Source organism: Melanostigma gelatinosum (assembly GCF_949748355.1).
Source record: "Melanostigma gelatinosum genome assembly, chromosome: 6".
NCBI classification, from domain to species: domain Eukaryota; kingdom Metazoa; phylum Chordata; class Actinopteri; order Perciformes; family Zoarcidae; genus Melanostigma; species Melanostigma gelatinosum.
The window spans coordinates 17,897,052-18,028,048 of NC_136639.1; the positions used below are offsets into that span (position 1 = coordinate 17,897,052).

The window sequence follows — 130,997 nt, forward strand, 5'->3', positions numbered from 1 at the left end:
CATCATCAGATTTTTGAAGCCTCTTGTTTATAGATTTAACTGCTGCATCTGCCTCTGCCTGGAAACAAAAACATTATCACTTTATTACCCGCAAAATTACCATCTACATAATGAGGAATAATTTCCCCTTCTGTCTCTGCAGACAACAGATCGATAGATAAATATCTATATATATGTATTCATACCTAAGGAGACTAAAGGGGAAATGATTCCTCTTGCAGTACATATATAGATATATCTCTATCTATACCAACAGTGCCTGAAATGTACATGTGAGTTACAAAGTCCATGATTTGTAAAACTACAACACGAATCCCCTTAAACATTTATATCTCTAAAACAATAAATTCAATACTTCAGCCATCACAATACTTAATACTGTATCTAAACATAACCATACTCCCCGTACACCTAAACTAAACGCATTAGTAAATCCTCATTTATCCCAGATATGTGAACATGTTTCTCACCAGGTAACGGCAGAGAAACGGCTACAACGCTCCACAGCCTTACAAGGGAGCGGACGAGGTATTGAACACATGAGAGACCGTTTAATAAAGTCCAGTGTCACCAAATGATCCAAACCAACGTCAGAGGGTGAAACTAAAAATGCATTTCCTGCTGAAAATGCGTTGGAATGCTGAAAGCTGAAATGAATCTCAAAAACATTGCTGAAAATAGATATCCAATTTTTAAAAAATTGCAAAAAGCTTAACAATTCAAAAAGTTGAAAGATTACAAATATGAAGTCATATCACCCCTCCCCTGAAAGAGCTGAACATTTTGATAGTTGAACGGTTTCTGTAGCTTAAAAAATGAAGAGTTTCAAAAAAAGGGGGACGGAAGAAATAGTGGAATAAAGAAACAGGATAACAATAGTTGGAATGCTTAACAGCATTCCAACAATAAGACCCAGATTGTAAGAACTTCTTTTTCCCTGTTAAAGTTTCCCAATTACTGCTCTTTCTTCCCATAATGTGGTCAGAATCCATTTACAGTTATTTTCACCAAGTTTGGGAGAACGATGGTCATGGGCACAAATGTGTGACATTGAAGAATAATAAAATACAGCAGACAGTTTACGACATTCACATTTTATTTTCATTTTCTGTGTTACGATCGACTTTAAATGAATCGCTATCACTGCTCGTTTCCCTCAAAACAAACATAAAACAAAAGAAGCCCGACATGAACTGCAACGGACAAACATAAATATAACAGCATACACAATCCTCATAGGGACCCGCAAGCCAGGAACAGTTACCTCCATGGGTTTGTTAGTTGTTGAGTGAAATCTGAAAGTAAGTAGAGCCAAGCGAAGGATAGAAAACGAGGGAACGAGGGAGGTCAGAGGGGAGGAAAGAGAACATGTTTGAAGGAGAGTAGGAGGGGAAAGTCAAAGTGAAAGAAGAAACACACTGTAAGAGCATTAGCTGGGCTGAATAATGGAATAACTTTAACTCCTTCACACACACACACTTGTACTCATACACTTAAAAAGCCTCATATACATACATACAGGTTTGCATCTCAGAAAACAATACCGTACTTTATAAATTACAGAACAAAAGTAACAGAAAAATAGCCATGCGCTCGCTGTACAAATGCAACAGAAAAGTACCTCATCTCCGTGGACAAATACAGAAATAATCAAACAAACTACGTTGTACTCTCAATACAAAGCACCGTCTGTGTTAATGCATGGGTCGCTCCTCAGCAAATCCACAAAATGCACACATAGATCTCAGGAACGGATAAAAAGGAAACTAAATTCCAGTATCACATCACAGCAATGTCACCACTAGCTTTGGACTGGACTCTGAGCACTTCAAAGTAAAGAGGTGACTGAGGCTGAGGTTTGCAAACTGTGACGTGTTGTAAAGTGATTCACTTTGTTTCTCTTTGTGTTGCGCGCGCGTGTGTCGTGTCTATCCAAAGTGCAAAGGTTTTTTTTTGCTCTCTGAAGCTCATGCGCCTTTGTTCATTCCGGTTCTTTTCAGTTTAATACTGTCTAATATTAAAAACAATGAAAACACTGTGCATGTGGATGTTTTACATTCCATCTTCATGTTTTTAATGCTGTACGCGAGCCTAGAATCTCAAACCAGGCCTGTTAGTTTGTGGTTTCTATCTGCATTTCTTTCATAGCATGAGGTTTGTCTTGATAAAGACGTGAACATTCTACATTTGAGTAATATAAATAGTTTCAGTCAGTTCTGGATAAAGCAAGGCAAACAGCACAGAGATAATCCCACCACAAGCATTGCGGCCGAAGAGGGAGGGGTGAAGGGAGGACATGTGGTCACAGCTCAAGTGTAGTTACATCGAAGTAGGTTTTCCTTCACGAGACACTCGGGATGACGGACGTCGACCTGCAGCTATGATAGAGCTGTTTGGTCACCCCTGCATCCCGTTTAGACACCACTACCTTGTCAAAAAACAAAATGGAAGGAAGGAGGCAAGCAAGGAAGGACACAAGGAAGTCCCGGGTGAGACTAAAGAAAGGAACTAAGTATGGCAGGGTGATTGGATCTTTCAGCTGGTCAGTGAGGGAGATCCAGGTTCCTCCCATCACCAGGAGTTTTTAACCAAACACAGAGTGACGTGTGAGAGGAGACTCAAAAACAGTACCTGTAAGAAGCCACTGGCTCTATTAGCAAGTGGACAAGGGTTCCAGTTAAGGATCGGCGGTGCCCGCTGTTTGCTGCTCTGGCTAGCTATAAGTGAATCTCAGAGGCTATATGGTGTCTGAGGTCAGGGGTTACAGTCCATGAAGGTTATAGTATGACGGTGAAAGGTGAGAACATTCATTGAGCAACACAGTTGGGTCCAGTGGGCCAACAAAATCAATCCATCTGGGCAAGGAGCACCTCAATGTAGCCTACGTAGCAGCGTAAAGTGTCTATATGGAGGTGTGAATCTAAGCTATTTATTCACAAAGTGAGAAGTGTGTTGTGAATATTTCACCTTAGAAGCTCAAATTGCCAGGGATCTAAGAGATGATCACCTCAGCATCAGTCCCTGCGATAAGTCTCGCAGTCGGACAGTTGATCGAGGTGGATGGGGTTCTCTTGGACTTGGATGGCGTGCTCGTTTTCAGGCTCGGCGTCCTCATCGTTGCTCTCTGCGCTGTAGTCTATCGCCTCCAGAAAGGACGGCTCATCCTCCTCCATCACGTAGGTGGTGGGGCTGCTGCTGCAGGACAAAATAAACAGTGTCATTAACTTCCCTCTGTGAGTTAACGACGTGAATAACCCCGTCACGGTCATATTCCTCACCTTGTCAGGATCCATCTCATTGATGCCGATGGATATTTCAAAATCTTTTTCTGCATGCACTATTTATGAGAAAATATACAACAAATGATAAACATTTGCCTGGCGCGTCTTGAAAACAAATGCATATCTTCCCTCACATATATAGTCGTGTAGTATACGACTGCCATGTTACTGTTCTTCACTCTGAGCTGAGCTCAGAGGCACCGGAGACTAAGAGCTCTCTGATTTCACAGAGTAAACACTCGTCTGAAATGGGTTTCATGGCCCTTGAAAATGTACTGTTGAGAAGCCCATTTCTTAAAAGCACAAATCAAACGCATACAAAATGTGAGATGATCAATATGCCAGTTTATTTGGATAAATGTGATCTTTGCTTGGGTAGAAATAAAATTGACGCCTGTAATCTTACAGTGTGCAATTGTATTCTAAATTCTGCTGGAAGATCTCATAGCATTTCGACAATCATCTGAAAATTGATGATTTAAAATGAATCAATAAATGATTTGGTTTAGAAAATGTGACTAAAGCCGATCACATTGGGCTCCTGGGAGTTTGTGATGAAGCGGCCAATCCTTAACTTCGATAAGCTGGAACCAGAGAATGTTGTTAAATGACTTGAACGATTATTCGATGAATTTTCTGTTTGCCGCCTAATCAAGCAACTGTTTCAGCTCTAACTAATAGCTAAACGAATATATTGATAAATAAAAATATTGTTAAAAAACGTTCCAAACAACAGACACTGAATCTACACCAATATTTTACATATTAAAATGTTTTTTAAAATCTTAACAAAATAGAAGCTGGACAGTGTGCTCTGACTGGGGCGGTTGTCTTTTTTTCCCAGTGGGTCTTAATGGTTAAATTGTTGCTGGTTCTTTGAGGTTTTAGTGGCTTTAGTGGGTTTTTAATGGTGTTAATGGTCTGAAATGTGATCCCAGGGAGACAGTCGATCTGAGGGGCTCAGACAATGATCTCCCACCAAGTGTGTGAGTGCAGCAGAGAGAGAGAGACTGAGCAATTGTGCATCAGTATATGTACAGTAAATGTGTATGAATGTGTGTCTGTGTGTAAAATGATGTGGATGGACAGAATGTTGTCCAAACAGATAATGAGGGTTGTGAGTCAACCATTACAGGCCATCATAGAAATACCAAACCAAATCTCTCCTTTCTTTGGGTTACATGTTCTCTATCAGTCAATTGCAGCCATCTCTATAGCCAGTCCATCTCGATATACAGAACAGTGTATGTGCGTTAAGATCCCCAATTACCTTCATTCACGTGGATAAATCTCCACATCTCCAAACACTTAAATGAGTAAATCTCTTCCTGTCTTCCTTACACTCACACAAAAACACACCCATGCCCGTATCCACCCATTTACTCATTCTGAGACACCCACTTATTTGCAGACGCTTCCCAATGGCCACGATATCATTGTTATGATGACCTATTAAATGGTAAGTGGTACCATACCAAGCCCCACGCATAAAAACCATAAACCCGGGATGAGAGCAACCAATCCCAAAGGACACTCACGCAAACACACGAGCGCACAAAAACACTTTTGGAGTCCCTTAATGATCAGACACATAAATGATGAATGAATATATCAATATTAGAGTAGAGCAGGAGATAGGGAGGCTGGGAGACACAGAGAGATGGAGAGACGTGAGCATTAAGTGGTTTTGAGTTGAAAGCCATTCTTTCAAATCAACTGCTTTAACAAATCTGTGGAGGAGCGATGGCTGACATTAAAAAAAAAAAAGAAATAAGAAATTGAGATAACCTTGGTGGTCACAGCTTGGGTTTGGCCAAGTTTAATAATGTATTTGCGGCGCTGAACTGAAGTACAGTTTGATCCGTGTGGACCTCACATTTCAATAGAGTTGATTGACATACAGCTAAGCTATGTGGTCATTTGTTAGGATGTACACGGGTAACACTGGCTCACGATTGTTTGAAGACATTTCTTAAAATATGGATGAAGACTCAAGAAACTTTAGTGCAACTGACATTTTTTATTACTATTATTTTAGAGTTCATATGTAATTTTCCTCATTTATCTTTAACTCTTGTGTTTTGGGTCGTCCAAGGCCCTCTTTAAAAAAGCTTTAAAAGAAACATACTTAACATCGGTTTGTCAACATGATATTTTTCTTCGTTTGATCAAGCGCACTGTTTGACGTCGATATTGATGAGGTTTTAATCGTAAGAAGAAACATATTTGAAGTAGGGCTGCAGGTAACAATTCATTTCAGTATTTAATGATCTATCTACTATTTCATCAAATAAGTGATTCATTAATTAGATTAGAAAAGTATAAAATACTGAATATGAACAAATACAAAATTACAAAATATAAATAAATACAAATATTTGATATAACGTAAAAAAATTATTTTTATTTGAGAAGTCTATACTTTGTAATTGCCAACATAGAGAAGAGAGAAACAGAGGCCAGAACTCAAGACAATAATCAAGATGAATCAACTCTTCCAGAAAGCAAACGCGTTGTGACAAGAGTTATGAACAATGTACTGATATAATACACTGAACTGATACAATACACTGAACTGATACAATACACTGTACTGGACGCACTGGCACCTTACTGGATGAGGACATGCTGTGATACTGCTCACTTAAACATATATTTTTCTTTCCTACTTATATATTCCAGCTACAAGCTACTGTGTAAGAAGGCCGTGTAGGCTACTCATCTGCATGTTCCATGTGCATATACATCCACACTGTACCATCGTGTTCACCGTGACCCCAGCTAACCTCACTGTGTAGGTGTGAAGGGTTTAATTAAAATAAAAAATGGCTGTTATACTCTCCCTCTTAGAGGAGAATCGGTTAGAATAATTGTCAGCAATATCATTATTTCTCTCACTCTAGAGTTGTCATTATATTCCTCACACATGATCATTGATAGCATTTCAATGATGCTCACAGCGTTCCTGCATAAATGCATGCCTTCATCTGTTTCTTGAGTAGTGCTTCAGAGGTGATCGGGGGTGACAGTCACGCCGTTGAGTATCAGTGCCAACGGGGGAACGTGTCTGCCACTAAAGAGGGGGATTTGTGCAGATAAATGGAAAACGGTCTGTAAACACTTTACTGCTTTCCAGGTAGAATTTTTGGCAGCAGAAAATACTTCTCATCCGAGATACACTCTTAGAAATAAGGGTTCCAAAAAAGGGTTCTTCCTGAAGGGCTAGGGTTCTACCCAGAACCTTTAGCTTCTGAAGAACCCTTTTTTGAAGAAAGAGTTTTTTACAAAACCTTTTTGTAATTTCAAAAACATTCCCAGTAGAACCTGGATAGAACCTCCAAAGAGGGTCCTGTGTGGTCCATTACGCCAAAGAAGGGTTCTTTGTACAACCTCTCACATGGGGTTCTGGATGGAACCTTTCACAGTGAGCTCTAGGTACAACCCTTTATGTTGGGTTCTAGGTACAACCCTCTGAACGAGTTCCAGGTGGAACCTATATAAAAGGTTCTACCAGGAACCAAAAAGGGTTTTCCTATGGAGACAAGCCAAAGAACCCTATATGGCTCTAGGTAGCACATTTATTTCAAAATTTCTATCTTGGGAAGGTTACAATGCAGAGAAAGAAATGTTGAAAAAGCCGGTCATCTGTAGTGTGAACCTGCCTTCTTGTTTCTATTGGATCACAGACTATATTCCTTGACTGTGTGTTGTGTGTGTGTGACTTTCTAACCTTTAAAGCAACACTCTAAACCGGCTCACAGCATCTGTGTGCACCTGCATGGTCTGTGCGTGTGACTTTGCAGCGTGATACATTGCTACTAACCTGACCACTTTCGTCTGTGTCCCAATGATGTCGCTCTCTAAATCCAGCAGGTGTTGGTGATTGCGGTTCCCCGTCAGCCTCTTCAGCCTCAGCAGGGCCACACAGAACTGAGCTCCCATCTCCTCCAGCTCTCTGGTGCCGATCTGAAGACCCTGAAGAGAACATGTGCATGCACATCAGAGACCATGTATACCAACAGATAGTTACTAAAATGTGTCACACACACACACAAAGTTACCACATTCCAAAAAACTTGCACAGACAGTATGTCCACACTTACAACATATAACTACATTCAAAAATGTTTCGAAGAGTCCAACAGAAATCTATTATAAAATGGCTGCTGTCGTTTTTTTAGCTGCTCTGGAGCCGGGGGATGAAGCTGTTGTCCATCTTCAAACGTCCCAATTCTCAATGCTGGGAAGCAGTTCCTGAGGAAACTTTTCATGTAGAAACATGATAATATATTTCATTTGCAGGAAGCACACATTCAAAAGCATATGCACTCACACCGGCAACCCTAACAAAGTCTTCCCAGTGCTGTACGATCATACCAGTAAATGAATACTCACTCGGGGAGATACACACACAGAGCTAACCCCCGACTCAACCAAAAAACTTTCATGTTCCTATTTCCCAAGAGCAGAGCTACGGACATCAAAACTTGGCGCGGCCACAGCTCCAATTCAGTCGACATTAGTTCCTGCACATCTGGACAAACACTTGCAGATACACCGGTGGGGGTGCTAATCAGTGCCAAAATGGCATCCCTAGACATTGGCAGAATTCAGTAGGAAGGAAATCAGCTGGGGTGGAAAGACAGTGAGAGAGAAGAAAGGAAGGTAAAGGGGTCAAAAGAAACGGGGATAAAAGAGAGAGGCGAAGCAAAGAAAAAGTGGAAAAAAAGGATTGCAGCTCCACCTGCTGGACGTTGCATTAGATTTATCGAGGCACCTCCCTTTCACTTACAGAGGGTGGACACAACAAAACACATCTACAATGCAATAAAACCAGACACATTAGCCAGCCAATTCATTCTGTGCATAATGTTTAACTTTTTTTGTTAAAGTTTTGTCAGAAAGGAAAATAGCTCTGGCTAATTTGCCTCCTTTCCCACACTGTGGCCCATTCATTTGCATATATGCAAAGATTAACAAATGTCCAAATGTTCACTGCAGAGTTATTGTATTAAACTACATAAAACATAAACACTTTATTGAAACTAAATAAAATACACGCTTACCTTATATTTTCCCTGGTCACAGCCACACAGCGTGCTCTCCATGGTGTAGCTGCGCTGCACTCCGATCTCTCTCCATACAACAACACGGGCCGTGGACTCTTTGGAGCGCTCCACAACAAAACTACAGCTGGTCATGCTGAAGGCCGGGGCGATCTGGGACAGGATCTTAGGAAGTGCCTGAAAAACACATGAAACTGTTTGAGTGTTTTCGTGTATGTGTCCGGTATGTGTGCGTGAGTGCATCGGGGGGGGGTGCAGAGGGTGAAGTACATAGACTGGCTTATCTACCGAGCTGTTGCTTGGGAAAGCAGAAGTATTGACTGCTGCTACCCACAATGTTTGCTGTGGGTTTGTAGCCCCAAGTGACTCGTCCGCTCGAAAACTCTGTCTTGAACTGGCATCTTTATTCGCATTCTGCCGAGTTAAAATTATTTTTTGTCATTCCATAATGCAAAAGAGAAACAACAAACAGATGTTGGCCTGACCAGCTTCCCCGCTGCACAGTGAAATTCAAGGTGAATTATGAAAATGACCAAAGTAAACGCAATCGGAGTATGTTTGTCAGATAACAGCTGGTGTCGAAACACATGTTAATGACTCAATAGACAGTAGACTAATCGATTAGGGATTTCAATTGAAGAGAAAAAGGAAATCCATTGCAATGACACAGAGGGAGAGATAAACAGGAAGCAAAGTAATGTAATATGGTGCGACAATCTGTTCTTTAGTGAGGGACACAGGATTGTATTTCAGTGCATACACTATAACGAACAGACATGCGCTGATATGTAAATATAAGCTGATTCCATCTCTTTTCTGTAAAACTCAATACAGGTGATCTCTTTGTCCCGAGGTCAATGCAATTATCATGCAGCGATGTGAGAACAGTAATCTGAAAACAGAGCGGAAGAGTGAGATAGTGGTACTGTAAGGATGAGGCACAGCTCATTTGCGTGTGTGGTGTGTGTGTGTGTGTGTGCTCACTCTGTATCCAAGGTCCTCTTGTAAGTCACTGGACGTAGCACTGATATTGGATTGCCAGACTGTCTTCTTCACGCTGCAGCCGTACATGAACACATTCTTCTTCCTGGAATGACCGTGGTAGTCGCAGAACACCTGTGCATAAATGTGGATGCACACACACACACACGCACAACCACACACACAATAGAGGGAGAAAAGGATTAAGATGATCGTCTCTTGTTTAAATAGCTGTGTTAAAAAAGGATGAACACAAAACTACAAATCATCAGAGACAGATACAACAGCTAACATTAATTCACTGTATCATCGTCAAACGCACAGTGATACTGTGTTATAGTAGCTGTAAATGGTGGTACGGCAGTGTTACAGCTCATATTTCTCAAAAGACATTTTCTCAGATCTATTTCCAGAGGAGAAACAGCGGCCTCACCTTGCTCTGTGTTGTTAAGTCATCACCCTACCTACAGTAAACAAATCTCCCATAAAAGCAATATCCCATTATATCCAACCTGCTGACGCACAGTGTATTAAAGAGGGCAATTGAGGCTGCCGTGTATGGTAACTGCATTAATGTCTCAAAACCAATGTGGTGATTTATTGATGTGAAATTTAGTGGACATGCAGCTAAACAGGAGGAATAGCACCAACATTAACAAGACGTTAGAAGAGGCTCTTTATGCATCCCAAACGAAAGATGATGCGGCAAAGTGCAAAATACCCCTGAAGAGGTCATACCAGTGGTGCCCTTTGTATGTGTGCAAGGTACTGCAGCAGGCTCTTAGTGTGGTAGATGGTGGGGTGGAGCTCTGCATTGGGGTTCTGCCACTGGCGATTCAAATCCTCTCCGCTCAGAGAACAACGATGACTACAGCAGAAAGGAGATGGCAGGAGAGGGGGAGGACACAGAGTGAAGGAGGACAGAGCAACAGCTGGAGAATCCTTCAAGACAAGATCGTGTGTGTGTGTGTGTGTTAACGGTAAATAAAGCTGTGACCAACGTGCAGGCCCAGGCTCGGCAGGTGTATGCCTCTTCAGTGTGTATTTTTGAAAGCTGTGAATGCGTGTTCATTTCTAGACTCATTTTACTCACTTTCCATTTACAACTCCATCTGGGTTGAGCATGGGGACTATCTTGAAGATGTAGGCATCTCTCAGGCTGGCTGCCAGGTGGCTGGTGCCCATCAGGAACTCCAGCGTGCCCTTCATTACCCAGCTGGCGTTGGTCTCTCCAGGGTGCACTCTGGCCGACAGGAAGATCAATGGACGATTCCCTGAAGAGGGAGAAAGAGAGTACAGCACAAACACAAATAGAAGAATGAGGACAAAAGAAACAGATTCTTCAATTTAAAGTTTTCACAGCTGAGGAGACGCATCAGTGAACTACATTGGACAGAAAACCTACTTGGGAACACTGGCATGCCCTGCTACTCCAGGGCTGTTCTAATGTAATACACAGTAGTGATGCAGTAAAATGTTCTCGCAAGGATTGGTTTTTAATTAGTTAAGCATTAGAAAGGAACATTTCTGTCACTTACTAAAGTGAATTTCTTAGAGGACATTTTGGAGAGCTGGAGCCGAGCATGAGGAAGTTGGAAGCTTAAATGATTTAGTTATACAGATTTTCTGAAAGGATGAGAATGAATTTCTATCACCAAAATGACGAGATTAGATTTGTCAGAAAGGATTGTTAATCGGCAACACAACAGTCATTAAATGTTTAGATATTATGGCTCATTACCAATCTCTCCAGGACATCTGGCAAAGACACATTTTGGACACCCACGTTAGTTTACCAATGAGAACTTGATTTTGTTGCATATTGAACATTTTTCCAGATCAACTCATTGATTTCTTTGCCATTTTTTTTTTTTTATCATCTAAGATTTTATTTCACCAGGATGATGAACTCAGTCTCAGAGAATGTGAGTTCTGGGAACAAACAACAAAGGCCGCTGAGGCTACAAAGGTTTTTCCAGTTTTTTCCAGGATACATAAAAATCCTGCAGCTGAGATTGTTCTGCTCAGGAAAGAGAAATAAAAAGCAAATTAAAAAATAAAATAAATAGACCTACGGTGATTTACTTACTGAACTGACAGACGTGGTCATTAGAGTTGGATTCGGGCATGGCAGTGATGGTGAGAAGGGGGCAGCTGTTTCCCCCCAGAGTTTCACAGAGGACGTCCTGCCTCAGGTAGATCTTGGGGGTCCTCAAAGCCTCCAGTTTGGACAAGTGCATCTGAGGATACAATGACAGGATTACAATATATACAACTTCCATTTCACTCTATATAAAAGGCTGACTAAATGTAACTATACAACATAACTATTGGCATGAGTGTACGGTGCTTTGAGAGCACAGTAGCTATCTGAGCTCAGATTCAAACGGCAAATCAATGATACAAAGAAAACAAAACAGCTGACTCCATCATGAGGCTGCATCTGGGGTCCCACTGGGGGTCTGGGAGGTTCAGCACTGCATTTTAGTAGGTAGCAAAACCCTTACAACTAGACAATATGGACAAGACGGGGCGAGGGTTGTTGGTGCTCAGAGATATGTACACTACTAAATGCTAGTGCTCTCTGGATCACAGCAAACAGTGGTATTGTAATACTACCTTAAGAGTGGAGTAGGTGTACGGGTAATGATAGGCAAAGTAGCAGACATCGTCCTTATGGCTGAAGCTTGTGCTGAAGGTCATTGTATAATAGGACTTTCCTTTCTGACCACCCGCTGCAATGGAACTCCTGGCAAAGTGATTCCTAAGGAGAAGATGAGTCATGACTAAATGTTGCACCATACAGCACTCACAACACACTCAATGGCTTCTTTATTAGGTACACCTGTATAATCCCCTGCAATGCAATACAACAGCTGTGCCATACTCTCTGCCTAGTTTATAATGTTGGGCTATTATCTCTGTAAATTGCACATTATCTTTATACTTCATACTGTGAACCTTCACAGTCCCGGGAGAAATGCACAAATTGTACAACTCTTTCATTTAAAAACAGATATGTTGCTACATTATATTTTCATGTTTCTTGACTTTTGCAGTACTTGCTTTTTATCTGTATTTTCACTTGCTATGTTTATTGTTATGCACCAAAAACAATAAAGGCAATTTGCATATATGTGAAAAACGACTTGGCAATTCTGAAAAATTCAGAGATGTGTAAAATAAAATGATGTGTAAATTACTGAGGTAACAGTTTATGGTGACTACATTATATTGAGATGCGTTTCCTCCCTGATCTTCGCTAACAGGGAGGACTCTGTGACGATGACAAACTAAACCCTAAACATTGTGGGAAATCATAAAAAGACTTTATGGCAGGACAGTTGTATTGAATTGCATTAATTGATTGTAAAGTTGTATCTCAAAAATAAACGTGGTGCAATTTGTGAAAAAAGAGTGCGTCTCCTTTTTATTTCTAAAGAATGCTTTTCATAAATGTTGCAGTACTAAGTACATTAATACCAGCTCATCATAACTTCGCCAGTGTAGCAAGCAATAAATTAGTCGAGAGAGCTTTACAGCTACTGTATATGAAATACATAAATATACAAGGTGATCAATAAACTACAGCACGTTGTCTGCAGTATGGAAGAATTGGTGTGCTGCATACAAACTGTGCACTTGCTCCATGTTACTGTAACACTTATTAAAAAGATAGTTTTTGCTATTTCCCTCTCCCCCTCTCAGTGCACCTACTTGTAGTAACAGATGTCCGTTCCTGTTCTGACCCAGTGAGGCCTGCCACTGATCGCCTCCTGCACAGAGTACATCAGCACCTGCATGCCTGCACACACACACACACACACACACACACACACACGAAAGATAAACACACAAAAGTTTAGAATATGCCGTCTGACGCTCAAGCCTCATATTGACTGAACTGTATGTCAAAAAAGAAAAATGAAAATCTTCTGTATGTCAGATGAGAATGACGAACTGTTGGGTGTTTGACACGTAGTTATGCATCTCACCGTAGTTGAACTGGCTGTTTGACTTCTCACAGTTGATGATGTTGAAGCGGTAGGTGGTTCCAACGCGCATGCCACTCACCTCAAAGTAGAACCACTGGTGGTAGTGATTACTGTTGATGTCTGAATTCAGCAGAAGGTCATACTCATTTCTGGAGAAACACCACAACAGAATCTGTAAATTTGGACCTAAACATAGTCAACTATTAACAAAACTGATCTCCAATACTTCTTTTGTTTTCAATCTGACTTCTGTAAAACTGTTGTGAAAGTAGGTTGTAGGTTGAATATAGTCAAAGTTGACCACAGCTTTAAATGTTGTCATTGTATTAAAAGGTGACCCTTACTTCCTAATTTGAACTGCCTTCCTGAGGTTGCCAGACTCAAACTGAGAGTTGAACTTCAGCGACTCGCCATTGTCTTCAATCACAGGACAACTGAAACACAACAAAATGTGGACGACAGATTGAGCTCATCTGCTTTCTGGATGTCACAGCTCTCAACATGATCCAAAACAGGAGAAACTGTCGCTGTTTAAATGCGTATTGTCAGCACAATCAGTAGGAAGGACTTACCTGGGAATGTCCAAGTCGTAGACTACTTTATCCACGATATCATTGGGATGAATTAACCTCTCAATGTCCTGGAATATTTTAGACCTGCAGGATTAGACCCAAAACCAAACTCATGATTAACAAACACAATGGGTGGAGAAATATGTTTTCCATCAACACATATTGTTTATTCATGAAGATGAGTCCAATAAGCTATAGGAAATGCATTTTCCCACCACCATAACCTTACATTCACAGCAAAGTTTAAAGGGCAAACTGTAGCTCAAATTCAGACTAAAGAGTCATGCAACCCCAGAATTTAATCACATGATTGCATGTAACTTTTTGTGAATTGTGCCTGGAAATTACAACTTGCATCACAAAAACATCACTATTACTGAGGCTACAAAAGGTCTGCCTGGAGCCCCATAAGTCAGCACGAGGTCGTGCTCATATATGGAGCATAAATGAAAGACTGAAAAACGTAATAAATCTTTCTGGCATTGAAAACACTACAGTACGCTTCGTTCTTATAACCTGTATACCCTCTTCCATTTGTATGCTTAACTATTTCTGCAAACCACAGTGTGAATAAAAAGGTCTCACCTCTGTACACCACATACTCTCTCCTGAAGGGGTTCTTTAAATGTTGGGGCAATGTGGCCAAAGTAGTCAGGGTAAGCTACTTCAGCGTACTGGGGTACGGACTGCGTTCCCTTCACCATCTCCACGTAAAGGTCGGGGTCATGAAGCGGGAGGAGCAGCGCCGTGTCTGGCACCTCCAGAACTGCTCCTTCATCCTCGGCTCCCTCTGAGCCACAATCTGAACCCCAGTTACTGCCTCCTCCTCCTCCCACACGACGAGTAGCGATGCCCCCCAGGAGCAGTGGAGACTGTATGTGCCTTGTGGCATTGACTGGGGATCCCTCTTGCTTGACTCCCCTTTCTACTTCTTCTCCTGTGTTCAGAGCCCCCTCCGCTTCTAGAGAGACACACTCCAACACATGTGCCAGATCCTGCTCTATCATCTGCGCTTGAGAAGGAGGCCTGTTGAGGGAGGACAATGTTGTATGTGTGTCGGGGGAAGGAATATGGGCCTCCTCTTGTCTGTCTTGGTCCTTGGTGAGGTGGACGGTGTCCAGTTCTAGAGGTGTTGGAGGAGCAGGAGTGGGCACAGAGGGAGACGGCGGGGTGTGTTTTCTTTCGGTAGGGTTGCAATCCTTCTGACAGCTCATTATGGGGACGTGCTTTGGGGACAGGGCTTGAGCTGTTGGCACTATGATTGGCCGAGTGGATCGAGTTGAGGAGAAAGAAGATGATGTGGTAGAGGCACTCTTTGACGGTTCAAAGTTACAACCCTGCAGGAATAACATATACCGATCACAAAAAAGGCAGATATTTGTGGTAGGCCGCATAACATTAAATACAATAAAACAGAGAAAATATAGAAAAAAGATTATCATAGAATTAAAAAAGGAGAGGCAAGATACTGTGATGTCTTGACAAGATATTTCTATGTGACCATGTTGTAGAAAATGTTTATCTCATACTAATTCATTTTGACACACAAGAGTGCTGACATTGAGCCAATAAGATAAGATTTTACTAGTACATGTTAAAATACACCAACCTGACTGCGTGTAGTGTGCCATTGTTTAACTCTGTCACATACGTGTGGATTAATAAACCAATTCAGCTATTGTACATGTTGGTATAAATGTATAGAGGGTTTTTTCACCTTGAAATCTTGTCAACATGGGCAAACATTAATGACTGACCTGGAAGTCTTCAGAAAGCTCCAAGAAGACCCTCAACTCCTCGAATGGACGTCCGGGGTTCTTTTTGGGATGTAGCTTGTTTAGGTCCATCTCTATGTCATCGTTCTGATCAAAAGGACACAAAGAGAGAAAACACTCATATCTCACTGTGTGCCATCTGGCTGCATTTCGGCTGTTGCTCAAGTATGTTGCTATCTCGGGAATATGAGATGGAGAAAACAAGGGAAAAAAGAACTCCAGCTAATATTGAAATGTCGAGTTCCTCGCTGGATTTTTTAGTCACATCCTGAAAGAGCAGAACAATGTTTTGATTCGATCAGTTATTGCAAATGTATATCAGAAATGATTGGCATGTTCGACAAAGCGACACAAGAGCGTTCTGGTGAGTTGTGACTACCCTCTGCTGGAAATTTAGAAGACTTTATCAACATCAGCAAAAAACTCTGACACAGCTCTACGATACTCTGTCCTCAAATGACTCGATCTGTAGAGATTCAGTTTAATACAATGAACAAAACCCCAAATATCAACAATGGATTTTAAACAACCGTGTGAGGATTCACATCCTTTAGCCAATTATATTATAGATCACAACCCTTTGTGAAGTTCAATCGTGATATAAATCACTTAGGTCTAAACTCTGCACTGTCTCTATAACACCACTGTCATACAGAGGAAATAGACTCAACATTTTGATACAACATTTCACATGGCACATAATGTTGCCATGTGAAATATGGTGCGTGCCGCCGAGTGCTGAATGTTACCGCAGTGTGTTGATCCTGCTCGTCCTCTTCGTTCTCAGTATCGTTCTCCGTGTCTGCGTCGGTCTCCTCGTTATCGTCACTTTCATCCACCACATCATCCACTGGGTGGGGGCAGACACACACACACACACACACACACACACACACACACACACACACACACACAATGAGGTGACTGTCCTTAAGTCGAGCAAGGTGTTCATTATTTTGTGTGTATCAGCCTGGCACATAACCAGACTGGTAGAACTCAAGTGTTGCTGGAGTTTAATTACTATGACAAGAACAGAGAAAATGTAAAGCAAAAAAAAAAAACCTGATGTGAACAGCCATGATTCAGAGATGAGTGAGAGATTTAGACAGAAGAAGTCATGATTATATTTCTTAAAATACAGTGAGTTGGTGATCTCAATGTAAGCCAATGTAATAGCAGTAGCTTGTTATGTTACACCGTTCTCCATGGTTGGTTTACTGACATCACTGACATGTTTTTGGGAATATAGAGGCGTCAACACAATGTACCGCTAAGACTGAGGCAATTACTCAGGCTGCCGTTGCTAATTAGGGCTGTCAAAACGGTGGTGTTAATCATTGTTTTATGGACTTCCTGTTTGACTTTGCCCTCTCTAAGAAATGAACTAAAGTGTGAGGACATGTACATCATCAAACAGAATCAATTAAGCAAATCGCTACACGAGTAATATTTTTGACAGGACATGTTTTATTTTAGATCAGTTTAAGGGTGCTAAATTCCAAATTCTACGAATTAACATAACATAGCAGCAAACAACTATTTTCTAAGTGAAGGTATAGTAGAGTAATGTTTACTTAGCCAGTCCAGCCGTGCATGTATGTAAGTCCCTGTGTGGGTGCCCAACTGCTTAGCTAATTGTCGCTTATATGGCGGTTACAGCCGATAACGCCGTCCTGACCCACAGCGTCGTCGGGGAAGCGAAGCGCCCACCTTCTGGCTCCCACCCAGCTTAACACTGTTAGCCCTGTCAGCGCTGTCACCGCTGTTTGCCCTGTTTGTGGTGCGAGCGCGGTTACAATTTAGCACCTTTTAAGGGAAGCGCAAAGTGGGTCAAATATTCCATCAAAAAGCCTGTGGATGGAAGGAGGCAACTTAATTGAGTACAGTGTAAGTGCATAAGTCTACTGGTGAGCATGCAACCACTAAGCAATGTGCACTACGCATCTTTATTACATGTGTATTACTAACACATGTCATGTGTTAGTTTAGTGAAGTCAGAGCATGACGAGAGGTGAATAAAAAAAAAAAAAGCAGCAGTGAGTGAGTCTATGTATTCTGAGGATGGAGTTGTTTCTTACCCTTCTTTAAGGGCCTGTCGCAGAGCTGTTGAATTTTTCTTCCTGCAAGTGTGCAGTATTGTTGCCATTGCCAACAGAGACAATTTATGCGGTCAAAGATGCAAGCATTGTGTGTGTGTGTGTGTGTGTGTGTGTGTCTGTGTATTACGTACGGCTGAATCTAGGAGCCATGACTGCGATAAAAAAAGGTGTCCGTCTGTACGACATTATCAATTATCAATGAAAGGCATGCGCATACACTGTGATATGCAGGTGCACGCTCTCGTGAAGTGTGTGTGTGAGTCCTGTGTTCTCACCCCCAGGTGGCTGGCTGTAGAGCTGCGCCACAGGCCCTGCAGCAGGTACATGTGGTAGCTGGTAATGGAAGGCTGATTTGATGGTGGGCAGAGGCAGACGGTTCTTAGGAAAACACTTCCTCATGATGAGACTCGAGGTGTTGATAAGTGGATTCAGAGTCCGCACCGGGAGACACTCCTTGAAATTAAATCACACAGAAAGTAGAGAGTAGGCCAGATGGAGTGTGTGTGTGTGTGTGTGTGTAGTACGTGTTGCATGCTTTAATTGTTGGCCAAACGCATGTCACATTCTCACTCACAGTGGACGAGTTGTAGAGGATCCTCATGCCATCAGCGTCTATGAATGCTTTCCTGCCGAGCTTGATGTTGGTGATGTTCCTGAGGCAGACCAGCAGCCCTTTGCGAATGAGCATGTGGCGATGCCGCGTGTCATTGTGATGCCAGTCCTGGTACAGAGCCAGCAGGACAGGCACATGTCCACCATCCACTGCACGGCGAGCATTCGTCTCTGCAGGGGGAGGTGGTAGAGGGAGACGATAAACATGAAGAGAAGGGTGGGATGAGTAAGAGGGGTACATTTGGAGATGAGGTAACTTGAAATCTATGTTGAATGATCATTAACTGCGTTTGCGACAGCGGGAAACAGAAAAACATTCGAGTACAGGCGAAGGGTTAATGATGGTGGAGGTGAGAGAGGCAAAAGGAACCAGCACCAATTAAGGCTCACTACACTACTGAAGAGTCAAAACTCAATGCTACGAAGAAAATGACTCACTGGATTTAAGCAGCGCTCCCAGGGCATCCAGAGCTACCCTGTTGATTTAGAAACAAGGCAAATTACACGGTTACATGGTTACTGCTGGACAAACGCCAATGACACATTAGAAAATGGCCTGTGGATGTCACTCGTTTGTTATAACACAGCATTCATGCTGGCTCATTCATCACAATCGACTGCTTACTTAAGCAGGCTGGTGTTCTTCTTGCTGTACGGCGCGACAAGCTTGAACATGAGCTCCACCACTCCGTTCTTACCCAAAGAGACAGCGTTCACCGCTTCACAAGAACAAATGCATGAAGAGGACACAGCATTCAAAAGTAGATAAAGACTTCAAATACCACTGAAACGTCATCAGTTTAAGATTCTGTAGTATTTCTTGGCACTTGAATCCCAATAGAAAATAACATTTTGAGCTGTGAAGAGTTAAAGGTAACTTACAGTTGGTGGAGTAAACCTTGAGAACCTGCAGGCAGGGCAGAAGCAGTTTGGTGTTCTGCAGGTTCTGTTTCGTAAAGTTGACTGTGGCGTTCAGAGCTCCGCTCAAACGCGCTTTCACTCCAAACTTCCTGTCTGAACACACAAATCATACAAAGAAAACATCACGAAATGTTTTCTGCAAAATACTAAATTACAAGTCTTCACAGCACCCTGTAGAGTTTGACCACGAGTAGACCAGAGAGCAATGTTTTGTTTGTATTGCGTACACACAAGGACAGACATGCGTGCACTACACGGGTAGTTTGATTCACATGCTAGTCCGCTGATGCAGTGGCAGTAACGCACCAAGAAATGGAGCGATGCGCCAACAAGGGCAAGGATGTAAACTATTGAAAAAATGTACTTTGCTCATGTTTCATGAGGAAAGAAATGCACTCAACAAGTTTGTAAGACCTCAACACACAATGTGTTTTGCCGAGAAACACGGAATGTAAACATAACAGCGCTGACTAGACTTCAGATGACTTAAGTGACATGAAACAAAGACACAAAATGAACAGAGACAAATGCAAACCCAACAAAATGTCAATGAAAACAAAGATGAGTTGTTCTCTGATAAATATTGGTGGACTGTGTGTTTGTTTGTGTTAAACTGTGACATTAAACCCACCTTTTGGGCCAACCTTGGCGAGCAGTGAGTGAAGCTGCAGCATGAGTTCTTCACTGGGAGGCAACTCTTTACTTGCAGTGATCAGAATCTGGAATAAGATTCCTGTTCCTCCTTTACACACAAACACTCCGACCCTGCGACCTCTGCCTGAAGACGGAAAACAACAATAAAGCACGATTAGATGTGAAAAAACTGAATTCATGATGGGAATATGCAGTTGAAATCCTGGGAAGCACAAACCTTAAAACATTACTACTTTATCGATCCCAGAGACATTTAACTTTTACTACCACTTTACCATTTATTAGTGTGGCTCAAGGAATTGTTTATGCTTTTAGAATATGTTCACTACTCACAAGAAAAAGTAATTTAGCCCCAAATATCATTTTTCTAAATTGTAAATGACAGTTAAATTGCCCACTAAGTGATTATCCAGTAAATGTTATTAGCTCTCAAAAGCAGGGCATAAACTGCTCATAAATATTTTTTGGGGGAAAGAAAAGAGAGATCACTCTACTCACCCACAGTCAGCAGCTCACTGAGAATGTACAAGATGTTCAGAGTGGTCTGGACATCCCTGGTGTTCTGTCGAAGCCACACGGGGGGGGGGGGGGGGACACTTGTTAAACAACATGCAGGTGAATATGCTGAATTAGTCGTGCAGCCTAATCTATAAATCAAACGATGCATCGATGTGTCACCTGCAGCGAGGTTTCCCACAGCTGTTCATATGAAGCCAGTGATGCATTTCTTACGTCTCTGCATGCGACGATGTAAACAGTGAGCTTGTTCTGGCAAAGCTCACATCGTGGATGTCGATTTTAAGAAGAACGTTTCAAAGTGAGGGAAATACGCCTTAAAGAAATAGTTTGACATTTTGGGAAATAGCATATTCTCTTTATCGCGAGTTAGATGAGAGGATTGATACCACTCTGTGATACCACTCTGTAAATATGGAGCTACCACTAACAGCCAGTTAGCTTAGCTTAGCACAAAGACGAATAAGTCTTTAGCAGTCAAATTTAGGAAATCACCACTCTATCCATTTGTGCAAACAGTAAGAACTACAGGGTGAGCTTAAGGGTTGAAGTGCTGTCATGTTCTGAGCTGCTGTCTCCAGTTGTGTGGATGAGTGAGCTGACCTCCAGTGAAGCCAGAATCACCTCCATGCCACTGGAGCCTTTGGACATCACCTCTTTCCCGCTCTTCTCTGCAACACACAACAAAACAAAAAAGGATCAGAAATGTGACGATAACCAGTTCTGCACTTGTGCAAAGCAACCGAGGGGCAAAGGGGGCGCTGTTATTCCACGTACAGCGGGTTGTCCTGTAAATGTTGAATCGACCATGAAAGACAAGTCACAAGATTAACTTGGAACACGTGAAGACCACGGTTACTTTTAGTTACAAATATTCTGCCGCATTACACAATAGATATATACAACAAATCCTGATTTAACATGTGTCAAATGTTAGCTGAGACATGAGCTCAACAGGATGTGAAAAGAACTGGTTTGCTTTGCTGGAGGATGAGCATGATCTGCTGTCACTAACTAGGAATGCATCATAACAGCAGGTGAATATGGAAATGAACGGTGTCAAGCATGCGGCTTTCATGGTTGATGACACACACACACACACACTTTCTAAAACACGTTCCACAACTATGTGCATAGCGGAGCGTGTCAACAAAGTAAACAGAAGAGTAAACTGAAACGTGTGCTTCAGTGACTTGCAGCGGTGGCCTCTTAAAACATTTCTGTCATACCAGACTTCTTAACGCTCTTCAAAATAAACTGGCATCTCGACACTAATCCTACTAAAAAAAAACACACTCACACACAGGATACGCATACTACCGTCCCTGGGACAAAATAATACTCATAATCATCATACATAATGTTGATTTGATGGAATTTGTACATTTACTATATTTTTCAATTCCAATGATTTTATTCTTTGTGTAAAAATATGTTCTCATAAGAACTAACCAAGCTTTATGATGCCACTCAAATGTAAAATAGATAGCCATCTAATTGTGATCTGCACTACTAGTCAGCCATGGCTGCACATGAATGTGGAGGTTGTCGAAGACTGTTTTTTGTAATCTCACCGAACCTGAGCAAAGTGAAATATTTTACATATTTGTAACACAAATAGATAATGCTATTGTGAAAATCTGTATGCAGCATTGGAGGATTTATTAAGGAGGATTTTTAAGAGTCTGAGTCAAAATACCTGAAACAGTTTCATCATTCTGGACCCTAGCTGGTGGGTCCGGGGAGACCACAGAGGGAAAGTGTAGCGGTTTCAAAACAAAGGTCTCAAAGTTCACCAAAGCTGCGGTGGAAAAGATGTATTGCAAAATCCCAGGTTCACTGCCTCTGGAATCCTTTAAGTTGTGCAAGACTGCTGTGAACCAAACACCTAAGAGTGTGATCGTCTATATAGAGGCCCTTAGAAACTTCTGCATGTATTTCTCTATCCCTCTAAGGCTAGAGGTGAACTGCTCCTCTGGTCAAAACACTAAGCTTAGGGAAAGGACACCATGAACTTAGCATTCAGCACCCCCCCCCCCCCCCCCCCATCATCCTTGTTATGTTCCTTGGTATCTCTTGACTGCCTTCTGCTCCAAAAAGCTCTGAACATGAGACAAGAGTACAGCAAAGTCCTTCTTGAGGTGTATAGTTACACGGACCCCCTCCTTCCCCCTAACCATCGTCACGCTCGTGCACATTTCAAGTCGGGAACTGTAGGCAGGATGTGACAGACAGCCAAGCAGGAGATGATGAGAGGGGAACAGCTGAGGTATCATGATTGACGGCGTCACAGGCGGAAGCCTCCCCACTGTGCACAACAGTCATGATGGATTAACTACAAGCTTACTTTGAAGTGGGAGGAAGGAAGCAATGAATTATGGGAGGAGGAAAGACCAAATTCATGAACAGCAATAGTGAAGACGTTCATAGTACCAGCAGCTGCAACTCCTAACATTTGAAGGGTTGCTAGTTGGCACTTTTGTTGGACAAATGACATTAACAGTTACCGTTTAAATTATTGTCAGTTTGACAAATACATGAATCAACTATTTGTTAAAGCACTAGAGCAATGATGCTTGCATCAGAGATTTCTATGACTTCCGGCTCCTTGGAGTGGCAGAGAGGCCCCCCTGCTAACAGAGACACACTCGTGATTCAGTCTGTTCGCCACAGCGACACCGCACAGCGGCTTCTTCTGCTGTCAGATCTTCTTCTCTCCTCTCCTTTTAAAAGAGTAATCAGAGAACCAGAGCTGGAGACACTGCAACAATCCAGCCGCACTTTGACCACCGGTGCACTCACCCATCTCTATTTACACGACAGTGGCACTGAACACATTTTGAAGCGGAAAAGTGCAGTAGAGTGCATATATCTGCCAGGTGTGTCTCCCTCTCGCCTCTCGAACAAAGAAGAGTTGAATATCACTCAATTGTCCCCTCCAGCTCCCTTTACAGTCAAGATGGCGGCGAAGATAACAAAACAGCAATTTATTCATCTTGTATTGTGCCTAACTTTAACAGATCATAATATATTGGGTATGGGATAAATCTGAAGATGCTCCGGTTCAAAATGAGACAAACTTTTCTGTGAATGTCAGTTTTTGAGCCACGACAAAGGCCAAATGTGGCTTTTGCTACTGAAGCAGTTGTTAATCACTTGTCGCCCCCATCGACCGGTTAAGAGGAGTGAGGAGTCAGTCGTCAATAGCGGTCAATAACATGTTGTTTCCTAAAGTGTGAATCACCGTAACCACAAGAGGTGAGCAAAAAATATGTGGCTGACCGGTCCAGCAGTATGTGAGATTATCCGTGGACAGACAGACAGATACACAAACACCACTATAAACACATTGCTTGTCTCTGAAAAAACACTAAAATACATGGAAAATGCTGGATTTTGTCTTGTTTGCAGTTGGAGTACAGTGGATTGCATGGTTATTCTGTGCATGTTTGCTCTCACCCTGCGTCTGTATGAGATGTAATATCTTTGCAGTGACCTGTCTTGCCGTTTCGACATCCCTCGTCATGGCCTCTCCATTCATCCTCTCCAGCTGGCCCAGGAGCATCAGTACTCTGGAGTTACTGGGAACGCTGGAGACACACACACATTTCTACCTTTAGGAGGAACATATATAGCGGACTAGCTTTATTCAGAAATTCACTCCTGTATAGGCATTTGGAGAAAGGATGAAAAAAGAAAAAAAAATACATTATTAAAATCCATCTGGAAAGGGCAGAGGTCAGTGTAAGCATCACAGACACACACACACACACACACACACACACACACACAGCGTGATGCATCATGATGATGCATTTACACGAAAAGTGGAAACTTTAATACGTAAGCATGTGCTTAAAGACAAATCTGCCATGATTTGCTGCTTCATGTCTAGGATTAGAAGGATTAAAATGATGGATCGGTTTCAGTTTATCCACACTGGTCAGCACTGGAGAACAAGCATGAAGCAGCCCCTCGTATGTGCAAATGCCCAAATATGACCACAGTGAGTCAAATGTCTCAAAAATAACAGCCTACGAAAATAGCTCTTTCTGTAATGCAATGTAATGGTGAAAAAATAACAAATTGGCATGCCATGTTTAATGATCGACTTTTAAGATGCATGTCATTCGTTTCACTGAAGTTGATTGGCGTACTCCCATCACTTCACCATTTCTGTGATAGTGACCCATCCCCCATTTATAATCTTAGCTCAGTGCCGCTCAGCTGGAAACACAAGGTCAGCAACGGCAAACATGGGAGAGAAAATCAAAACTCTGTGATTGTACCCAGCGGACCAGAGTTTCTTATATGTCCCTATAAAGACAGAGACGGAGACTGTGTGTGTGTGTGTGTGTGTGTGTGTGTGTGTGTGTGTGTGTGTGCGCGCGCGAGACAGAAAAGAGAAAAACTGGAAAAATTTAAAGAATGATGAAAAAATTACGTAAGTCTGGACAAAGGAAAACATGCTGAAGCAGCAGTAAAGCCTAAATAAACACATTGCATAAGTTGATGAACACAGATGAACTAGAGAATGATCAGATTATACATATTTAAACTTAATCAGGACAAATACACTGAAAGGTTTATTCCAAAGAGGTTTCCTCTGCCTTAATGATGAGTGTTATTTTCAGTAATAATGACAAATACACATGGAAGGTTCAAGGAAGGTTCAAGGCCAACTAATCATCTGCTGTGTTGCACAAACAAGCTCTCTATCAGACGCAGACAGTGCAACACAAGTGAAGAGAGAGAGAATATGTGAACAGATAGCAACTTGTGAACTTGTTTCACACAGAAACACAATCGTAATATCACTGCCTGTATGTCTGTTTGTGTAAAGCGACTCACCCCTTCTCTGTGGCCATTTTGGGTTTGTTCATTTTTACCACTTCAACATGTCATGTCGTCTGCAAGAGAAATAAAATAAAGACTTCACGGACAAAAAAATACCTAGCTGTGAATGTGTTGAACTGTACATTTGAGTTATCTCTGTAACAAGCTAGTGACCTGTCCAGGATGTGCTGGGACAACCTACAGCTGCAGAGAGATGGCTCACATCGACTTTACCAGGACAGACTTACTATCAGATATACAGAAGCGCCTGACTGATTTTACACAAAACAAAGAGGCTGCCCGACATGCTGCAGATCTCAAATGTCTGGAGAAAATAGACCCGTAGATCAGGTAATTTGACCACAAAGTTTGAGAGAAGCAATACAGTGCTAGTGTTCAGCTGCATTACACCAAACCACTGCATTTATTTCAAAACAGAAAAGTCGAGCAAATGACTCCAGCATTGGTAACGTGAGTTCCCAAAGGTCTCTGAAGAGTCCCGGATCAGATCAGGTCACACAGTGAATGCAGGAGCATTTATGGGCTGAGATAAGATGAGTCATAAATAATGCTATTAAATGTAAAGCTATCAGGTAACATCACTAGGGTTAGATCAAGACAATGGTTTTATTACATGGGTCTTTACAATGTTATAAGGTGCTTAAAATACAATATAATACAGTTAAAAGAAAGAAAATGACAGAAATATGACCAGGCTTGCCGAGTCAAACTGCAAAAGTCCACCATGCGTTTTACTAGACAGGTAACATCACAGACGACCACACCTGAGGATCTCAGGTCAGTTGACCAGCGGCTGAAGAAGAGCAGCTAGATCAGATCACCTATTTGAAGCTTTCTCGAGAGCAATCGTAACACTGACATGTTTTGAAGGCCAGCTCACACTGGACAGATGGTGGCATGACCACAGTAACACCACAGGGCTGCCTCCTTCCACAAACCAACAATCCAAAATCCATTAAAAAAAACATGACACGCTACCACGGGGACATTTGGGTTATTCACTGTCATTAGGCTATTGTTTCACAAGATGCTCAGTTAGATGACCTAGCTGTGGCTCTGAGGCTGCAGTCCGCAGCACCTGCTGCACTAGTCACTCATCAACGGCCGCCTGTCTGTGGCAGCAAGCGAGCTAACGATATGCTAACAATAAAGCGCACACAGGCGATTCTAGCAAGAGCCATAGACCTGCATATTACTAACAACAACGAGGGTTTTACGAACCTGTCTGGAAAAGGAGCTGCTGTCCCATGCAGGGTGGACCAATAACGAGATAGGTGGGACCGCTGCTGGTCGCCTGCGCGTTGCCTGAAACGCCCTGATGGTGTTGTGATGAGACCCGTCCCAACTTTCAGAGCTGCTGTCGGTGAACCACGCGAGAGTACGTTTCTCTGGGTGGTTGTAGGCGCAGTTAGGAGGAGGATGGAAAGCTCCCTAATGAGCCAAATGCGTCATTACCTTCCCCAAAATGTGTTTAGTTGTATACCTGAACTGACCGGGTTTCAAACTACAAACTGTTCATTGAGGGCTTGAGCGCCATCCTGACATAAGGACTACATTTCCCATGTCGACAGTGGCCTGTGACGTTTAATTTATGCGCCGATTTTTACAGTCATTGAAGAGATTTGTATTAGCTTCATGGTTAATACAAAATACTAAGGTACGTGCACATTTACAACGACTATATTGACTTCTAATAACAGTGCTATTGTTTTGTTTTGAAGATACTCCATCTTTGTTCATAGGAAACATCCACTGTGGGCAATATTAGCTTGTTAGCTCACGGTATTACGAGCTACTTTGATGTTGGTGATCGTTAGCAAACATGTCCTATGCGTCTCACGTCTTTCGATACTTGAAAAAACCTGAAATGCATTTTTGTAACGTACGTCGGTTTTGTAAACATTACAAATGTAGGGTTAGTCATTACACATTTGTAGATGATGGAGCCAAAATAGCCCAATAAGATGACACACTGTGATGTTATTCGATTCACATGTGAGCTAGCTACGTTGATTTAGACTGAATGAAATGTATCGATATCTTCTTTGACCTAAAGTAATTATTTTTGATCAGATTAAATCGATTTCAGTGTGTTCATATGACACACATATCACGTCACTGGCTGCAATTGTAGCCTCTCTACTCAATAAGTCTCCATAGAAATCTATCTCCGAATATCTGATAAGATGTGCTTGAAATATGATCATGTAAATATACCATCATTTATCAGTCATACAGAAATGGGAACGCTTTCTTTAAACTCCCGTCACAGTACTGACATGTTCTTGGTGTAAAAGGCTGAGACTTTCCAGTGCACTCAGCCGTACAATTTACTCCTTTTTAGGCTCGAATTAAAGTTTCACAAGTCAGTCCACAGAGATGTTAATCCTCTCCTTTTGCCTGAGATCATAATATACCTTTTGTTCAGCTTTGCCGGGGTAGAGGTTAATTATTCATTCATTTTTTTGGTTATATTGTTCATGCTGGCTCACTGGCACGACTTACTGCAACACTCAAATTGATGAAAGTCATCATTATTGTTTTAGATATTAGTTAAAGTAATGCTTGTAATATTTATCCTTTGTGTTTCTCTTTAGTCACGATGGTGATGAAGTCAGCAGTTGATGATGATGATGCTGGCTGGGGGCTGGGCATCCCAGAAAAGATGAGGAACAATGCCAACTGGGTTGATATTACGCATGAATTCAAGGGCGCATGCAAAGGTACAGGCTCAGCAAGTGGTTTGCATGAGTGTGTCGTATGTGTGCAGTTATGAAAGGTACTACTGACGTGTTCTTTCTTTTCTTGTCATCCTTAATTCATGCAGAGTTGAACCTTGGAGAGTTGCTTCATGACAAATTGTGAGTAGGACAAAGTGATTTTTGCAAGCTCAGACTTAAAAGAGACAGTTTGCTCCAATTAAAAAAACAATAAACACTTTTAATAGTCAGCCTGCTTACACTGCCAAAAACATTGAGCTGAACGTTTTCATGCCCCAATTGTCTAAACACGGTTTCAGAGACTTCATAGCACTGAAAAGACTGAGAAATTACAATGAAACATTGAATTCTTGTATTTTCTTATTGCATAAACATGTTGTAATTTAACCATGCTAGTATCTGAGTCAGCTGTATCAGTAGGATTTGTTGAACCTTTGTAAACGCGCATACAAAACTTAACACTTAATCGCTCCGCTATGGTGGCAGGTTTGGCCTATTTGAGGCCATGTCCGCCATAGAGATGATGGATCCTAAGATGGACGCAGGAATGATTGGAAACCAGGTCAACAGGAAAGTACTCAACTTTGAACAAGCTATCAAGGTACAGTACCGCTGCCATACAATGACAATAGTCAATTGTTAGGAATTAAGACTACGGTAAGCCTATTTGTACAACTCTGATTGCATTGTCTTGGTTTGTTTTATATATACACAGTATATATACTGTATATATACAGTATATAGAGAGAGTAAAATTAACCACTTAGTTCTAAGTCATTTGTATTACTGTATCATTTTAGGAAGGTGCCATTAAGGTGAAAGACCTTAGTCTTCCTGAACTAATTGGGATCATCGACACAAGTTTCTGCTGTTTGGTGAGTTCTCACTTTGTTATACTGTAAACGGTTTTGTGAGTAATGTGAATGTAGAGGTTTGCATTATACTGACCCACAAATGGCACAAATGGCACAAATGGCACAATGGCACATCTCTTGTGAGTAGCTCCCCTCCGCAGTGAGATGAAGAACGAGTGGGGACAGAGTTAGTCTGTTGTTCAAGATCGCTGGTCAAGTACTTCCCACTGGTCAAAGATGTTCTGCAATCGTGTTGAATTTGGAGAGGTGTAGAGCAGACAGAAAACATTTGATTCTCAATTCTATTTATAGTCACAGAGAACTTAAGATGTTTGTCATTTTACAAGAACAGACGAAAAATGGCAAGCCAACGAGTAGTGTAAACTTCACTATTTTCTTTTTTTCTGAAATAACTACCAATAAAAAAATAAAGATAACAATAATTTAAAAAGTCATGAAGGTGTTTGAAGTTCTAGTGATTGAATACCATTGAATTTTAGATCAGCACCACTGCGGGAAACGCAGCACTCATGTGTGCGTGTTTGTGTGTATTCGTAGATCACATGGCTGGAGGGCCACTCCCTGGCGCAGACTGTGTTTACCTGTCTGTACGTCCATAACCCCGACCTGATTGAAGAGCCGGCCCTCAAAGCCTTTGCCCTGGGCATCCTGAAGGTGTGCGACATCGCCCGAGAGAAAGTGAACAAGGCCGCTGTGTTCGAGGAGGTGAGTAACTTCCTACATTTGAGCTTTTGCCAAAGCTGTTCCAGTCCGTGGTGGTCTGGGAATATTTTTAATCATTTTACTGGTGTTTCTGGTTTGCCCACTGGTATTTACATTTATTTAAGTAAATATTACAATTGGCCATTGATGGCTTAGTGTCGTATTTATACGTGGAAATGCTGATTCACCGCATATTTTTCTGTAGGAGGATTTCCAGGCCATGACCTATGGCTTCAAGATGGCCAATAATGTGTCAGACCTGCGGGTGACAGGTACAAGTACTGCGTTGTAGATTCAGTAGATCATTGCGTCTACGGCTTCACTTTAATACCGAGTCATACTGTTGTTTCAGAGAAACAGAGCTGAGGTAATCTCTTTCTCTCATTTGCTCTTCCTGTCAGGAATGCTGAAAGATGTGGAGGATGAGTTACAGAGGAAAGTTAAGGTATTTGTTCCGGGCCAGTTTAAGCCACAGTCTTTGCCATTTCAATAGAACCCCGTGTGATAAGAATATTACAGTTGGTTATGTCTTGTTTTTCTCTCCCGCTTCCTCAGAGCACGCGCAGTCGACAGGGTGAGCAGCGAGACCAAGAGATGGAGCAGGAGGTACGTCGGGTCGTTCCTCCGCGTTGATGGAGTTTAGTTAAAGGCGTGTTCTTGGAATAGCATTCAGATCATCTGAAAGCTGAACAGTCGTTGCTTCTGACTGACGTGATGCAGTTTCAACATAAAATAACATCAGCTTGTGTCACTGGTCTTTATTAATTCAGTGAGCGTCCCAACATTTCAGCCACAGAGTAAACCTCTGAACCCTCCTTCTCAATCTCTGCCTAGTGTAATTAGTTTCCCAGCTGCTGTCTATCTGAGTGTGAGGCTCATATGAACTCTGGAGACTCTTTCATTACAATAATAATAATAATAATGAAGGAAGGACAACCAGATCCAAAAATGGACTTTGTCTGGGTGGCTTGTTACTTATCGTGCCTTGTAAAGCTTGAAAGACAAATAAGGAAACATGTGTATTAATAGCTTTGCATGTACACATGATCCTGTTAAATGTTCTCATTTCTTTTTTTCCAGCATCAGCAGTATTTGGCACTTTTCAATAGAATCAAGTTCACACGCCTTCTACTGACTGCACTGATCACCTTTACCAAGAAAGAGGTAACACACACACAAACACACACGGTTACTACGACCACGTGGGTTTAAACATGTTCTTCTGCTTATAACGAGCAGTAAAGAGGGTTTTATTAAAGTGTACTTGCAGGCACCTGTATATCATCTTCGTCTTTGTTGTTGTTGTGTTCGTTAACGGTTTTCTCTTCATCAGACCAGCTCGGTGGGTGAGGCCCAGAAGCTGGTGGTTCAGGCTGCTGACCTCCTATCAGCCATGCATTCCAGTATTCAGCACGGCATCCAGTCACAGAATGACACCACTAAAGGAGGTAACGTACACGCTCGCATAAAAACTCAGCGTTAATGTTTCTCATTCACTCGCCCCACGTCCTGGAATTGACTTGCCCATACACAGAATGTTTTATTCATTAGCGGCTATCAATTAACAATAACAACAAAGTCTAATGACTAACTTAATTGTCATTGTTTCCATTGGAATGCTCATTTGCACTTCAGCTCATGAACTTTGTCTTTAGCCATTTTGATGAGAAGGAAGTGAGACGCTCACTCCGTAGCTACTTCATTCATCAGCTCGAGTATTCTTTTTTTAGCACTTGATTTTAGACTTACTAGCCCATTGTGGCATTTTACTTGTCCTGGGCAATACCTTTGCCTTTTAGAGGGAATCTATTGGCAGAAATGGAACATATTATTCATAAGTTTGTTCTTTTTAATGTGTAATCATCTGTAAATAAGAATTGTTGTGTTTTTGATACCTTGTTTATAACTACAAAGGAAGCGTTCTTCTTCACGGAGTCTGCTCTGTTGCACCGCCATGTTTCTACAGTAGCCCAGAATGGACAAACCAAACACTGGCTCTAGATAGGGCCCCTGTAGAGCCTTGGCACACGGGAGAAGTTCCAGTTGGTTGCAATCTGCAACCTCACTGCGAGATGCCACTAAATCGTACACACTGGCCCTTTAAGTAGTCGTCGTGCTGAGGCCGCTTCGTAGGGAAGATGACTTTATATGTGACCTGTGTTAAACGTTTGTGTTCTTTATTCTCTTGTGACTGCTGCAGACCACCCCATCATGATGGGCTTTGAGCCGCTGGTAAACCAGAGGCTGCTGCCTCCTACCTTTCCTCGCTACGCCAAGATCATCAAGAGGGAGGACATGGTGGCTTACTTCAGCAAACTTATAGAACGCATCAAGACTGTGTGTGATGTGATCAACACCACCAACCTGCATGGCATACTGGTAAACACATATCCACCTCTTACTCTGCTGTCTGAACCCGAAACCTTTTCTCTGTTTGTTGGATTGCTTCGTTCAAAATGACTTTTTCTGAAGTGGTCATCTCCCCATACATACACATGCTTTCTAGGTCATTATACATGAACATTATGAATAGTGTGTTTGTGGTTTTTTCAGGACTTCTTCTGTGAGTTCAGTGAGCAGTCTCCCTGTGTCCTCTCCAGATCTCTACTCCAGGTGAGTTAATAATTGATCTGAAGAGTCGCTGCTTTTTCCCTCTGATGCCTACAGAGTAGGTGGTTTGTATACATGTAACAACGAATAACACCTTCAGATGACATCATATAATCTCATGATTAAAAACGTATCCGTGTAGCACCAGGTGTGTGAGAACTAAAGGGATTTTGTTTTCCTAAATCCAGACGACGTTCCTGATCGATAATAAGAAAGTGTTTGGGACCCACCTGATGCAGGACATGATTAAAGATGCTCTGAGATACTTCGTCAGCCCACCGGTCCTCTCCTACAAGTAAGACTCATTTAATGCCATTCACATTTTTAAGGTATTTACAGGGTGTGCTTGAGCTCATTGTGTCTCGATCAGCTGTCTCAAGCTTATTGTGTGTGTGTGTGCACCTGTGTCTCTCCAGGTGTTGTCTGTTCAACAACCACCAGGCCAAGGATTACAGTGACTCCTTTGTTACGCACTGCTCCAGGGTATGTCACCTTCACTGCTCAAAGTTCTAGTCTGGTGCGTGTGGTTTGGTTGGTTTGTGGACTTTATGGGATGTTTTCAGTTTGTTTGAGTAGTACAATTATAAGTGAATAGCTGAGGTGGAGAGCTGGAACACTGAACGTATGGGCTTGTCTATCATTAGCCCCCGACATGAATGGAGTTGGGGAGCTGTGTGTTTTATTTGTTTGCGTCTTGTCGCTTCTCCCTGCAGCCGTTCTGCAGTCTGATCCAGATCCACGGACACAACCGAGCTCGACAGAGAGACAAGCTGGGTCACATTCTTGAAGAGTTCGCCACACTGCAGGACGAGGTGAAGCGCAGCTGGTTCCTCTGTCGTATTCCTCCTTTTTCTTTTCTGATACTCAAACACAGCACCACTGTTTTTTGCATCATTGCGCCACACAGGCAGAAATATGTCACAGGTGTGGTTCTACAATTCATAAACAAACTGCTAGATTCTTCTTGTGTGCTCTGCAGGCAGAGAAGGTGGATGCAGCCCTGCACAGCTTGCTGATGAAGCTTGAGCCTCAGCGACAGCATCTAGCCTGTCTTGGGACCTGGATCCTCTACCATAACCTGAGGATCATGATCCAGTACCTGCTGAGCGGCTTTGAACTAGAGCTGTACAGCATGCACGAGTACTACTACATCTACTGGTGAGAGCGCACGCACACGCACACACACACACACACACACACACACACACACACACACACACACACACACACACGCGTGTTTGTTTGTTCCTGGTAACTCTAAATCTCAGCGTGCTCCCTTCTAATCATCTGTGAATGAACACCTGTTTGTTTCCGACTGCAGGTACCTGTCCGAGTTCCTCTACGCGTGGCTGATGTCCACTCTGAGCAGAGCCGACTCCTCTCAGATGGCAGAGGAGCGGATCACGGAGGAGCAGGTGAAAGGACGCAGCAGCAAAAAGACCAAGAAGAAGAAAAAAGGTACGCTCTATCGTAGCCTCTGTGGCTGAGGTGAGAGCGTGACCACGAATGAAGAGGGAGATCCTCCTGTGCGGTGGGTGCTCGTCCTAATAATGATGTGATGTTCGGGTTTCCTCTGCAGTTCGCCCTCTCAGCAAGGAGATCACCATGAGCCAAGCGTACCAGAACATGTGTGCTGGCATGTACAAGGTAGGAACATCAGCACAGACACACTTTGGAGCCCTCTCCTCTCCTATTGGACACGCACTGCTGTAGCACCGATCCTCTGTGTCTCCCCTCAGACTATGGTAGCTTTCGATATGGACGGGAAGGTGCGTAAGCCTCAGTTTGAGTTGGACAGCGAGCAGGTTCGCTACGAGCATCGCTTCGCTCCCTTCAACAGCGTGGTCACGCCCCCACCCGTGCACTACATCCAGTTCAAGGTGCTGTTCATTATTCTTGTCCTTTCTCCCCTTTTCCTCATCACATTCCCCTCACCTTTCCTTTTCAAATTGTTTCCTTTTGTTGGATGTTCCTCTCCTCTCTGACTTTGCCCTTCTTGCCCTCTCCAGGAGATGTCCGATCTAAGGAAGTACAATCCTCCGCCAGGCTCCGCTGACCTGTACATGGCCGCCAGCAAACACTTCCAGCAGGCCAAGCTCATCCTAGAAAATGTGCCCTGTCCAGACCCTGAGGTAAGGAAAATTAACTTTTTTTAAATAAATGCCTACTGTGAAAGGAAATGTTGCACATTGTTCTATTTTCAGTTTCCCCAGCTTCAAAATCTATTCTTGAAAAGATTTTCTCACCTCGACATTTGCTACTTTTTGGTAAATCATTTGGGACGACAGCATTTCAAACCATTCAAACGCAGAGCCTCAGTATTATGGGGGCAGTATGTTTCTGCTGTATTGCTCTAAACTGAGTTAAATGGTTTGTTTGTACTTTTCTCAACTATCACTAACAGTTAATGATTGAAAACAGGTGAACCGTATACTGAAGGTGGCCAAACCCAACATCGTAGTCACGAAGCTCCTGGCTGGAGGCCACAAGAAGGAGACCACGGTAACACGATGTACACAATGCACGGATTATCATTTGGTTGTGTGGTGTTCGTGGATTGTTATGTTTATCTTGGTTAATGTTCCATGTTGTGAACACTTTGTTGACGTACTTTACTTTTCTGCATCTCTAGGTGCTCCCAGAATTTGACTTCTCAGCTCACAAGTACTTTCCTGTGGTCAAGATTATCTGATTCTGCTCGGGGGTTGATTATTGTGATTATTATGCCATCGTAACGCCCATCAGCCGCAAAGACCACACCCTCACCTGAACAAGTGTGCGATGGCCCTGACACGGTGTGTGTCTGAACAATGTGTGCGTGAGAGACGGTTAAGTTGTGTAAAGGAGTGTTTGATACACACGATTCTGTTTTTCACCCGAATGAGAGATGAAACCAGACCAGAGAACTCACACCTGGACCATATGACAATATCCACGTCTGCATCTGTGAAAATCTGTGTGTGTGTGTGTGTGTGTACACGAGAGTCGGACACAAGTCGAGGTGCTTTTGCACAAGTAACTGGCCGTTGGAAATGTTTTCTAAGCTGCCCCCAGAACTGTTTTGTGAAGGCTTTAAAAGAGGAGCTGTAATAATAATAACAATGAGTGTACCGGTATATCATTCAATCGTATGGAACGTTTCTATGTATTTATGTGCTTATTTGAATGAAAGTGTTGAGCGTGGGAGGACTACGGCATCTTGTTTTACTTCAGCACCAGTTTCATCTGCATCCGTCTATTGTGAACCGGAGACGGGACAATCTGTGAGAACAACCGCGCACAGTGTGAATTATCTTGTGCAGAGGAAAGTTAAAACATTAAAAATACACAACAAACAGCAGTGGTGGAGATACTTTACAGGCCAAGGAGCCTTCTGCACTGCTTCCTCAAACCAACCGTCACACATGTCATAAAACATGTCTGTACTTATTCTGTCATTTAAGTCCTCGCTCTCTCTGGTTCTAATTGTGTTTAGACATCTAGCAAAGGGAGCTGGCCTTTTTGAACCTCTTGAATGAGTGCATGAACCACTAGCTGACACTAAGACAAGTGTATGTCGCATAAAATCTTTTAAAAATGTCTCCCGGTCTATTATGAGCATTTGGAAACACATGGATTAACAAACACACCTGCAAGACCAAGTCATCATTTTTACTATTATTTAGTATTCTAAGTACGTACTAGTTTTCTCTTCATTGTTTTAAAATATTCTAATACTTTTCTTTGTCATAAAAGCTCTGACACTAAATAAACCTTCCTTGCATTGGCACAACCACACGTTTAAATCATTCACAAATGAAACCTTGTCTTGATAGTGGTAACAAAACGTGTTTTATTCTCTATCATCAATAAAACTAATGATCATTTCAACATTTTACACATTTGTTCCACATTGTAGAATGAAATAAAACTACAAAAAACAAATCAAACAAATTAAATCAAAAAAAGAAAAGTGAATCAAATTTATAAATATCAAAAAACATTTTCTCTACACGTACATAGACACAGAAACAGGTACTTCTTACACAAAAAAGCTTTCTGGCAAAAAGCAGTTGTTTACATTTTGCAGTGTCAGACACAACAGTCAACACGACCAATAACAGCAACTTTGCAAATAAAATGACAATAAAAATCTCAAACCTTATTTAGAATTTACCGAAGAGACAAAACAGCAGACGACAGACACTGTTAAAGTTTAACACAAATGAGTTCGAGCTTCTTTAGTTTCAACAAAAGTGCTGATTTGCGACTTCTTTGAACCCCTTTGTGTGTCATCAGAACTCCAATCCTGTATTTCTACGGTTACTTAGAAACATGATGGCCGGGCCCGGATTTAATAGAATAATCATGATGAAAAAATACAAAAATAAGTTAACAAAATTGACACTTCAGGTGTGAAATTATCTTTGAAATTTGAGACGATAATAAGAACGCTTACTGGAAAAGGTTGGTAATCATAAACCACACATTTCTTTCAATTTGTGTTCCTCAAAGAAAAAGTTACCTGATGAAGAGTTTCATGCTGTCAAACATGTTTAATATATTTCTGCAGCTCAAATATGTCATTATTGAGATAAAATGGCTGAACTTTTACATGAAAGGGGAAACTAAGTCTCGTGCATTTTATTATTGTAGATAGTTTGCTAGAATTCAGCACATGTTGGGAAAACTCATGTTTACTCGTATATTAAGTAGATTCTGTGAGATTTAGCTTCAGCCTTAGCTTGACACAGCAGTGATGAAGGTGTTGGAAAACATACATGATTCATGAACAGACTGCTGATGATAAGTCAAAGCAAATGATGGCAATTAAAACTGTGGGTGTTCTGTCAAAGTCACCAATTATGAATAAAGTACGGGGAAAGATAAAGTAAAATCATCTGTCCTGTATAAAACACAAGGCAACAAAAGATCCCGCCACAACATTTCATCACCCGTTTGTCATTTTGAATGCCTAATATCAGTCTGCGTTTGCGCTCAGCCACACAATGTTCGCCCTAAAGCACAACACAATACTGAAATCAGCAGACCAGAGGCAGTATCCTCAAAGCAAAGGTCCAAAATCAGTACGCATGTACCACCACGGCCCCACAATCCACCTCCAATGTGTCAGAAGCAGCCGACCGCAAGCGGTGGTGTACACAGAACCAATAAGGCAGAACAAATGAGATTCATGACGCACTAATATCATCAAGGAGTTCCAAACTATTCCCTTCATTATAATCTGAAACTGTACCTTCTGTTTTACTGATCCCAGATGTTGAGCACATTCATACATGCTGAGAAGAGAATGCTGCCATTAAAACGCTACTCTTCAGAAAAGAACGCTCAAAAATGTGAAGTCACAGCGATTATGATACGGTATGTTTACTTACTTTTCACAGCACTTCTGGCTACGTGGGCATCAAAAGAAGCTTCTGTTTTCATTTTCCCGGTTGACTGGGACACAATTCCTTCATTTGTTGCAGTTATGGAAGGCCTCATTTGTGTTCACTGTCAGACTGACCACTGAGCCAAAGTCAGTATCCTTTCTACGAGCGACAGGAGGAACTTAAGGCGTTGTTTGAGATGCTGTTGAGCCTGCACTGCAGAGTTCTGTCACTGCGATGGTTTACTACAGTACTTCACACCTCATGACCCTGTGAGGGTGTGCACATTATCCTCACTTATATTTAATCATTTAAGATACAGTCTTCACAGAGTGAACATAAACAACACTTCTAGTCACATCATCAAAATCAACTGATTTTCAAGGTTTGTGGTCATTTTCATTTTTGAGTCTTGAGACTTAAGTTGAGTTTAGGGAACACTAGAACCAAGTAGGTGATGGTACTTAGAAGTACTGAGTACTTCCATATCACCTAAACATGCTGAAATGAATGTGAGCACAGTCACCACCATAAAAGCAGCGTGGGGGGGGGGGGGGGTTATGTGTACAGTGAAATGCATGTGAATGGACGCCATGAGTGTTCACGCTGGGCTGACATTTGCATATTTCAGTCTTGTTTTTTTTGTGGCTCTTTCAGAATATTGAACATGGAGTGGTAAATATTCTTCCTCTAACACAGAAAACATTTCATCAAATCAAATGCACAGAAATCAATTAAGATCATAAATTTAAAAAAAATATTCCAGGAAGTAAATTCTTTTGAAATGAACCGTCACACGTCTTTCTTATAGAGATTACCATCTGTGGGTTATTTTGTGTTCACTGTGTTTGGCGGGCTGCATTAACCTGTATGCTGATGTTGTGCTGAGGTGAATGTGGGCTCCTTGTCCAACTCCAGCTCTGCAAAAAAAATCAATATTGTGTTAATTACACAAGCATACCTGTGTTTATATGTACTATATAGCTGCAGAGTGTTCACAGCAGGCCTACATTAAAACTGGTGGAAGATCTAACGAGCTGCATAAGAAATAAGAAATGCCATTGAGCGCATTGTTCGTGTCTAAAGGAACATTACCAATGTCCAGAAGTAAAAGCTGTGTTAATGACACAGTCAGCTGAACTGGAACATCTGAAACCAGATAAATTTCCTTAGTTGCTATTCCCCAAGGAAAACAAGAACAGTGAAGACACACCATTATTATGTAGAGTCCGCATCCATCACCCGTGTGTGTACCAGCTGGTTCAGCAGCAGCAGCAGCTGCAGTATCGCTTTACACAAATCAGATTTATCTTTGCACAAACAAACGTCTTGTTTCAAACCTCTGAAAGTAGCAGTTTAACTGAACCGACATAGCAGCAGCCCCACCATGATCGATACACAACTGTGATAAACAATCTACTCAGACATCAGCTTGATACTTCAGGGATTTTCTGCAATTACAATGTGTGACTTGTTGAGTTTTATTATAATGTCTAAACATGAAGAACAAGAAAGCAAGTGTGCGTGTGTTTTAGTGTCTACCTTAGATTTGAGCGAGCTCAGCTTGTTTGTCCGCTTCAAACTCGCCTTCATTCTCATCATCTCCGTTATAGTCCGCCAGCTCCTCCTCCATGTCCTTGTCTATCACAAAGTACAACGTGCCAATCAACACAAAATACATACAGAGGACAGTGCCTCTATTTCTTCATCCTTACCAGTAAATACCTATCCTTCACTCAAACCTATGCTCTGGTCTTCAGAGTCAACTGCACTTTGACAAACCCCAAAGTTGACACTGAGGATGTACTCACTCTCTCTAGACACACACACACACACACACACACATTCAGTTTTAATGTTATTAAGACACACATACCTATATTTTCAGCATGTTTACTATGCTGTTGTTTCTCCAAATCAACTTCCCCCACGACTTGCTCGTCTGCATCATATTCTTCTGGCTCCTCAAGTTTCCGACCAATAGGAGTCTCATCTGCCTTCTGCCGGCCAATCAGCATGCCGTCCATCCCAGGGTCTGCCTCTGGAGACATGACAGAATTGTTGTTTATGTCCATTAAAATGTCACCTCTTCACTGAGAATGCCTGAATAGCGATAACAGAGTAGTTCTCTGCTTTCAGTGAACCCGGTCCCTCTACCTTCGGTCTGAGCGCCCTCCTCATGAGCATCCATCACCTCCATCTCTTTATCCTCGGTCAGGTTATTCTTCAAAGGTTTCCCGGTCTCAGCCTCGCCCTCCTCTGTTTCGACAGCTTCCTCTGGTGGTAGAAAAATGTCCTTCTTGACTGCAGCAGCTGAGGGAGCAGACTGGGACTCTGCTTTGGAGAGGTCCTTCTGTGGAGCCAGGTCTACTGGGGCATCGGGATCTGGTACATAAGAAGGCAGGAAGCAAAGTGCAACGTGAGGGTGAACACTTGTTACTGCAAATGTACACAAGTTGACTTAAAGTCACACAAAATGCATTGGATGTACAGTATGTACACATAAATATCAGTGTCAGGAAGATCCATGTCTGTCACCTTTGTCCACGTTGATCTCATTGGTCAGTAGTTCAGGCGGATCATTTCCTTTGGGCTGAGAGACGCTTGGTGTGTGGCTTACAACAGTTACCGCATCATCCTCAGTCATGAGCGGTTCGCCCTCTTTTGTTGCTCCATACACATCGTTTTCCTGCCGAGGAGAAAACATCATAAACCACAAACCTTTACGTCATCGAAGCGTAAAAAGTAAGATGTGTCAAAGCCACTTAATGCTATTAGATCTTTTTTTTTTTGCATGAAAATCAACTCCATTTGCACACTTGCATGTCAACAGACAGAAAGCCAGTTTAAAACATCGCCCAAGCCTGATGAGTTGCTGTCTTGCTGTATTACAAAGAAACTCAAACATATGTGTTGAGAAGCAGTTCGAGGGTTTCCACACGGTGCTATAGTGTGTATATGACTAATGGCGACCGATATCCTTCCACGTGGTTCAAACAGGAAACCAACACACCTCTGGGGAGACGCCTGAGGGAGAGGTGAGCTTCTCAATTTTCTTCTGAACTTCAAGTTTAGCAGCGGCCACTCTCTCGTCACACAGCTCCTTCTGGGACAGGACCTGGGACTGACAATGGGTCCTATACATAGACAGACACACACACACACACACACATACACGTTAACCAGGAATGACAGACACAAATTCACTGCATTGAGGCAATTAATAAAGCTGAGCTTATAATCGTAGTTATCAATTATTCATTTCAAGTGGGCTGCGATTCACACAAATGTTGATTCATCTTGATCTCCTTTCAAACAGACCTGTATGAATCTAATTGATTTAGGGAATCTTCTTCTTACATGTCATACGTGAGTTTGTTGTTGAGGGTTTTAATGTTGCCCTGGTAACCCTGCAGCTCCTTCTGAAGCTTTCCCAGGTCATCGTTGAGCTGATTCAACTGACCTACAGCACAGACACACAAAGGTCATTAAAGAGACACATAAGAAGTGAATTGTCATTTTTTTTTTGCAATGCAATTTGTGAGAAAGAGTTGAGAGAGAGAGAGAGCTGCCTTTGAGTTCCTGTATGGTTCTGGTACTGGAGGAAATGTTCTGCTGCAGTGTGCCCTTGAATTAAAGAAACACAGAAACTATAAATATTCACAGTTAGTTTTTTTTCCTTTGATTAATGTGTGAGTTTAGAGTGAACCACAACAGTGAGCTAAATCCAGGCCCCCAAAATGTCTCTGTGTCAATAGTTTAGAGACAATATTTTATTGGTACAATTCCCCCCCCCCCCCATTGCTTTTTTGTCATTGTGTGTGCACCTTCTCTTGGCTGCAGGTGTTCTGATACCCTTCCAGCTGTCTCTTATAGAGGCTTTCTAAGTGGCTGATCTGCTCCTTCTGTCTCTGGATCTCTTCCTGGAACTCATTCTTCTTCATCTCCGCTACTCCTCGCTCTGCTGCTCCACGTCGCACCTGGCCTTCCAACTCATACAGCTTAGTCTGTATCGCACGTGCAAAGACAAGAGGTAAGGACATGGTTAGTGATAAAAAACAATCCGACTGTGGGAACAACAATTAAAATGTATATAATGACAAAATATAATGCACGCTGGCTGTGAGTTTCTTCTTTATGTCACTTATACCAAAGACGGTAAAAAAGAAACGATCAGCAACAATTACACAAAGGTTTCTACAAACAGCACCAATATTTGGGTCATAAATATATTCTTGTTCCACAGTGCATACAAGCACGACCCATTAAGTTAGAGGCTAATAGTGACTTGCATTCAAGGATGTGTTTTGAAAGTTGTGAAATTACAATAAAAACACTGAAGACCAAAAGAGGAAATGATGGCAAATATCTAACTTCTGCAAATTGGAATCATGCATTGGTCAGCTAATATGAAGATGTTTTTCATATTTATACGGCACGTGAACTTTGAAACACACAGACTTTACATTCAGGCAAATGTAAGAAGCTGGAAACTGACATTGCATCTCTATTCTGAGAGAATAATTAATTGATAATGGTAATGGTAATGGTTTCCAACAAAAGGCACGTGGTATATTTGCACTGTACACTACGGTTAGCAAACCACACAAACACACACATACATGAACCTACCTGTAGCTCCAGGTTGCGGGAGCTTGACACCCAGTAGTTGAAGCCCAGAACCAGGATACAGGCAATTAGAGCCCCAATCATTAGAGGGGGGGACCTTCCTCCACGACGACCGTTTCCCAGACCACCCATAGCTGTCTACAAACTGGACACACACAAACCGCAGCCAGGGTCAACGCGCTTTCCATAAATTGTGTAATTACATGTTTAAAACAAGTCATTTCTGTTGGTGACCCCCCCCTGAATTACATCTAGTATTTGAAAATGGTCAGCTGGCATGAGGCTAGATGTTGCTGACAACATGGCTAAAGTCATTGAAGGAGTCTACAGCTGTTTTGGTTTGGCAGGTTGCTTTGAAGACACTTGCAAAGCTCACTGCCAAGCCTGCAAGCGGCAGTGAGCTGCTTCTGCTTGTCTGGAGGTAATTTCACACCACCAAATATTTTCACGGGGTCAGCGAAAACACAGAATACAGTAAATGTTAACTGTTCATATACATATTATGTTTAGCTAATTTCTTTAAAGATACTATGTACGTGCAACTTTGTTTATATGTGCACAATATTAAGACCACATTTTAAAAAACACACACATGCACATTGTAGTGCTCCCAGTGGCTCATTGGTGCTGAAGTACAACAGGTATACTCATGCTTGGGTTCCTCCCATCATGCAAATGCAGGCAAGACCCAGGTGCAAAGAACTGTTAAGAATAGTTTAATCTACTTCGTAATTTAGCTACATTATGCAGATGTATATAGATTAAAATACAAACAGACGCCATGATAACATCACACATCAAACACCACAAAACTAACGTTAAAAGGTAATACAGCACGTAGCAGTGGACACAAAGATGTCTGGTAATAACCTAGTTATCGTGTTTACATTAACGTCGACGCATGTGTTGTCGCGGCTGTGTGACAACACATGCGTGCACAAGGGAGTCAACCTCAGCTGAAGATGACAAACACTGGGAAGAAAATAAAATACCGAGTGTGCTGACAGACCACAGCGCAGGCCTGATAGCAGGTTATAACGCTACCGTAACCGTGCACAGGTACCGTTAGTATCCGAACTGAGCTCCATCTTTCTTTGGGCAACTGCTAACATTAAACAGCTACGGTTAGCCAAAAAGGTGCCAGAAAGGAGCTAGCGTTCGTGTTACGGTCATCACACAGACGTAGGTTAAGAGTTTGCAGAAGATGCACTTTTGTAGTTTAATTTGTAACAAAAAAGAAAGAAAAGACAAAACGACAAAAAGAAGGTGAATGAAGATTATTTTCCACCAAACATAATCTGTTTTACTGTCTCGAGTCAAAAGATAAGCATACCTTGTCCCCAGTTGACGTTTGCTTTAGTGAGGTTAGCGGTTAGCTAACGCTAGCAACAAGAATCTAGCTACTTAGTACCAGGAAGACTCGAGAGTCGCCACAGATGAACGAGTTAAATGTGGAGCCCAGTATATGGAGTGATACTGAGGGATATATTTGACAATCTGGCAGCGTTTCTCCAGCAATTGTCTGCGCGTTACCGCTCGTCAGCTAGCTCGTACCCATTACTGCCATACAAACAACAGAGTCCCTCTATGTGTGTTGTGCCTGTGCGGGACAGTCAGGTGCTGCCTCTGCTTGCTGTAGGAAAAGGGCGTTTAGGGTCATTTTACTGGTACAACACACATAAAACCTAAATACAATTTATATTCCCATACATTTACTACACAAAGTGCTTCGGTGTGATTGACTTCTACAGTAAAATAACAGTATGACATTACTGTTGGAGTCGATCTTTTAAGAGTTAAGCTTGTCCACTACTGATCCCAGAGTTGTATAGTTTACGAAGAGCTTTGGAAGGCAGCACGGGCACTGTCCAACACAAGCCCTTCTGTAAGATCTGGTTAAAATGAAAACCAAATCCACAATCTAAAATACAACAAATAATTAAAACACTGTTTTACTTTTCATTTAGTCTTACCTGAACTTGAAGTTTAAATAGCTTTTGAGACATTTGCACTACTTTTTATAATATCAAACAACTGAAGATCTTAAAAGACAGTGCTTCTTATGTGCTGGTGCATCAAATTAAAGTCATTCATCATCTAATGAAGAGTGCAGAAGTGGGTACAATTATTATGTTTTAATGCATCATCTTGGTAGACACACAAATGCAAAACATTCACACCCTCACAGAAAATAATTGACTGTAAACTACAACATAAAATCAATTAGGATGTTGATATCTTCCCTTTGAGTACATATACCAGTAGTCATTTTGTTTTGTTTTCACAGCTTGCACAGTGACCTGTTTTCTTAAAAAAATAAAATGTGTGAACCTGTGTGGTTAAATACTCAGACAACAATACATTTCCACATGTATCATGTGGATTATCTCAAATTGCTGCAGGTGTGTAATTGTGCCATTTATCTCTTCTATCCATCAATCTACGCTTGTAAAACCAATAACGCTTCACAGAAAATGGTTTTGGCTTTGCACAAACAGGTTAATCACAGTCAGTGCTCTCTTTCAGTGAATAATGCTTTTACCCGATTGTATCTTCCTCTTTATTTCCTGAGATCCTGTATAATCCTTTGCAGTCAGACTTTCCCCAAGAAGACGTGCATTTTTAGTCTTTTTTTTTTTCATCAAACATCGTCAAAGATGCCTGTCCGAGAAGGTGACAGAGAAAGGTAACGTCCTCCAGTGGATCTACAGTGTCAGAAACAGAGAAATAGAGTATGCGATTAAGGAAGCCTGTTTGATTGTTATTCAGCTCCAATTAAACACTATGTTCAAATAATAAAAAATAAACAAACCTTCTGTTTGGTGAGTCTTCATCGCTGGAATTATCTCGCAGTAAGCCTCTCTTCTGCTCCTCCTCCTCTCTGTCTCTTCTGGTGAATGTGATAACTGAGAAAGACAGAGAGCAATGTCTACACTGTGTACTGTAAGCAGGCAGACCTCTTGATGGACATAAGTGAAAGTATAGTGGCAAACTATCCAGAAACAAAGCATAACACAAACAAGCATCAAATATGAAATCAAGCTGTTGGAAAACCCCTTATTGTCATATTAGTTTCAGTAGCTGTGAGAAACACAGAAACTATTCTATTTCCATGGTTGTACTAGTTTTCTTTAATCCTTACCACTACTATTGATCTCTGGGACAGGTCTGCTCTGGTCATTGTTCAACTCAGTGTAACCACCTCTGGTTCGCCCAGTAGCCCCCTGGACTCCATACCGCTCTCTCCAGGCCTGAAACAGAAAACAAAACAGGCCCATAAATACACTGATAGAAAATAACAGACAACAGCAAGCCAACACACTGGGAGGGTGTTTTTGGTTTTTAAGAAAATTGTAGAAGAAATTATTTGGTAGAAAAAAAACTTTTCGAACCCATCTTCGATTTTCTCCATCCTCAGCTTTCTGTCTTTTTCTTCTTTCTACAAAAGAACAAATTGTAGTTCATATTGTTGAAAAGTAGCGAGCACTGATGTCATGATGACTTTCAGAGATGCAACAGCAACTTACTGTGAACTGAGGTATAAGAAATAAACAGTAAAAGTAAAAGAATGACCCATAACCTGCTTAATAACTAATATGTTTACTCGATTCAAAAGAGGAAGAAATAATGAATCAAGTCTGTAATAAAGTGGCTCAAAAGAAATAATTAAAAGAATACTACAACTTTCAGCAGAAACATCAGAAATAGTGAGTGACTGAATGTGTGATGAAACTACCTCTTCTGATGAGTTCCCTGCCTTCATCCACCAGGTCAGAGGTCAAGTGGTCATCAGTGATGTACTGATGGAAGCCTAGGAGGTTCAAACAGCGAGAGCCCAGGCTACAAACACGGACAGAGCGATAACGATTTATCACCAATGAGCTCATACATATAACCAAAACTACACATGAATGAAAATAGTGTTGGTTGTCAGTGATTATTGGCTTACCTGTAAAAAGTGGCAAAGCAGAGCAGCAACACCAGCATGGGATAGTAGATGTAGAAGCCATCGGATATAAAATATAGCACACGCATAGAGCCCATGATCTGGCAGAGGGAAATAAAGAGGGTCATTTCATCACTCCAATTGGTTTGAATGCAAAAATATTTTGTGATCACACACTCAAGTGCGTTACATGCCCTTGTCAGTATGAATGTGTTGTTATGGGCATGTTTCTGTGTGACCCACAGAGGTGTAGGATGTCTGTATTCTGTCCTGGTGTGAGATGGCGGAGTCCATGTGAATCAGGCCCAGAAAGTTAAGGCATAAAGGAGGGGTCAGACGACAAAACAACCTGAGAGGGGAAAAAACAAAAGAGAATCAACCCCCGATATCACAATACAGGAGTTTAACACAATGCGAGAAGACCAGACTGACCTGTGTGCTGTTCACTGTAAAATATGCTGGAGTTTAGGATGATGTCAAACAAATAACTGTGTTTCAGAATGCCTCTTAAGTGAAATAAACATATTTTATTATGACTTTTATGAGGAACATACATGCCGCTGAACTGCAGGCTGTAAGCATCAGTCTGGTGATGTGGCACCAGGTAGTAGTAGTCGAAGACTCGTATCCTGAACACTGTGGAGTAGACGCAGACACACAGGAAGAGGATACTGACGAAGCACACCATCTGGTGGAGAGAAACAAAACAAGTAGAGACACGAGGCACGTTAGCTCTGTGGAATGTTCTGCCGGCTACGGACGCGGTGGGTGTTTGTTTTCTTGAGCTCGGGTTTGTTGTGCATTCTTTTTCTCAATGCGTGCCCACCTCGATACAAATGTAGTTGTGTTGTTTTTCAGCCATCTGAATGAAGACAGCGAAGAGGGAGAGGACCGGGTGTGTAGTGAAGAAGGTGCACTCGGACCAAACAACTGCTGCTGAGAGGAGACACAGGAGAACTGCCAGCAGCCTGTAGAAACCCTGCCTGAACACACACTCCCAGTACCACTCTGAGACGGACAAACACACACACACAGTTGGAGGAAAAATCAAAAAAACTATTTCAAGTTTAGCAGCTTCTTTGAGGCAGTGACACCCAACCCACTAATGCAACTGAAGTAGGGAAATTCTGGGGTTCTATGATTGAAATAAAACAAAATGTGTAAAAACAGAGAAACTGTCCTTCCTTTCCATCTGTAAATTTCAGATTTTGGTCCTGACTGAACTCACCCACAGTAGGAGTGTAGATGAACCGATGGATCCAGCCGCTACGGTGTTCTGTCGGGGAGCCGTGGATGAAGTGTCGGACCGGGCAGCTCTGGCTTTTAGCTACATCTTCTAGATGAAAGGCCTCATCTAACAACATTGACCACTTAACCTGAGTCTGACCGTGTCTCTGCACTGCAGAGATTACCTGAAACACACACACACACACACAAATAATTCACATTTACTACATGCACCGACTGTTTCCTTTAAAACCATAGTGTAATGTTCAAAAAAGTATTTACCTTTTTATGCAGCTTAATTAAGCCTCTTTTGGTGGGGAGGACATTCTGCTCACCACAAGAGCTTTCCACAGTTCTTCCCATCTCTTCTTTGTACTCAGTGGGACACTGAAATGAGATGACGCTCAGATGAAGACTTTCCCAGAGCCCGACTCTGTAAATACAACATTAAACTCACTCGTGTATTTCTCACCTTTGTTATTATGGTGTCCACACACTTCCTGAGACAGTGGTTGCACCTGACAGATTCATGGACGCCTGCCACCTCCTGATAATAAGAAATATGTTTGTTCTTGTTAAAGTAAGAAAAACTAAATTAAGATTTTTAAACATGCAAAGTCTGCTGAAACACTTTCAGTCTCAGCACCTGCTGGAATCTCTTAATACTTCTACTGCACAGAATTGTATATAAAATCTCACCTCCATAACATCGGCCAGGTTCTCCTCTGCCGACACCTTCTCAGTAGCCATTTTGGCTGCCTTGAAGTAGGTCTTGGCCATCAGGTAACCGTGGGAAGATGAGAGCCAATAAGAACGTGGGATCTCCACTAGGCCATAGCCTAGCAAGAGCACCAGAAGGAAGAGGCCCCAGGTGTTTGCGGCTGTAATGCCGATGGTCTGGAGCTCTCTCCTGTACAAGTTTTACAGATAAATCAATGACATAAAAACCACCACAGAAGAACTTTAGTCCACAAGTCATCTAATATTTCCTAAATTGAGGCACGTATGACTTACCATGTGAGTTGCCACTGTGGGTGAGCGGCCACGTAGACGAGCAGAGAGATGAAAATAAGGAGGTAGGTGCCGTAATAGATAGCATTTTCAATGAGAGCTGTTTTAATCTTTCCAACTCTGGAGAAAGCTCCCGACCGTGCATAAGACTGCATGAAAGGCAACAGCAGCCTGTATACACACACACACACACACACACACACACACACACACATATGACAGAGTCAGTATACCGAAACACAATTATGTTTATAACAAAAGGTGGCAGACACAGCAGTTATAGTCAAAGTTCAAATAGGTGACTGAGTGTGTGAGTAGCTTACCAAGTAAGAAACTGGGACGTCCAGTATACAACTCTCCAGAACACTGGCAGGATGCCATCGGGTATATAACTCCACGGCTCTTCACACAGCGTCGGTACACTGTAACACAAACACATAAAAGAATGTGAGCATACACGTTGCGAGAACACTTTGGACTGCAGTGATGAGCCTTGCTGTCGAGTCTTTTTGGATACGAACACTTTGTTAGTAACAGTTCATATCCTACACTTAGTTTTCTCAGACATCAATGTCTCGAAACTTGGACAGATTATACCAATAATACCATCTACACGGCTAAAGCACACGCTAACTCAACTTTCTCAGAAAAAAATATGATAATTTTACACAAAAGTTCTTCATCAAATGAGAAAATACTCAGTGCTTTTTATTTGTCAATCACTTGATTCACACAAGAGTTTACAAATCATTCATATAGACTATTTATTTATCGAATGACCAGTAAACATGCTATATCGTGATATTGAAAGGGATTGAGATATGAAATGACGTATATCATGATAAAAGATATTGTCCACATCGCCCAGCCCTAAGCCAAAACAATATAGATAGTGTGCATCATGTTGGTAGGAATACAGTACCTTGAGATGAGTAAACTGTGCCAGTAAATCAAAGGTTATCTCATTTACCTGACAGTTGGATGAACAGAGGAGTTGTCGTCTGTCTGATTAGTGCGTCTCGCTCCAGTTACAGGAGTAGCGTGGTTTGCATTGTCATGAACACACTGCTTGTAGATGGTCTAAAAGAGAAGCAGAGTTTACAGTCAGCTCCATGGCGAAGCCTATTCATCACTCCGACGCAGACTGATCTCAAAGCTCACATCTCGTCGATCCTGTTGTGATCATGAGATGATCCAAGCAATTATGGTTACCGAGGCAGAAAGACCTCATGTTGACACACACTTCTAACAGCTGCAGTGGTTCCATACCGTGCTGACGTCGAGCGGCAGGATGAAGACGATGAGGAAGCAGAGGTACCAGGACAGCAGCGTCCCCAAGAGGACCATCCGCTGCTGCCTCCGCAAATCTCCATAGCGCTGGAGGAGGTAGAAGGCCAAGAGGAAAACAACTACCACCACAACAGCCAGCGCACCACCGCTCATACTGACACGAATGAAGAGGCAGACGTCAAGAACTCATGATGACACACTGGAGGGGGGGGGGGGGAGAGACACACAGAGACAAACCGATTGGATGTCAGCTCTTATCTGGTGGATAACACGGAGAAACACATGACACCGTTATGAGTGAAGGAGGTGAGGAGGCAGAGAGCAGGGGGAAAGGACATATGAGGAAAATGTTTTCACTGACAGAGAAGACAGATCAAAGGAGATGAGGTAGAAAACTGTGTTTGGGAGATAAAAAGAAATGAAAGGACCATTCCAGTGGTTTCACATGTTTTAGCCCATTTACTGCCATGTGCTTTCCATTGAAGCTAATCCTTCTACAAATTATGCTTGTGTTTTTGGAACTTGAATTTATCATTTCTATTGATCCATATCTTTCATAATTCATTTGTGAAAATCTTTTAGCAGACTTGTGTAACGTTATAACATAATGAAGTGCAAGCTTTTTAAATTTGCATTTGTGTGACTGTAACAACAACTGATGCAGATTTGATCTTCACGGTGTTGAATTGTAAAGCCAGAGTGTTACTGGTTTTACTGTGTTGAGAAGCAATGAATGGATATGAAAGGAAATGTACACAAGCCTACAACTGAATGGCATGCTTTTGAAAATGGTAGATATAAAAGGTTAGTTTTGTATTTGTAATTGAACAGTAACATTAGTAGTTTGACTTTCAAACATGAAAACATACGTTGTCTAACAGCGTTTTAAAAAATATAGAAAATAATTAAATGTTCCAACAAAAATCGGCCCTATATTATTGAAGGCTACTTGTATTACTTGTCAGCCCATCGACCTATATCTTTGACGTTTGTTCAAGCAGCCATCTGAAATGTAATCTATTGTTCCAGCCGCTGTGGTCATGTTTATATCCTGAAAAAGCAACAACAAAGCAGGACAAGGCTACAGCCGGACAGCGCATTGTGGTCTCGTATTGTTAATCACCGCTGAATAACCAATCGGTGCACAGACAGTCCGTGATTAAATTTATAACAGGAAGTGATTCTTACCTTTGAATTTATTCTCTCGGGCTGAAGCTTGTGAAGCAATAGACGGTCTGAATTTACGGTCACATCGCGTTCCTGAGACACGAAGTCCGATAAATGTGCACAACCTTTGAAACTACATTACGTAACGGTCAAAAGGCATGCGCTCTTTTCTGACGCAGCAAGGAGTTCTGGGTAATGTAGGCGAGCAATAGCGTGTCCCAAACAGGAAACCAGGCACTGGGACCGCCACTGCTATAGTGCTCCGACAGCCAAACAGGTATTACAGTGTATTACATAGTAACCCACCAACCCACATTTGAACAGTGGTAGAAAGTACCGAAGTATATTAATATATAATTATAATGTATAATATATAATATATCAGTGAGACTTTATTGATCCCCAAGGTGAAATCCACAAGAATAAAATATTTATGGGATATATATGTTAATTAGCCACATATTCCCCAAGTACTTCTTTCACCACTGCGTTTGAATATGGTAAAATACATGTACAATCACAATTATTTTTCCTATATATGCTGAATATATATAAAATGTATGTGCATAGAAAAAGAAAACAATTTTATCACATCATATTTTATTAAAATGACACAAAATATTGTTTCTCTTCTCATTCAGATTCCCACACTTTGAATTGTGACACTACACAATTATGCAGAAAGACTTTTCAGTATTAGGATGTTTTATGATTTCAGACCTGATTCACACACACTTAAATCCTGTGATGATCTCCAAATTTGCTTTCAGTTCAAATAAAAATGAATTTTCTTCCAGTGGTCATGAGCAGCCGACAGATGATTGTCTTGATGAAGTTAGATGTTTTGTTAGATGAACACGGCAGTTTCACAGAAAGCAAATCAAATCATGTTTCCACACTGTTTAAACGCGAATGACTAATCTTGTGCACTCAGTCTACGATGGAAAGCTTTGGATTTACCTCGTGTTCGAAATGCTTTCCAGCCAACAAAGTTTGGGGAAAAAAAGCAGACAAACATCTTCGATCCTTTTCAGTTGAGGAACATCCACACATATGGGTCGTCGGCGTACAGAGGGCCCAGCATGTTGAAGCACACAGCTCGGTGCTCCAGTAAAATGTCCATCTGGCTCATCAGGTCCAGACAAAGATGTTCTACAAGATTCAGACAAACAGACCAGTCTACAACCGCTCTGCACCCACCGAGTGCCTCCAACCAAACTGACCCAAAAATGTTCAGAGATTCTGGCCAGGCCAGTAGAAGATTGTCCATCAACTCCATCTGGTTCATAAATCTGTTTTATTACACTCAGTGTAGATCAGCACTCAATTATGGGGACTCTGTTGCTCTGTTACATTGCGCTTTGCCTCCGTCTTGTTTCTGCAGGGCTGGATCCAGACAGTTAGAGGACAGATAAAACCAGGTATTGACAGGTACCGGTACTTAGTGGGGCCATCTGTCAACCTACATTCTCACTTTAACCCCTTCTATCGCTCTCTTTCTGGCTCTAGGATTAGCGTAATAAGCTGTGTGACCATTCAGACCCTAATGCCCTAATTAGATCCTCAGTATTCTCTGTGATAAAGATGTGTGAGTGAGATTTAATTCCAATGTTGAATTATTTTAGTTTTTCTTAGATCGTTACTCTGCTTCAGTTTTGAATTGAGTTTAATCTCTGTGGATCACACAAACACTCTTCACTACTCACACCGAACACAAACACAAACAGCTGCATGACAGACAAGTCCACTCATGTTCATACATGCTGGGAAATGTAGTCTCCGTTGAACTACTGAACGTAGTGACAGGCATGGTGTTAATCTGACCCAGCACTGATTTTGTTTCTTCCGACATTTCTTCTGCTAATATGAACGTATCTGTTCGGTGAACTGTATCAAGAATGATGACACTGAATATTTCTTATCATTGAACACTTTCCACCACCAGATGGAGGTAATGAATTTGTCCTTTAGCATCTTCAGCGGCACACAAAGATAACAAAGATTGACAAATGCACCTTCTTATACTTTTAGAAATTCAATACTTTTAGAAAAATTTGTCATTTTTTTAGCAACAAAAAATGTAATGTCTGTCAAGGCTATGAGACACAGACAAGTCGGTTGAATTTTCTTTTCTTTTTATAAGTGCTGCGGCAGAATATTTCCACATCTTCTAACTAACTAACATCAAAAGGCATAACTCTAGTATGATGAATACTGAAACCATTGCTCTTAATGCCAGTGTGCTACTGCTGCTGATTACAGTGTTGATTCATCATAGTCATGATTATTAATTCTAACAGGAGTTCAGACTGTCATTCGTTAGGAGAAAACAATAATTATACTTGAATACAACCAAAAAGGAAAAAACTGAAGGAGCTAGTTCAGACCCACAGAGCTTAGAAGTGACACCGAAACCAAACTGCGGTGAGATAATAGCCGTCTCTCCTTCAAGCTATTGTCAGCTTTTTTTTATTCTATTCTCATTGAGCACTTTCATCCTTTATTTTCAAAAAGATGGGCTTCTTTGGCCAGTTGTTTATGACACAAAAAAGAAGGGTGTCATATTTAAATCTTTGAGGGCCTCAAACACATCGGTCATATTTCTGGTCACGCCCCTTGCCATCATGGGGCACAGATTATTTTGGAAACTCAAGCCTCATTTGTATACCAAAGCCTTGTCCTCTCCAAGAGCCAGTGCTAACCGGACAGAGTAGAGTTCAGCAGTGAGAAAAAGACAAGACAACAAACTGTTTTCAGCCACCCAGCCTTCAGCAGAGTCACCACTCTGCAGTTACTTACAGCAAAGACACAGGTGAATCTGACTGAGGTAATTAGCACTGCACCTGGCAAGACAATCTGATATTTCTATCGCAACCAATTAACATTTAGCACTCCGACAATGAAGAAGGTAAAGATGACCTAATATCCAGAGAGATGAAATCATTAAAAGACTGTGGTGGGCACATACAAAGATAACCAGGGATGTTTGAGACGTGTGATGGCATTCTGATAAACTTTAATGTCCAAGCATGCAACAGTTCTGAGCTTCTATTTGTGACACTGTAGAGAAAACTGTTGGTTTCAAGATTTCATTTTCTCTAATGCCTATTAACCTGTGATCCTCTGTCATTTCAAAGTTGGCTCATTTTCGCTCAGTATTGTGGAAGAGCAGAGATTCCTTGTTCGTGAGCAACAAGTTTGTTTTCCAGTGTGGTAAACTCTGCCTCTGAGCCCAGTCTGCAACTGTTACTGAATGTCTAGACCTCCTCCGTCTCTTACGCTGCCTTTACTCTTTTTCTTTCTCCTCAGAGTTCGGTCCTAGTTGTTCTAATCCATGCGTCTAGCACGACAAGCCACCGGGACAACGTCCAGCGTGGCCTCATTGAGATGAGTGAGAAACGGCGTGTGAACAGCCTCGTCTCCCATCGTGCCCATTGAACAACATCTACGAGTGCGCTGAGACCCCTGGGTTTGAAGTCTGTAACTTTTGATCCATGGGAAACCCTCGTGCACAATGATGCTGTTGAACAATGTGGCCCCAGTTCTATATGTCCCTAGAGGGCCACTGTAGACCACATATCTTATAACCTGTCCTGGATACATCCCTCCCCTGGGAGTGGACCACTCCCATTTGAAACGACTGGCCCGGTAGACCAGCCTGGGCCAGCTAAAGTTGCACACACTCAGTGGTGCTGAAATTGAGGGTTTTACCCGGTATGTATTTGTGTATAAAACATGCATGTGTGTGTGTGTGTGTGTGTGTGTGTGTGTGTGTGTGTGTGTGTAGGTGTGTGTGTGTGTGTGTGTGTGTGTGTGTGTGTGTGTGTGTGTGTGTGTGTGTGTGTGTGTGTGTGTGTGTGTATGAGAGAGGGAAAGTTTGTGCCTTTAAAAGTAAGTCTATAGTAGAATACTGATGAAATCCTTTACTGGAGTTACAGCACAAACGCAGTTGATGAGGTGATGAAATTGTCAAACTATCAGCTTAATTTTCTTTACTTTCTAGCAAAGGAAAAGTGCCGAAACATCTGTCTCCAAATGTTTATGTAATTTGATGAGGGATTGCAGCAACACGCAGGCTAAAATAAACACAAATCCTTATTTTAACCATTTTGCCAGAATGTCTGTCATGATCTGATTCTCCTCTTTGATCCCTTTACAGTCAATCCCATTAGAGCATGTGATTCCGATTCCGCTAAAGACACACGGCTCCTGTAGCCAACAATGAACGAACAGATTTCTGCATCAGGATGGAAACACAGAAACCCATTTCGTTCCACATTCCTCCCGTAATCTATTTCACAGAACTGAGACCAGGATCCTTATTGAGACACTGCGCTCTTGTTAAGTCAGATTCTTATACAAGAGTTTCATCCGTGGTATAGGGTGGGTGAGAGAAAAGTGTATAATCTCTGTGACCCATAAAAAAGGCATCAATGAATAGAGAGATTAGGAACATTTATTTACTTTCTTACTTTGGAGATTTACCTTAACTTTGACCATAACCACTACATGCTTGATCCTAACCCTACCTCTGCCTTAAATCTAAACCCCAAAGTAAATCATCAAAGATCCCTTCCAGACACATTTTAAGACTCTGCTTTGAATGACAAATTGGATCCAACATGTTTTTTCCACAATAACTTCCATTACCTAGCTTCATAATCACTGTTCAAGAGTGGAAGCAATCTCCTAATCGAACTCTAAGCATAAGAGAAACTCACCCTAAACAGATGAATGTGAAAACAGTCTTCTAATGTCACTCAATAAGCAAAATGCATTATTCATTGCAGGGGGACTTAAACCTTGTGGGGACTAACTGCTTTTTGTCTACAAATGGGAGGTGGGTCCCCATGATGAACCGATCTTTGTCCCCACAAAGTGATTAACACAAGTATTCACACACACACACACACACACACACAGTCCACAGGTGACACATTTTCTACCCAACATCCATGGCAATGTGTAACATTCACCCCATCAGCCGATCCCTCGCTTTGCATGGGGACAGCAAGACAAAGGGGGCTGTTGTCTGTTGTTGCTTGTTGGGATAGCGTGCGACGGATGCCATGTGGGTCGCTGCAGTGAGGAATGGCAGCTTGCTTATTTAAAGCTTTCCAGATGAGCTGATGTTCAATGATGGGAGAGCCAGGAATTTGGCCCGTCAGTATGTCGCACACGCAATGTTCAGGGATGATTTTGCATGATGATGCATTCTTTGGAAATTATTATAAAAGACTCGTTGGCCTGAAGGCTGTGGTGAAGCAATAACATTTTCACATCACATCTCATCATTATTTCAGGCAGGGATACACACACACACACACACACACACACACACACACAGTCCAATGTCCTCCAGCCAAATAGGATTATGGACAGAGAAAGGGTTTGTGTAGTTAATGGTCTAATTTCATTATGCTTTTGTTTGTTTTTCACTGCACTTTCTGCTACCCGGGTTTTGACCCGCTGCCTGTGTATGATCTGCCTGCCTGCCTTGCCCCTCTAATTTGTTTGCTTGTCTGGACTGGCTTTGCATGCCTGACCGTAAGCCTGTTGATTTTAATGTTGGTCCTTTGTTTTCTGCCCAGTTCTTCCCTAGTGTCTACATTTGGGTCCTCAATGCCAGTACACACTGGCCAAAAGTGTTCCCAGTAGGTCTAACATGTTTGATGCCATATAGTGCCTACAGTCTGGAGCAGAAGGACGCAGCTCTGTCACTGCCTTGTGCTGAAGAAGCCACCTAAATTGGCAGAGTACTTAACCATCACTCAAGCATCCCCTGCGTCCTCCAGATCCTGCTCGGCAATCTCTCATGTCTCTCATGCTTTCCCTGGTCACGCCCCTGCACATCCCTTCATATTTAAATACACTTGGCACTTTTACATTACACTTACATTACACTTGTTTAAAGTACCGTTATCGGTTTGTCTGTACACTTTATTTAAATTATTTTATATTCTATTGTCAATTTTAATGTTTCTATTTCTTGCACTGTGTTGATTGTTAATGTTATTGTTTAATGTTATGCACCACCAGACAGTAATTGCCCGTTTGTTCAAAGCTAATGATGGTTATCCAAGCATCTCAGAGGAACAGTGATTTCATCGGCAACTCTGTGCTTTTCTTTGCTGCTCCACCATGTTATGAATAATGATTACGGTCTGAAAGTATTTGCTCTCTGATTGAAAACATCTTGATCTGCTGAGTGTGTTCACACGCTTGTTTTCAGACTTAAAGTGCTTTAAATGTGACGCCATTATACATTTTAGACCAAAAACTACTTTTAGATCTGACTTTTTTTTTTTTATATGAGATTTTCACACAATCAAGTTAGTTTCAGTGTAATTTACCAAAATCTGGCTTAATCAGTGGTAGGTTGCGTGTGGACCGTAGTGGTATTGTGGCATCTAAAGTGAAAGCCAAAGCCGTAAAAAATACATTCTCAATGCTCGACAGCCAATTTCCTTTCCAAACAGACATGGCACGTTTACTGACAATAATCCACAGACCTTTTGAACTCTTTCGTTGAGAATTTCATTATATCAAAGTATTGCTACCAACGACTGTATTTATATCTAAAAGGAAAGAAGCAGCCCACAACAATGTCTGTGGATTATTGTGTGTAACTGTGCCATTATATGCTGCTGCTGAGTTGAAATATTTGGCGCTTTGAAAAACTCGACTCAAATGCCAAAGTTCCACTGTCTTGAAATGATCTGCAGCTCTGATCTCAGCAAATCCTGGATGGACTTACAATTCTGGATGAGAGGAAAAATTCTTCATTGCCATTTTGAGTGAACTTTCCGTTACAGCAAGTGCCGCTTTGTTAATATATTCCAAACTCTTTTACGGTATTATCTTTGGAAAGTATTCTCCTTCTTTTAATACTATAAGAGACGCATGCCAAAGTCAGAGGTTATATCATTTGACTGAAGACATATGGAGCAGGAAGTACATTGTGCGTGTGTGTGTGTGTGTGTGTGTGTGTGTGTGTGTGTGTGTGTGTGTGTGTGTGTGTGTGTGTGTGTGTGTGTGTGTGTGTGTGTGTGTGTGTGTGTGTGTGCAACAGGGATTCCTTTGGTAAGAGTCAGTTAGGATGCCTTCGGCTCTCATTTGCACCCACACTTTTTTTTCCCCAGACACATTCACCCACATACACATATGCACAAATGCACTCGCACACACACACGCGCGCACACACACACACACACACACACACACACACACACACACACACACATATATTTCCGTATGCACCCTCAGCATTCATCCCATTGCACATTCCAAACCGTGAATTCCTGAATTTTGCTGCCAAACCAAACTCCATCAGCCTGCTTGTGTTTGCTGAGAACATCAAGATTCAAAACATGCGTTACTGTTTACACAGACTGCTCGTTTGAAAGCCAAAAGCTGCAGAGCACCAGTTGCACCGCTGGCACTTGGTAAACATTTATGAGCTCTGTTTAGCTTAGCCAATGAAAGACTCCACTGTTTTTCATGAAAAAAATGATGACCTTTGTCTCGTGTCAATGTTTGATGACCGAAAATGCTGAAAAGAGAAGTCAGATGAGTGTGTCGGTTGGAGATTTGTCAAAATAAATGTATGAATGGCTAATCCACTTCCATTTTCTTTTTGATGGATAGAGGACTTTTACTTCTCAATTGCCTCACTCTCCACAGGAATCTCCAATCAGGCTGAAATGATCAAGCGTGAAAAAACATTTGAAAGGACGGCTGAGAGGGACAGAAGAAAACAAGAAGGTCCTTTCTCTTTTTCCTGCTTAGAAAGCTCATTATTCCTCAAGCTCGCCTCTGTCTGAAAAGCACCCCCACCCTCTCCTCTAAATTACTTCACTTTTTTAGTTCCCGCCTCACCTCCCCACAGGCCCACACTGTGTGAGTGACTCACTCCACTTTTTCCTCCACTATAGCACCGCCTCCATTTTCTCACTGGCTCTTTTATTTCCTCAACCCGTCCTTTCCTTTCTCCTCCCCTCTCCTCGTGTTCTCCTGTTTCTCTTCATTGCTGGTTACTCACACCAACCAGCTCTCAGCCAAAGAGCTCCTCTGTCCCCGCCACGCTGATCGGGCTTTAAACCAGAACTTTCCCCCTGAAAAAATTGAGATTACCGAAGGAATTCATTGCTCAAGTTTAAAGGTACAACCATTTTTTTCTATCTTCGTATTTTACCATTTCATATGTCTTCAAATACATATTTACCATTTGACCAGTAGGTATATCTGTGTGTGTCTGCATATGTGTGAGGCTCTGAATCAATATTGGTATAACCGCACGTGTGTTGTAGTTACTCGAGTGTACGTATAAGGAAGTCTGAATGCCCTCATGGTTATGGGTGCAACACATGTGTTCTTCATTCATGTACACAGCGTTTCATTGACAGAAGACTTACATTATATTACATTTTGTAATACATTTTTGGACTTTGTATGTGCTGTGTAGAGTTTTTGAGTGACAGTTCTTATAGATTGTAGCAAAGCCATGATACACAGCACAACTCAAAAAGTGGTAGACCTTTCTGCACTTGTTTTTGTGCTCAAATATCAAATGCTAACTCTCACAATATGTTCTTCCCTTTCAATCAAGACACTCATAAGAGAGGAAGAGGAGCAACAGCTTTCATCAAGCAGCACCTGAAGGGTGCGTCCATCAAAGTTGACTGACGAGTTCAAGTTCCTGCAGGTTTTTTGACAGATCTGACTGATTCCAGAGGCAGCTATGACTCAGAGCAACGGGGAGAACCCACAAAGGAACCGGAGCGGTCTCCATCAGATCCGGGCAATGATCCAGTCCCGATCAATGCTGGCCAAGAAGAGAGTGGAGAACATCACGAAGGATGGCGTGAAAGGATTCTTCAAGAGAAACGCCTTCGTGCTCTTTACCGTCGCTGCTGTAATTCTTGGTAAGTGTGAACATTTTCTTTGTCCCGTGAGACACTGTTTAGACACTGCATTCTATTCGTTATTTAGTTGACTTAAAACGGGATATTATTGGAGACTTTGTTTGCTCCTCTCATCACCACCCGATCCAACAATCCATCGATCTGGGGCAACCAACACAAGTGTAGCAGTACGGAAGAAGGAAATGAATAGAAACAAACCCACCGGATGAGAGCATATGAGGGGCCTCAGATGAATTTAGCAGACGGGCTTTTGTTTGACCCTGCAGCTGACCCTTGACCTGTTGCCATTAACCTTTGAATCTGACTCAGTAGGAAGTGAGCCAGGCACCGCATGCACATCTGCAGCCTGGCTGGATTTGCACCATGCCATAACAAACACATGGGACTTGTTGGTTTGTTGAATTCAGGATATTCTTCACTTCGGGCTAATGGGTCAGCCACCTGGGCCCTGTTGGTGGGGATGAACTGCTCTTTAAGTGAATAGACTTCACTGAAACTGAAATCAAGTTTAAACATGACCACAGCAGGAGTGACAGTCAATGCCTATCCCCTTCAAAATACCGGCATATTCTACTGCTAATTAAAAGTCTTCACTCACATGCTTTATTAACCTTGAAGATTATACCCCACCTCTCTTGCATCATTATAAAAACATATTATTTGCACATGAAATCTCATTGGCAATAAACCGGATTGTTTTGGAAATGTTTCAGCTTTCAGGTTTTATTTCGGGACTATGAAACTTAACATTGTGGTATTGATATCCATGCATAGATATGCAACATTTTGCTGTAGTATGATTATATCCAACTATAGGTGTCAAATATGGGACTCTCTTCGGGTCTAAGCATGTTAACACAAAAGAACTTGAAATGTGCTGATAAAGTTTTGACTTTTCTTCCACATCTTTTCCACACTGCAGGCATCATACTGGGATTTGCCCTCCGACCTTATAAAATGTCTTACCGGGAGGTGAAGTACTTCTCGTTCCCTGGAGAGCTGCTGATGAGAATGCTTCAGATGCTGGTGCTGCCCCTGCTGGTTTCCAGCCTCATCACAGGTATGAACAGCAGGTCATTTTAGATCCCACCAGGACATCTCCCACCAAAATTGTATTCATTTCAATATTTAATTTGACCTCTTACTCTTCCATTCAAGAAATGATTTTGAAATAACAGTGTTCTTGCTTTTTGAAAGACCTAAACCGTTTCTTTTCAGACATTGATAATCAAAGTGAAATACATCACACACATGTCAATTTACTAATTGCATCAATAATGTTAACAAAATAAATGTGACAATGTTGAACACACCCAAGGCTTATACACAGCACTCCCCACGTGGTTGTAACATTATTACGGCAAAAAAACATTGTCTATTTCTAGTTCAAATGTACCTCAGATATCTAAAATAAGCACACATTAAGACAGTTCAAACCAGAGTGACACCTCTCTGTTCTAAATTGATATCAAACAACTAAGTGACAATACGCAGCTTTTTGACAACCAAACAAAAATAAAACCAATCCATCTTCAACTACTGTGTTCCCTCATACTGTCTCCTGGTCTAAAGTGAAGGCACAGCACAATATCCACTCGCACATATGGAAAAAGTCGGACTATACTCTGACTCTGGTTGGTTTGAGATTGTAGTTACATGATTCGCAATAGTGTGTTTTCTGTGAATAAATGACATACCAGTGACAGTAATGTTTGTTGTTGTGTGGCTGTATTAAACAACATGTACCTCATGAGTGGCAGAGTGAGCCAGCTGTTTGTTCAGTCTAGCTGTTTGTTGGTTTCGGGCCAAGTGGTGGACGGGGTTAAGATGACCTAATGAGCGAGAGACAGGCATACATTGAGAGATATGCTTTGAACTTTACACTACCAGACTTCATGACTGGCTAATGAGACAATGGGCACCTGGTTAAAGACATGCAAAAGACCCCACCACAACTCCTATAGGAGCAAGACACGCTTATTATTTGTCTGTGGTTGTTATGCCCCTTTTTGTAGTTGTTTTGTGTCTCTTTGTGGTCACCTTGAGTCTCTTTGTAGTTGCTTTGTGTCTCTTTGTTGTTGTTTTGTGTATCTTTGTAGCTATTTTTGTCTGTGGTTGTTTTGTGTCTCTTTGTTGTAATTTCAAATCTCTTTGAAGTTGCATTTTATCTCTTTCCAGTCATTGTGTGACTCTTTGTGGTTGTTTTGCCCCTTTTTGTTGTTGTTTTGTCTCTTTGTTGTAATTTTGAGTCATTTTGAAGTTGCATTGTATCTCTTTGTAGTCTTTGTGAGTCTCTTTGTGTCTCACAATGACTATGAAAGGGGGGGGGCTAACACTTTAGGCTCTTGAGCCTGTGCACGGAAGGCCCATTCAGTGATACGTCCATGATGTTATCAGTCACATGCTTGGCCAATGTTGTAATGGTCTTCATCTTGATACAGCATGACCAAAGCCATCCCAAATTTTGTTTTTTTTCCATTGAATAAGCAATTGGGGGGCTTAATTACTTCGTGGTTTCAGTGTATCTTGTACCTGCTGCAGCTCACATGTTTTTGAGCATATGTTTGAGGAAAAAACAAACATATGACACTGAGATTTTCAGTCCTAATCCATGGATATAATGAGTTCATTCATCACTGTTGACATGGTTCATACACTCATTCAGACACGCAGGGATGTTTTCTTCCAGCTGAGCCTTCACTTCTTATGGACGTAAAAGAATAGACTTTCCAAAAACACTGGTCAGCAGCACTGACTGATCAAGCTAGGCAGGATATACTGAGACCAAATGTCCAATCCTTCAGCAGTGATTGACATGGCAAGAGGCCCATTTCACGAAGGGATGATGGAGACACGTCCGATAATAACCTGCTTTGTGCTGCAGCGGGGCATAACATCAGCCTCCTCTGACATCATGTCACATGACAGCAGCTAAAACAAACCAAGTCATCCGACACACGGCTCCTTTCTCATGTGTGTGCATGTGACCCATCCAAGTTATCAGATATCGTGTTATCTGCTATAAAGTTGTCATTAGAGTGGAAAACGTCAACTAATATATGAGTATATATATTAGTATCTATAATGTATATATTTACATAACATTTAGGTTTTTCTTTGTATATTGGCACTTATTATTATTACTATTATGATTGCTATTGCTATTATTATTATTATTGTTATTATTAACGAGTATAATTATTATTTTAACCTGGTTTTAGTAGATTGTCATTCCAGATCCAAATCAGAATTAAATTAATATCAGGTTTTCTGTAACGCATTGATTTGCTGGTCAAGTGACCTGCTCTTCAGCCCACTTTGTCACAGTGTGTCATACAACTCATTCGACTTCCTTATTAACAAAAAAAGGATATACTGTATATCTCCTGAAATTCATCGATACAGCTTTACTCCTGAAGCTCACAATGAGACTATCCTGGTAAATAAATGATAATAATGATAAAAAAAATATGGCAACACAGTGTTTGACCTTGTTTTGTTTGACAAACGAAGCCACTCTTATCAAACTATGCAGATCCAAAATGAAGCCAAAAGATTTTTTTTAATGTCACAGTGTGTGCTTTTGGGTTAAAAGGATCTGGATCCACCCTACAAGAAGCACACTGAAGCTCCTACTTGATAGTTGTTTGTATTAATTATTATTATTGCAGCACTAAAATGTAAAAATCACAAATAATGGTACAGCTCCAATGGAGATATCATCGGCTAGCTGTCAGGGATTTAGTAGAGTTGAGGTCAGGTCACAACAACAAGCAACAACAGTTATTTGTAACTGCGAAAATGAATTGTTTCAGCAAAACTTACACACATACACACACCAGCACATGCTGACATTATAAGGAATTGAAGGAATTTTTTTCTTCACTCACATGCGAAGAAATTTATTCCCTTCGTTTTTTTCAACACCTGCGACCCAGCTGTAGATAAGGTTTTTCTCCCACTTTTTTTTAGATTTCTGCTGAAACTGCAACATCAGTTTTTAGGTATGTGTTAGAGGACAACATCTTCTCTTGTTCTTGAAGAGTGTTTTTGACACACTTTAGCTTTATGTTTATGTGTATTTCACCAACTTTCTTATAAGAACCAATATCCTTCAGCATAAACGTAATTAAGCTCTGTTTCTAGAGCATCCATAGGAGAACCCATGGATGAAGGATTACGAAAGACTTCAAACAAACATGTCTTCTCCACAAAAGTCATGTTGTTTTCAGGTTTTTCATTATGAGAGCTAAAAGTCCACCACAGAGTATTAATAGAGCCAATAAGAGGGCTGGACAGGGAGAGGGGATGTGTGGAAGTTTGAGTCTGTTCCACAGCGAGGAGGCCAGAGCACGTGTCCGGCTGCTTTGTACAGTCGACACACTGCAACAATAAATCTACCAAAACTGGTTTACAATTAACAGGAATTTAATTCCACTGATGCAAGTACGATTACAGTTACACAATGGAGTAAATTACTCCTCAGAAATATTACAATATTAACCCACTTTGGAAAAAACTACCTCTGGTCCCATGACACAGCCGTCCCAGGCAACCACACGCTAAAAAGAGGAAGAAAAACACTTTCTATCTCCCGCCCTCATCCGTTCGCAACTCCTCCCCTTCCGTGTATCCCAATTCCTATTAGCTAACTTCCCTGTGCACTTCTGTAAATGCCTGTCTTCATGACTCTCTTTCCCTGAGCTCCTAACACATTCAAAGACTGTCAGTTATTGCTTAATCCCTTCTATGATAATCCTTCAGTATAAACGTTAAACTTCTGCAACTTTGGCAAAAGCTTCTTGTCTCAAATTCTACTTCTAGCTGCTTATCCTAAAACACTTTATGCTTATCTTAATTATGCATTTCCAAAACACTTATGTTTGACGAATTATGAATTCTTAATTATGAATTGTTGAACACTTTTATTATATCTACTGATCACACAGTTCTTTGCTCAAATGTCTTACAGATGTGGGCAGTAAAAAGAGAAAACGGATATGGAGTTCGCTGGACGGGGAACTTGAATGTAGGAGGGGGAGGGAGTCAATGGGACCAGGACAAGGAGTAAAGATCCTCCATTCTGGAATGTCCTGTCAAGGAGTAAAGACAGGACATTCCAGAATGGAGGATAAAATGCAGGTGTTGAATAACTGGACAGATTCGTTGTGACTTTAATAAATAAAGGCAGCAACGTAATGAAATAATTAAGAAGTTATAGAAAATAAATATCTGTTTACGGATTGAAATAATTTTGTCAGAATTTGTAACAGTATGTAAAGAGCTGGTAGTAAAGTACAAGTTCTCCCTCAGTTGAATGGTCCCTTGTTAAATAGCTATGTGGTCCAGGTGTAACTTCATACTTTCAATAAAGAAAAGCATATACGATTGATTTTACCACATGTAGTGTCTGTATAGCCTTTGGAGAGAAATGTTATAGCATTTAGAGTGCGGAAAAATCTCATTCCCTGAAATATAGTAGTGTAGAAGAATACATCTCTGGGAAATGCTGATTTATTTTTTTAAATGTTATTTTCCACCTCTGCACGTCACAAAGAACAGAACAGAAATCACTTTGTCAAAATATTTTCTGACGGTAAAGTCTTGTTGGAGCTGTGGAGTCAATCTGAGCCCATGCAGAGTCAATGGCCCTCTGGTTAGACCTCCTGCAGTCCCCCCCCCCCCCCCCCCCCCCTTAACTTTTGTGTTTGAAGAACATTCCCCATATGAGAAAGAAAGTAATTTGGCTCTCCTTCAATCTTGATTCTTTCGTTCTTTTAAAAGGATGGAATTGGGGAGATCCGTTGTTGCCCGGGCAACAGGCAGGGGATCATTGTGTGCGTGCGGGGCTGATGAAGTCAACAAGTTTCCCATGGCTGTTAGAAAAAGAAATTGGAGGAGAGCAGGAGAATTGGGGTGGGGGGGGGGTGTTGGGTTTATGAAAGGATTGCAGCAATAAGATCAGCGCGCAAGAAAGAAAAAGAGAGAGAGGAGGGAGGCAAAGATGTCGGGGTCGGAGAGGAGGGGCAGCAGGGGAGGGCTACTACGGGGGCACCCTGAAACAAGAGGTGGGGTGTTTGGGAGAGGAGGGGAAGAATTTGGGAGAAGAGAATGAGGGAGGGGAGGATGAAGAGGGGAGGATGAGGAGGGGAGTGCCTTAGTCCTGAGCATGTTGAGAACAGAGGAAGAGAGAGGGCCAAAGCAGGGGCAGTAGGTAAACACACACACACACACACACCCACACACACGCACATGCACACACAAACAGTGTCAAAGTGCCACATATGACAGCTCTGAATGAAGATAACGTCGCTCTGTTGGTATTTTCTCTGCCAAATATTCAATTGAGGTCCGACTGTTAGTCCCCGTCTAATCTCTGTTTCAACAATAACCTAATGTCACACTTTGGGACATACAGTGCTATAGTATGATCAAATAGAACACAATCGTTGGAATGATGCTAACTCTACTGGGGGTGAAACCTGTTGCCCAACTAGCAAAAGCAAAAAAATCACAATTTGAGAACATAATCTCTGGCTTGTTTTCAAAGAGTTTCTGCTTGCAGCTATTTGCTTAAACTATATTATCTGTATATATTGGATGTACAGTATGTAAGCAGCGTTTGTGTATTAGATCTGGTAGGTGTTGTTTTCCCATCTGTAAAGGAGTCAGATTGAGTTTCCTGCCGCTCTTTGTTATCATAGATTGCTGGGCAGATAATCCAGATAGATGTAATTGACCTATAATTACAGCACCTTTTCCCAGGCTAACTGTATGCTCGTACCGACAGAAGCTAGTGACACATCTATGGTTGCGGAGCAGCGTGACTAAAAGTGAAAGGGATCTTTTTTTCCATGTACAGTAACATCAGCTGAACCAGATTCTGAGATGATTGCACTGTATTTGAAATATTCCTGCACTCTCTTGATGCAACTACACAGCATTGGCAACATTTGATCTCCATTTTGCTTAAGAGCATGTGACTGAAAGCCATTTGTGTGTAATTGTAAATGCATGACTGAAACTATAACTCTTTGGAGGACAAACCCTTTTGTACTGAAATAGATTCATTTCGATGATATGTCCTTTTCAGGTATGGCCGCTCTGGACGGCCGTGCTTCTGGGAAAATGGGGCTGAGGGCGGTGGTCTACTACACCACCACTACTGTCATTGCCGTGTTCATCGGTATCGTCTTGGTTCTCATTATTCACCCTGGAAAAGGATCAAAGGATGAGTTCACCAAACAGCCGAAGATAGAGGAGATCAACGCATCTGATGCCTTCCTGGACCTCATCAGGTACCCACACAAACATTCATGCACGTTTGTAATCTGTAAATAATCTGTTAATCCTAACGAACATGTACCTCTTTCGTTGTGTCTTCTAGAAACATGATTCCTCCTAACCTTGTGGAGGCTTGCACCAAACAGGTGACTCTCCCACAACATCCCCTGTCTTTGTCCTGCAGTTACATGAAATATTGTATTCCTTAATTGTCTCACTTTAGCATAGAGTGCACATTTCACATTGTTGAAAGCCTCCCCGGCACGTTTCTTTTGTATGGTCATAATGCCGTCGTCATTCTTGTGGATCTCTGTTACGCAGGTAATTAAATTCCTCAGCAATTAAATGTAAATTTGCTTTCCATGCTTACATCTGACTCAGCTGAGTTGATAACCGAGGCCCTCGTCTCCGTGCCCCTTTCATTTCCTTATTCCAACACATTTTATGCAGGCGGGGGAACATTGTGACATTTTGTGTACCAGATGGACAAACAAATAACTATACATCCTAATTTATTTGTTTTAGTGTAAATAATTGAAATTGAACATGCTAGCCTGGAATTCTTATGAAGTTTAAGACACACTTTCTTTATATTCGAACAATAGATGTACTTGGTAAATCTTCAATGACCCTGACTCAAATACTTATTCTTTATTCTTGACTAAAAGTATTTATAAAAATATTTCTGCTCCAGGAATTAATCGCTATTCAACTCGTCCTCTTTGCAGTTCAAGACGCAGTATGCCAAGAGAGTAGTCCACGTGAGGATAACAGTGAATGACACCGTATTCACGCTCAACGGTAGCGAGGAGATCACCCGGGAGGAGACGATCCCAGTGCCAGGGTCGGTGAACGGAGTCAATGCTCTCGGCCTGGTGGTGTTCTCGATCTGCTTCGGTCTGATCATCGGGAGCATGAAGGAACAGGGGAAGCCCCTCAAGGACTTCTTCGACTGTCTCAATGAAGCCGTCATGAGGCTGGTCGCCATAATCATGTGGTGAGTACCAGCAGGGATGGATTGCTGAATGGGTGGAGAGAGATGAATGTGGAATGAAGTGTTGGATGATCTGCATTAACAGTAACACTCATCGAACCTCAGGTACGCCCCTATCGGTATCCTGTTCCTGATTGCTGGTAAGATCGTGGAGATGGACGACATCACATCCATGGGTGGCCAGCTGGCAATGTACACTGTGACGGTCATTTGCGGCCTGACCATCCACGCCGTAGTTGTCCTACCAACGCTCTACTTCATCGTCACCAGGAAGAACCCCTACGTCTTCATCGGTGGGCTGTTGCAGGCACTCATCACTGCCCTGGGAACATCATCAAGGTATGTGATTGGGTTTTTTATCCATAAATATCAATTATTGTTCAATTGAAGTCCAACTCAAGGTAGAATGTATTGTCATTCTCTTATGTACAATATAGGGAATTTAAATTGTTGCATTGTTAAATCATAGCTGACTTGCAGTGAGTGGTTTTACACTTTGGTAAAGAGCCTCCCCGGAAGCAACGGATGATGAGCGTTGATGAGCGTTGATGAGCATGATTCAGCATCTTGTGGTAATTTCTAGGAGACTGGGTTGATTTTTCCGTTTGTTTTTTCACTCGCCCCCTCCCTCTCTTCTCTGTCAGTTCTGCCACACTGCCGGTCACTTTTAAATGCCTGGAGGAAAACAACAAGGTGGACAAGCGCGTGACCCGTTTCGTGCTCCCTGTTGGCGCCACCATAAACATGGATGGCACAGCTTTATATGAAGCCCTGGCTGCCATCTTTATTGCTCAGGTCAATGATTATGACCTTACCATTGGACAAATTCTCACCATCAGGTATGTGATGTACTTAAAACATGAATTAATGCCATTCATTCAATGATTTAAAAAAGACCCAAACTGATGTTTTTTTTTTACCTGCTCAAAGAATTGAATCAGTTTTGGATGTACCAGAGAATATTTCAATTGTATTTGTTTTTCCATTATGGCAAGAAATGCAGCCTAACCCAAGTGAAGCATCTCCAAGCCTCAAAACCACAGGTTGCTGCTTTATAAATGACTTTCCACCAGTTATGCTTTCTGTCCAGCAGTAGATGGGAGATTATATTTCAGCCAAGGGAATGAATTCTAAGTGACCAATGTGATCAATTCTAGGAATGATTGAGAGGTCAATACAGGGACATGTCTGTGACAGTTGTACTTATGAATGATTTTTAGGCACCTAAAATGTCTCCGCGTCTGCCTTTTTCCCTCCCCCTTTACCATCAGTATCACGGCGACAGCAGCCAGTATTGGAGCAGCTGGAATCCCTCAGGCAGGACTGGTCACCATGGTGATAGTGCTAACATCTGTAGGCCTGCCCACTGACGACATCACACTCATCATTGCAGTTGATTGGTTCCTGTAAGTACGGGTTATATGACAGCTTAGGATGTTTCCTCAAGTAGCACCAGCACTCTTTAGAAACTGAAAAATGCGGGTTTTAGAGAGGGATGAAGAGGGTTGAGTCACAAGGAAATATAGTTATGATAGAGTAGTATGAATTCAATTGAGCTCTTCTCAGGGGGATTTTAAGAGGTTAAACGGGAGCAACCTGGTGTGCACTCTTGAGTGGATTATAGGACAGCTACCTGAGACACTCCCTTCACATTCCTTGTCCATCCATCTATTTTTTATTCAGTCTGCATCCGAACTCAGTGAGAGCTGTGCTTCATGTGGTTTGGAAATTGTCTGCAACGATTAAAACTATGCCTCCACTAATGATACTAATTTATGCAAAACACATTTACAGACACTCCATGTGTACTTCATTTTCAATGACTTCAACAAAATAGTTTAATATTCATTGTCTTCGTTAGTCTTTTTAGTTTTTTCCTCACCTGTTCTCCGTCTTTCCTCAGGGACCGATTGCGCACCACCACCAACGTCCTCGGAGACTCCATCGGTGCAGGTATAGTGGAGCACCTGTCTCGCCACGAGTTGCAGAAGAAGGACCCCGAGGTGGGCAACTCAGTGGTGGAGGAGGCCGACAAGAAGCCGTACCAGCTCGTCTTCCAGGAGAATGAGTATGATACCGAGAGGCATGCTGACAGCGAGACCAAGATGTAGATTTTTGTCTACATTCCTAGGAAAACCATTGCACTGCATTGGACCACGCTTTCAAACTATGCTCCTCTTAATTTGAAAACCTTCCTCTCACAAGGTTGGAGGGTTTGAAATAAATTGATCTACAGCTAGAACATTTTTCAGCCAAGATGTGCGAGATGTAGTGTGGTCTTTCCTGGCACACTGTCGACTTGAAATGGTTTGATGTTGCATTGTCTTTACTGGGGTTTGTGATATGATGCAGAGTACTGTATCTGCCATAGGGTGGCATCTGTTTACTATGAAGACTGAACTACTTTAAAGCCTAATGGTCCATGGCCTGTGTGCCATATCCAACCTCTCTCAGAACTGTGATGACTAATCTCACCCCCTAGAGGTCAGTATTGCTGTGAGTCTTAACGCCCATACTTGCACAGCCCAGGCTTTGAAGTTGTTGCTTTTGTTTTGTTTGAGCGATGTTGTATGTGAAAAGTGTAAGTGAAATGTTGGATATCATGCACATACACTGGGGTGACCGGGACAACTTCGTTGGGGGAAAATGGCTGCTTATTTTACCAACTTCTGTTGGTGGCTATATTTTCTATGATTTGGTGTATTTTCAACTGATTGAGTGAGAGATGTAATTTACCCTAAAGCACACATCCCTTTGTCCCCTAATTGTCCAAACCAGGAAGTGCTATCAGACTAACTTCCAGTCTAGTCAACTAAACATTACAATCATGAAGACTGACGAACCAAAATCACTCAGATATGTTTTTAACGATACATTTGCTGAGCTGAGAATTTTAAAAACGTAATCAAATCAGAATTTTAAGCCATTGTATTTCAACCAAAAAAGCACCAAAAATACTTTCCAAATTTCTATATAGTTTATTTAACTCATACCTGCCCATGCCTAAACATATTACTGACCAGCACAATAATACAGTTCAGCTTCAATGGGAAGATATAGTGATTTTATTTCTGATGAATTCTGATGGAGTTCTGTGAGTCGATCCCTTACATAGGCCCCCTGACATGGGCACGGATTAAACTAACATTTGGTTTAAATATTCACATGGTAGTATGAAATATGTATTTTATATTAAATTAATAAAATGGTAGCCAGTAGGTTGGATATTTAACCTCAAATTGTTTATTCTCAATTCAGCTTTCTTTAGATAATACAATCCAATGTTTATTTCATTTGATTCAATACGGATGCATGTTGTAAAGTAACACATTTGAGTTAATTTCCCATATCGTTTGTTTTAGCTAGCTTGCATGAGCTAATTCAGTATACACAGTGTTATATAGTAACGAAGTAGAAATACTTTGTTACTATACTTTAGTCGTTTTTTTGGATATCTGTACTTTACTTTACTGTTTATATTTCTGTTGACTTTTACTTCACTACATTTTGCAAAGAAAAGTGATACTTTTACTCCGATACATTTCCCCTGAAACCTTCGTTACTCGCTACAAAATCAAATCTATCTTTCGGAACAAAATGAATCATGAGAGCAGCGTCGGGGACTGTGGTGGAACACAGACTGCAAGCAAGCAGGTTTGGTGAATCAGTGGTCCTAGCAGCAAGTTAAATCAATGGTTAAATCACGTTAATGCGCAAACAAGTGCTCTCAAAGCCGCGGCGTTTTGATTCCCAGTGATGCCAGGATGCTACATGCTAAAGCTAGCGGGCGACTACATGAGTAGCATTCCACACAGGACGGGTGGGATGAGGAGAGGTGGATGGGTCAAACAAACACTGGTGTTTCCTCCAGGAGGCCGCAGTTTGTGCCGTGTGTGAAACGAGAAGCCAATGTTGATTTATTTGTGACGTGACTTCCGTACTTAAGCAACGCCACTTCCGTAGATATTTTAACGCAAACCACGATCTTTTCCTAAACCTAACTAAGTCTTTTCATCGCCTAAACCTTACTTGTTTCCTGTGAAGATGGAAATTTCTTTTGAAAAATACAGTATGCATGTAACAAGCGAAAACAGACTCATGTTGCTGGACTTTTGCAGGAAAAACGCCCGAAAAATGAGGAGTAACTTTTCGTAAGATATCAATAAAACGGGGATGAATTTATATCATTGTATAAAGAACGACATGAGAAGATCAATCTCATGTCTGTAAGTTAAATCAGCTATAATCACTCTTTTAAAGTGATTAGTGACTCGTCTAAAACATTTAAAAAAGGAATAACTTCAATAGAATCATTATATACACTGTAGCTTCTTTACATTCTAATAGAATGTAAAGAAGTTACATTGTATTAGAATGTACCTTATTTACATTCTATTAGAATGTAAAGAACTTACATTGTATTAGAATGTAAAGAAGTTACATTCTAATGCAATGTAACTTCTTTACATTCTAATAGAATTGTCTTTTGAAGATGAACAGGACATTTTTCAGTTTCAAGTAATGACTGGGTTCCTTTCGGTGCTGCTTTAGTATTGATCATGTTTTGATATTTGAGTCATGTTGTGGATGATCAGATGGAGTTATGATGGGAGCAGTCGCCCAATTGCAGATTCAGCTTGAGCAAAACCTTTGCCTGTTGTACAAATCAGGCCCATAGGAGTTTACAAGGCAGGTGTCCTTTCCCAAAACACTGACCTGATGCATCAAGTGGATATTTTTTGCTGAACACAATATTATGCATTTGCCCTCTACATCCTCTAGTCTAATGAGCATACTTATAAACGCACTGTTACAACTCCTTCATAGTGTCATAGTGGTGTCATAGTGTCATATTGCTTTTCAGAGAATTATGATGATAAGTTCATAGTAGATGCAAAAGTATACTTATGTACAATATATTATGTTGAACATTGTTGCTCCAGAATGGATCACAGCCAACCCAATTATGTTCAACACAGCTCCATGTCCTTGGTCATGGTGGCCACAGCACTTAAAAGAATAAACTTCATCATTCTCAAAATTCTGACCCTTTGCTTTTTTATTAACAGCATTTACTTGTACTTTTACTTTCAATACTTAAGTACATTTAATATCAGAAAATTACTTTTGATCGTACAATAAATATCAGATACTTTAAGACTTTTACTCAAGTAGTATTCTAATAGGTGACTTTTGCTTTTACTGGAGTCATTTTCCAGTAAGGTATCTTTACTTTTACTCAAGTATGGCTTTTGGGTACTTTATACACCACTGAGTATACATAACAATGTGTGAGTTGCTTTGTATAGAAGGTTCTTCTAAATATATTGTACTTGTATCGATAAATGTAGATAAATGTGTACATTAATTGTAGATTTTAAATGGTAAACGGTTACTTGAGGACTGCATATGTAAAGATGTTGTAACTATATGCTCTAACAAACCTTTTGACCAAACTAACGATTCCCTCTAGTTCCTTTTACAAATGAAAAACTGGCTGATTTAAAGGACCAAATGTTTTTGTCCTTTACACACTTGAGGAAGTGGAATAGTTCCTTTGTTTACAGTTGCGGGTGTCTCTCTTGATATGATTGTTTCTGTCATGAATTCACATGTGACTGCACACACAAACACACAAGCACGTGTCTGAGCAATAGTTGTAGTTTTATCTTGCATGGATTTTTGGTTGGTTTATTCTGTACACCCAACATCTATTCTATTGCGTATCTGTTACCCTGTTAAAGTTTTGGTTGAGAGAGTTTTTTCTTATCTGAATCAAGGGTCAAACAGACAGACGGTGTCATATGCTGCACAGATTGTAAATCCCCCTGACCAAATTAGTCCTATTGTGCTGTATAAAATTGACTTATCTTGACCTAGTTTGGACATACGTACTCGGCAGTGTGCGAAATACCCATATACCTCAGAACTACCCAGAGGGATGTTATACAGATGCAGAACATCTTAGCGAGTTAAGGTGGCAGCATCTGGTGGTTGGGACTGGAGTGGAGAGCTGTTCTCATTTTCCTCCACCAACCCTGATTGTCCTCGCTGGATTGGTGTTCCAAACCATGATGCCTTATACAGAAGTGCTTCCTTCAGGTCATTGCCTCTCTAACAAATACAGCATTTTCTCATCATCATCATATTTAACAAATGATAGTGCTGACACCTTGAGGTCAAACAGTGATTTGAACTCCTTCAAAACAATGTACATTACACTTCCTGAAAAAAATTGTATTTCAATTTCAATTTTGAAAAATCTATCCTCAAATCTAATAATGTAATATGTATAATATATAAATATAATGTCTCTTTCACGACTGCCTACTTTATGTCGACTCTATTACATTTAGGTTTACTTTTAACACCCCTAACTTATGTGACATAGTTTAGTTATTTGCAGATCAACATTTTATGGAGAGAACAGCCTTGAAACAGTGTGCATTGTTATAGATCAAACTAAAATAACAGTAGATAGTTCAACACAGGAACACTCTGAGAGGGATTATTCTGCATTAGTAGCATACTTTTGCTTTTGATGCTTCATATGATGATGTTCATATGATGCTAATATACGACTTTTACTCCAATTGAGTATTTTTTAAAAAGCAGCAGGCTATTACCACTTTACTTAAGTAAAGGAACGGAGTCCGTCTTAGCATTAAACAGAAAACATTGGAATGTAAGTGTTCCACCTAGCGTAATTATATATATATATATGTTTTTTTTTTTTTATGTTTATAATATTAGTACGTTAGTGTAGGTAAGAAGAGACTAAAGGAGATGTATGTTGTTGGTAATTCCATGGCCTGTTTCATCACCAGGAAATTACGATTTGTTTATATACGTAGGCTTTATACTATATTTATTTGACTTTCTGATGTAAATTAAAATGTAGTGTAAGCTTTGAGCGGGTAAGGTTGTCGTGCATCGCCATCTAGCGGCTCAAACACGAAATGTCGCATGGCATTTTGTTTGGCGCCGATGGAGGGAGTCACTCCTGAGATCTTTGGTCAGTCAGACGGCAGAACTTCCGGTCGGCATTTTGTTCTACGAGAGGAGAGCCTCTTGATGATCGCAACAATCGTCATATTTCTCATTTACTGTCGAAATTGGCTGCACTCATTGTTTATGTCGGCGCAGACCGACTGAAACGCCGACGAACGAATGTTTCCCCATGAATGTACGTTGAAACATTCACTCTTGAGTGACGGAAAAAGAACGAATCAGTCCGACCCGGATTATTGTTGATAGCTAGCAAGCTAGCTAACCAGCTAGCTGGCAAGCCAATCGAGTTCCTTCTGGAGGAGCAGAGAGAGAAGAAAGGGGGAGCTAGAGATACGGACACGGACAGAAACCAAGCTAAAACATTCCCCTCCCTTTGAACGCAACATCCGAAGGTAAATATAATCACCCGTCTATCTTGATGCAACAAAGTTTTTTAAATTGCGATTATTAACAACAACATAAATAAATGCTCTGCTGCACGACCACCTACGGCGTCGTTAATCGTTGACCTGGAGGTAACGGAAGCTAGCGAACTAGCCAGTCGAGCTAGCTAGGTGTGTTTTTGCTCCGCCGAGGCGCACGGCCTCGACTGGATGTCATTTGTCGAGCCCGGGGATTGGGCCGTTGCCACGGAATTAGACTCCGTACCGTTGCTTTTACGTCTACTCACACTAACTCCTCGCATTATCCCGAGCTCAGGGAAATTGACTGGCACGCATCTCCTCCTACAAGCGCTTCATTGTATTCATTTAATAGCAGTCGCTTTATTTGAACGAGGAACAGAGTTAGAAGCTAATCCACAACAGTTAGAGCTAGTTAGCATAACTAGCAAGCCATTAAAATACGACTATTGTTGTTAGCGAATGTTAGGCAGCTAGCGTTAATTATCTTAGCTGCTATCGTAACATGTAACACTAGCTTTGTGGTTAGCTCGAAAGACTTAGACAGGAAACTTATTGGCAGTGTAATGTTGAGTTTACGCTGGTATGTTTGTGCGCAAGTGACGTTAGCGGGCTGCAGCTGACATTTCAGCTAACTAAAATAAACAATGTAATGATTGCTAACGTCAACTATACGTTATCTAATGTATGGGTTGTCATTATTTTGTGTTGTTTGGCTGTTAGCGTTGTGCGTTGGTCTGCTGGAGCCTTTGACAGGGCTTCTGTTGGGTTTGGTTACTCTCCTGTTTTGAAATGTTGTGAGTGACTTAACCTAAGTTATAGACTGAGCACACGCAACGTTGCCTCAGCTACAGTTAACGTTACTCAACGCTAACAGTTATCGGAGTTTGGTTGACATGTGGATGTTGGTGGAATCTTACACATTTTGGCTTCTCAGCTACAACAGAAACTGTTTTGATTGCTTTCTGCAGTTAGCCAGTTTGCAGAATGCGCTCGGTGGCTGTCGGCTGCTGGAGGAAGCAGCCCCCCCACTACTGCCGCCACCATCACAGTGCATCTGTTCCCTTTGTGCTGCCTTCTGCCTGTCAGTCTCACAGCTGTCAGGCAAGCCCCTGCCTACCGAGGAAGAGCACATCGACTGAGCATGCTATCGTTATAGCTAGCCAATGCAATGTTTACAAAATCCATCTGTTGATCCTCCAACAGTTATGTCATGCAGAAGCTGTTGCACGTATTTACTATGCTATCACCTCTACGATCGGCTTGGACTGAAGTCTGGTTTCAACATTGTGTTTACAGATTTGCATGGCATCACTATTAAGCAGAAGTTGTTGTCAACGTGTTGCTTTTCCTTAGTTGTCATGAAAAATAATTTCTCATAAGGTCAACAGTGTTGCATTCTAGGTTTGAAGATTGTGTAGCAGTAATGACATGGTTGTTGCAAATATGGAATGCTTGTGTGACAGTCAGTGTTGTGTTGCTGTATCTGGCATTATTTTGCTGGTTTCGGTTAGTTTATTAGTTTAACTGCTGTCGACGCAACTTTATATACAATTTTCCCCATAGAAGAATAAAATGCATTTCTATCTCACAAAGTCTGATGCAGGTCCACGTTGTCTTTCAACAGAGTGAAGGAGTGGGACTTTTTATCTGAAATGTCAGTGAGTCCGCCGGAGACTGCACAGAATTCTTCAAAAAGGTATTTTTGAGGTAGTTTTCAACAATAGTAATGCCTGCTTACTCTTAATTGATAAAACAACTGAGAATCGTAACATGTTTGAGGCTCGTGCTATCAATGCCTTTCATTTTGACATCTAACACATTCATCATAATTGTGTCATGGGGAGTGAACACGGAAAACGAGAGAATTTCGTCCTGGCCTTCTACCGACTTATTGTAGCAACCAGGCTTATCCATGAAGCCTGGGCTGATATTCGGAAAATTGCCGGTGGCTTTTCCTTCAGCTTTTCTTTGACCTCCTTTGACTACTCTTACTTGACAGGTCAAGGACACCGAGCAAGAAAACACAAATAAAGTACAACATAGGGTTCTAATTTATGCACATCCCTCATTATAAACGGAGGGTGAAGTGCCCTGTGGTTTGACATTAGTGACTGGTATGGTAGTAACACAAAGATTGACATCAGTTGACTACTAATACAGTTTGACAGTCCTGTTGATATTAAGTGCTGTAACTAGAGGAGCGTTGGTTTATACCCACACTTGGTATAGTATCTACTGTATTACCAGGGCCAATCAGAATGTCATGGCTTATCCACTGGAGTACATTATCACTGGAGCTGTACATTATTCAAAAAATATCTACACTGGTGACAGTATGATGCATGACTATGATCATGCTTTTTTCCCCCACAAAGCTCCTTTCTTATGTTAATATTGTGCAGTTGTGTTGACAACTTATTTTTCGTGCAGAGAATGCATTGCTTTCCCTTGATGTTTGTAAATTGCATATTTGCTATTACTGAGAAGCTATGTAAAGTAATCTGACATGACAATTAAATGACTCATAATAAGCATCAGTCAGTAAACTGAGGCTGAACTGCGACTTACTTTACAGATTGCAACCAAAATAGCAAGCATTTTAATACTTTATTCATCGGTTCATTGGACTGGGATAGTTCATGGTTGATTTGTCGCTGCTTATTGTGTATGCCAGTATAATAACATAACACGATGGAGCAGCAGGATGGTCTACTAGTCGGTGACCTCTAAGACCTGAATTGAATCCTTCGTTTTGATCTGTTGAACATAACAAGACACCTAACCTGCACTCATGGTAGTGCCATGACATTTCTAATCCTGTGTCCCTGCTATTACCTGAGCAGAGCCCACTAAAGACCCCCCCCCTTTATGGATTACTACCTTATATAAATAATACTAGATATATGAATGAAAAGGGTGGGATCCATGACAGTTTATATTGATTGACAAGATCTAATGAGACACATTTATTTGTGGCTCACAGATGATGCAGCCGGTACCAGTTCTCCCTCACACAATATAATCTCAGCCTCAGGGCAGACATAGCAGTATTTATGCAGCACATAGTAGTTCAATCACTGCATTTGATTCCATGTTTTTTGATGTCTGAATCCAATGAATTGACTATTTTATTGTTTTCACTTGTTTTTCACTTTTCAGCCCTTCTTTTTTCTGTCTCTACTCATTTTGTAAATCCTTTTCTCCTCCTCTTACTCTTGCCCTCTTTCTTCTTCTTTCTCCTGCCTCCACTCATGCTGTTTTTTTTGTTGTCTTTCTCTCTCCCTGACTAACCTTCCTCTCTTCCTAGGAGTCAGGAGATGTGAGGACGGGTGTCGTTCATCGACCCCCTGATCTACCTGTGTATCAACACACTCCCCCACCCTCACCTTCAGCATGAATGGGGATATGCCTCATGTTCCCATCACCACTCTCGCTGGGATCGCTAGCCTCACAGACTGTGAGTGACACACCGCCGTTCTCCAAACTCACGAGCACAGATTCTGTTGTGTGTCCTCTTCTAGTGTAAATTGCTAATAAGACATATCAACAGATGTAAATTTGCAATTGTGATAATATATTTTGTCTTGCCATGTTTTGTTTTCCTTCTCTCTACTTTTCTACAACCACGTGTCCTCTATGGCTGATGTTGGTTTCTCACCCTTGTCTCTTTATTTCTTTACCTCCCCATCTCTATACTTTCCGTCATCTATCGCTTCTTGTTTCAGTGTTGAACCAGCTGCCCCTCCCATCCCCTCTCCCGGCCACCACCACTAAGAGCCTCCTATACAATGGGAGGATCGCAGAGGAAGTTACCTGCCTACTGGGCTGTCGGGATGAGAATCTGGCCTCCCAGCTGGCCCATGGCCTCAACCAGGTCTCCACGGAGCACATGTGAGTTTATACGTGAAAGTGTGTATATGGCAGCGTTGTGTCCTATACAGAGAGCTCAGGATGTCACATAACAACTTTACAAATGATCAGTAAGAACGGGTAGCGACAGAAGAGATGCCACTGTTGACTTTAGAAATGAAGTGATTTCGCTGCAGACAAATATGACATTTTTTATGTTTAAAAGTCAAGAACTTTGTATTAAAGTTATAGTTTTAAAAAAGTTTCTTAATGTATCTTGAAAATGCCACTTTGGTTCCATGGCACAAATTTAGATAAAATCCAATTTAGTGCTTATTACTGAGGCCACATTTTTATTATGTTATTTGTCATCTTATATTGAGGTATTGATGTTTATTCATATGAAACCTCTGAAGTATACCCGACAAACCAAATCAATTTCGGTCATTCCGAAGATTCTGTAAATCCAATTTAGCCATGAAGGCGCTCTGCTCATTGATTTTCAACATTGTCCATACATTCCTAAAACAAGCAAGGAATACATAGAGCGTTCAATGTACCAACCCTACATTGTAGGCTACATGGTCATGTATATGTTAAATGCAATTCATATTTGCATTCAAACATGTTTAGAGTTTTAAACATCCTTCACTTTTGTCCATTTCTACATATTGCTATTGGTGATGCTGCCCACTTGTCTTACTCTCACCCTTTTAAAAATTGGACTGAACTTATTTGTGTGTTTTCAGAGAGCTGAAGGACAACCTGGGCAGCGATGAGCCAGAGGGAGATGCACCACTGCTGCTGCAGACCATGCTGGCCAGGAACCCTGGCATCTTCAGGGAGAAAAGTATGGAGATAACTACCTGTTGCACATTATGGCAGGAAAGCCTACAATCATAAAGATATTTATGAACTAATATACTGTTTTTATCATCTCTGAACAGATGTTATGCAGCAGCCGATGGTACCAACATACAAGATCACTCAAAACTCCTTGCATAGCCCGGCCCAGCCTGCAAACTTCCAGCCGGCTGCAATGTCTCCAAATCCACCGAGGTGAGTCAGGCTGCAACATTTAGCCGACCCTTATGTACCATTACTAGAAACTGTGACCGTGTAAGTGTTGTGAGCACATTCTCTCCTCTTTTTCATTGGTACATCCCAGTTGCATCGCAACATTTTGTGTTATTTAGTGTCATTGATTAATCGATAGATAATACAATTATATTATAACGTTAGTTATTTTACTGTTGTTGGCATGCAACTCCCTCCTACGTGCGTGCTCACTTTCTTTCTCCCCGTTCTCTCCTCCACGTCGTCCAGTCGGTTTGTGGCTCCCCAGACTGGTTCCAGTAGTCGGTACATGGGCCAGAACAGTCCAGTACCGAGCCCCTACACCCCCCAGAGCCCCGCCCCCGGTTACATACAGCAGTACCCCCATCAACAACCACCCAGCTATAACCAACACCAACAGATACAACAAGGTGTGTGTGTGTGTGTGTGTGTGTGTGTGTGTGTGTGTGTGTGTGTGTGTGTGTGTGTGTGTGTGTGTGTGTGTGTGTGTGTGTGTGTGTGTGTGTGTGTGTGTGTGTTGCATGTTCATGCATCAGGGGGCTTTTGTAGCCAAATTACAAAACTAAATTGTTGACTTTTGTCTTTGCAATGTTTTGTTGGTTGCCTGTGATTAGCAGCTGAGGATGTTGTGGACAAAATTGCGTTCGTTCCCTGTTAAGCTGCTGTAAGTGTGAACTGAACACTTCATTCAGTTGCTTCACAGGTGTTGCCTCGGTTCTTTTTTTTTTTAGATTTCCAACTGTATTTTGTCTCGAATGATTCAGATGTTTAACCGGGGATTTCCCAAATATTTTATGAAAGAAACCTCTATTTTATCTTTTTCTCTGAATTCAAATATATGACAGAGCAGTGCTCCATACATTGAAACATCAGAATTTAATAAAACATAGAAAAATATAATTGTATAGTTGATATTGAATAATTAGATTTAAAAGGTCAGTGGGGCAATTTCATGACTTTAGCCCATGTTTTCAGTACGGCTGATACTGTTGGTCAATTTTGGCTGATCACCATATCATCGTTGTTGTATATGTTGACAGATGTGCTAAAAAAATAGCTGTGAAGCAAATTACAGCAAATGTTTGAAACATTTATTTATGTATTTATTTATGATCATTTTCTTTCCAGTAAATAAAAAAATGTGTATTTACCGTTAATGTCGTCTATGAAAATTACAGATCATATGTTGGGTTTGGGTTCTGGCTAGAAAATTCCTGCCCTCCAAATATGAATAGAATTTGCAATTTATTTCACAACAACTGTGACAGTTGTGGCTCCTACAAGTGCCTCTCAATTACAAGTGTAATTGGTTGAAATGTCTGCTCTGGTGATTTAATACGTTCACTGGTAAAATATTTGACCAACAACAGGAGGTACAGGTTTGTTTCAACACTGTACAGATTAATTAACAGGCATCTGCTTCTCAAACAAGTTTGCTTCTAAGAGCCCAAATAGTTTTGCATTTTACACACAACAATTTTCACGATGTATACAACCTGTAAATTCAGTTACATCCGGGGGTGACATTTCAGGGATTCACGTACTACTTTTCGGGTCTCATAAAACCTCTCCGACTCCTGGATGAAGTGAAGCCACATGTATGCAGTTAAACCTATTTGCTGTATTTTACCAACACGTTTTTTTCTGTCATGATCAGAGTGTTAAAATTGCCTCATTCATGGATCACTAACAAAAGCACCTTTTTATTTATTTTGCAGTCTCTGTGGCCAGTCCCATGGTTACAGGCGGCATACGAAATATCCACGAGGGCAAAGTATCAGGGCAGATGGCCAACGCTGCCAACCACCACTCGGAGGACTACATGAACATTGTACACCGACTGAGCACTGAGGTACAACTGACAAACTCCAAAATGAGTAAATTATCGGTTCACTACATGAACAAACATCAAAGTTTGCTGTTGAATAATGTTATTTGTCGACATTTTCTTTGGGGTTTGGAACATTTGTAATGTGAAACAAAAAATGTTCTGTTACGCTAACTAACCAGGCACAATGGTTTCTGAATAAACCCTTGTTGAGCCACATACGTGTGGTTATATTTGTGTGTATTTTTAGTTCTGTTTAGGTTTCAACAATTGTTAAAACAGAAACGCCACGCCCTCCATCTTTTATGGGTTCATCGATTTATTTATTTTGGTATTTTCAATGAGCAATTTTCTAAATGGACGCTGGTTTTGAGGTGTAATCTTAGTATTTTTTCCCCATTATTATTATTTTGTATATATTAAATAAAGTCAACATTATGGTTTTGAATTGCCGGACAGAATCAGGGCCATGTTAAAATGATTGGTTGATTATGGAATCCTTGATGAGAACAGCTTAATTTGCGACAATTTGACAAAAGTTGGACTTGCCGTCAACAGTTTTAAGATATTTTTGGTAGAAAGTCCAGTGTAAAGCTGATACCTGGTAGATTACATCTGTCTTTTCTGTGTGTGGTCTAGGAGGGAGACTCCGCCATGAGGAATCCTTCGTTCTCTCTGAGGTCGCCACAGTCCGGCTGCTCCCCAGCAGGGAGTGAAGGAACACCCAAACGTAAGGACACTGGAAGAGGGAAGGAGACACTAGAGTGCCTCCCGGTTTTCATTTAGGAAGCGGCCTCCCCCAGCGGCTCTCTAAAACTCATGATTACAATTTCACAGCAACAGAATGGTTTGAGGTCATTTCAGTCTTGGAGGACACCTTGGTTTGTTGGTGTTGTACATCATCAGCGTCTGTTGTGACGACAGTGCTGTGTCTGATTTTGTGCACTTTGTTTATACTTGCCTTTGGAGGGTAACTTTAACTCTCTTTGGTGTTTCTTCTTCACAGCAGGTTCTCGCCCCCCGCTGATTCTGCAGTCACCACCTCCCTATGCGCCCTCACCGAGGGAGGGAGGACCTGTCCAGAACCTGCAGCTCCAGCAGAGGAAGAAGGGCCCCGCAGTGAAAGAGGAGAAAGATTTGTACGACATTGTGAGCTCTCCAAACAAGGACTCTACAAAACTCACCCTCAAGTTGTCCAGGGTCAAGTCAAATGAGTCCGATACCCCAGGTAAGGAAGGAAGGCACCATCTGAGCTGGATCCCCATCTTTTGGTTATGTGATTTCCTACATCTCCATTTTCAAGCTTTCACAGCATTTTAATAACGTATGTATGCTGCACTCGCGTCTTGGAGTGGAGTCCATTTAAAGCCCTTTTTAAATGCAACCCTGTAAAAGTGTTTTTGTTAATATCTCAGGTGATGGTCTGCCGGGAATGGACGAGAACTCTGACAACATGGAGACAGAACTGGGCTTTCAGCAGGTGCCTGTTCTCCAGCAGAATCTAGCTCGGCTGCAGCAACAGCAGCAGCAAGCTTGTGGTGCCAGTGGTCTGCAGCCTCCCAGTTCCCCGTACGACGAGGCAGAGCTGGATGCCCTCGCTGAAATTGAAAGGATAGAACGAGAGGCGGCGAGTGAGAAGTGCTCCAAGGAGGTTCAAGATAAAGGTGTGTAGAATATCAGAAACATGACTATATGGATAAAAGCTGAATAAATACAGGAGTTGTGAAGAACTTCAGAGGTTTTACAAGTTTGTTTGATCTTCATCTCTTTATAGACAAGCCACTGAAGAAGCGAAAACAGGACTCCTTTCCCCTGGAGCCCGGTGCAGGGGGACCCGGTGGCCCCACAGGTGCCCCAGGCAGTGGATCAACAGGAGGGGGCAATGCTGGCAAACTGACCCCGCAAGAGGCCACCGCAGCTGGGAACGGTGCCAGCCGCCCTCCCCTCATGGTGAGCATCGACCTCCAGCAGGCAGGCCGAGCTGATGGCCAGCTCGACCCCTGTCTGGCTGCCCCTATTCCAGCCCTTGAGGCCCAACGCTGGCCTGAAGAACCAGCTAGTGGGCCGGCTGCAGTGGAGGGTTCTGACACGGCTTTGCGGTTGAAACCAGACGGGCGGCCGGAAGTCATCAAGAACAGGGTCGATAAGCATGACTGCAGGAGAGATGGTCGGGAGTCGTCGAAGCACCGACACGATGACAAGTCTTCCGACAGACGGGGAGACATGCCAAAGTCATCAAACCGGGGGGAACATGGACGAGACAGGGACCGAGAATCTGACAGAGATAGGAGGCATCGGAGCGAGACGGGCGGTCGAGACAGACGCTCGCCTGACTCGCGCTGTCGAAGTGACAGAGATAGATACCGGGCTTCTTCCACCGGGGAGCCTGGTCGGAGCGGCAATAGGCACGATGGTTCCAAACCGGCGTCGTCTGCCTCTGGTGCTAAACTTCCAGATTCTTTCCCTGCTCAGCTCCTTGGAGGGCATAGTGGCGCACTGAAGAACTTCCAGATCCCTAAGGTGATCTGGGCTGAACCAAACCAAATGTCTACCCCACCTACCAGTCATTCAGCTTTCACTGCCTGCAATCTCAAAAAACAAATCACACCACTGTTCACTCTGGTTTGCGTCTTTGTTTTCCCATTTGTCAGCCTTTTGTTTATTCCTGAGATAAAACGGTGTAAATGCATTAACCCATACCGAACCATGAGTTGATTCATTTGTGAGTCCGATGTGTAAACAAAAGCAAAGTACCTCTTAAGAAATGCTCCAATACTGTTTCTCAGAGGTTTCGTGTTGGTAAATGTCGACTTCAAACATCCTCTCTCTGTATCATGCAGCCATACAAATCTGGACTGAAAAAAAGCTAATTTTCTCTTTACAATTCAGCTTCAATTTGTTTCATCCTTCCTTACATACATACTTACTTCGTCAATGCAGTGCTGAGAGATGCAACCCCCAGCCACATGCTCACGTTTAAATATGGTCGTTTAAACGCAGACTCAGTGTTGCATGCAACAGCTTAGTTTGTGCGACTAGAAAGGATCGGTTGAATCCAGTCAACAAACGACATGGATGAAATGGTTAAGAGCCGTCCGGGCAGGAAACCAGCTCTGCAGCTGCTGAAGGATACAAGCGTAGTTAACACTGATCTGTTACGAGGCCACTGGCATGTGTCAGGAAGATGAAATGGGATCACTGTATCGATCTTTATCGTCTCAGTAGAGCTAAGCAATGCTTTGATGTTATTGTTAACTTACGATGTATGTCGGTCACTGGTAGCGTTTGCAATGTGAAGCAGTGTTTCGCATTGGCTGAGGAGTTATGGCTTCCCAGTGGGGGAACTGGTTGGATTAAATCATAGTCTGAGAAATGTATCCAAGAACGGTGCTTATGTTAAATGGAAATTAATAGTTGACGAATTAAATCAACAGAATGTCTCTTCATTTCTTAAATAAAACCGCGTTGGCTCATGCTCGCCTGGTAGGAATGATTGGATATTGTATTGGTCAGATTCACAATGTGAAAAATGTTGACGACTGGAAACATTCACAAACACAATGTCCTGTTTTGCCCCAAGTGGCTGGGGGAAGTTGCTGCCTTGGCACTGCATTGATGACGATGTATTGATTGACCATCACTCGTACAGTTTAAGACAACAACGTTGGGAAACGGTGGATTGTTCCTTGCTGTCAAAGCTATACTGGAAGTGAACATCAACACCACTTCTCTCATGTCAATCACTTTGATCTATTATTTACTTTTTTTTCTTGAAACAAAGCTCATGCTTTTCTGTCAAAATCTTTCACGTGTGAATTTTGAACCTCAAACGTTACAAATGCAGAGGGCTTTTCTGACGCCTTTCTGTTTTTGTTGTTTTGTGTTTTTTCCTTCAGATCAAACGTGATAAGGATGTCGGTGGGTCGAATGAAAGTCAAATGTGGGGACAGCCCAAGGTTAAACTGGAGAGGCTTGGTTTGGTGCAGGACTTTGAGAAGAGGCCCAAGCCTGTAGTGGTCCTGAAGAAGCTCTCTGTTGACCAGATCCAGAGGATCATCCGACACAGCAAGTCTGGAAAGAACCGCATCTCTTCAGGGAGGCCCAGCAAAAGTAAGAACAAGAAGCTGTTCAACTGCACGCAGTTTTGCTCTCTATCTCCATTTTTATTTTACTATTCACTTCAATAAGAAAACGGGATTCCTTTTTTTGTTAATAACTTGAGAACATGATGTTTTCAATTTCCAGGCGGTATGGACCCGTCAGTTCTGAAGGAGCTGCCACCAGAGCTGCTGGCAGAGATCGAGTCAACCATGCCGCTGTGCGAAAGGGTGAAGGTGAACAAGAGGAAACGAAGCACCGTAAACGAGACCCCCAAATATGCTGAGGTCAGCTCGGATGAAGACTATGACGCGAATGGAGAGTGTGAGTAAAATGATTCCGTTCTCGTCGGTTCTCGCTGCTCGTCCTTTCTCACGGTTTGGTCGTTTGCTTTGGTAAAAATTCTTAAATGATCCGAACATTTCTACATAGAATTTATATTTGAATACCAATACATTGTGACGCGTTAGTGTACTTTGGTATACCTTTTTTTTTTTCTTTTTTTTTTTTTTTCTTTTTTTTTTTTTAGATTTTAGGACCTGATTTCTTTATGCCTAATCTCTACAGCTGCAAAGAAGCGCCAGCGCAGAGACAAAGACAGGTCCTGGGACGTGGAAGAAAGAGATCGCCGGGGTTCCGGGGAACATCGGAAAAGTGGGAACCGGGACGGCAGACGGGGCTCAGGGAGCCGCTACCGAGACTCCTCCGATGAACATTCCCCACCGCCACCCACCATGACTGAAGGTCTGTATTCAAGTCATCTGTCACCCCATATCCAATTATGGTCTTTTAACTTTAGTGTGTGACATTGGTTTATAACAATGAACTTGTGTATGTGGTATCTGGCACACACAATAAAAACAAAACAAGAAGCAAAAAAAATTAAGATGAAATTTCTCTCACTCAGTTGCCAGAAAAATTAAGGAGAAGCAGAAGCAGAAGAAACGGAAAGCATATGAACCCAAGCTCACCCACGAAGAGCTGATGGACTCGTCCACATTCAAGAGGTTCTTAAACAGCATTGACAACATACTGGAGAATCTGGAGGATGTGGATTTCACCGCCATGGGTAAGTATAAGGGCCGACTGTCTTTTTGAAAATCCAAAAGCAGAAACCTCACGGTCCATAATTGTGCTTTTGTTTTTGTGTTTTTCAGCAGCGGCAGATGATGATGAGATACCTCAAGAGTTCATGCTCGGTAAACACCAGTTGAACGAACTGGGCAGCGAGTCCGCCAAGATAAAGGCCATGGGCATCTCCAGCAGGGTACTGTATCTAGTGTATTACTACCAAGACTGTTGTTGATGTGTGGTGCTGGTTCAGGTGGAGGTCTAAGTGACTGTCTCTGTTGTTGTAGATCCCGTCAGACAAGCTGGTGAAGCTGCTGAACATACTGGAGAAGAATATCCAGGATGGGTCCAAGCTCTCCACCCTGATGAGCCATGTGAGTTCCCTTCCTGCCTCTCTCTGTGTTGAATATACTTTGTCCTGGTATTTAAGTAATGTATGATATTCTGTACTGAAGAAATCCAGACAGTATTCACGTTGATAAATACCCACCGGCTGCAAAAAATGGGAAATGAATTGTTAAAATGCTGCAAAAGATTTATTTGCTTGAATAAATCAAAAACCTTCTGATAGAAGTTTATTTCTGTAAAACGCATTGACATTCCTTTCTAACCTCAGGACCACGATGCTGAAGATGAGGAGAAGCTTTGGAGAGACCTCATAATGGAGAGAGTCACAAAGTCAGCAGACGCCTGTCTGACAGCGCTTCACATCATGACCTCAGTGCACATGCCGAAGGCTGTCTACATCGAAGACGTCATCGAGAGGGTGCTGCAGTACACCAAGTTCCATCTTCAGAACTCACTGTATCCACAATACGACCCAGTCTACAGGGTGGACCCTCATGGAGGTGAGGATCAAGGAAAAAGGGCTTTGTTTCATTCAAACTTTGTGTGCGCCAGGGCCTTTGGGGTCTGAGTGAAACAAAATTGAGGAGTTTTGGAATATGTTAGAACCTTCCATCAGTTTTGTACGTAAAACTACCGTATCCACGAACTCTTCCTAACCTCCTCCTGCATGGCAGTTTATACCTGAAGCACAAAACATATGACCTGTAGCAGAAATGACGCTGTCCTAAACTCTAGCATCTCAACTCAAGCAGCCAGAGCGACCTAAACGACTCCCTGAATTACAGTTAAGACATGTATGTAATCCTTCACGATCAAAAACACGCTGAAAAGGATTAACAAGGGCTTCTCTCGCCCGTCTAGGTGGCCTGTTAAGCTCCAGGGCAAAGCGTGCAAAGTGCTCCACACACAAGCAACGTGTGATCGTCATGTTGTACAACAAAGTGTGCGACATCGTCAGCAACATCTCGGAGCTCCTGGAGATCCAGCTTCTCACGGACACCACCATCCTCCAGGTAAACACTGAAAGCACTTGAAAAAACAACGTTAGACTGCAGTCATCTGTTTTACGAAGTCAAAAAATGTAATCGCAAACCAGATGATGACTCGTGCCATTCTCTTTTTTTCCAGGTTTCTTCCATGGGAATCACTCCGTTCTTTGTGGAGAATGTCAGTGAGCTGCAGCTGTGTGCCATTAAACTAGTTACAGCAGTGAGTCAACGTTTGTTTTTACTTTGGTGTACATCCCTGAAAATGCATGTTTTTACTGTTTACTACCAAACTCTGAGGGTAGAGACGAACTACCTTTTATTGCTTTCTGTCTCCAGGTGTTCTCACGTTATGAGAAGCATCGACAGTTGATCTTGGAGGAGATTTTTACCTCTCTGGCCAGACTGCCCACCAGCAAGCGCTCCCTCAGGAATTTCAGGTAATTTGTTGAAGATGAATTTACATTGATTTATGCCCACAAGGTGTTGCAGGGATAAGGCATCGAATAAGAAACCTTACTAATGAAGAAAAATCGTTGAGGCAGAGGTGAAGATTTCCCATGATAAAAGTCTGTTTCCTCCATCACCAACTCCATTATTTGCCTGGATACCCATAATAGTAAGTCACCATGCGTCTTTTGCCTCGTGTGTCCTCAGGCTGAACAGCTCAGACCAGGACGGAGAGCCGTTGTACATCCAAATGGTGACGGCTCTGGTGCTGCAGCTGATCCAGTGTGTGGTCCACCTCCCCAACGACAGAGACATGTTTGACGAGTACGAGAGCAAGGTAGGACAGCGAGCAGACACGCACGACTAACCGCACAAGCAAGCAGATGTACAATTTATACCAATACAGACACGCGATCAGACATCGTTTGCTCACAAGTCCTTTTTGTGTCTTTTTTTTAATTTATTTTGTAGGTGGATCAAGATGTGTTGATAACCAACTCGTATGAGACAGCAATGAGAACAGCACAAAACTTCCTCTCAGTCTTCCTCAAAAAGTAATTACCGCTCCTGTCTGTACTGCCTTCAAAAAGGCTTCGCACTTATAATTGCAAAGTTGCATTATTGAACCAAAGCTGTCATCATTAGTATTTATTAAGATGGGCTGAAGAACCACTACCTTTTCTCTTTTGGAGCATTACTGCCACAGTTTGTTATGCCCTCTGTAGTCACTGAGCATATGGATCAAACCACCAGCATCCTCATGGTGTGCATGTGTTTCCCATGTGCATGCTGGGTATTGCACAAGATGCAAACAATTCAGGGGCCTACTTGCTCTAAGTCTGTCAAGTACTCAAACACTTCACTACGTTTGATGGAATTAGTCTGACAGCTAGTTGGGTTTAACGCATCAGTTTACTGTTTTCATTTTCTGGTTGCTTTATGTTCTGAACCCTCGGCCCCTGATTATTTTTTGCTCCCATTAATTCTTTCTCATTTCGCTTCCTGCGTCCTGTTTTTCCCCCTTTTTCCTCTCGTCTTCCGCCGTCCTCAAGATGTGGCAGCAAGCAGGCAGAAGAAGATTACCGGCCCTTGTTTGAGAACTTTGTCCAGGACCTGCTCTCGACAGTAAACAAACCAGAGTGGCCGGCTGCAGAGCTGCTGCTCAGTCTGCTCGGTCGACTGCTGGTTAGTATGACGGAGCTCTTTCTTTAAACGGGAAATGCAACTATTTGTGCTTCAGTGATTTCAAGAATAGATGATCCAGATTTGATAGCGGGGGACAGATTTACCTTCCTTTGACCAAACGGAACCCATTTAACACGAGACTCGGACTTAAGAGGTTGCAACTCATAATTTTTAGGGTTTAAGTAAAAGTCAATCTTGGTCCAAAGTGTAAAACTCTTCCTTTCTTCCCCACTGTGTCTCTGCTCCCCTCAGGTACACCAGTTCAGCAACAAGCAGACCGAGATGGCTCTGAGAGTAGCGTCTCTGGACTACCTGGGCACCGTGGCTGCCCGTCTGAGGAAGGACGCCGTCACCAGCAGGATGGACCAGAAATCAATTGATCGAATCCTGCGAGAGGTTAGAAGAACGGCTCCACATTCGATGACCTCGCTGTCTCTTGGACCGTAGTTGATGTTTAACAGTGACGAAAAACAAGCAGAACATGTATTCTGTGATCTCTCTCTGATTCTATAGTCTCAAGGAACTGATGAGACCCAGCAGCTGCAGAAGGCTCTCCTGGACTACTTGGAGGAGAATGCTGAGACGGATGCCTCACTAGTGGTGGGTTTACATTAGACTGGCTGAGGAAGTGGTGACTTTAAACACTGTTGGAGCTTTAGATTCACGACGTTTGAGAGTCACGTTGACTTTTAATTTATTACATTAACTGGGCTATTTGGCCACATAAAAAAACACCTTATATAACCACAACACTGATGAACTAATCATTTTAATTGTTAGCCATGAATCCATCTGCTCAGATTTATTGTTTAGAAATAAATATCTACATTAAAGGCTCGCATATCAACACTTGTTTCACTGATTAATTGCTCTAAATAACTAATGTTTTCTGACGCTGAGACCTTCGTTGTCTTCTAGTTTGCCAGAAAGTTCTACGTCGCCCAGTGGTTTCGGGACGCCACCACAGAAGCTGAGAAGTCCATGAGGAACCAGAACTCAAAGGATGAGGACTCATCGGACGGACCGCAACATGCCAAGGAGATTGAGACCACCGGGGAAATTATGCAGCGTGCTGAGAAGCGCAAGAAGTTCCTGCGCAACATCATCAGGGCGGCGCCGTCTCATTTCGCCACACTGAAGTAAAGATTTATGAATATCTCAGTAAAGCTCTCCATGTCAGTTACAGTCTCTCTGTCAGTTGACTGTGCGATGACTTTATGATCCTCTGACGGCCGTCCTCTTTGCCCTTCTCCCCAGAATGAACTCTGACACTGTGGATTATGAGGACTCATGTCTGATTGTGCGTTATTTGGCCTCCATGAGGCCGTTCGCCCTGAGCTTTGATATTTATTTAACACAGGTAAGATTTAAGTATCTTTGTTTTTTTTAATGAATCACAGCAGCTACGTAAAATCATCTAAGTTGTTCACACAGAATAATAAAGGTGTTATTAGGGTTCACTGGTTTATCTGTTCTGAAAAAGATCAGTTTGTGTAATCAAGCTGGTGCCTTTGTTTATTCATTTTATAGATCTTGCGAGTCCTTGGGGAAAGTGCCATCGCTGTAAGAACTAAAGCCATGAAATGTCTGTCTGAGGTTGTGGCTGTGGACCCCAGCATACTGGCCAGGGTATGTTAGCATCTGTGTTCACAGAGGACTGCTTTTCTCATTTCTTCTGTCAAGATTGTTACTTTCTTATTGTGCTGTTCTGTTGCGCAGCCAAGTTATCTTGTAGTCCTTTCGCTATATATACTGACGCACTCTTCTCCACCTCTGCAGTCCGACATGCAGCGTGGTGTCCACGGTCGTTTGATGGACAACTCTACCAGTGTGAGAGAAGCGGCTGTGGAGCTGCTGGGCAAATTTGTGCTCAGCAGACCCCAACTCACCGAGCAGTACTATGACATGCTCATAGAGAGGATACTGGTAAGTTGCTCATTGTAGACTCATTGTGAGGTCTTACTATCCCTGTATGAACTCAACACATGATAGTCGTGTTTTTTTCTGCTTCTACTGATGAGCCTTGTTTACAAATGTGTGTGCCGTGCCATCAACATGTTGATCTACAGGTATCGACATACCAGTTCAATGCTGGGTTCATTGCCTCATGCTGTTTAGGCCACACCCTGATTCTGACATGTTGATGCTGCAGTTGGAACTATGATTTCTCAGAACGAAACACTCACACAGGGCATAAGCTGATAATAACGTGACTTACTGCGCTGACGTTGTCTTTGCACATCATGCTGTGCACTGGCAGTCGGTTGTTATGGCCCCAGCCACCCAACTTACTTTACTGTGTGAAATATTGATGTATTGATTATATTACACACATTTTACTCATGTGCGTTACGCTGTAGTCTTAGTTGTGTGTGTGTTTTTGCGTGTATCAGGGAGAGCTTAAAGTTATTGGTGTGGGGCTTGGGCTGAAAAATGGCAGACTTTGTCGTACCGGGGCCGGCTTAGTGCTGGATGTTTGTCCCATTCAGGGCCCTTAAAGAGCGGGGCCTATTCCTCTGCTGGGTCACTGAGTTTACATGAAATCACTTGAAGGATTGACTTTGAAGAAATGTTGCTTAAAAAGGCTCATTAAGATGTTTCAAGTTTGCTTTTGCATCAATAAAATGAAGTAAGAAGCCACTTTAATGGCAGCATGCAGTCCAGGATCAACGCTGTCATTGTCTTGGCCGTGGTGATGGGAACTGTCAATGTTGAAATGAGGTGCAACCCTCCATGCTTTGGCGCACGTTCTTTGTCCGCAACATCTGAAAGGTGAACACATTGAAATTGTTGTGCCTGTTGTCATGGAAATGCTCAAGAGGGTTCATGAGAAGTTCAATCTTCACCACGGTCTTATACTGCCACCTGTTGTCGGAGAGGAGCGATCACACTGCTGTGTGTAATGAAAACAAAGGCCTTGCTAATGCTTGCAGAACAAAACAATCTTTTTTTTTTTTTTGGTGCACAGGACACTGGTATCAGTGTAAGAAAACGGGTGATCAAGATCCTCAGAGACATCTGTCTGGAGCAGCCAACCTTCAGCAAGATCACTGAGATGTGTGTGAGGATGATCCGCAGGGTCAATGATGAGGAAGGTATCAAGGTATGGATCCACTGCACCTTCGTACCTCCACAATTTTACTTAACTTCCATTCTTCTATCATTAGTAGTCTCTTTGTTTATCAAGCCCCTCTTTTCAGATAAATGTCTCTGGTGCAATAACTTCATCCCAAAACCTTTGAACGATTCGTACAAAGTACAGATGAAAACTAATGACACGCAAACTTGTTTATAGAAACTGGTGAATGAGACATTCCAGAAGTTGTGGTTTACTCCGACTCCAAATCAAGACAAGGAGACCATGACCAGAAAGATCCTCAACATCACCGATGTGGTAAGTTTAACTGGCAGGTTGTTGTATAGAATTGTAAAAAAATGAAAAGGTCACATCTTTAATCAACCTTCACTCAGCCGTGGCGGAGGCATCATGTTTTTGGGTTAATTCTCGTGCATGAAGTGATAACATGAAGTGATGACATGGTTTTAAACTGCAACTTGACTGGCTGCCTGATGGTGAAGTTGAATTCTCTTGTCTCTTCTTCAGGTCGCAGCGTGTCGAGACACCGGCTATGACTGGTTTGAGCAGCTTCTTTCGAATGTAAATATTAGAATTTTTCTTTCTTTTTTTGTCGGGGCTTCACCGGTTGGGAAATATATCAATGTTTAAAACATTTTTAAATGACCGTGGTCTCTCTCGCTTCAGCTTCTCAAGTCTGAAGAGGATGCATCGTATAAGCCGGCCAAAAAGGCCTGTGTTCAGCTCGTTGACAATCTGGTCGAGCACATACTCAAATACGAGGAGTCTCTTTCAGGTTTGTAATTGTTTAATTTAACACCAACTTAAACTTTGCCATAATGCAGCAGTTGATTCTGTCTTAAACCGCTGTCGACACTTCTCGTTGAGTTCATCAATGTTCTATAATAAGTTTGATTTTAAAGTGGAATTCATTGATGTCCTCTTTCCTCTGCAGACAACAAAGGTGTAAACTCAACACGGCTAGTGGCGTGCATCACCACGTTGTACTTATTCAGCAAGATCAGGGCCCAGCTCATGGTCAAACATGCCATGACCATGCAACCCTACCTGACCACAAAGTGTAACGTAAGCTCTCTATGCCTAATCTATTGCTTAATTATTTAAAAAATACTCTTATGTGTTTACGGATACTTTATATCAGTGTGGAACATTAACATAAAGCATTCACCCCAAATCCACAGATTGGATTGAGCAATGAAAACTGATTTTTTTTGGCGGGAATTTAAGGACCCATAATCTAGTCATTGTTGCTGCCTGATCTATCAGAGCTTCCCCGGAAGTCACTGTTATGCTGTGTCCCCTGCAGACTGCCAATGACTTCATGGTCATCTGTAACGTGGCAAAGATCTTGGAGCTTGTGGTTCCTCTGATGGAGCACCCCAGTGAAACTTTCCTGGCCACCATCGAAGAAGACCTCATGAAGCTTATCATCAAATACGGCATGACGGTGTGTGCTAGTGGCTTTTCAGAAAACACTTATTGGATGCAACATTGTAGAACCGGGTTTACTCTGTGAAATGTAATCAGTGTTGTTATACATGGCGTCTTCCTTCCTTTTCTCTAGGTGGTCCAGCACTGTGTCAGCTGTCTTGGAGCTGTTGTCAACAAAGTCACGCACAACTATAAGTTTGTCTGGGCCTGCTTCAACAGATTCTATGGTGAGATATACAGTTAGCATCTTGTATGCACCGTTTTGATGTTTTAAAGTTGAGCTTTAAAGTGTCACTTTTAACAGAAACGTAACATAGGACATACCGATAATCTAGGTCTTCTTAGAAGTAACTTAAAATGTATTCTTTCTTTGTTCAGGTGCACTTAACAAGCTGAAGGTTCAGCATCACGAGGATCCCAACATCACGACGTTGGTAGCAAACAAGCCTTTCCTGCTGCGATCGCTCTTCACTGTGGGCGCCCTGGCTCGGCACTTTGATTTTGATCTGGAGGAGTTCAAAGGCACAAACAAGGTATGGATTGTAGCAGATGTTTCATAATATTCCACCTTTTAAAAGGAAAGCTGTGGATCGCAACTGTACGTTGAATTATTTGTTTTGGGCTTTGCTGCTAGGGAGAGTAAAGTCAAATTGGGGAAATTATCTGAGATACTAAACCAAATCCATTGCTCTACCCCCTTTATAAGACGTAATTTAATGTACACTAAGTCACAACTATGTGTTCTGTGTGTTGTGCACAGGTTGTTATCAAGGAGAAAGTGCTCGAGCTGCTGGTATACTTCACCAAACATGAGGACGAGGAGGTCAAGACCAAAGCCATCATCGGCTTAGGCAAGAACACCGTTTCAAATATTATTATTATTATTAGGTTTGACAAATGTAAAGGTCGCCATGTTTATTAGTGTTTAGAAAGACTGACAGCATGAGACGTGGTGTTTTCTGAGCAGGTGGACACGAGGTAGATGGAGAAGCGTTGTTTACTTGTTCTCACGTGTCGTTGCTGTTTGTTGTTCTCTCCCCTCAGGCTTCCTTGTGATCATGCATCCCAGCCAGATGTTTATGCCTGAGGTGAAAACCTTGTACAACAGCATCCTGGCTGACCGTGCCTCCTCCATCAACCTCAAAATCCAGATCCTCAAAAACCTCCAGACATACCTTCAGGAGGAAGACACGCGGATGCAGGAAGCAGACAGAGAATGTAAGTGAAGCTGTTGCTGTACTTTAAATTGTTACCGTACTTTCTTTTTACGCTTTGCCTGTAACAAGTTGGTGCGACTCATCCTGTTTGGTGTCCCTGCAGGGAAGAAACTGTCCAAACAGGAGGATCTGAAGGAGATGGGAGACATCTCTTCAGGGATGAGCAGCTCCATCATGCAGCTTTATCTAAAGCAGGTGTTGGAGGTGTTCTTCCACACCCAGTCCAGTGTACGGCACTTTGCTCTCAACGTCATCGCTCTTACACTCAACCAGGGTCTCATCCATCCTGTGCAGGTAAGAGCCACAAGCTGTCAAACTCAATTCCACCTCGAGGAATTGATAAATAATGAAATCCCATTTCAATAACACATGTTTGCCATAGAATTAGGCTCACAGATTTAGGCGATATGTTCATATAATATCAATATTAAACCATTTTTATTTACATTTTTCTTCTGATCCATTAGTTTGTGATAATGGTTGTGTGTGTTAGCATCTTAAATCCTAAAAATAACCAAGATCCATTTTTCATGCTCTGTAGTGTAGATAAACCCTCTTTTACTTCCATTTAAATTGTTTGAGAAACAGAAATATGAACACGTGCATGTGAGCGTCGCATCTTTCTTGTCCCGTCTGTGCAGTGTGTACCCTACCTCATTGCAATGGCAACCGACCCGGAGCCCAGCATGAGGAACAAATCTGACCAGCAGCTGCTGGAGATCGACAAGAAGTACACAGGATTCATCCATGTGAGTTGGTGTTCGATGCTCGATTTGTACCTCAATAAGGAATTCCAACTTAGCCTCTCAGCTCTCCCCTTCAGTACCAAAGGACCGACAGAGGAGCACTCAATCATCCAGCAACATCTTAGCGCCGTTGGTAGAATGTTTGTGATCTGAGAGCATCTCCATGATGATGTAGAATAAAGACAAACCGTTGCGGATGACTTGTGTTGTAGCTGCTTTACTGCATGAAATGGATTGTGGTGGAACTTTATTCCTCCATTGATGGCCTTCAGACAAACCTCCGGGAACACACACGTTAAAGGCATTTCAGCCAGAGTCTGTATCCAGTAGTTTTTCTTGTTTCACAGTGTAGATGGTTCTTTTGTAGTTCTGGAGGAAGCACTGTAACACACATTTAAGTGGCAGCAGCCGTCTCTACCGTTCTCTGAGATGCTGAGTGTGTGTGTGTGTGTAACACTTTTCTTTCAACACGTTCTGTCACAGATGAAGGCAGTGGCCGGGATGAAGATGTCATACAACTTGCAGCAGGCCATCGAGTCGTCTCGTAGGACCATCATAAGAGGTTTCAGACACGACGAGACACCGTCGGCACAATGCGCCCACCTCTTCAGTATGATCCGGGGGAACCGGCAGCACCGGAGGGCTTTCCTCATCTCACTGCTGAACCTCTTCGATGACAGTTCTGTGAGTAAACTTGCACTCATCTTCACACAGCTTGGCACTGCTCATTGTAAAGTGGTATTTCCTCATTAACAACATGCTACGTGAATATCACATTTGTGTCTTGGCGAGAAATGTAATAAAATGAGGAAGTGTTAAATATGACTCTTGGGGATAGAGACAACCTACCTTTAATAAAGAGATGACAAACACTATTGTGTAGAAAGATGTTAAATCCCATTATTTTACAAGTTCAAATTGAAATACACTGCAGTGTGAGTTTGTGTCAGGCACCGACTCTCGATCATGCTTTCCCCGCTTTTCTTTTCTTTCTTTCTGCAGAAGATGGATGTAAACATGCTGCTATTTGTAGCAGACAACCTGGCCTGTTTCCCATACCAGAGCCAGGAGGAGCCTCTGTTCATTATGCACCACATAGACATCACGCTGTCTGTCTCTGGCAGCAACTTGTTGCAAACCTTCAAAGAGGTAGGACAGCATGTTGAAAGGTAGCTTGCGTGTATATGTGTCTGCATCATAGGGCTGAACAAATCTTGAAATGCATTTTTAATGTTATAAGTATCTATATGGAGTTTTTATTTTTATTTATTTATTTATTTATTTATCCTGTGTAGCTTCTGCTAAAGGAGCCGAGGCGTAAGGAGAAGAAGGTAAAGGAGTGGAAGAACACGTCGGATGGAGAGGACGAAGAGGAAAGGATGAACTGCGATTCTCCGAGGAGCGGTGGGGAAGAACACGGTGACAATGGCGATGTGGTACGGCGGCCTAAAAAGGCCAGAAAACCTGACCCGGAGAGCTCGGAGTCCGAATCTGATCTGGACGATTTGGATCTGGAGGACGTGGAAAAAGTAATGAGGCTCGTCCCCGACAATCCCACAGGCCTCCTGGACTTTGCTAATGCTGTTCAAGGCATCCTGTTGCTGCTGGTGCTCAAGCAGCATCTGAAGAACCAATATGGATTCTCTGACGGGTAAGAGCTACATAATAAAACCAGAAGTAAATATATCTACGTTTTTAAAGTGTGGATGAGTTTGACCAGTTTGACCCACTTTGGGAATCCCATGACTTCTGTAACTTTTTTTATTTTGTCGTCCACAGTAAAATTCAGAAGTACTCTCCGACAGAGTCAGCCAAGGTGTACGATAAGGCCGTGAACAGGAAAAGCACCGCTCTCTTCCACCCACGACAAACCATCGACTTCATCGCCAACAACATGGCCCGCGCCACGCTGTCGACAGATGTGAAGAAGCGGATTGTCAGACAGTACCTAGATGTAAGTAATAAAGCTGTGTCAGACTTTCGTTGTCAATGTGTGATGTAGGCCGACATTACCGATAACCAGTTAATCTGTTTATTTTGGGGTCTTCTCACCAGTTACTTCCATCAGCATTTAAATACGAAGTTAACAGTACACAGTGAAATGTGAAAAGAGCCGGGTTAGCGTTCAAGGAAGTCCAGTATTCATGTTAAATGATGTTTTGACTATGATATAGTTTTCAGGTAGTAGAGGAATCTCCATTCCTTTGATTGCTTTATTATGCATTTAGTTTTATTTTATTATTGATTTATTCATGATTGACTGACTGACTTATTAATTGTGACTTTGCCAATCACCTTCCCTTCTGTTTTGAAATAATTTATTGGTCTCTAGTGTGTACAAGTACCACATAACAAAGTGGTGACTCGTCTTTTTTTTAAATGGATGCTGGCATCTTCCATAACGGTGTCCATGTATAACCTCGCTTCACTTCTTACGCTCTCTCCAAGCTTTTTCTCTGGTGGCTTGAAAAAAGTTACGCATCTCAAAGTAAGTTTCTTGTCTTTTCACTCTAAAACAGTTCAAGGTTCTGATGGAACATCTGGACCCAGATGAGGAGGATGAGGAGGGAGAAGCGTCTGCCAGCGCTAACATCCGAAACAAAGCCATAAGCGCCCTACTGGGAGGCTCTGGCCCCATGTCAGGACCCAGTCCACGCAATCAGGCAGGTCCGGAGACCGATGACGATTACAGCGACGGCGACGAAAGGATGCAAGGGGTGAGAGAAACTGAAACGCACACGATTTATAAAATGCAATTTAAAGATGTGCGTGAAAATAGTGCAACATTTTTATTTATTTTTCTTCTGCCGTCCCTGCAGTCCTCTCGAAGGCCAAGGCGAGCAGGCGACTCCATGAACGAGACGGTGGATGCTTTTGATGTGATCGCCCTTTCCTGCCCCAAATACAAGGACCGGCCCCAAATAGCTCGAGTCATCCAGAAGATCTCCAACGGATATAGCATCCACTGGATGGCCGGCTCCTACTCGGGGCCATGGGCAGAGGCCAAGAAACGCGATGGCCGCAAACTGGTGCCTTGGGTGGACACTATTAAGGAATCGGACATCATTTACAAGAAGATTGCCTTGACCAGCAACCACAAACTGAGCAACAAAATAGTACAGACTTTACGCTCACTGTATGCGGCGCGGGAAGGAGGAGCTAGCTAATGGCTCCCGTGTGGTGTTTTTCTTTGGTTTTTTTTGGTCCCCCTTCTCCATTTCTACTTTATCAAAATCCTCCTCTTCCCTGCTCCTGCTCCTCCTCCTCCTCAACCTGCCACCTCCAACAACACAGCCAAACGTCACTGGATTCCTACCCTGCTCCTCTCCTTCCTCATTTTTGTAAGAAAACACAAGAGGGCAAGAATATTTGACACTACATACTTTTACATGAGTTATTCTTGCAAAAATGACACAAAACATAAGACTTATTATATTAGAGGGACTGCTCACGTTTTGTTTGTGTACAAGTGCAGAGGATAGAATCCGGAAGGCATTAAAGGAATAATTCACCCAAATTATCCCTTGAAAAGGCTATCAGAAAAGAGACCTGGAGGGAAATGTTTCGTCAACATTGTTGTGGGAGCTCCTTCGCTGTTGTGCAGCAGATTCTAGTCGCTCATTTCTACTCCCACTGTATCATAGTTTAACACAACAAAAACCTAAAATGTTTATATCTCTGAAGACAAAAAAACTGTAAAAAAAGAAAAGAATAAAACCTTAAGTGAATGTTGGAAATTAGTCTTTTTGATGTTCTTATTAAAGTGTTTTTGGAGTTTATTATATACTAGCACCCTGATGTTTTTTTCCTTTTAGCTTTTAGATATTTGAAGGAAAAAGAAAAAATAAGAATTTTTATTTTTGTTCACTTTTATTTGTCCATGCTGTACAATGGCAGAGTCCTCTGAACATAATTTATTCTATTTCGAACTACGCATGCAGTATATGTGGCCTATTGCAGGAGGATATTTTGTAAATGTAGATTTTGTTGTATTAGGTCACCCTAGTAATACGAGGAAAGGGGATCCAGACCCTTTTGGTGGAACAAATACTGCAATAAATTTTCTACTTCTCTTTGTCACTTGTCTGCTCAAAGTGTTAATCTGATATTTTCATATTATAAATGAAGAAAAGTTTAGGACCTTTAATACTGCTAAAACACAGATGGGCCTGAAAGGAGAGTTGATCGTTTACATATGAGGGTTACTACATTTTCCCTTCAGAGAGTTATGCTCAGCCACTATGGTCTTACTATATTGTTTTATTTTATATTTTTATACCAGCTGCATTTAGTACAAAAAGGAATATTAGCACTGAAGTCAAATATGTCAAGACATTTGGGATAATTCGTCATTCGTAGTACAATCGGAACAAAATCATTTTGAGTATTTTATTCTTTCAGCAAGGTGTAATTAAACCACTTTCGGGTTTCTTTGATTATATTCAAAAGTTAAATGTAGAACTGCTCTTCCAACATATTTATTTTATGGGACGATAACACAGACTGTATGGTTGATAATGTGTGCATGTGACCAGTGGCAGCTGGTGGAAAATTTTCTAGGTAGGGCCATCCAATCAATTTCAGCAAACATCCCAGTATGATTTAATGCAAAACAATTTAAAGGTATTAAAACACGCATTACTACTTTGCAGTTAAATATTTAACATTTATTCCAACATGAAACAAAGCAGTAAATAACACTGATAAACATGTCAGGACATCTTATTTTAGTCACCCTCACAGGGAATTCAGTACTATATATATATATATAATAAAATATGTTTATTTATTGAGATCCCCCTATTGACCTTGTTATAGGAGGTAAAGATTCGGAGAAGGAAACATGAAATGTAATTAGGAATACTGATGTTAAATTTAGCTATGATGAGTTTTCACTGTTAATTTACCATCTCAATTAAATGTTACCAAACGACTTTGTCCCCGAGCTGAATCTATTCGAGGATACTGATTGGCTAAATTGTATGTCACTCATTTATGTCTTTAATCAGCAATTGGCTAAACTGCTTCATAGACCCGCCTCTTATGTTCCATTTCTCATGGCCCCAGCGCTGAGGCTGTGCAGAGAGGACGTGCAGGAAAAGCACAGATTTTGCGCAGATATAATAATTTACAAATATTACTGGGAACATTCCATATTTCAAAAAGACAAATATTGACAATTTGTAAAATGTATTATTATTATAATTTCTCTTTTTTTTTGGCTCAAGGTGGGGCCACGCCCCATGGCCCTCTATTGGCCAGCCACCACTGCATGTGACGCTGTGGACAAAACGTATTTGTAAGCGCATTACGAAGCCTTCTTGGACCAAATGGCTCTCCATACTTGGGTGACGTCACCGCTATCCAATATTTGTATTTTTGTTTTGGCGGGGTTTGTCTGGTACTAACGTTACGTCCGTTCAGATGGTCGGTTCATTTTGTAAACATTAACTTTTCAACGTCGAAATATGGAGCGGTACGTTTTAAAGTTGCTAAGATAAGCATTTTAAGTCATTTTGTTATTTTTTAGCTTGCCTAATATGTTGCCAGTCGCTGTTATTGTGGCTTGGCTTAAGCTAATGTTACCGTTAATTGAAACGATGTTACCAACTTAGAAAACAACTAACGTTAATTCGACTTACGTTAGGTCACTGAACGAGGAACGTTAGCTCGCTTTAGCTAGGCTAGTACTACCCAGCATACACTGAGATACTGACATAAGTTAACGTTAGCCAGCTGTGGCCATATCTAACGTTATCGGCATTAATTAAAAAATGCGACCAACATTAGCGCTCTAACATGCAGATGTATGTATTTTGGCGGAGCGTGTAATACAATAGAATAACGACAACAAACTGCATCTGTTTCTTTTGTATTATTATTTGTGTCCAGTGGAAGGATGAGTCGAGCAACAAGCGGCAGACCGTCGGAGCATATGCCTATGCGAGTGCAAGACAGCAACAGGATGAGCATGGCGTATGCAACGCCAAAGAGGTTGGTTTGAAGTCATAAAACAAAAAATAAATTCATATATTTTAGCTAGTTATATAGTGAGCAAAGATACTGCTTCCTGTACGACGTGCGTAGGCTGCTCTTTTTATGGTGTGGTTGGTGTAACCTGATAGTCACACCCACTAACTATGTGCACTGTACTCTTTAACTACGTCTAATAATGCTTTTTACATCCAGAATATTACATTGAGATATCTCTGTTTGAAATACACTGCAGACAGATTAGGATGCTGGGTTTAGTTTCATGATATTTCTTATACCTGTTATGACAAACTGGGACACAACATTGTTAAATTAGAGGCTTCATTGGTTAGTCTTGTACAATTAGTTTGGCCTGGGGTGATATTGACGCTTTTTTTGTGAACATGTGGTGACATCTGTTTATGTGTTTCAGGGCAATGTGATTGAATCTATATCTTCTTATGAATATTTAGGATTCTTAATTGATGATTCTCTCTTTTAGGCCAAATATTCACACACTGGGCTGTGTTTTATATTCTAGAAATAAGTCTTGCTTTTCTTTTGATGCCAAAAGCAGACCTGTTGCTGCTACATGTATGTCTGTGATTGACTTTGGTGATGTTTTATATATGCATGCATCTTCTCAAAGCCTTCACTCTTTAGATACTGTACACGGAGCACTTTGGTTCATTACTAATCTTAAGGCCCTCGCTCCCTGTATGGTAGGGCTGGTTGGCCTGGATCGTCCATCTGCAGACTTAATAACAGGCGTGTCCTTATAAGGCAGTCTTTAACTTGCTTTCTTCATATCTATGTAAATACATCCTTCTGAAAAATGCTGGAAGCTACCGTCTCCACTCTGTAACATATTTGCAAGACTTACTCTTGCTATCTATCCCCAGTTTCCGTATTAAATCTGGGAAATAGTTTTTTAGGTACGCTGCTCCTACGGCTTGGGATTTGTTGCAGATTAATATTGGGGAGCTGGTCTTTAAAAGTGTTTTCTAAAATAGCCTGAAGGAGTTGAAGGAAGCTACATCACGTTGTAGATGCTTAGACAGTTATTTGTCCCTATGTGATACGATGAGTCTTATTTTGGAAGACTCGTGCTGTGATCAGACATTTTTATTGTTCGCAACTGTTATATGTTGTGCGTCTGAAGCGGCTGTCTGTCTTGTGATTTTTCATCTCAATGAGGCTTCTCCCAGTTAAACACATTTTTAAAGAATGATAAAGAATGGGGTAGTGGCAGCATTTGCAAATGTGAGTCAGCAAGGGAAGTATATAATTTGTTCATTTTTATTTATTTTTTTCACAGTAATCAGCCTTCCTTTGGAAAGCTGAACGTACCCAAACCGCAGTCTGTGACCTCTGAGAGGCGGACCAGCTTCTTTGGTGCTCGGTGAGTGAATAATATTTTAGAAATATCCAAATTTGCATTACCACGTACTTCCCATTAAAGTGGCAAGAACAACTGTAATAGACTGAGAACAGAGTATATACATCAATATAACCACAGACTGTACCAGTACAATTACAATAGTAGTGAGATCAAATAAAGTGGTCAACATGTATAGTCTGCCTCACACGGTGTAGAAGGAAAGCTCTGTACATAAATATCCTGCGAGTACGATCTCAGAGAGAGTAATACCTCCGCGTGCCTTTAGTTACTTATTCGATTTAAACCAGTGTCACAACACACTCATTAGAAAATGAGCAGAATAAATGTGGTCACGGGTTACGTAATGAGTAAATTAAAGAAGGCTTCATTATCCTCCTAAGAAAAAAGGGTCAGATTCATTGTTTGAGATGATAAATAATATTTCATATGGTGGTGTATTACTGTTTTGCCTGCAGGACTGTAGGAGCCAGCATGCCTCGCAACAGCAGCGTGTCAGGGTTTGGAGGAACGGAGAAGATCAAAGACACCAGACCTCTGCATGATAAATCCTTTGTTCAGCAATGTATCAGACAGCTGCACGAGGTAAAAACACGGTATTCCTCAGCCCGTGTAATGTACACACACGCACACAAATAGGTCAGCTGGTTATAACATTGCTACACCCTTTATGTTCATTACATTAAATCCACAGTGTGGTATATGAAAGGAATGATGTGGATGCCCCTCAGTAGTTGTGTCCAAAAATTCCCGTTGGCAGCCAGCAACACACACCATTTCATTTCTGACACGCCTCATGGACACATTTACCACACAAAGGTGTGAAGGTATTTTGTGTAGCGCCATTTGCATCATAAAGAAGGAGTACTGTGTTGGTCAATGTGAGTGTGAATCTCTACTGTTGCCCGTCCCTGCCTGACATTCTCTCTCATGTCTCTCCAGTTCTTGACAGAGCACGGTTACCCGGGTACTTTGTCAGCCAAGACCCTCCAGTCTCCCTCTACCAAGGAGTTTGTGAAGATGTTTGAGTTTCTCTACCGTCAGCTAGACCCAAACTTTGAGATGCCAAACTCAAAGGTGGAGGAGGAGGTTCCAGCTATCCTGAAAGCCCTGAGGTAACTTTCATCATGAGAAGCACTTGGTGTCCCAGCTACGTGTACTCAGAAGGTTTAGCACCACTGCAATTCAATGGATGGGGCTGTATGAACAATGATATAAAAAAGAGGCTGAGAGAAAATCTTAAAAGTGGATTCAGCATAGAACGAAGTCATGGTACAAGATGTCTGACCATGCAGGTAGCTTACCATTGGCTGTGGGCCTTGGTGCTGGCTCCTTTTCTCTAGTTTAAGAAACATTGCTGAGTGTCTGTCTCTATTTCTCTCCCTGTTTCTGGAAGGTATCCATTTATTTTTTCCAAGTCTTCAATGTATTCTGTCGGAGCTCCCCACACCTGGCCCCAGGGACTTGGTGCTCTCATGTGGCTTATTGACCAAGTCAAGGTGAGAAGCAAAACAACTGTTTCAGTGGAATAAAACCAGGTTCATTTGCAGAGCATGCAGCATAAACTAAACTTGTGTCGTTTGATGAAACTAGTTGTGCTTCTTCCGTGTGTCAGATCTACTGGTGTTTGAGGAAGCAGGAGCTGATGTTCAGGGACTGCTGTGAAGACAGTGATAATATCGAGGAGGGGGCAGAGTACAACAAGGTACTCTGAATTCTTTAAGCATCAACAATCCATCACCAAAAGCTCCTCGTTACAGCGTTGTGTTTATTTGTATCTTCTCTTTCACATTCGTCTGTGCAGCTGCTCATGGACTACAACGCTGAGACGTACTCCATGTTCATGCAGGGGAAAGACTCATTTGATGATGTGGATGAATTGTTCTTCAATAAACTAAGTAAGCACAGCATTCTCAGCTCTCTCATGAAATTGGTTGTTTTTTTAAGAATGAATTGCTTTGTATGTATATCCAAGCATAATATTAATATTTAGTGTTCTATTCACAGAGAAACTGTACAACGTGGACGAGGCCCTGCTGGCCTCGACGGCGGAGAAGTACAGGATACTCAGTGAGGAGGTCGAACGGCTGGAGAAGGAGAGCCACACGGTCAGGAGACCTTCATATTTACATGTGCACACATTTAGTTATGATTTTAAAATGTTGATATTCACATTGCCATTTCTGAAATACAGGGAAAGAAATTATGCTGTTATAATTCTAAGTGGTAACGGTGAAATGGGGATATTCCAATGATTGGAGGTGCAAAAAAGTTATAGCCAGATTACTTTGGGTTGTTTTTGGTTGTGCACTCACTCAGTAATATGAAACATCTTCAGTGCGAGTAACAATAAATCACACATGATGATTTTCTCTCTCCTCATGGACAGGACCGTCTCATGACCAAGAGAATGGAAAGAGTGAAGCTGCAGGCCGACGTCAAGACGCTCCAGAGTTATCGAAGCAACCTGGAGTCCTTCAATGTGAACCTGGAGAACAGAGCTTCAGAGCTGAGCAATGAGCTGGAGACCACTGGTAACTATGACCCAGTCAGTCAGTCGGCTCTTTAATGGGACTGACACGTCTGGATCTCCGTGTTAAGTCACCATGAAGACGTCTGAATTACTGCTATGCAAGTAACTGGAACTACACATTTATGGGCCTTTTTTATCTTTGCAGGCAGTCAACTGGGGTCACTAAAACATGAGCACAATGAACTGCAGCTCCGCCTGCAGAACCAGAAGTTCACTCCAGCTGACGTCGAGAGGATCAACCGAGAGAAGGGAGAACTCCAGCGGACCATCACCAGCCACAGCAAGTCTCTTGAAGACGCTGAACAGCACAAGTGGAACGAGGAGATCGCTCTGGCCAAAGTCAAAGAGACGGTACTGTATGCACAGAGGAGCAGGAGTACTACCTTTTTTTTAAGCTGGTGAATGTGACATAGGACTCAGTCTTCTTAATATTTGATATTGAACTATGATACTTTGCTCCCCATTTGTAGTCTATATAGATTGACAACAGCAGATGTTCTTCATCCAGCGGCTTTGATTGAACTTGTTTCCTTGCCCTTCCCTTCTTGTTACTTTCCTCAAACCCAGGCGGAGTTGAAGGTAGCAGAGTACCACAAGCTGGCACGCAAACTCAAGCTGGTCCCACTGACTGCAGAGAACGCCTGTGGTCATGATTTTGAGATCAGGCCTTTTGATTTTGGACCCGGCAGCATGGTTCAACAGAACACACAGACGCAGGTACGCCTGGTGAATGATCTTGATCTTAAATCTGCACAAGACCAGACTTCTCTATTGTGGCTCTTAATTCAGTTCAGTATGAACTAGGTTACTAACCCAATGCTTCGGTTGTTTCCAGTTATTTGTTGCTTTAGACATGTTATATTTAAATGTTGACGCCATTGCAGGCCTTGGACATTCGATTTGTGATGATGACGTTTTTTAATATCTCTGCTGTGTGTTGTAGATGCTCCTGAGAAAGCTGGTCAGTGACGTGGAGGAAGAGAACAGTCGATTAGCCAACATGAAACTCAGTCTGGAGGAGTCGAGTGAACAGGTAACAACATCGTGCACGCTGTTACCCTTTTCTCGTAGTGACACACAATATACCAAAGTGCATATTATTTTAAAATCACGTTTGTTATTTTTAAATGTGTGTGTGTGTGCGTCTTTAAGGTGAATTCTAACCTCTTGGACAAGTCCAATGACCTAAAGCAGCAGAGAGAGCAGATCCGCAAGCTGGATGAACGGTTGGATTCTGACATGCAGGTAAAGTTCATTCTGCTTTATGGTAGAAAATGCCATTCTGCATTCGGCAGATATCAGATATCGGAAAAAACGGGTATGAGGAAACATTTCAACATGTTTGTGACGCACAGGTGCATCGTTCATGTTTGTGACGGTTGGTTTCCTGTGTGCTTGTGTCTGTGAAGGAGCTCGCCCAAGAGGAGCAGGACTGGGCAGCAGAGATAGAGGCGGTGGAGAACCATCGTACGACTCTGGAGAAGAAGGTTAATTATGGTTACGACGAGGCCGTGCAACACCTGAAGGCAGCGCAACAGCAGTGAGTGAATGTTGTATATTTATCCACAACATTTATGTCCTCAGGATGACTTCATCCTGCTGGAGCCGACGGCCACCACTACAGAACAAAGCATTGTCTGTTAACGTGTTCATCTCGATGCCGCTGCCTCATTTCCTCTCATTTTCATGATGTGTGAGCTTTAAACTCCTGGAGAATATTTTGTTTGTGTCATTCTAACCGATGAGTCTTTTTGTGGTCGTCTCTTCTTCAGGTACCACCTGGTGCTGCAGGAGACCAATGAGGAGCGGCGAACAGTAGCCAGTAACATTGCGTCTGTGTTTACCACAGCTGTTAACCACTTGTCAATCACAGAGGTAAGAAACTATTTGTCGGGTATTCTTCAATTTGTTTTAGCACGAACATCACCAGCACATGACTGACGTAAGAACATCGTACGCCTTTCGCTGTTTAGATGTAACTGTAGCAGTGACTCAACATGCTGCACCTGTACCTGTGTTTGTATTGTTTTAATACATTCATCTGTGTATCATAACCCATCGGCTCCTGTGGTTCTTGTACAACAGAAGTGCATTGAGGATATGCACGGCAAAGTTCAACGCATCTGCTCTAAGGCTGTGGAAGAGGATGAAGCTGCTCTACAGAAGCTGAGGGAAACTTTGAAGATCTTCAAGTCGAAGTCAGACAGACTGTAACGTGGGGGGGTAGAGGCCTCTCAGAGATGATGGAAGTGTGGCGGAGTTCTCGCTGTCATTTGTGTTTGTAGTTTACACTTTTCAGTTGTTATTAATGAATGTTCATATGCAAAATAAAAATTACCTTTAAACCCTCCAGTTTTTATAGAATAGTTTCTGTGCCACACAAGACCCCGGCGGAAAAGTAATTCGATGCTTTTCACCGTTTAACACTGAAATTTTAATTTCATTTTAATCATTTGTTGTTATACATACCGAAACAAGAAGATATTGCAAAGAAAAACAGCTGTTTGAAGGTTGAGTCAATATAGTGTTTGTAAACTGTGTCGTCCAATAGTTGTGTTGCACTGAAGCCACTAGAAGGCAGCACACGCACAGTGTTCAGGTTGCTATCTATTTACACATTTCCCTCAGACCTATTTGTTAATGTTACAGTTCCTCCAATATCTACTTTGTTTATTAAAGTATTCAAACACTAACAAAAGCCCTTTAACAACTCTCTTGACTGAAATAAACTCCTCGTATAATGTGTTTACTTGGTTGTGTATCTCCTGCTTACATTCTTGATTGCATTGGGAGTCTCCAGCAGCCAATACCTCCAGTTGTTAAAGGTTGGTCAAAAAACACTGGAGTTATTACAGCATTCCTGCAGCACCAACATCATGACTAAATTAATCCAACTTTATAATTATAGGGATCTAAACCCAATAATCTGTGAATGTAAGATTTTGACTCATTGTCTCAGGCAAACGCTGGATACCACTGAAATAGCAGTCATAGTTTCCATTTGTGTCGGCCTCATTTATCCTAGTATTACTGAACACATTAGAGCATTTAAGTTCCACATGTCAGCCAAAACCCATGAAACTGACTCTGGCTCATTAGCAAATGAAGTGTTTGTATTTAGTTTTCGGTACTTTTGGATGGAACATTTATTGCAAATCATTTGGCAGTGAGGACTCAAACGTAGTCGGCCATATTTCTCCATGTCATGTTCAACGTGTACTTGTTTTTCAGCCCGCTCTGCATGCTTGCCATCTATAACCAATCCAGATATCCTGTGTGGCCATCTGTACACAATTCAAACCACAATGTTGGTTAGTCTTAACTTTTCAAAGGAATATTTCCTTTGTGTGTCTGATATTATCAGCCCTGATCCAGCGTTTGTCGGACCATCTTATGATGCTTTAGGGATCGTTTTCAAATAAAGATGTCCGGTGGTGTTGATTTATGATTTTGCAGAAGTACATATTTTTCAGCTACACGTTAAAGGCAGACCTCAGTATAGGCGTCAATGTGTACTGAAAGTCTTAATTTAAAGCTGAGAGTTGCACTAAATAGCTTTGAGTTTTTCTCAGCCAATAGACCAATAGCCAATGACTGTCCAAGTTAGAATCAAATGAAGTAGAATAATGAAGTTTATACAGAACAGTAAAATACAACAGCGGTTAACTATTATAAGAATCAACCAATTGTTTGAGTTGTTTTTGGCATTCAAATGGGAGAATTTGCTGCTTTTCTGTGTTTAAAATCTTGTAACAGACAGTTTCTATGTTATTTTTTGACATTCTTTGTCAACATTATGTTTTGGGAAAATAATCGGCAAATACATCGATGATAAAAAATAATCATTAACTGTAATCCTGAAATACTTCTTTGCAATATAACACAACATGCGAGACTTCTATCTATCAAAGGAGTATTTCTCTGTTGCGTTGCAAAAAAGTCCACATTGTGTCAATACAGTAAAGTGGAAGAAGGTTGTACAGGGAGAACGCTTGAAAACCATCAGTGCTGAGCGTGAGAGAAATGTTTTGGCAGATGTGATGAGGAAAGATGAGGTGATTGTGAGGGGCTCCATGGAGAGAGGGAATGAAAAATGTGATGGATAACTTCCACCACTAGCGGAGACAACCCCTGTGTGTGTGTGTGTGTGTGTGTGTGTGTGTGTGTGTGTGTGTGTGTGTGTGTGTGTTGGATGGGACCGCTGGAGAGGAGAGGAGGGGCTGTGCAGGAAGTCAAAGCAAAGGAGAAAGGCTGGTGCCGTGTGTTACTACAGAGACTTAATTCAACGAAACAGGACAGACCCTGGTGTGTTTATCAGATCCCACATGGACAGGTGGCATCCATAAATGCCATTTTCTGAGACTTGAGAGTGCGTGTCTGCATCTTTGCGTGTGTGTGAGAAAATGAATGTCATAATTTGTGTATCTTTGTACACCCAGAGGCATGTACATGCTGGCCTGAATGTGTATGCGTGCGACTCCTCGAGCAAGAATTTGCGTGCTTATTTCGGCATGAACCTGTGTTTGTATTTGTGTTTTTTGCCTGTTTCCATGCCTCTTCACATGGTATGTGTCTTCTGTGTGTGTGTGTGTGTGTGTGTGTGTGTGTGTGTGTGTGTGTGTGTTGTCCCATGTTGCCTGTGGTCCTCAGTCTGTGTGGACCCATTATATCATGGATCATTGCATTCCATGACATGCACCATGAATTCTTAATACACTGTATGTTCCTACTCTCACACAGGGGAAGTCAATGTACCCCGGCTGAGGGGCAAAGGCCCAACTCTTCTAGGAATCGTGTGTGTGTGTGTGTGTGTGTGTGTGTCTAGTTCTCACAGGGCCTCTAATAGAAGGGAGATGTAAGGAGGAGGGATGTGACGGTGTGGATGTGTGGTGTGTGCACATGAGACAGAGCTGCAGATGTAAAAAAACAAAGTCAAATCCAAAGGTTATCTTGTTCCCTGCTCCGTGACCTGGAGAAGGTGTGTGTTGTTGCTCCACCATGTACCACCAGGCTTTCAGCAGCTAATCTGTCATTCCGTAGACAGCCAGATACACTAGCGGCGAGGTGTTAATGTGGAGTCGTATTAGGGGTTAATCTCACCCATCCACCACCAGAATAATCTGCTCTACAGATGTGGGAAATGTGGGCAGAGAGAACGGGGAAGATGAAGAGAGAAAGTGAGCTCCGTCCAACAATTCCATGCTCTACTATTTTCTGTCTCCCTGCTTCTTGTCAAAACACCACTGTGCAGCTGAAATCTGTCTCCCTTAGACCTACATCATGACGAGCTCTGGCATTTTGATTTCTGCTCCAGCATCTAATTGTCTCCAGATTTAGAAGACAAATCAGCGTTTGCTCTCGCTGTGGGCACAAAGACGGACAGAAATGATGCAACTGTTCAAAAGATTCAGATTAGAAAAACGTTACCGTCACACAAGTGTTGACATCTCGACTTCAGCACAGCCATTAATAACAATAACACAACACTTACATAAATTACAATGCATCCTTTTATGGCTGTTAAATATACGGTGTTGCCGTGTTTGCTCTTGGCAGATTGCGTGTCTGAGCTGATGGGCAGGTTTCCAGCGGCAGAGTCTTGGTTCGTTTATTCTTTGTGTACTGGAGGATCGGCAACGTGTGCTTGTCTTCATGAATTAAAGATGAGTACTCGCAGACAGACTGCAAATGTTGTAGATACTCAGGTATGAAACTTTACTTCAGCTGGCTGGATGAACAGGCGTGTGGCCTTTCCGTCATGTTTGTTTTTTTGACTCTGGTCTTGATGTCAAGTCCAGACTAAGTTTGAAAGGTTAGCTCACTGTTTTGGCGTTAAACTGGACTTGTACTCTGGACCACCAATGAGACTCGATGCTTCCCGTTTTCACTTCCGTGTGGATGCTCTTCTTGTTGGACTGTATGGCTCAGCCTTTACTGTAACACAGTCAGGCCCAGTGAGCTGGTTATAAAACCAGCTGATATCAGTCTGCCCACATCCACTGGCTACTGGATTCTGGACCTTCTCACCAAGCTCTCGCCACAATCACAACTGCCCATTCATCCATTAAAGGGGCCGCTGAGGAGCATGGGGAGTATTACTCAGCATGTTGCTTAGAGGAGCTTTGTAAAACTGAGAAAATGACCCTGATGATGTCACCAGGGTTATCTTGTTTGGGCTTAGAGCCTATGAATGTAGTATAGACAACCTAAATTACAAACTGAGGCTTGCACCAGGCAAAGAGGGTCTAATAATAAGATTGATCGATCAGATTGCATTATGGGAAATGTCGCATCTGATCATATGGACGAACCGTCAGGACATCTCGGTGTCTGCTGCTTTGATTTAAAGAATGTAGTATTCAGACAGTCCTCAGCTTGCTCTACTGAAACGTCATGTACAGTATGCAGCTGGTTGGTGATATGAGAGGAGAATAATACTGTGTCACAGGACAGAGTACACAAGTAGCATTAAGTGTTTACTTCTGTCATCAGGTATGTGTGTGTGGCAGCTTTTTCCACTGCTCCTGATGCACGTGTGAGGCCGGCGGTTCCTTCTTGTTTTCAGTCCTTTGATCACCGTGTGCTGCTTTGACATTATGGCAGCGTCCTGTGTGACTTGTGTGTTCAGCCTCAGTGTGAAGTGCTGTAATCAAGGTACCTTTTGTTGAATGATAGATTCACTGAGTGACCGGTTCACAGTACACAGCAGGTTTTTCCCGTTTCTGCTCGCTCACAATTCAGCTGAGGCATGAAACACAACAGTTTCTTAAATGTTATTCTTTTGTGTCAGGACAATTTATCCACCAAATCCACAGATTCTGCCAGAAAACAAGACAGGAAGTGTGTCCGACAGTGATGCCACAGTCACATAGAGCTCCACAAAAAGAATGAAGAAAGAAACAGCTGGAAACCTACTTAGACTTTACAGATGGTGCTTTTCTGGGGATTAGAGCATGTTTTGTTCTTTACTTCCTGCTCATTTTAATACAGAGACAAATTACTGCATGGCCATGTTTCTCTCTATTTGTCCCCAAATATAAATGTATGTTGCAGCCAAGGGAAACACGCACACAGGCTTGAACATAAAATATACAAAACATAGAAAAATGTTAAACCATATGGTATAAATATCTAAAACATTTGCTGAAAACTCTCCTATTCATTGTTAACTCTTTACCAGCGGTGAGTCGATTTTCAGCTCTTTATGTATTAAAAAAAAACATTTAGAAGAATTCAAAAGGCTTCGGTGTTTTTCAACGGTGATCTCCAGATGTTTTAGTTTTACACTTCGGTAGAATGTGTGAAAAAAAAGAAAAAAGAACAGTCAAAATCAAAGCTGCTACGGCTAAAAGTCCCTCATATGGGTCAACCGCCAAAAACACTGGTTCACTTCCCAAAATGCAACTCAACGACATCTTCTCCGAGGCTTGCTGTTTCCAGTCTTTATGCTAAGCTAAGCTAACCAGCTGCTGTCGGTGGTTCAATATTAACGTCCAGGACGAAAGTGGTATCTGTCTTCTCGTCAAACTCTCAGTGAGAAAGTGAATCAGTGCTTGAAAATAACTTATAATCATGGTTCTCTAACTGCTGAAGTTTTTGCAAAACTTAAAATAATCTGTTAGGTTAAATATCTTTTGGAAAGTGCAGTAAAAAACGGGTGAAAAATGGCTGTAAGAATTAAAGTTATTAACTCGGATTGCAGCCAAAGTGTGGTAGGGATTTCTTTTTTTCCATCCAGAGTGGATAGGAGCTGTGTTTTCACACCGCTGCTGTTGTTCTACCTCAAAGGTTGCATGGCAGAAACATTACAGAGGTCGATGTTTTATTTCCCGGTAATCTCTGTTAAAAGTGTCCGCTTCACTGTGGCGAAGGGCATTTTCCACCACATGGCATAACTTAAATGAAACACAACATGCCGTGTTAATATCCAGATTCTGCTTTCCACTTTTTCAAGATCATAGTAACAAGTAGTCTTAAAACAGTTCGACATGGGTCACTGTGTGTGTTCATACGTATGTGACGTGTCCGTTAATGTACACGCCTGCGATCTGGCTCTGGATTTCTGTCAGAGCGAGATGATGATGTGTGTTACAGGGCAACTGAGCATGAGGTATCGCATTTCCATCAGTTCTGTCTCTGCTCACTCAGGCCTGGATGGGGGTTATTAAGGCACTACGAGGGGTCATAAGGAGGTCAGTCTAGACCATGGGAGGTTATAGAGGGGTTATAAAGGGGTTATAAAGGGGCTGTGAGTCAGGGCTTTGAACTGTTTGCTCCCTGCTTTTGCTCTGTGAGTCATTCTCTGGCTTAGTAGGATCCATTTCAGGGTCCGTCCACCTCAGGGGGGAAACAGATGTCTGTTAGAGGATCAGACGGTTGTAAATACTTGTGTAGGTGTTTTTGGGATCTTACACACTTCTGTTTGGGGTTTGACCAGGAGCTAAAAACTGTAGCATTTGGTGAAATTATTTTTTTTCCCACCGAATTCCTGTTCCAGCGGACTACTAAGGTGTTCACTTGTTGCTCACCAGTATTTGATGTGTTTTTAACACATTTCTTCAGTTGCCTTTTCAGTTTCCAGCGCCCTCCTGGATCAGTGGGCTGATCTGGAGTCTGAAGTTGGCACTCTGAAGCCCTCATACTCTGGAACATCTCTCCTCTTTCTTTCATCTGCATGCTATCGTGTAAAGCAAAAACAATATTGACATAAACAGTGAAATTCAAATATTTAGATTTCATTGAGGTGTAAATCTGTTGTCTAGCTTAAAACAACCCTTATATTTGTGTTTTCCGGCTGTGAAAAGGACAAAGAAGAGGAAACAGAGGAATGCTTGCTTGTTGAGAAGCCCATATTGTTTCAGTGCCCTGATGAGCGGTAGATCTATGTATACACATATGGTTTGGTGCTATGTCAGTTTTTTTGGCACACTGCAGTGTTGTTTTCGTCCATTTGGAACAAGTTTAGACTACGGATGTGGTTTGTGTTGGATGATATGGATAGAGTACTTATATTGTCAGTTACAGTCTGAAACCAACCTGCGTAGTAGTTTCACCAGATTTATGATGTTTTCAGGCAAACACAAATTCTTTTCTTTTCTTTTCTTTTAATGCTGCGCCAAGAACTGTTTTTCCCAGAGTAGCCGTTGAAGACGTTTCAATAACTTCTGATGCGTCTTATTTACGAGGCATAACTGCAGTTACATAGGGTGGAGGAGTCAGAGACGCTTGCTACAGATCCTTTGCATACCACTGAGGTGTTTATGGAGGAAGTGAGAAGGTCCTCCCTTTAACGCCGGGGAGTATACAGTCGGACACACGTGCATGAGTGCATGTGGACTTGCACAAACACAGGGAGCTGCAGACAGTAAGAAAAGTCCTGAGTTCATTCACAGGGGGTAAAAGAGAAGAAGAAAACAGGAGGACGGAGGGCTGGGGACATTAATGGATGAAGCTAAAGGACATCAAAACACAGGGGGACCTGAGGAAGAGGAAAATGGTGGGAGGGTTTCGTAAACGATACGAGGAGGATGGAGGGATAGAACAAGAAAGTGATAAAGGGAGGTCTGCTGTTTCCCCATGAGGGGAGAATGAGTGGTGAGTTAATGGTCTGGTTTGCCTCATGAGGCACGCACACACACACACACACACACACACACACACACACACACACACACACACACACACACACCAGTACATGTGTTTACAAAGGAGATTAGACAGTTCCACTCTGTACCTTAGCGTAGCAGAGGTGCTTCAGAGCCATATGTGTAAACGATGAGAGGAATGTACACTGGTGTATTGACAATGTATGCGATGAACATTTTGTAATATTGTTTTACCCCCTCAGGGAACAGCTGTCGTGGCCTCTGTTATCATGTCAACTCCTAAATGCATGTTTTTCATGGGAAGTGACACAAGGTCCCTTATGGATGGAGCAAACAAAAAAGATTGTTTCAAACAAAGAAGATGGCTGTTTAAAGTTTGATGTAATTGATCGTAACTGTAATCGTGATTTTTTTGGGGATTTAGTAGGTTTTGACCCAACCACAGAAACAGATAAACAAACCAACCTAGCTCAATTTGTGTACAGATAATGTGTCTTTCTGCCCCCCATCTTGTTCTTGTTCCAGGACAACACATCTAAGATGCAGCTGTACACATGAATTCATTCGTGACCTAGGAAACAGCAGACGCTTTAGATCCGTTTCAGTAAGATATGATGCCCAATGTTGTGGTTTTCTAATACCTCTGAACATGTTTGGTGGTTAACTGAGATAACCGTTTGTCACAATCTGCCCTGCTTCATGTTTTCATATTATTAATGTTTAGTGTTTCCTATTTTATTTTTTTACTCATCTCTTGTTTCAGAGCGCTTACCTTTTAGTGTTTTCCTGACATTTTTGATTGTCTGCCCCGCCCTGATTAGTTTCACCTGTCACTCGTTAGCCCTGCACTAGCCAGGCCTCCTGCTCACCTGTTCCCACTTCCCCATTAGTCACTATTTATATTAGCCCAGTTCCTTTGTTCCCTGCCAGTTTGTCTTTGTTGCATCTTTTGTTTGGAGTTTTGCTGATTCTCTCCATTTGGTTCTTCTTCTTCTTCTTCTTCTTCTTCTTCTTCTTCTTCTTCTTCTTCTTCTTCTTCTTCTTCTTCTTCTTCTTCTTCTTCTTCTTCTTCTTCTTCTTCTTCTTCTTCTTCTTCTTCTTCTTCTTCTTCTTCTTCTTCTTCTTCTTCTTCTTCTTCTTCTTCTTCTTCTTCTTCTTCTTCTTCTCCCATATAAACAGTTCAATTGTTAGTGCTGCTTCCTCGTCTATATCTGCTTTTGTTTCCTTCTCTTACATGCACTCCAAGTTGTGACATAGTTTAGTAGATTGCTCAGGTTAGCTAACATGGGGTGACCATATTTTAAAAAAAAAACTGAACTTTGACCCTTTAGCGGGTTGCATGTTCATGCCCTTATGTACGCGCCACAGGTATTTTTTATCAGGATGGGTGACAATTAATTCAGCTCTTAGCACACTAAAGGAGTGTTACTTTAAACACCATGAGCAGTGCCTCAGCACACCAAAAAAACAAACGTGTTTCGTACAAAAAACAAGTATATTGTTATTTTAATTGTGGGGAAAACTGACAATTCGGTATAGTGACTGTTGAAAACAAGGACACATTTTTAATGTTTTACAGATATTTCTCAAGACTCTGGAGACCCGGCTTGTCGAGGGAAAAATCTCCTCACAATGAAAGTGGAGCAGGCCAGCACACGTGGAATGATAGCTTTTCAGTCACACGGCGCTAAAAACGTTACCGAAACTGATTTACAATTATAAGGAATGTAATTCCACTGATGCAAGTACGATTACAGTTAAACATTGGAGTACATACTCCTATGAAATATTAAAACAATAAAACCCCATTTGCAAAAAACTCTACTCAGCTCCTCAGGTATAAAACACGTCTGTCCTCTGCGAGCATTCACGGGAGAGAGAAAAAGGCTTTAAATTAAACCACCCACATCTGTTCGAAACACCTCCTCTTCCGTTTATCCCGATTCCTATTGGCTAACTTCCAGGAGTGTATTCGCCTGTCTGCCTTTCTGTCCCTGAGTTTACTAACACATTCAATGACCGTCAGTTACGTTTTAATCCAGTCTATAATAATCCTTCAGTGTGAAAGTTAAACTTCTGCAACTTGGCAGAAGCTTCATGTCTTTTAGCTACTATTCCTACATCACTTTATGTTTATCTTAATTATGCATTCCCAAAACCCTTATGATTATGATTAATTATGAATTATTAATTATGAATTATTAAACACTTTTATTATATCTACTAACTACAGTTTTTTGCTCAAATTTCTTACAGGCTTGAAACTGGGACAATTCTGGAAAAACCGTGATGTCTGGTCCTTGTTCGCTAATATTTTAGTTTAGCATCTTTTTTTTTCTCAATGAAAATGTATGAATCTAAATAGATACAAATCTTGACAGCAAGGTTCAGAATTAAAAGCTGACATGAGAAATAAGTGGTAGGTGGTCTCAGGCAAAACATTGCTGATAAATTTGACAAGTAGAAATGACACTATACGCTGTACATGCATTTGTCATTCTGTAGTCACAAGTACATATATTATTTAAGCCGCTGTGCTGAAAGCAGAACAGCTTTGAATACACCTTTCAGTGTGCATGCGTGTCTTTGGTGGTGCCATTCAGGATCCAACCTTTTCAAGTCGGCCGTCGCATCATCTCAGCAGTTTCCTCTTTGCTTGATGTAGTGTGTCACATTGGAGCGGACAGGCAGGGCTCCTGACCAGTCTGCCTGCTGCGAGCTGTTTCTTACCATTCAACTCTAACAACACAAACAGAAGTGGACGGAAAATCACGTCAGAAACCTGCCTGTCAAAAACCTGCCTGTCAAAAACCTTCGGCTTTGCCTACTCGGTGCGAGGGCATTCATTTAGAAAAGGGTTTACACACAGGTAGTTCCAAGAGCATTTGAAACGACTACTATTTTTACGTCGCTGTTGGACTGGAGGGCACCAGGAACACAGTCACACAAGCAGTTTCTCATTGCAACTTCTGGCTTTTAAAATGTCAAAACTTTACAATTCAAATGTATTTAAACTGGCCCTCTGCCACAACACTCAGAGATTTAAACTTCCTGCATGAATATACACACAAATACACACACAATGACGTACCACAGGTGTGAGGCAGAGCCTTGTAATGCACATTCTCAGGTTGCACCTGAATATTTAACCATCTGAGCGAACACCTCTCGCACAGCAACACGCAGGTGATAGTGTTACATTCACACCTCCTGACATTTCCTTCTGCAGCTCTAAAAGTCATGTCAAAATAGTGCATCCACCAAAGGCCCATCTGTCGGCCTTACTCAAGTTAACTGAAGTTGAAATGACTCATGTCCCTTAGATTAAGAGTGGCAAGTGCTTGCATCATACGTAGAAGTAGAAGCAGGAATATCTCAGATGCTCCATTTCTTTCGATATCCTTTTCTTATATTTCAACACAATCCCTCTCCGGCAAGCCCACGACATATTAAAACCTCTGCATAATTGAATACATCTTCCAGAGAAGCTTACATTTTTAAAATAGAAGGTTTTGGTAAGTGCCAAACCACTGTCGTGTGTTATGATGGTGTCGATTTGTTTTCTTCTTCTTTCTTGCTGGCCATTGGGGGAAATGAGCATTATAGTCCATCTGCAGTTCACTTTAGCAATGACTGATAACACATGTCTGTGTGTGTGGTAGTGATGAGTGGGGAGCCTTCGGCTGGTGGTCCAGACTGGAGGTTTGGCGATAGGCCAGTTGACGATGATCAGTGCAGTGCTGTTAGAACTTCATGTTAATCCCCTCTGCCTCTGCTTTGTGTTGTAGCCAGTCAGAAGACAGCACAGCAGTGTTTCTTAAACTGTGGCTCAGACTGTTTTGTTGTATGAATCACTAAAATACCAGTGTTTTCTTTAGACTCTGTACTATCTAATTTAATTTAGCCGAAACTTGGTGCCAAAACCCTTTGACCTTCTTTGACCTCCTTAGACCCTTCTCCTTTTGTGTTTCTGTTTATGACCTTCAAGTTTCTGAACATTTCTGATTAAAAGACTCACCAAAGACAAACTACTTCATTCAATTGTGAACATGAGAAGACAACACATCTTGGAGTCTCTTTGGATCTTAAAAACAGGCTGAGTCAGCATCAGTATTGTGCTGGCGTCATAAGTCTTGAATTGGTAGCTGCATTGTTACCATCTGTGATGCCTCCTTCTGTGGTTGTCTTTACAATTGACTCGTCATAAAGCCTGAGTCACGCTGACAGATTCCAGTGCAGCGGCACAAAGAGCTTCTTGTGGTTTGACATCGCTCATGAAGACCTGAGACATGTCTGATACAACCGTGATTACACTTAGGTTTATCATTAGTATCTGTTCTCACGCCGGCGGGCACAAGGCAATGGCCACAACTTCGTCCTCTTGAACACAAGCTGGTCACTGATTTGAATTGCATGATTTGAGCTGTGGTGATCTTCCTATCAAGTAAATCTTGAAACCATCATGCTGAGACGCCAAGGAAGCTGGCTTTTCTCTTGAAAGCAGCCTCTCCAAATTGTTTTAGAAATCATGGGAGAAAGGAACTTCACGTGTCCTATTTAACCCCATCAGCTGCTACTAAAGGCCTTTGGCTGCTCGGCTGCTCTGGTAGGTGCACAATAAAAGTATCATATGGAAAATGGGTTGAGAAAATTCAACAGAATTTTGTTTTTCTAGAAGCAGCGCTCTGGTTACTCTGGATAACCCCCAGACCTACCACGTAAGAGAGAAACTATATTGTGCTTTAGGTGAACCAACCCTGTTCTTAATGTAACATGAGTGTGTCAACACATACAGTTCTGCCAGTATTTAGCACCTGTTTGGAACGCCATCCTCTTAACCACTGACACTTGTGTTGTATTACACTCCGGTGGAACATTACCCTTCATGACAAGCTCAGTACATCTGGATCATCGGTGGCTTGGGAACTAAATAAATTAGTGTGAGAAATGAAAGTAGTGGCTGTGGAAAGTCTTGACTCACTCTATATGTACTGCATTTAAGGTACCAAAGGTACTGGCTGCAGATCATAATGTTGGCATGGTGATACGTTCAACATACAACACATCAAAATTCCAAGCACAGGGACGTAAACATCTTCATGAATTCAAGTTTCTTCGTGCCCACAGAGTAGAACTGTACTAAACACGTCAAACAGAGAAACCTCAGCTGTCAAACTGTATTAATCACCGGCTCATAAGCTTGACTGGTGTATCAGCTCTGGTTGCAAAATGTCTCGCAGAGAATCACAGCGTCGCTTATAGAGATAATGAGTTGCATAAGAAAATACGAGAGACTTGGCTGGCCCGGTTTTCCCCTGTAGTTGTTGAACCAGGCTGCACTGACTCTCTGTGAAACGTGAGAGTAGGGGATGGATCAGATATCGACCGCACACATCATCTCTTCTCATGTTCTCGAACTCCGACATCATTGTCTTCTCTGGATGGTCCCCACCTTTTAATCATTCTGTCTTTTCGTCATCCTCCCTCCCTCTGCCAACATATAGCCAACATGTACTTTAACTCTTAACTCCATGACTCGTCCTGCCATGTTGTTTTCTTTGTGTTGTAACACTCATTTTTCATCTTTCCCTCACTGTTCGTCTCAATTTCCTTTCATTCTTATGCTGTAGATACCGTACTGTGTGTACAGATACTCCATCCTCCTGTGTTTGATGCCTGTTCTTGTCATTTGATCACATCAGAGTCTATTCTTCCTATAACAAAGGTAAGTCCCCGAGCCCCATTGCTCTCTTGTCCCTCTCCCTCTTTTACACAAAAAAGGCACAAAAATACAATGATTCATTTCTGTTACCTCATATATATGTAAAACTGTATGGTGTAATGTTGGAGTTTTTTGTTTTCTGACCACTGCATTGTCTTGTTGTCTGCTAAACTCATCCACATAATGCTGAAACACTAAATCCCATAAGTAACTGCAGACAGGATACACTACACTGTGTAGAATACATTTATTCATAATTAAATGAGACAATTTAAAAGTAAATACCGTATAAAAATAAAGCTGTATGTTTCTAAAGTGAGGACATCTTGTTTCACCGACACAGCAATTCATCTGAGGGGAGGACATGAAATAAGCAGTGAGTAAACAACTATTCTTTTTTATAATGAGGATGAAATATGTTTTGATATAGCTTTTCTCTATCATAATGAAAAACAGTCAAGTGAAACTAAAGTATTGGAACATTGTAAACGCTGCGATACTGAGGAAGGTTTTCCTGGGAAGAAAGACTTTAAAGGTGTCCTGTGGAGTTTCTGACCACTAGTCGTGCTCATGAGCAACGTTTTTCAGAGACGTTTTGTTTATATCGTATAAGCAGGTGGGCGATGCATACACCATCCTGCCACCGGTTTCAGATATTCAGCCGATCGACAATTGGTGGCGGTAACAAGCGAAGTGGAAAAGCAACAGCAATGGCTAAGAAGAAGACAAATAAGGAGACTGCAAGCTTGTGAACATGGATGTAAACAATGCTCAATTTAAAAATGTAAAGTTGCAAATGTTTTATGAGAAGTAAAACACATCAAACTATTTTGTTATACATCAAGGATACAAAATATATTTTGATGAGAAACACTGAATGCACTCATAACTTTGATTGTTTACAATATAACTCCACAGGGCACCTAAACGATCATTTTGCAATGTAAACCACCCGGTATTTTACTGCTTTAATATATATATATATATATATATGTATATATATATATATATATAAACATTTGGCACAGTCTGAGATATCACACTACAGTAATAAATAACACGTATTCCTTTTATAAAAACAAAATAAATATCAATAAGTTAATAAATTCAAGATTTCATAAATACATTTCATATGTGTACAACGTTTTCCGTGTAACATGCTGCATGTGCTATACAGTAGACAGCTTAAGTCTGCCGAATCATCCATTGTGTCTGATCGATTTCAGGCGTTTGGGTTGAGTATCCATGAAAACATTTAAAATCTCTCTGAACATATGAGCGACGTAAGGTGTAAACTGTATCGGACAATGTAGACCCATTGGAGGAAGAAGAGGTTCATTGCTTTGGGGTAAAAACTGTGGTCACGCCACCTCCTCTCCTTATCTATTCCTTTCAAGTCCTACATGGCCCCACATGATGCCTGAACGTTTCCTCACAGTGAGACAAGGCATGAAGACAAACACTCAACAGCATACTTCAAAAGTGTGAGCGAAATGTAAAACTATAAAAAAGCCTGACACTATAGCTCGCACTCCCTACACACAACCACACTTCCTGGCAGAGTGCTTCCTCACAGTGTGGTAGACGAGGTTGTCGTCCAGAAACGAGAGGTCATCGTCAAACGCTATTGGTCGACAGCAAGTCTGAGGGGGCGTGTCTTTAGGGGGAAGCCTCTTGTTGTGAGCGAGGTTGTAAAGGATTTTGTCATAGTTGGTCTCGGACTTCCTGCAGGGTCCGGAACAGTACCTGAACATCATTTCCTCGCTGGAGCGGTAGCCCAGACCGAGGTCCGTCACATTGAGGTGGATCTGTTTGAGCACACAGCCTTGGCCTCGTCCCCTGGCCTTCCTCCCTGTTCCCCCTTCTCTGGCTCTTCTTCTATGTCCTCCACTCTGCTGGCTCGCCCCCTTCTTCTTCTCCCTTCTGTGTCGGTTCCTGCTGCTCCATCCTTCTTTAGAGGGGGAGGAGGTGGTAGAGGAGGTAGATGAGGACACGGTGGATGAGGAGGAGCGACGCATTCTACTGATGGTCAATTTGATGAAGTCCACCACGTCTTCAAACTCGTTGTGGGACGACTCCTTCATGGGGTCTGAAACACATCAAGAAATGGCACTCTTACAAGGGCGTATCATATTTGACAGCACATGTTGTTTCACTCTAACTCATCACTCTGGCTATGGAACAGATGGAATGTTGTGTCAGAAACTACACACGCAAATGGTACACATTGTTTCATTCTTATTTATGCACCACGCTGCTGTATATTTTAGTGGACTAGTTGCATTAAAGATGCAGGCGCCACTATGTAGCCCCATGGCAAATACCACTAGAGCTAGAAATAGTGGATTGACAGATAATTAATCAACACGCATTGCCATTTTTTATTACAAAAAATCGAAATATTCATTGGTTTCTACCAGTTGTGAAGATGTACTGTGTTTCTTTGTCATCTGAAAATTTCACTCATCATTTGATTTATCTACAATAAAATAATTATTATTTGCCACCCTTCATACCATAATTTAATTATGTTCAAAGCTCATAAGCATTTCTTTTTTGGGTGTTGTACACTGTGGGAAATATGAATAATAACATCTGAATCCACTTAGAAGGTTAGAGGCCAGGATAACACACATTTGCAAGTTTCTGGATTTCAATTACTAGATCATGCATGCTAAAATCTTAAAACGTTTAGAATCAAATTCAGTCTAAATATTGTGTGAAAATAAACAAATAATAAAGTGGCCAGCTCCCCATGTGTTCAATGTAGCAGTTAATTAGGTTTTTTTCAGTTTGACACAGAAAATGATATCCTAATTATTTGTTCAAGGAAAACAATGGCTTCTAAGGTTGTTCTTTGGGCACTTTGGAAACTCCATAAAAAACACAGGCGCTTACATTTTTCTCCTCCAGCCAGCGTCTCTTCCCAGTCCGCTGTACCCGCCTCAGCGCGGCTGATGCCCGGGGAAGTGACAGACAGGCGGATGTGAACCGGAGGGAGCTCCAGGGGAATCTCGGGGGCGCGCCCGTTACTCTTGGTGGACGTGGACTGCGGTCGGCTCCGGAGCAGCGGACTGGCGTGCACGGCGCTCAGCAGTATCAAACAAGTGGTCAGGCTATCCCATAACTTCATTGTCCAGCTCAGTCCGACAGAAGAACATGGCGCGATGAAAAATCAACAGGTTTCATCTGGCAAACGCAATTAACAGCATATTGAAGACGTTCAACAGTTGGAGAGGAAAGGATAGCGCGCACTCATCGGCTTGGGGTTCCTGCCACTGAAAACCGATGAAGATCAATGTGGTATTGCCTGCGTAGCCCGCTGTAAACTGCACGCTATCTCTCGCGTGCCAGCTGGCAAACGCTGCGCAGCGTGGCGCAACATCCAAGGAGGAACGAAACCAAAGGCAGAGGCGCAAAATGCAAAGCAAAGACTTCTCCTCTGAAGTTTGCCAATCCAACGACGCTTGAAAAACAACAATACTCCCAGTTTACAGGTTTTCGTTCAGTGCGCACGGTTCCTATTGCTCAATGCAGAGACTCCTGCTCATCCCTAATCACCATCAGTCCTGACTGAGCCGCGAGGAGAAGGAGAGGTCTAACGGGGGAGACGGGAGGTGGTGGTGACGTCTGATGGTCCATCCTCTGCCTCTTCCTGTCTCCACCCATGCAGAGGGATGGAGTCCAGATCCACGATTGAACCTCAGGTCCAGAGTTGGTGAGGGTAGAGGAGTTGTGTTTTGAAAGAGGCTCAGTCTGTGTACTCAGATGGCTGAGAGGGAGAGAGAAGTTTCACACTTTCCACTAACAATACTCCCGATACCACACCCATGCCTTTTGTATTTGGTTGACATTGGACGGGAAATGTGTTTCTAATCAGCCAGTCAAAACAGTCTGAGAAGATTTCCTTGCTACTTATAACCACAGTGCTCTTGAAATCAAGCTGTTTTGAGCAGATGACATTTAACATCAAGGGAGAGTGAGCTGATATCCATTACGGCAACTGGGTGTTTAACTGGGAATTGTGCCAGTAGAAACCGCTGTTTTGGTTTTGCATAATCCGTGATGTAAAGTGTCATTTTATTAATTATCTGGCACAAGGTTTAAGCGTTGTCATTAAATTAAAAACACATGAACATTTCTGTCAGCAGCATTTTGCCGGTATAGTACGAGTTCGGCTTAAGGCAAGGAGGGGCTATTTAGTGTCACATCACCTTTCAAACACAGACGCAGTTCATGATGTATGTTTCTCTATAAACAAGGCTGAACGTGTCAAGTGCTCTCCTTCCAAGAGTTATAATTGTTTATTTTCCTTTAGTCATCGCCACAGTAAAGATAATACGCTCACCCAGCTGCTTTTTTTTCAGGGTATTATGATAATTATTCCACGTGATCATATTTGAGTCCAAGATGGAACACAGTCCAGTTCAGTGATATGGAGATGACCAAGATGACTTCGGTTCAACTGCTGAGACGCATTAAAGCCCTGCTAACATATGTTTTAAGAAGCAGCCATATGCTTCACTTTCTCTCTTCTTCTGCAGTGGTTATTGTGGTTAAAATCTACCGCTGATCTGGTGCACACAAGCCTTTTCTCCCGCAAAATATTTCCAGGAAGAAGAGAAATGTTGCTGTTTGCTCTCCGAATGAAGCTGTTTCCTCTAAGGTACTTTAACTTTACAAGGTTGATGTAAAATACATGCCATGTGTACAGTAGGGCTTTATGTAAATGTGTAAACACACATGCACGTCCATGCACCTTCTTGAAGTGGAGAGCTTCATGATAAATCATGCTTGTGCGAGTGCATGTTAGCCACATTGTATTGTAATCACTCGACTACACCGAACATGCAAAAAACATCTGAGCCGCAACCGTAAAGTCATACAGAATAACTGTTGTCTGTTGCCGCTTGTGTTTTCAGAAGTTAGACTCCTAACCACTCAGAAGAGGCTTCCCTTTCCACTGACCCGCTCACTTCACAGTATGGAAATACCTCATCCTCAAGCAATTACACCCTTGCAAGCAGCAAACACACCAAACAGATGTCATTTCTCCTGCTTGCAATGAGGGCTTATCAGGGGCCGATCTGCAATTGAATCTGTCAGCCATTTTTTGGGTCTCAGGTTGACCCACATGTAACAGGGCTAATTGCAAAGGTCATTTCACCCGTCATTATCGGCCAACTTGAAACTGCAGCTGCGGTGTGGCTTATGGGAGCGAGGAGTTGACAGCTGGAATGGATGTCTGATTTGGGACACTGCTGCCGGTGTAATCTGCGCTTGTTTTCAGCCGAGCTAGAAGCATGGCTCGAGGGATGGCCATGTTGGTGGGTCGGTCCAGACTGAAATATCTTTATCTCTTACAACTATTGGATGGATGGCCATGAAATTTAGTCCAGACATTCATGCTCCTAAACAATGAATCCGAATTACTTTGCTGACAACCTGACCAGTGCCAAATGCAGGTCAAAGTTTTCTGCTTTTCATCAATTATGCTTCCCAGACGATGAATCCTAATGACTTTGGGGATCTTTCATCTAGTGCCACCAGGAGTTAGACATTTGTGTTTTTGAATGACATGTCTGAACAACCATTCGAAGGCCATGACATTTGGTACACGCACTTATGTAGCCCTCAGGATGAATGGAAATAACTTTGGGGATTTCGTAACTTTGAATCTGGTGCCACTATCTGGTCAAAATTTTGATTTCTCCAAATTTTGATTTACGATTAAATAACATCAGCCTTTTTGTGTTTAGTGCCAATTAGCAAATGTAAGCATGTTAACATGCTAAACTAAGATAATCATATAAACATTGGCACATTAGCATTATGAGTCATTATGATCACATTAGCCTGCTGACATGGCACCAGCATGGCTGCAGACCTTTGGTCTTGTTTTACTTATAACAGGTAGGTGTACAATATCAGCCAGCTTGTTCATTTCACCTGCAAATGCGAGGGTTATAGCTCAGGGGGAGGAGAAACGGATTACCTTTAACCCCATGGTGGACCCTTTAGATTCCCTAAAGAATGTGGACGTGCATTGCATTAACATTTAGAATGGGAAGTTACCAAAAATAAAATGATTGTCCAGTAAGTTAACTGGTCTATAACCTTGCTTTAGTCGCGCTACTTGTAGGACATAGTTTTTTAGAAGGAGTAAAGAGTAAGTAAGAAGTTCCCTTGCGGATGATTTTATCACTATTCGTGGATCTGGATGGTGGATGGAACATTGTGGGGGGCCACAGTGGTGCTTAGAGAGTAATCCACACCATGTGTACTCTGGTGCTGCTGGAGCCTCGGGCGATCAGGCTACGGGAGCTGTGAGAGTGGATGCCGTCTGCTGAGCTGAACCACTGGGAGTTGTCTCTGAAATGTTAAGATGAGGTCAAATAGACTTTTTACTTCATGTTGGTCTCCAGTTTGGCAATGAGTGTGACATTATTGCCCGCTAGCTGGCTATGTAAAACCCAAATGTCTGATTTCAGGTGGAGAACATTACAATCCGTGATTTCTAATGCCGCGTTGAAAACACTAGAACTCCAGATGTGCTGACTGCTCACACACATGTGCATGTAGGACTTAAATGCTGCCACTAGTGGACACTGTTTACCACCACTATTATCAATGTGTTACACATTTACTACATGAAACAGCTCTTCAGTGGTGCTTACACCAGAGAGTCATCTTTTCGGTTTCTCCTTTTTTAAAATCTCTGTTTAAATATGACGTACACACTCATATTATTCACTACCGTGATTATTATACTTTTGAAATGTGGTAATAACATGAAATATGTCTGAAATATGTTAACCTAAAACTGATTTTCCTAAAGTTCTTTGTAACAGGGGTATGACAGCATATAACAAAAGTGTGTGAAAGGACAAAACTGATTCAAATAAAGACTGAAATCGACTTGTCTTCATATTTTTAATGATTTTTGTAGTGTGGTGAGAAAGAACAGATTCGTTCTCCAAACATCCAACACATCACGCCACATGCCTCTGTGGTACAGGCTGCTGTTCTTCTCATTGAGAGAGACAATTTTCTAAACCACCAGTCTGGTTTATTTGCTTGTTTTTAATTAAATTAAAAAGTAACAAACTTGGATGAGGCTAACATGAAACCTACGTTGCGTTCCCTCTTGGTTTGTGAGTATAAGCTTGATTCCCAAAAATAGATGAAGATGGAATGGTTGTTTGTGTTTCAATGTTTATGTGAACATACATGGCTTGCTTTGGGCTTTGGTTGCCCCTGACAGGTCATCGGTTTCTCTTTTTGTAGCTGTTTCTCCTCAGTCTCTCCGCAAAGTTCTGAGTGAGTTTGTGTTTGGTTCCAGGAGATGGAACCAGTGAGCTCCCTATTCATGCAGCACAGTGACCATCGTCGCGGACACTGCTCATTGTCTCACTAAACCTTCGTCTTTGGTCACGATCAGCCTCGTTGTTACATTATCGAGATCCCTGAGAGCTCACCTCAGTGTGGTGCTCGGTATATAGTTAAATCCACGCTGCTGATCCGACTGAGTTTTTTAAAAGTTGGATCTAAAGAGGAAATCCTCGAGCTGATACTCTGTACTTAAGTTACAAAACATCACAGGATCAGTTATTCCCTAAAATGTAACTTTTCTCAGAACACAGAGGAAATAGAAACTGAACTTATGTAACACCTACTCAATTGAAACCATTTTTTGTCAAATTCATGTCTCGCGCCACCTGCCAACCCTGGACCTGTCTGAAATATAAAAGAGGGTCTTGTATGAGCCGATTGAAATTAGTTTCCTGTTGAAACTGTTGAATCATTGAAATGGAATCCTGGTATGTAAAAATAAAATGTTCAGGATGTGGTTATCTTTACATGAAGCCAGCTTCCTTTTGTCCTCTAAAACAGTGATGATATCGCACTCATTGTATCTGACTTCACTTGAATAGAAATCAAGTATCTGACTTCACTTGAATAGAAATCAAGTATCTGACTTCACTTGAATAGAAATCAAGTATCTGACTTCACTTGAATAGAAATCAAGGCAACTCTGTATTTGTGGGGAAGGTCCTTGATTGATGGTGTGATTTTCTTATCTCTAACTGAAGGCTGCATATCACAAAGGAAGACAAAACCCATGAAACAGATAATCATGAAAAAGACTTAACATACATAAGTATCACATTAGCATTTCATTATTTGCCTATAAGGCAGACATGAGGACATTTTAAGTGTCCATTGACTTGTTCATGAACAATCATAGCTTCTCTGATCAGACATTTCATATTGCCTGCATGAATATTATGGAAATATAAGAGCTGTCATGTCGTAACATCACTCATGTGGATGAAATCATATTCTGTAAGCTAAGTCTTTATATTCACCTTCCATGGCCTAATATCACCATTCCAGGGCGATAAAAGGATTTTTAAATGATTCTGTGCAAATTGATGGCCTGAGTAATTATTGGATTTTACATTGTTGTTTTGTATGAAAGTACCGATATGTCTGACTCAGAAAATGAAGTCTAAGTAGATAAGTATGGCAAATGGCTGCACAAATCAGCCTGTTACCTGCTGCTGGTCGGATTTATATGCCACGGTGTCTCATATAATATCATATAAATATATCCAGAGGAAACGTTTGAGGACATTTACTGTCTTAAGCATTGTTTGAATTTGATTTGTGGCGGACATGTAATGGATAAAAGTGCAAATCTCTTATAAACTTTGACGAACAAAATGAAGTTGATCAGTGTTGAAAGTGCCTGGTGCCGGGCGTCCATTGTTAAGTCCTCTCTTTCTTTGGCCCTCCTTGACAAGAAGAATGCATCTGATGATTTGACTGAGCTCTCCTGCAAACACTGATCTCTCTGTACACACACACGTGCACATTGTGACGTGCA

General features: G+C 41.9%; 8 protein-coding genes across 12 annotated transcripts; 4 read left to right on the top strand and 4 right to left on the bottom strand.

Moving 5' to 3' along the window:
• Positions 1-1,118: 1,118 nt before the first annotated feature.
• On the bottom strand, positions 1,119-26,787 carry agtpbp1 (ATP/GTP binding carboxypeptidase 1). The gene is made up of 26 exons (XM_079271122.1): positions 26,551-26,787; positions 25,324-25,382; positions 23,932-24,062; positions 21,076-21,143; positions 20,455-20,518; positions 19,934-20,080; positions 19,264-19,395; positions 19,007-19,100; positions 18,820-18,857; positions 18,344-18,552; positions 18,045-18,222; positions 16,420-16,520; positions 15,653-15,757; positions 14,481-15,232; positions 13,896-13,979; positions 13,668-13,757; positions 13,324-13,472; positions 13,046-13,133; positions 11,948-12,092; positions 11,418-11,568; positions 10,422-10,602; positions 10,067-10,196; positions 9,332-9,463; positions 8,348-8,524; positions 7,105-7,256; positions 1,119-3,195 (listed from the first exon to the last, which is right to left on the bottom strand). Exons 2-26 carry the CDS (start codon positions 25,353-25,355, stop codon positions 3,015-3,017), a joined length of 3,711 nt encoding a protein of 1,236 aa, XP_079127248.1. The 5' UTR covers positions 25,356-25,382; positions 26,551-26,787; the 3' UTR covers positions 1,119-3,014.
• Positions 26,788-26,855: 68 nt separating this feature from the next.
• Positions 26,856-35,626, top strand: naa35 (N-alpha-acetyltransferase 35, NatC auxiliary subunit). The gene is made up of 23 exons (XM_079269858.1): positions 26,856-26,986; positions 27,927-28,052; positions 28,157-28,190; positions 28,536-28,650; positions 28,850-28,924; positions 29,462-29,629; positions 29,832-29,898; positions 30,028-30,071; positions 30,182-30,232; positions 30,707-30,790; positions 30,960-31,074; positions 31,827-32,005; positions 32,180-32,239; positions 32,425-32,531; positions 32,653-32,719; positions 32,950-33,048; positions 33,216-33,394; positions 33,558-33,694; positions 33,816-33,883; positions 33,976-34,116; positions 34,246-34,368; positions 34,658-34,738; positions 34,869-35,626. The coding sequence occupies exons 2-23, from the start codon at positions 27,932-27,934 to the stop codon at positions 34,926-34,928; spliced, it is 2,175 nt and encodes a 724-aa protein (XP_079125984.1). The 5' UTR covers positions 26,856-26,986; positions 27,927-27,931; the 3' UTR covers positions 34,929-35,626.
• Positions 35,627-36,050: 424 nt separating this feature from the next.
• On the bottom strand, positions 36,051-43,793 carry golm1 (golgi membrane protein 1). 2 transcript variants are annotated; one of them, XM_079271134.1, is made up of 11 exons: positions 43,568-43,793; positions 42,238-42,379; positions 41,433-41,612; positions 41,178-41,232; positions 40,966-41,068; positions 40,619-40,742; positions 40,144-40,294; positions 39,763-39,990; positions 39,482-39,646; positions 39,148-39,246; positions 36,051-38,525 (listed from the first exon to the last, which is right to left on the bottom strand). In XM_079271134.1, the coding sequence occupies exons 2-10, from the start codon at positions 42,364-42,366 to the stop codon at positions 39,149-39,151; spliced, it is 1,233 nt and encodes a 410-aa protein (XP_079127260.1). In that variant the 5' UTR covers positions 42,367-42,379; positions 43,568-43,793; the 3' UTR covers positions 36,051-38,525; position 39,148. The 2 variants fall into 2 exon arrangements, with proteins under 2 accessions (XP_079127260.1, XP_079127261.1); XM_079271135.1 differs by lacking the exon at positions 36,051-38,525 and adding an exon at positions 38,740-38,754.
• A 561-nt stretch (positions 43,794-44,354) lies between these two features.
• Positions 44,355-51,009, bottom strand: lmbrd2a (LMBR1 domain containing 2a). Of its 2 annotated transcripts, none has more exons than XM_079271116.1 (18): positions 50,897-51,009; positions 49,688-49,907; positions 49,389-49,498; positions 48,742-48,840; positions 48,422-48,589; positions 48,107-48,317; positions 47,880-47,954; positions 47,690-47,794; positions 47,409-47,592; positions 47,007-47,188; positions 46,735-46,868; positions 46,424-46,529; positions 46,184-46,281; positions 45,971-46,074; positions 45,627-45,673; positions 45,377-45,485; positions 45,047-45,140; positions 44,355-44,939 (listed from the first exon to the last, which is right to left on the bottom strand). In XM_079271116.1, the coding sequence occupies exons 2-18, from the start codon at positions 49,859-49,861 to the stop codon at positions 44,876-44,878; spliced, it is 2,064 nt and encodes a 687-aa protein (XP_079127242.1). In that variant the 5' UTR covers positions 49,862-49,907; positions 50,897-51,009; the 3' UTR covers positions 44,355-44,875. The 2 variants fall into 2 exon arrangements, with proteins under 2 accessions (XP_079127242.1, XP_079127241.1); XM_079271115.1 differs by having other exon boundaries at positions 47,007-47,236.
• A 7,887-nt stretch (positions 51,010-58,896) lies between these two features.
• On the top strand, positions 58,897-74,348 carry slc1a3a (solute carrier family 1 member 3a). 2 transcript variants are annotated; one of them, XM_079269587.1, is made up of 11 exons: positions 58,897-59,036; positions 59,484-59,537; positions 59,608-59,799; positions 60,722-60,859; positions 66,893-67,097; positions 67,187-67,229; positions 67,812-68,080; positions 68,183-68,416; positions 68,722-68,916; positions 69,349-69,483; positions 69,981-74,348. In XM_079269587.1, the coding sequence occupies exons 3-11, from the start codon at positions 59,616-59,618 to the stop codon at positions 70,186-70,188; spliced, it is 1,611 nt and encodes a 536-aa protein (XP_079125713.1). In that variant the 5' UTR covers positions 58,897-59,036; positions 59,484-59,537; positions 59,608-59,615; the 3' UTR covers positions 70,189-74,348. The 2 variants fall into 2 exon arrangements, with proteins under 2 accessions (XP_079125713.1, XP_079125712.1); XM_079269586.1 differs by having other exon boundaries at positions 59,484-59,799.
• An 898-nt stretch (positions 74,349-75,246) lies between these two features.
• nipbla (NIPBL cohesin loading factor a) lies at positions 75,247-100,952 on the top strand. 2 transcript variants are annotated; one of them, XM_079270036.1, is made up of 49 exons: positions 75,247-75,480; positions 77,117-77,188; positions 78,800-78,949; positions 79,218-79,383; positions 80,091-80,191; positions 80,289-80,400; positions 80,668-80,828; positions 82,137-82,270; positions 82,886-82,976; positions 83,253-83,474; positions 83,662-83,910; positions 84,021-84,766; positions 86,143-86,356; positions 86,492-86,668; positions 86,912-87,088; positions 87,252-87,413; positions 87,502-87,611; positions 87,703-87,789; positions 88,032-88,263; positions 88,625-88,776; positions 88,892-88,972; positions 89,089-89,189; positions 89,407-89,536; positions 89,671-89,753; positions 90,252-90,384; positions 90,637-90,780; positions 90,898-90,984; positions 91,303-91,523; positions 91,642-91,744; positions 91,915-92,013; positions 92,164-92,310; positions 93,353-93,487; positions 93,680-93,778; positions 93,989-94,042; positions 94,148-94,256; positions 94,416-94,546; positions 94,788-94,928; positions 95,046-95,139; positions 95,291-95,445; positions 95,673-95,763; positions 95,957-96,130; positions 96,233-96,423; positions 96,771-96,878; positions 97,359-97,559; positions 97,878-98,024; positions 98,171-98,526; positions 98,655-98,829; positions 99,395-99,592; positions 99,695-100,952. In XM_079270036.1, exons 3-49 carry the CDS (start codon positions 78,886-78,888, stop codon positions 100,040-100,042), a joined length of 7,593 nt encoding a protein of 2,530 aa, XP_079126162.1. In that variant the 5' UTR covers positions 75,247-75,480; positions 77,117-77,188; positions 78,800-78,885; the 3' UTR covers positions 100,043-100,952. The 2 variants fall into 2 exon arrangements, with proteins under 2 accessions (XP_079126162.1, XP_079126163.1); XM_079270037.1 differs by having other exon boundaries at positions 84,021-84,196.
• Positions 100,953-102,213: 1,261 nt separating this feature from the next.
• ndc80 (NDC80 kinetochore complex component) lies at positions 102,214-109,128 on the top strand. The gene is made up of 17 exons (XM_079270961.1): positions 102,214-102,351; positions 102,768-102,869; positions 104,167-104,250; positions 104,706-104,832; positions 105,190-105,362; positions 105,644-105,746; positions 105,863-105,952; positions 106,052-106,145; positions 106,255-106,355; positions 106,637-106,781; positions 106,926-107,131; positions 107,348-107,497; positions 107,724-107,813; positions 107,933-108,025; positions 108,190-108,320; positions 108,553-108,655; positions 108,866-109,128. The coding sequence occupies exons 1-17, from the start codon at positions 102,344-102,346 to the stop codon at positions 108,992-108,994; spliced, it is 1,929 nt and encodes a 642-aa protein (XP_079127087.1). The 5' UTR covers positions 102,214-102,343; the 3' UTR covers positions 108,995-109,128.
• Positions 109,129-122,863: 13,735 nt separating this feature from the next.
• On the bottom strand, positions 122,864-125,716 carry LOC306779183 (glial cell line-derived neurotrophic factor-like). Its single transcript, XM_079270988.1, has 2 exons — positions 125,006-125,716; positions 122,864-124,196 (listed from the first exon to the last, which is right to left on the bottom strand). The coding sequence occupies exons 1-2, from the start codon at positions 125,238-125,240 to the stop codon at positions 123,643-123,645; spliced, it is 789 nt and encodes a 262-aa protein (XP_079127114.1). The 5' UTR covers positions 125,241-125,716; the 3' UTR covers positions 122,864-123,642.
• Positions 125,717-130,997: the final 5,281 nt, after the last annotated feature.

What these genes read in the sequence shown, in the direction of transcription:
- lmbrd2a (XM_079271115.1), bottom strand. Translation starts at nt 49,861, where the DNA reads ATGAGCGGTGGTGCGCTGGCTGTTGTGGTGGTAGTTGTTTTCCTCTTG. An exon ending in TGCTTTGCCACTTTTTACAG is followed by an intron (nt 46,075 to 46,183) that starts GTAAGCCAATAA and finishes CCGTGTTTGTAG; the next exon opens with CCTGGGCTCTCGCTGTTTGA. An exon ending in CAGGGAACTCATCAGAAGAG is followed by an intron (nt 45,674 to 45,970) that starts GTAGTTTCATCA and finishes GTTCTTTTGTAG; the next exon opens with AAAGAAGAAAAAGACAGAAA.
- nipbla (XM_079270036.1), top strand. Translation starts at nt 78,886, where the DNA reads ATGAATGGGGATATGCCTCATGTTCCCATCACCACTCTCGCTGGGATC. An exon ending in CTCTCAGTCTTCCTCAAAAA is followed by an intron (nt 89,754 to 90,251) that starts GTAATTACCGCT and finishes GCCGTCCTCAAG; the next exon opens with ATGTGGCAGCAAGCAGGCAG. An exon ending in ATACGAGGAGTCTCTTTCAG is followed by an intron (nt 94,257 to 94,415) that starts GTTTGTAATTGT and finishes TTTCCTCTGCAG; the next exon opens with ACAACAAAGGTGTAAACTCA.
- agtpbp1 (XM_079271122.1), bottom strand. Translation starts at nt 25,355, where the DNA reads ATGAACAAACCCAAAATGGCCACAGAGAAGGG. An exon ending in TGATTCTGGCTTCACTGGAG is followed by an intron (nt 20,519 to 21,075) that starts GTCAGCTCACTC and finishes TGGCTTCGACAG; the next exon opens with AACACCAGGGATGTCCAGAC. An exon ending in ACACAGACGAAAGTGGTCAG is followed by an intron (nt 3,196 to 7,104) that starts GTTAGTAGCAAT and finishes TTTGTCCTGCAG; the next exon opens with CAGCAGCCCCACCACCTACG.
- naa35 (XM_079269858.1), top strand. Translation starts at nt 27,932, where the DNA reads ATGGTGATGAAGTCAGCAGTTGATGATGATGATGCTGGCTGGGGGCTG. An exon ending in GAGTACTACTACATCTACTG is followed by an intron (nt 33,395 to 33,557) that starts GTGAGAGCGCAC and finishes TTCCGACTGCAG; the next exon opens with GTACCTGTCCGAGTTCCTCT. An exon ending in TGTGTGCTGGCATGTACAAG is followed by an intron (nt 33,884 to 33,975) that starts GTAGGAACATCA and finishes GTCTCCCCTCAG; the next exon opens with ACTATGGTAGCTTTCGATAT.
- golm1 (XM_079271134.1), bottom strand. Translation starts at nt 42,366, where the DNA reads ATGGGTGGTCTGGGAAACGGTCGTCGTGGAGGAAGGTCCCCCCCTCTA. An exon ending in AACCATACAGGAACTCAAAG is followed by an intron (nt 41,069 to 41,177) that starts GCAGCTCTCTCT and finishes TCTGTGCTGTAG; the next exon opens with GTCAGTTGAATCAGCTCAAC. An exon ending in GGAGGGCGCTCAGACCGAAG is followed by an intron (nt 39,647 to 39,762) that starts GTAGAGGGACCG and finishes TCATGTCTCCAG; the next exon opens with AGGCAGACCCTGGGATGGAC.
- ndc80 (XM_079270961.1), top strand. An exon ending in GCGTATGCAACGCCAAAGAG is followed by an intron (nt 102,870 to 104,166) that starts GTTGGTTTGAAG and finishes TTTTTTTCACAG; the next exon opens with TAATCAGCCTTCCTTTGGAA. An exon ending in GGTTGGATTCTGACATGCAG is followed by an intron (nt 108,026 to 108,189) that starts GTAAAGTTCATT and finishes GTGTCTGTGAAG; the next exon opens with GAGCTCGCCCAAGAGGAGCA.
- slc1a3a (XM_079269586.1), top strand. Translation starts at nt 59,616, where the DNA reads ATGACTCAGAGCAACGGGGAGAACCCACAAAGGAACCGGAGCGGTCTC. An exon ending in GCCTTCCTGGACCTCATCAG is followed by an intron (nt 67,098 to 67,186) that starts GTACCCACACAA and finishes TGTGTCTTCTAG; the next exon opens with AAACATGATTCCTCCTAACC. An exon ending in GCCCTGGGAACATCATCAAG is followed by an intron (nt 68,417 to 68,721) that starts GTATGTGATTGG and finishes CTTCTCTGTCAG; the next exon opens with TTCTGCCACACTGCCGGTCA.
- LOC306779183 (XM_079270988.1), bottom strand. Translation starts at nt 125,240, where the DNA reads ATGAAGTTATGGGATAGCCTGACCACTTGTTTGATACTGCTGAGCGCC. An exon ending in GCTGGCTGGAGGAGAAAAAT is followed by an intron (nt 124,197 to 125,005) that starts GTAAGCGCCTGT and finishes GATGTGTTTCAG; the next exon opens with ACCCCATGAAGGAGTCGTCC.